At 37.8% G+C, this 114,287-nt stretch overlaps 6 protein-coding genes across 7 annotated transcripts; 2 read left to right on the top strand and 4 right to left on the bottom strand.

Annotated features, from left to right (window-relative positions):
* Nucleotides 1-7,153: 7,153 nt before the first annotated feature.
* On the bottom strand, nt 7,154-20,798 carry tmc2b (transmembrane channel-like 2b). The gene is made up of 20 exons (XM_056235218.1): nt 20,502-20,798; nt 20,055-20,096; nt 19,369-19,786; nt 18,477-18,626; nt 16,674-16,764; nt 16,512-16,593; nt 16,307-16,413; nt 15,594-15,692; nt 15,360-15,502; nt 15,076-15,223; nt 14,791-14,985; nt 14,519-14,698; nt 14,230-14,391; nt 12,563-12,691; nt 11,949-12,016; nt 11,626-11,865; nt 8,048-8,173; nt 7,878-7,956; nt 7,668-7,788; nt 7,154-7,478 (listed from the first exon to the last, which is right to left on the bottom strand). The coding sequence occupies exons 1-20, from the start codon at nt 20,542-20,544 to the stop codon at nt 7,240-7,242; spliced, it is 2,862 nt and encodes a 953-aa protein (XP_056091193.1). The 5' UTR covers nt 20,545-20,798; the 3' UTR covers nt 7,154-7,239.
* Nucleotides 20,799-23,515: 2,717 nt separating this feature from the next.
* Nucleotides 23,516-45,599, bottom strand: tmc1 (transmembrane channel-like 1). Its single transcript, XM_056235229.1, is given in 22 exon segments — nt 23,516-24,122; nt 24,340-24,433; nt 24,791-24,869; nt 24,956-25,081; nt 25,568-25,807; nt 25,912-25,979; nt 26,058-26,186; nt 31,483-31,635; nt 31,800-31,979; nt 32,064-32,258; nt 40,903-41,047; nt 41,191-41,333; nt 41,822-41,920; nt 42,052-42,158; nt 42,278-42,359; nt 42,457-42,547; nt 42,619-42,822; nt 43,690-44,173; nt 44,250-44,273; nt 44,966-45,025; nt 45,132-45,213; nt 45,215-45,599. Coding segments are annotated over 22 exon segments (3,060 nt in total). The 5' UTR covers nt 45,257-45,599; the 3' UTR covers nt 23,516-23,889.
* A 5,099-nt stretch (nt 45,600-50,698) lies between these two features.
* On the top strand, nt 50,699-56,912 carry zfand5a (zinc finger, AN1-type domain 5a). Of its 2 annotated transcripts, none has more exons than XM_056235226.1 (6): nt 50,699-50,850; nt 52,848-53,006; nt 53,415-53,514; nt 53,668-53,768; nt 55,324-55,455; nt 55,540-56,912. In XM_056235226.1, exons 2-6 carry the CDS (start codon nt 52,850-52,852, stop codon nt 55,686-55,688), a joined length of 639 nt encoding a protein of 212 aa, XP_056091201.1. In that variant the 5' UTR covers nt 50,699-50,850; nt 52,848-52,849; the 3' UTR covers nt 55,689-56,912. The 2 variants fall into 2 exon arrangements, with proteins under 2 accessions (XP_056091201.1, XP_056091200.1); XM_056235225.1 differs by having other exon boundaries at nt 53,665-53,768.
* Nucleotides 56,913-78,025: 21,113 nt separating this feature from the next.
* On the bottom strand, nt 78,026-88,845 carry gda (guanine deaminase). The gene is made up of 14 exons (XM_056235221.1): nt 88,644-88,845; nt 88,398-88,486; nt 87,985-88,156; nt 87,771-87,858; nt 87,257-87,362; nt 81,366-81,393; nt 81,113-81,220; nt 80,439-80,546; nt 79,164-79,261; nt 78,999-79,066; nt 78,592-78,738; nt 78,381-78,499; nt 78,220-78,247; nt 78,026-78,120 (listed from the first exon to the last, which is right to left on the bottom strand). The coding sequence occupies exons 1-14, from the start codon at nt 88,767-88,769 to the stop codon at nt 78,053-78,055; spliced, it is 1,353 nt and encodes a 450-aa protein (XP_056091196.1). The 5' UTR covers nt 88,770-88,845; the 3' UTR covers nt 78,026-78,052.
* Nucleotides 88,846-91,576: 2,731 nt separating this feature from the next.
* On the bottom strand, nt 91,577-93,843 carry cunh9orf85 (chromosome unknown C9orf85 homolog). The gene is made up of 4 exons (XM_056235228.1): nt 93,483-93,843; nt 93,245-93,351; nt 93,020-93,133; nt 91,577-91,940 (listed from the first exon to the last, which is right to left on the bottom strand). Exons 1-4 carry the CDS (start codon nt 93,582-93,584, stop codon nt 91,802-91,804), a joined length of 462 nt encoding a protein of 153 aa, XP_056091203.1. The 5' UTR covers nt 93,585-93,843; the 3' UTR covers nt 91,577-91,801.
* A 148-nt stretch (nt 93,844-93,991) lies between these two features.
* abhd17b (abhydrolase domain containing 17B, depalmitoylase) lies at nt 93,992-113,058 on the top strand. Its single transcript, XM_056235224.1, has 4 exons — nt 93,992-94,308; nt 96,067-96,539; nt 110,568-110,747; nt 112,395-113,058. Exons 2-4 carry the CDS (start codon nt 96,073-96,075, stop codon nt 112,612-112,614), a joined length of 867 nt encoding a protein of 288 aa, XP_056091199.1. The 5' UTR covers nt 93,992-94,308; nt 96,067-96,072; the 3' UTR covers nt 112,615-113,058.
* Nucleotides 113,059-114,287: the final 1,229 nt, after the last annotated feature.

The raw sequence follows: 114,287 nt of genomic DNA, 5'->3' as shown, positions 1-114,287 counted from the left end.
ATTTTTAACAATAATAATTTCACTGTTCAGCATACAGTCTTTGATATGGAAGTGTGAGGGGTATAACGTATTTATTCTGTAAAACATTACTAACAGCTTAGCCGGTTAGATTTTTTTGACAAAATGCCACGTTGTAAACCAGCTATATCAGCAGCCTTAATGAAATATGCAGTTTAAATAGTAATTTCAGCTCCTAAATATCGTATTTATTGTGGACGTTTAGTGATTAAAAGTGAGGAAAGCGTTTTGAATGAACCGTGCACGCGCAGTATGGTCCCTATAGGCTCGTACGTAAAAACTGCGGGAAAAAAGTCTAGCACTAGTCTGTGTGGAAAGTCTGCTCGCACATTTAAGAAATTCTCGTCAGAGGAAGCGACGGGGGTAAGTTCCAGCACAGTCTGCGTGTTTCTTTTGTAATGTCTATGTCGGAACCAGGATAGTTTTTACCAAAAAAAAATAAAAATAATAATTGTATGACGTCTGACGTGCAATCTTTACAAACGGCGACTGAGGCAATGAGAAATAAATCGATTTCATATTATGTTCTCGCCCTGAAACCATTACAAGTTGTTAGGACCTGAGGTAGGCCTACTAAGAATAATTTAGTAGCTAAGACAGTGGTTATGGATCAAGTGTGCGCGATGTTTGAGGCCAAATAGTTTTTGCTATTGTCACAACAGCGCCATTTTAAAGGGTAACTAAACCCCTGCTCAGAGTTTGGCCACCCACTAGCAATATTTGAAAAATGCTGGAAAAGTGGGCAGACCCCAGCGGAGATAGAGGGGACGAACCGAGGGCGGGGCTGAGCGGGGGGGCGTGCACCTGAGACCCGCAGTGACGGATTAATTGACAGCTGCTGTCAGACTCTAAAATGGAGAGTGACTGGAGTGACGCAAGTAGCTTTGCCACGGAGCGGTCTTTTGAAGTCGAGGACTTTTCTCCCCCACCTTCACCTGAAGTAGAGGAGGGTGAATTGTCTGTGGACACAGGGCCGGAGCCATATCAATTCGAGCCGCTGGCTCAAACTGCGGTTTTAACTCCCGCATCGCGATCGGCATCCGACGATGCTAGCGAAGCAGCCGCGCAAGGGAGAATGGGGCCAGTGTCTGATTGGTAAAACATTAGCATTATGGCTATATTAGGCTAATGCTTATAGCAAATGCTAACGGAACTATAAAAAAAATTAAAAAGGTTAATTATGGTATGATGTTGTGTTAATAATTAAGCGAAAACCATTTATTTCAAGACAAGTCTCCCTCTACAATTACAAATGATTCTGTCTCAACAGGTGTACCTGTGGGCACTGCAGCTCACTGTCCCTGGTAGAGATTGTCTGTTGCAGGGAGATACCCAAGGTATAGCTATGAAATATGACAAGACCAGAGTGTTAAATTCAGTTAATAAGTACTATACTCAAAACCAGGATTCATACACATAAATAGGTAAACAGAAATAAACCAATTAAACAAAATAAAATTAAGGTACAAAATAAAGTGTTGCAGATGCAATGACTGGAAACTTGAACAATGTAAAGGTTACTATGACAAAGATATCGCATTCAAACAGATTTCCACCTCATGAATATGGTTGACCTGAAGAATGTAAGCTGTATCATATACTTTGATATTTATGAACAATATCACACTCATAGCCATGCAAAATGGTTCTAAAGCTTCAGCCTATCTGATAAAGATATAATTTTGTGTGAAAAGTTTGCTTTATCAATAAAATGAAACACTAATTTCACATATTGTCTTTCAATATTTTAAGTTCCATTTCATAAATTTCAAGTCAAATTCAAGTTCAAGCATTTTAAGCACCTTGTACGAACCCTGAAAAAAACACAACCTCCACATACCAAATATTAAATAAATCATCCTAACAAAGTAGTAATAAACAATTCTCATGTTGTAGGTAGTACACAGGTGTGACCAGATTGGTGGAGTGGGCTGTGTAACGGCACATCCAGGCTTTGAGCCTGTAGCACTAAACCCATATGTGTTACAAGCTGTATATGGCACTTACGTACAGTTATATGGTGAGATGGAAGAGGCAGTTCCAGGAAGAAAGGTTAAATTTTATATATAAAAAATAAATGTATATAAAAAAATGGAATAATTGATTAAAAACCAGTGTATCCTCCACTTCAACATACATGTGCACTACCTGTCTTTCAGCGCTTATAGACACCTTGCATATCGCAATGTCGTTAGGTGGTGTTGGGGCTACCTTGGCCAACACATTCGGGTGGTCATACCTTCTTGCGTTGTGACACGGATCAGGGAAGAGTTTCCTGAAGAAGGACCATACAGAGGTTTCCTTCCCCCACTGAATTGAATATTTTTTTAATAATATAACAATATACTAACAACTATGCTAATTAACTACCTAGGCTATACGAAATAATCTAAATAACTATATAAATGCTATGCTAACTAGATGCTAATATATGCTATCCTGATCGTTTTCAATACTCATAAATCCAACTCCTGACTCGCTACAGTAGTTTTGACGGAACCAGATGCTTTTATACCAGGGGCTGCCAAGGGCGTGGTGAGCTCGCACCAAGGGCGTGACAGAGTGACGTCAGAGAGTTCCCTACGTCAGAGAGTACCCCTACTGCAGGAGCTTTCCGTTTAACCTGAAGAGGGCAGCACTCATACGTTTTTACACCATATATTTGAAAATTAAAACACTTTATACCCAAATGTCAAAAAATGTACTCGAATCAAAGAACAGCATTTATGAAGCTCCATTCTTACAGATCATTAACTAAAAAAAGTTGTTTTGGTGTTTAGTTACCCTTTAAACACCAGGGCAGAAAAGTCAGAAATGCTACTTTAGAAATATGAATTGTTATATACAGTATACTATTTAAATGTTAATGTAACTTTATGTATTATGCTCATATTGTTTAGCTGCTGGCTTTGAAGGTCCTGCAAACTCTGCTTCCCCCATCCATCTAACGTTACAGGAGAGGAGGAAAGGGCTTCAGACCCAACACAGAGGCTCAGAGGTACTTGACATCCAACCTGTAAGTTGCTTTAGTGTTTCTACTTCAATAAGGGTAGACGTTTGATATGCTTGATAACTATGAAATTAATTTAGGTTTAGAATATTTAAAGGTGCAATCTCTGTTTGCAACATAAAATTGCATTTTTTTTAAATAGATTTTTGTTAATTTTTAAAGCTGCAGTCCATAACTTTTTTTGTGTTCAAAATTTACAAAATGTTTATAATGAGCAAGTACATCATGAATCCATTTTCCAAATCGTGTTTTTGTCTTATCCTGAATCCCAGCCTATTTTAGACTGATAAATGTCTATTTAGATGTGTAAATATACATTTTGTTTGTTTTTCACATTTGGCCATATTTGGTAATGTTTGCAATAAAAAAATATAAATACTTCCACAAAAAACTTGCATGTCAGTTATATTGCAACACTCTAAGTGATTGTGTGTAATCAACAGTTGGGGACCAACATGGATGAATATTTACAAAATGACTGGAGCATCAGGGATGCGACGAGGGGGACACGTCAGACCGTTGCCATTGTTCCAGGCCACGTCATCGAGACCGAGTCTTTGCTGGAGGCTGGTGATCTTTGTTTCAAAGTTTTATTTAGTTTTTCATTTTAAATACACGAAGCAGTGTATCAAATTAATGGAAAAGAATCGTCCTCTGTCAAATTTGAGGAAAACCCTGTGATATTTAGTCGCATTGTAAATGTTTGTAGCTATTCTTAATAAATCAACACATCTTAATAAATAAAATCATAATCGTATAAGAGTTCAAATTAGTTGCTTATTGACTTTTAAAGGTGCATTGTGTAATACTGTATTTAGAAGGATCTGTTAACAGAAATGCAATATCATATACATAACTATGTTTTCAGTGGTGTATAAAGACCTTACTTAATGAACCGTTATGTTTTTTTTACCTTAGAATGAGTATACATTGTATAATTGTAATAATTGTTTACAAAAAAATATTAAAGAGATGTATTAAAAATGTAAAAAAATAAAATAAATGATTGAAATCACATATACAGTGGCCTCTCTGGTTTATTATTACAGAGATAATCATTATTTTACATTAGTAATATAAAAAATATTTGTTACTAATTTTAATAAGGCAATGATACAGGAAATAACCCAGCACATGAGTAAGACTTAACCCAGCAAGATGGTCAATTTCACCCACTGGTTGGGTCAAATGAATGACCCAACAATATGGGTTAAATGGAAAAACCCAGCACTTGGGTCAAACCAACCCAGCGCGTGTTCTGTCCTATAGTGACCCAGCGGCGTGGTTAAGGTTGGGTTATTTTTTAACCCTGCATTTTTTAGAGTGTACAGTGGGTTCAAAAGCCTGTTACTGAAATGAAATCACATTTCCAGTAATGCTGATTGAAATTTCTTATATAAAAAAATCTATATCACAGCACGGTACCGATACATTTTTGAAACTTTTTCATATGCAGAATATACAGTTCTTGAAGTCCTTGAACATATAGCTGATGGAAATATCTCAGATGTTGACTTTATGTGGAGTGATGAGGAAGATGGAGATGTAAGAAAAATATCCGTATTTAAAACTTTATAAAGTAAAATAACTAGCTTCCGGCCAAACAAACACGGATTTGACTTAAATTTAAGGCGCATCTTGAATATGAATATTTTTCTTACACAAGCGCATCGCTTCACTTCAGAAGGCCTTTATTAACCTCCCAGAGCCTTGTGGAGCACTTTTATGATGGATGGATGGATGCACTTTTATGATGGATAGATGCACTTTTAGCTGCTTTGAAACAATATGTATATATTGTGAAAAGCGCTATACAAATAAACTTGAATTGAATTGAATTGAACTTTTATGGACTTTCAAAACAGAAACAACCATTCACTGCCATTATAAAGCTTGGAAGAGCCAGGACATTTTTTTTTAATATAACTCCGATTGTATTCGTCTGAAAGAAGAATGTCATATACACCTACAGGATGTCTTGAGGGTGAGTAAATCATGGGCTAATAAAAAATTTCCCTTTAAAGGTATAGTTCACCCAAAAATTATATTTGTCATCACTTACTCACCCTTATGTTGTTCCAAACCTGTATGAGTTTCTTTATTCTACTGAACACAAAATAAGATATTTTAAAGAATATCGGTAACAAGACAGTTGACAGTAGCCATTGACTTCCATAGTATTTTTTTTTCCTACTATATTTTCCTAATAACTACATATTATAGTATTATAATATAATATTATCATTATTAGTAATTATTTTGAAAATTACAACAATATTTAGCAGTAATGTATCAATATAGATATTGCAGTACAATACCGTATAATTTATTACAGCAGAAGCAGACCAAATTACGAAATACAGTAAAAATACAGTAAAGTACTATTTTGTAGTTTACAGTACTGATCGTGTGTACTGTAAAGTGAATTACACTACAGTTACTGGAAATCGAAATACCGTAACTTGCTTGCAACCGTGCTGCCAGTAATGTACTGTAAAAATACAAGAAAACCGTTAACAGAGAAATTGTTTCAAAGATGCACACAGGAAATGACTCTAACGTGAATACATTGATTGATTCCTAGGTTTATTTTGTTATGAATAAACAAATCTGCGATCTATAAAGCAAAAACCTTACAATTAAAGTTGAAATGTTATAATGTTCAAGTTTTTGATCTAAAAAAAGAAAGATGCACACAGAAAATTATTCTAATATTGAGTCAAAGATATTTAGTTTGTTACAAACAATGTGCAATCTGTAAAACAAAAACCTCAAAATTAAAATTGAAATGGTATACTGCTGAAAGGTTTTTGACCTTGAGAAAAAGCTTAAAGTATAGACCAACAATTTTTATGTTTATTAATTTATTTCATGTTGGTACATTTTTGGGAAGTACACCTGTTTTGACCTGACGTCCATTGAAATGGACAAAAAAAATTATAATTAAAGCCAAAAAAATTTTTTTTGGTCTCATTTATAGAAGCCTCATGAGCTGGGAAAATGTACTTTTATATTTTTCAGAAACTTGAAACATAATTCAGGTCTGAAGGAGTTAAAAATACAGTAAGTGCGTGTTTCCACACGATGGCAGTGTTTTAAAACCCTGAAAGCTTACAGCCTTTACATATCGAGGTGGAGAAAGGAGACTCGATTAGAATGATTAGAAAATTGCATGACAGTCTGTTAATGAAATAATACAGGCAGCTGTGCATGACTGTTTGCCTCGATGGTTTCTGTATGCATTTTAGGGAGAGTTTTAACATTAGATTTGTAAAATCTAATGAAAAAAAAATGAAAAAAACATGTTTAAAAAAATTGGTAGACACTGCTTGCCGTAAAAAAAAGAAAGAAATTACGACAAACATTATCCTTAAAAAAATAACCTCATAGGCCTACTTATTTTTTGTCAGTAGTGGACCAGTAGTAATTGCATTCTTGTCTGTCGAAGTGCATTTGTCATAGACGAAACTGTAATTGTAATCCTGTAATTAAAGTAGCCTTCTGTTCTACTTAATTATTTAATATGTGGTATAAGGGAACACATATTATGAAACAAGGAAATAATGACTGGATTCTGGGACTTGTAAAAATATTTAATAATAATACATTTAAGAAAACAAATCTAATTCGAGATCTTATATTACTGTAACAATGTTGCATTTGTTCTGTGAAAGTGTGATTAAAAAGGTTACAATAAAAGTTTAAATTGATGTTTTCAGGTTTTCTCTTGATATCTGCAAAATATTAAATATATACTATTTTTTATTTTCAATATTTTATTTATTTATCTTTTATAAATTAGTTTAAGTAATTTTGACAACTATCCAAGCATAAAGGCACAAAAAGAAGGATCATAAGAAGGGAATCCAAATCATGAAAACATGTTTATTTCATAGAATCCTGACCTGTTTGTAATAATAATGGAAATGATTTGATGAATAAACCACCACAGACATGTATATCCATAAACCTTTTATTGCACTTTTTTTTAAATAGCATACAAATACATTTTACACAAAAAATATTTACAACAACAGCACCTCCTCACTAGACTGGGTAAACCCAGCCCGATCTGCCGGCGATTTGATTTAAAAAAAGCTTGGTCTGGTGATAGCCAGACTACCTCCTCACTGTAATAGTATTACAATTCGATTGGGATCCATATCTAGTATATGACTGTGGAGTGTGTGTCTATATACATTCTTAAAGCCTTATCTTCGTGGTGGTGGTCCACCTCTCCCTCTTCCCATCCCTTGACCTGGTGGAGGTCCACGGCCATTACCTGGGAGAGGCCCAGGCGGCCTGGGACCTGGAGGGCGAGTCACTGGTGCCCGAGGATTTGCCGCAGCCAAAGACACATCTCTCTGAACATGTACCCCTTTCCCGGTGGCTGCAGCGCCTGGTTTGCCTGACACTTTTGGTGACTTGCTAAGCTGGTCAGTTAGTTTCTCTGTAATATAAAATGGCAAGTATGTAACAGAAACAGATACTCCATTGTGAATGAAGAATGTTCCACTCTCAAGTTTGAAGATCACAAGAGTTTGGAAGTATCTCCTACAATGTGAACACCAGTAGGGGAAACAAACACGGCAAAAGAAACATGTCATGACTAGTTCAACGAGTTGTTTAGCCCACTGACCAGCCTCTTCAGCAGATGGAGGGGGAATCAGGGACTTGTTGGGCATAAGATCTTCTAGGTCTTTCATCACCTGGTTGGTGCTGTCCTTGTTGTTCCTCCTGTTCTTCTCCTCATCTCTTTGCTAAATGATGGAGCAGAAAATATAAACCAATAGCTGACACTGCTGATGTCAGACAACTTGACCATCATTTACAAAAAACGTTTACCAACCATTTGCATTTTGCGTTTTAATTCCATGTTAGCATTCTGATATGCTTTGGACACAGCATTCAGGTAATAAATAGCCAACCTGTGAGAGACAAGACAGACAGATAGTTTTATTAAATGCAAGTACATCATATAACATTTACCTTTATACTTCACATTAGGTGACTACTCACACCATGAGCAGGACTGCAGAAATTATGAGGCCTGGGTTGGATGCATAACCGAAGATGTCTGCCATAAATGGTGGCAAGTCCTTCTCTATAGTCTCCGTGATCACATCAAACATCTTATCTTTACCACTGTGGAGAGACGTGGATCTCATATTGCTCAGGACATTTATGATTCAATAGAAAATTTTAAATATGAGTTCACAGTCTAGGCCCCTAGTAAGATGTTTCTGTAAAATTTTAAGACATACTTGTTCAAAATCTCCTGCAAATAACACACATTTTATGTTTATTTAATCACTGTTTATAACCTCTTAGATAAGTAAGTCGCAACCAGCTAAGTACTTTATAAGATTTCCTGTATTAATTTTCCTTTAATCATGGAAGCTCATTTCCCCCAAAATAAGAAAAATATCATGCCTAATTGAGATTAAAAAGACATATGAAGTAATTATGAGATGCAATTTTGGTAACACTTTACAATAAGGTTCCATTAGTTAACATTAGTTAATGCATTAGTTAACATGAACTAACCATGAACAACATCTCTGTTCAGCATTAGTTATTATTTGTTAACGTTAACTCACACATGTACTAATGCATCAATTCACATTAACAGCACGGTTAGTTAACATTAGTTAATGCATTAGTTAACATGAACTAACCATGAACAATGCCTGTAAATAGCTTTACTGTTTTGTAAGGTTAACTTACTGTACATATTTACATTAGTTTACGTAGCAGTTGACACACACTAAGTATGAACATTTCTAACTCACCATGTTACCCTAAAAATACTGTTGTGTACCTTATCAACACTCATTTCATATTTATAAGGCATTGATTTGTTGGTAAACATAATTCTACAGCGGAAAACAAATGTTAGTAACACATCAGTTAATGTTGAAATAGTGTACACTTTACAATAAGGTTTATAAATTCCATTGATAAATTCTTTATTAATGGTAAGTCATGTCAATAAAGAGTCTACAAATGTTAGTAACACATCAGTTAATGTTGAAATAGTCTACACTTTTCACTCAGTCCATTAATAAATACTTATTTGAATGCAAGTAATGATAGTAAAGTGCGTATAAACATGAACAACATATTTTTCCGCTGTAGAATTATGTTTACCAACAAATCAATGCCATTTATATATATATATATATATATATATATATATATATATATATATATATATATGAAAGAGTATTGATAAGGTACACAACAGTATTTTTACATTTAGGGTAACATGGTGAGTTAGAAATGTTCATACTTAGTGACTTAGTGTGTGTCAACTGCTACGTAAACTAATGTAAATATGTACAGTAAGTTAACCTTACAAAACAGTAAAGCTATTTACAGGCATTGTTCATGGTTAGTTCATGTTAACTAATGCATTAACTAATGTTAACTAACCGTGCTGTTAATGTGAATTGATGCATTAGTACATGTGTGAGTTAACGTTAACAAATATTAACTAATGCTGAACAGAGATGTTGTTCATGGTTAGTTCATGTGGTAACACTTTACTTGAAGGGGTGTGCATAAGACTAACATGACACCTTCATAATCATGACATGACACATGTTATGAATATGAAGGAGGTTTTATGCATGTTTATGACAACTGTCATTAAGTGTCATTCGCTCAATTATGACATTTTTAATGCAAATATGACATTGTTTGAAATGTCTTTGTTATGACACCTTGACATAAGCAAATACATCATAACCTGTCAGTGTCTTTGTCATGACAACTTGACATTACTAAGACAACACAACCTGTCATAAACATGACCTAGCAGATTAATTATCAAACTTAAGAAACCACTTAGCTTTATTGGTTAAAATTACATTAAACTGTCATGTGTTTGGTTTTGACATTGGCTGTCATGAAGCCATTATAACTTTTTAATGACAAATTCAATTTGTACCACTGTAGTTGAGGTCACGAAAAATATTCATGACACAGTTATAATGGCCTCATGACAGCCAGTGTCAAAACCAACCACATGACAGTTTAATTTAATTTAATGTCAAGTTGTCATGACAAAGACACTGACAGGTTATGATGTTATGGTTTATGTCAAGTTGTCATAACAAAGACATCTTAAACAATGTCATATTTGCATTCAAAATGTCATTATTGAGCGAAAGACACTTAATGACAGTTGTGATAAACATGCATAAACCTCCTTCATATTCATGACATATGTCATGTCATGGTTATGAAGGTGTCATGTCAGTCTTATGCACACCCCTTCAAGTAAAGTGTTACCGTTCATGTTAACTAATGGATTAACTAATGTTAACTAATGGAACCTTATTGTAAAGTGTTACCGAAATTTCTATAATTTTGTACATTCGGTACTCTAAATAAATAAAAAGCCAAAATTATGATATAAGAAGTCAAAATGATGACATACTATGTACATACATAATATATAGGCCTACAGCTGTAATAGAAATTATTCAACCCCCATTGCAAATCAGGTTTATTGGCATAATTTACACACTTTCAGCTGTTTGCAATGAACAAATAAAAAAAGTAATTGAAATAGCTCAACACAACAAATGTTTTAAGTGGTTTCCCCAAATTCAACTGAAATTGTAACTTTTAACAACTGAGACTTTTGCAGTCTCAAAAAACATGATACAAAAAGATAGCGTCGCGAAGGCACTAAATGTTCCTAGAGACACTGTTGGAAGCATAGATTGCAAGTTCAAAATTAAAGACACTGGTTACACTATCTGGAAGGGGCAGAAAAAGGAATCTATCAATGGCTGCAACCAGATTTCTGAGAAGACAGGTTCAGAAAAACCCTCAAGTGACTGAAAAGACCTGCAGCAAGACTTGGTGACAACAGGCACTGAGGTTTCAGCTTGCACAGAAAGGCGTGTACTAAACGCATGCCAAAACTCCATGACGTACAGGGTTGGGTGCAGAAGAAATCCTGGAAGACTCTACAGTGGCCATCACAGTCACCTGACTTGAACCCCATAGAAAATCTCTGGTGGGATTTGAAGGACGGCAGTTGCAGCACACACACCCAAGAATATTACTGAACTGGAGGCCATTGCTCATGAGGAATGGACTAAGATTCCTCAGAAACGCTGCCAGAAGCTGGTGTCTGGTTATAAATCTTGTTTGAAGCAGGTTATAACAGAAAAAGGGTGTTCTACTAAGTACTAAAGATGCTTGCCATGAAGGGGTTGAATAATTTTGAGACTGCAGAAGTCATTAAATGTTGCATTTTCAGTTGAATTTGGGGAAACATTTGTTGTGTTAAGCTATTTCAATGTTAAGTTATTAAGTTATTTATTTTCAATTTTTCAAGGCAAACAGCTGAAAGTCTGTACATTTTTCAACTTTATCTTATAATTACATAGTATGTCATAATTTTGACTTTTCATGTCATAATCATGATTTACCAAAGCATGATTTCTTTTGCTTACGTGGCGTAAATGGGCTTCCATATTTAGTACATGAATAGGGATAACAAATCTATTCCTACAGGAATAATTTGTTCAGTCTTTTCAAGAATTAGTATATAAATCTTCATAAGGTTTAAAAGCTACCTGAAGGGTCCACAGTCAAAAGACGGTGGCAGGGTCATAATGGTGTAGATCACAGGCATGAGACTGAGGAAGAGTACGAGGAGGAGCAATCCCATGTAGAAGTTATTAGAACGTGAGGCTTTGAACACTCTCTCATGGGGAACGTTACAGGCCATCACTGCCCAGCACTGGTAATACATGGAGCTCAGCAGACGCAACACGTTTACTCCCACCAGCCCAGGGGCGTAAAATGCGCCCATCCTGAAACACACACATGATGTGATTGTGAAATCATCACACTGTCCATCGCCGAGATGCTGTTTTCACTCGCATGATCTACTTACCAGATCATTCCCTGGTTGAAGATGAGCCCAAGTACATTACCACTGATGTCAAACTCTCCATAAGATGGCTGCAGAAACACAAACACACACACATGCATAAATATCTGTATGCATGACAACACAGAAAGAGATGTCACAGTAAAAGATACCTCTCTCTTTCTCTCTTTCTCTCTTTCTCTCTCTCTCTGTAATTAAGTGCCCTGAATGGTGTAGTGTGTCTCTCTGTGACTCTGGTTGTAAAGCAGCCCTATCACCTATCCTGCCACCTTCTCATGGTGTTCAGTTGACCTCGGATGAATGAGTGGTATGTTACCTATATCGAGTGACAGGAAAATGAGGGCGACAGGGCAAAGCCATATAGAGCAGTCACTTCTGAGCACAAAAAAAACTTTTGATGAGAATATACTTAACCTGACATAATCATAGTCTGTCAGGTTTCTAACATCTGCCCTCTTCTTGATGGGAACGTCCCATCATCGTTAAATTACTAGGAACTAAACTTTACAACTAAAATGTGCACTCGACAGAGGTCATCCAACTGATACTGTTGCAGCTTGTTTACACAGTGTTACGTGAGTAACTTGAATAACAGCAGGGTGTGAGGTTGGACTTACAAACCCAGCTTCAAGATCCCAACACCAGCAATAGTTGAGGAATCTGACAATCACGGCTCGTAGGAAGTCCCCTATCAGAATGGTCAGATATGTCACCTGGATGTCGGATACGGTGAGCTTCACAAACTCCTGTAAGGAAATAAAACAGTACATTTTAACCATATAAAGCCTACTGTATTATGTTTGATACATGAATTTCTAAGGCCTTTGAATTATCAGCATGATCAAAACATTGCCGAAAAACCTGTTGCACAGAATCTACTGCATGCCTTCGGCACTCTGATAGATCATACTTTTTTTAGCAAGTAAAAGGCCTTTTAGTATAATTCTAAAACGATTTGTATTAAGTAAATGTATAACTTTTGTATTGTCAGTAATATTTCAAGATGAACATTTACTAGACTGAAGCAACTTAAGCTCTTGTTGCAAAAGTACCTCACAAATCTGATTTCAGACAGACTTCTGAGGCAGCATAATAGTTCAATGATCTAAGGCAGTGTTTCTCAACCTCTCCTGCAGGGACCCCCTGACAGGCCATGTTTTTGTTTTAACTCTGAAATGGCACACCTGATTCAAGTAATTAAAGGCTTAATGAGTAATTAGAGTAGGAATAGTTCAATTAATCAATTAGTCAACTACTCATTAAGCCTTTAATGACTTGAATCAGGTGTGCCATTTCAGGGTTAAAACAGAAACATGGCCTGTCAGGGGGTCCCTGCAGGAGAGGTTGAGAAACACTGATCTAAGGCATAATAGAGGGAGCATTGGTGAAAACTAAGTGAATATTTTATATCAATAGTAATTTCTCATTAGAAATGACATCAGAAGTGGCCAATCGTTGGCCAAAAGTGTACATTTACACATAAACCGCAACTTTCAGACGGGATCTTTATTTCTTAGCTCAACTGTCACAGAATGGAAAGCACAGGATTGTGGGATATTAGAGGCAGATGAAGGTATGTCAGGAGACAGGAAGTGAAGCAAACATTGTTAGCTAACGTTCCTTGATGCCTTTCTACCTTGGAATGCATCCTCCGAAGGCAGCATTTTTAAGCTTTCAGACGCGGGCCTTGATGATCTGGTTCAGGTGTGTTTGATTGGGGTTGGAGCTGAACTCTGGGGTTCGCCACCCCTGCTGTGACTATATCACACTCCATGAGCCGTAAAAGCCTGATGTATCAAATATGATAAATGCTAACTTTTTTTTAGATTTACTTTTACATTTTAGGGTTAAACTGTTCCATTTAAAAAAAAAAAGATTTTTGTGACTAGTATTTTGTCAAGCTCTACAGGGTCAGTGTTGCCAACTTAGCGACTGTGTCACTATCGACAAATATAGTGACATTTTGGACTGCTGGTTAACATGTAGTCAGTCACTGTGTCATACTTGTTCCGTTTTCTGACAGAAAATATGTACATGAGAACAGCTTTATTGGACATTCGGCTACATATTATTTTAAAATACAGTATGTGAGCACGGATTAGGAGAAAAAACATCTGTAAAGTGCTGACAATTGGCGCATTATGTCATCCAGCGACATGTAGTAACTTTTTGAGCAGGCTCTAGCTACATTCCATTGAAAATAGTGGGCAACACTGTACAGGGTTAAGCACTGACTGTTACTGACAAGTTTGCAGATGGTGATGTGGGTGCTGACGGTACCTACAATGCCAACTTCTGTCTCCCAGCATGGCCCCCTGATGACATCAGCTGGTGAGGTGATTGGAGGGGGAATGTTTTCTGTGACATTGTACTGTAAGGTGTAGTTGTCATAGTATTCTTTAAGAGCCCAGATGGTTTCATTTTTGATCTGTTTCTCGTTTTCAAGCTGTGAACATACAATACCAAAGAAATGATTCACGTAAAATGTAACAGGTATATGTGTAAGGACTCTTAAGCAGAGTAATATCCCCTTTTCATTATGTTTATGGTTACTAGACCATCTATGGTCATACCTTTGCATTGACTTCATCAAACAGAGCAAACAGAAAAGTGTACAGGTTGCCCAGAAAGAGGGCAAAGATTCTGGCCAGCTGCCATTTTAGGGCGATTCGAGGGTGATAGTCTTCCAGCTCCCCTATAACCTCAAACAGAGGTGGACACACCAAGCCCAACAGGGACATCACAATTTCAACCTGACCGAAGAAGAAACAGAATTTCACAATTTCCTTTTTTTTTTTCATGTGCCATCACATTAATAAATTGAAAGGTAAAAGAAAAGGGGTACCTCATTTTTTTGAAGCCATGTCAGTTCATTCCTGTCCTTTTTGGCAAATTCTTGAGATCTTTTGACCACAGTGTAGATGAGGTATCCACTCCCACCCAAGCAGCACAGGATGAGAAAGTTGGCTAGGACGCGTAGAAAGCGGCGTAGGTGAATGTTCTCATCCTTTAGGTTTTCCTGCTCATCCACTATAGATTCCTGAGGGAATAAGACTCAGTTAATGTGTGATTTGATCAGAAGTTTTCACAGCACAGTGCACCATTCTTTGATATTATTGCTGTTATTAACCTTGAAGCTTGTGGTGGTGGACGCAAACTTGTTGTCAGCTGTCTCTGGGTTTCCTATAAGGTAATCCCAGCTAGTAAACAGCTTCCAGCAAAAGGTGAAGGCACTATCCTCTGCTCCATCTCCTCCTTCATTGGCATTTCTTGCCATTCTAGAAGAAGGGAGGCCATTAAAAAAAGAAAGAAAGAGGCTCCACAATATCAGCAACAAGATCATTTTCAGTGAGCAAAACCCTATACAGAGTGACACAGTCAATGCTGCAGATGTAGTTATTACAGTAGACTCACGTTCTGATAACCACCATTAGACTGTAGCCAAATATCCCAACACCAACCAAAAGATATGAAAGAGGTAACCGGAACTGGAGGAATCCAATACTTCGTTGATTATTGTAGAAACCATAAAATAGAACGGAGTACTTGCAATAACCCTGTGAAAAAATGCAAAAGGTATAATCCAAATAAGACAATAGCAATCTTACAACCTCTTTTACACAGAATCCAATAGTGAAAAATTCTTACGCCAAACTCAAACAGGACAGAGTAATCCATGGCAGTATCCTGTTCCTCTCTGGGGACAGTTTTTCTGGGAAGGGAGCCGTAAGGCATGCCCATCAGTACCTACAAAGAGAAAGACACAGATCATATTAGTGTAGCTTTTATTTTTATTTTCTCTTTTATGACATGAAGGCCAAGTATGATAACCCATTCTTGGAATTTGTCCTTTTAACCCATCCAAGTTAGTGGACACATTAGGAGCCGTAAGTAGTGAACACACACACACACACACACTGCAACACACACACTGCAAACCGTGGACACACACAACCGGAGCAGTGGGCAGCCATTGCTGTGGCGCACCCGGGGAACGATTGGAGGTTTGGTGTCTTGCTCAAGGGCATCTAATTCATTTCCTGCCGGTATTGAGAATCAAACCCCCAACCTTTGGGTTACCAGTCTGACCAATCATGGTTTCTACAAAAATATCAAGCAGCACAACATTGATAATGATAGGAAATGTTTCTTGAGAGGCAAACCAGCATATAAGAATGATTTCTGAAGGATCATGTGTCACTGAAGACAGGAGGAATGGCTGCTGAAAACTTAGCTTTGCCATCACAGGAAGAATGACTTATTAAAATATATGAAAATAGAAATTGTAATAAAATTTCACAATATTACTAACGTTACTGCCTAAAAGGTGTTTAAACAAAGACATCAGCATCACATCTCACCTCTGGCATAACAACAAGTCCAAACACAAAGCCGAAGAGAACAAGGTTTAATCCATACATCCAGCGCAGGAAAATGAAGTAGGAGGCAACAGATGACCCAAAGTGACCTATGAGAATAAAACAGATGAGAAGAGAATAAGAAACACACTGAACTCTGAAAATACAGATTTCGATAAATAAGAAAAAAATACAGAGATTAACAGACTTTCCACTTCTTTTATCCGACTCTCCCAGGGAATGCAGGCTGTCTTGAAGTTTTCAAAGTCTCTATTGAATTTGATTAATTTCTGAGAAACGAACAAACAAAAAATATTCGGTGATTGCATTTAAAATGTAACATGTCAATATGGAATATTTAATGCTGTACCTTGGTCATCATGACTTTGAATGCATAGAGTCTCTTCCCTTTTCCTTTGCCCAAAGCCCCTTCAAACTTTTCTACAAACTCCTGGGCTTCTCTAACAGGTGATATAAGTAGAAACGTGTATTAGCATGGAAATAAAACGTATGACACAATATCTAAACAAACTTTCTGTTTTTGTTTCAGATTTCAACAGGGCATGAGTATTTCTCCCTGTTACTGTTGGGGTTGTAATCTTTGCATGCTGCTATACATGTGTAGACGTACCAGTCCATTGACTTACTGGCTGCAACTGTATTAAGCAGCATTACCATTCAGCATTGTGTAGTAAGCACCAGAGACAAATAGGAAAAAAATATCATGTTTCACTCACAACCTTCACACTCTGTAACCGGAGCCTACAGCCAATTAATTAACTCATCAATGAATAATGAATGTGAATGGTCCAGATGGGGGGTTGTCCATAAAATGAAAGTCAGTGGGGTCCAGTGTTGTTTTAGACCCCTTTGACTTTCATTGTATACTATAGGCAAAAGAAGAAAAGAAGTCATACAGGTTTGATTTGAAATGACATGGGTGAGTAAATGATGAAAGAACTTTCATTTTTGGGTGAACCAACCCTTTAATGTTTTCACATGGAAATAGTATGGGGACCAGTGTAATTGTAGTTAACTGAACTAAACCTCAAATCACACAATTTTTTTTTTTACTTGAAACACAATATTTGAATTTAAAAAAAAAACATTTATTTTCGCTAATTGCCAAGGACACATTTCTCATTTTATTTAGTTTACTTGATGTACTAAAAAAACTAAAACTAATAAAAATTTATTTAAAAAAGATATATATAATAATAAAAACTATAACAGTCTTTCCAATAATATCCACATAATATATAATATTAACACTAACATTACATTGAAAGGGACATCCATCTACAGAGAAAATTGTTTGGCAACTACAGCAATTAAACTTCAGTCTAATATCCAAAAACCTACAAAGCACCTTATTGTAACCTGTGGTGGACCATATCGACATCCATGTATTGTTTGGGCATGACCATATGACCTTATGGCACTTTACATGAGATCTCTGAAGAGAATTGCACCCAAACATGCATGCAAAGACTGCCCTCAAGAAACATCAGCATGCATAAAACAGCATCAAGCTCATGAAACTGTAACATTCCTCTCACCTATCAGAAGTTACCCATGTAGAAGCTTTGCCAAGTGAGTGTCCCCTATGTGGCACTGTTTCTTTCCCTACAGCTTCAGGGCCCATGTTACTGATGCTGTCTTGGGCAGTGTGTCAGTCTGTACTAACTTCTGAGGGCACTTGTCCAAACTCTCACTTGTCACCCACACTGGTCAATTCCACTGGGCAGTCTGAGGTAAAGGTTCAGACGGAGGCCACTAGGTAATGAATGCATTGGCCTAGTCTCTGTGTCAAGTGTTTTATCTCAAAGTACAATCGAGCGCATTTTGGATGACGGTGATTCTTTACCGAAACTTTTTTTTTAACTTCAAAAGCGCCATGTCATACTGATCATAATTCAAACTACTTCCATGCTTCCTAAAAATACTTTTGAAAAGCCAGTACGAATATGTAGCCAATAAGAGCTCCTTTAAACATCAGCTTAAAGTGCATTAAGAGATGTGAAGATGCAAGAAAGCAGAAGCACAGCAACTTGTACGCTTTAATGAAGCACATAAACAAACATGAAACTCATGCTAAATAAATTAACTTCATCTGAGTAAGAGGTGACTGAAACAAGAGCTCAAACAATGAGTAGGAGGAAATCCGTTTTACTTCAGGCATTTGAGTCTCCTCTTCATGCGCCAGGGTTTGTTCCGAAGTGTCGCTATCAGTTTTTTCTTTTCCTCCACTTCCTCTTTTAGTCGGGCCATCTCTCCCTCAGACAGAGACTCGTCTTCTGAATTGTCGTCTGATGATGAATTGCTGCAGAACAAAGCCGAGACCCGAGAGTCAGCAGTCAGTCCTTTAAGTCCAGTTTAACAGTATATTCCACAAGGATATTGTTGTTTTGGTCAAGTCAAGTCAAAAGTTCTAGTGAGCAGGATGGCCATGAAAAGCACTTCCAGATCATCAGTTGGAAGGCAAAAGAAAAAAAGAAAAGAATGAAATGTCCAATTGAAACCAAAAAATGTATAGCGAATAACAACAATGCTACTTTACATTGGTTGCTGAAAAAAATAAAAATGTCTGGCTCTATTATACTTTTTTTTTTTTCATTGGAGGATTCAATCATCCAGTGAATCTGTCACACACACACATCTATATATATAGGAGTGAATTCAGGTTGATTGGGACCGTTTTTCCAAGTCATTTCAATGGCAAATGTGTCCCAATCACCCTGGATTGACCCTATAGGTTTAGTGAATGATTGAATCTTTAAATAAATAAATAAATAATATATATTTTTTTATTTATAGCAATACAATCCATACAATACAATATATTATGATAACAACACTTTTGCAGTTGTTCAGAGATTTTAGTTCCTTGGCTGCATTTTACCAAAAATGTTGTAATATGTATAGTTGAAAACATTCAAAAGTTATTTTATGGCAATAGATGTGTATGGCTGTGGAGGTAATGAGGAGTGAACGGCACCATGTGTGTGTGTGTGTGTGTGTGTGTGTGTGTGTGGCGTGGAGAGGGAGGCTAGAGAATACTGCACCTGCTGTTTTTGCCTTTGTTCTTTTTCTTATCCTTATCTTCCTGTTTATCCTTCCCTCCTTTTCCTGCTGCTTTGCCATTCCCCTTCTTCTCCTTGATATTCTCCACCTCTTTGTCCTTCTTCGTTGTGCCTTTTTTCCTTCCTTTTCTTTTATCTCCTTTCTCCTCTTCGCTCTCCTCTTCTGAGTCATCTTTCTTGGCAGCCCTCTTCTTCGCACCTCCTGCTTTCTTTCTTCTTCCTTTCTTCTCTTCCTCGCTCTCGTCTTCACTTACTTCCTTCTTCTTTCGGCCTTTTCTCTTCCGTGGAGTCTCCTCCTCCTCTTCGTCGCTCTCCTCCACGCTATCAGCGAGCTTGGCTTTCCTTCCTCGAGCAGCAGGCTTCGGTTTATTCCTGCCTTTTGCTCTTCTTTTTGAATCCACTGAAAAGATAGAGAAAATGTGTGTGTGTGTATATATATATATATATACATTCATAATATATTTTAATTAAATAAATGTTTTTGACAAAATACATTTTGTAAGATCACTGCATGACATGCACATTCAAAATAGTAAAATATTTGGAAAATAATACAATAATATTATCGAATATTATCGAAAGTAATATTATAATAAATAATAATGATAAACAATAATTCATTAAAAAAATAAATGAACAAAAAAAATTCAACCATCTTCAAAACTTACCGTCACTTCCACTATCATATTCTGCATCGATTTCCATCCCAACTGTAACACACACACACATACACTATATTAATATCATGAGAATTTCTTTCATTCTGAAAATACTGTCACAATAACTCAATAACACAACTATTTAACATCCTGTCAGATGAGTGCACTTAATGGCATACATGATATATTGTGTTAATCATTAAAACAATTAACATAAATTAGGTAAACCTGCTAAATAAGAGTCATCATTTAAACATATAACAGCAGGAAACACAACAGCACAACACATGCCAGTTGTAAAATCATCAACTGCACTATATCAGAACAGTAAATAAAAGTTGCAAATAGTTACCCAACCTATTCATATGGATGCGTTTGAAACGAACAGTCTACACTGAATCAAATTGAATCAACATGCATTAGAATGATCCTCTTCTGATAATCAAATCTACTTACCATCATCCACGGTTATCGCAATATCATTTTTTCTGCGAGGCATCTTGCCGGTTTGAGTTTGAGTCCTGCTATTCAGTCTTGCGAGGCATCTAGAGCTGAAGACACACCTGACTGTCAGGTGGGTCTCTGTTAACAGGCTCTCCACTCCTAAAAAAGGAATCAAATGTCTCCTTGACTACAGAAAATGGTAGTCAAGATCTAAAGCCGTGAGAGCCAGCAAACAAAACGCCAGTGTACAGGGCAGATTCAAGATTCAAATAATCCGAGAATAATCAAGGTGTCTCTCATGATACCTAAACTCAAGCATATACCCGTATAAGTATACCCGATAAACACCTGAAAATATTTTTTCTAGAATTAAAATAATAAAATGATAACAGATTGTAAATAAAAAAAGTTCTGATTAAATTCTTCTTCTTTATGACAAATGTATCATTCTTCATGTTAATTAGAAAAAAGTTCAATAACTCATTTTTGGACCTTAGTAAAAAGAGGTAACTTTTTTCTTTTTTTGTCATTTTATATTCTCACACCACACTTTTTTTCCTGGTTCCATTTCAGTACAAGAGATTCATATACTGAACTATAGTTTAACCATGTTTAACTTTGGTTTAAATTTGTGTCTTTGTTCTTAATGTGTATAAATGATGAGGCATTGTGTCAACAGGAAGTTCTAACCATTAATTGTTTTGAGTTAATTATATACAAGAGGTCTACTACTATAACATCCGGTAACAGAGCTACATTCACACAGATCAGATATCCAGCATATAAAAGCGGTTTCTCTGTAGTGACCGCAAGGAAGGTTCACAATAAATGCAAAAACACTGTGCAAATTCTAAACTCATTATATTTTGTGGTTTTTGAGTTGTACTCACTTCCAAAAGTTGAGATAACTTTATTTAGTTTAATCAATTCCTATACATTGGACAAATCAATTGGATAAACACAGTATTTACAAGGTTTTTACAGTAAAGTTTAATTTATGATTCAATTAATAATTTAATGAATGAATTATGCAAATTATCCTAATGATATTGCTATTCTTGATTTCTTACTAAAATAATTTAAAATGAGCTGTATTTTCAATTAACAATGACCTAAATGAACAAATAAACAAAATCTCAAATGACTCGTGTTAATACTTAATGACGACTACCCATGAATTATAAATGACCATTTGCATTGTTAATGAAACTTATGTGCCAATTTTCTTATAAATAATCGTCAAGATTTGATACAGGGATATCGTAAGGTTCTAAGGATTGTAAGAACTCTTCGATCCATCTTCAAAACAGGTGATCTTTATATATTCTTTAAGGATGTTTTTTTTACCATCCTCTAGTAGGTTTGTAACAAACTCCCCTCACTTAAATGGTACACAGCGTAACCCCAAACAGATCAGCATGGGCCGTGGAATGACAAGTGAGTCGCATGCATCTTTGCTGCCAAATCTGTGGCTGTTGGAAAATAATCCAGGACATTAGACACCCCTAGAGCTGAGAGCAGATTTGAGAATACAGTACTGCGCATGGAAATGTTGTGGGTCACCTGACACGCTGATCAAGATAAAGCTGCATGGATTTGAGAATAGGAAAACAATGAAATGGAGACAAAAGGCATAATGGTGGGCAAAGCCAAGCCATCAATTGGTTCAAAAATGATTTAGCTTCTAGATCTATGGGGGCTAAGGGCCGGTGTCTTGACGAAAAATACTACCTATAAGATTGTGCTACCAACACTGTATTTGCATTGTTTTAAGGCTAGGTTTAAGGTTTGGGGTAGGTATGGATGTTAAAAAAAGTCTCAAACCATGTCACACCACGTAAATATAATGCTGATAGTCTGATAGGTAGCAACTTTCGCTGAGCGAGGAGCAGAAATCATCAGAACACCGGTTCACAAAGAATACGTTTTGTGGTCTTTTTGAACGCAAACGTTTTGAATGCGACCAGTGGTCAGGGTTCCTCAAATCCAGCATGGAGGGCCACTGTCCTGTAGAGTTTAGCTCAAACCATGATCAAACTCCCTTACCTGCAATTTTCTAGTAACTCTGTTGACTAGCTTTTTCAAGTGTATTTGATTAGTTTTGGAACTAAACTCTGCAGGGAAGTGGCCCTCCAGGACCAGATTTGAGGAACCCCTGGCATTTTTATAATGCCCTGCCATGCATGATGTTGCAAAAGACGCAAACACAACGGTTAAACGCGTTGTCCGTCTATCACTTTTACATTGAAAATCAATGGAAAAGTAGCACAGTCGAACGGAAAAACACGTTTTGTGTGAACGGCCCATAAGGATGCATTTTGGGATTCTTTACGGTGCTGACAGTTAAGGCTGATTTATACTTCTGCGTCGGACCTATGCCGGAGCCTCTACGCCGTAGGCTACGCGTTGGTTTTCATTTATACTTCTGCGTCGTTGTCCGCAGTGACGTGCAATTACACATGCAGAGGGAGCATGTGGAACTTAAGGGAGGAATTCTAGCAGACAAATCACAGCGCTTGCGGTCCGCGTAGAATTGACGCATTGTTAAATTTTTGGAGAGGAGCACGTCAGGGTACGTGACGTCGTAGGCTACACATGCTACACACACAGCCTACGACGTAGACGTAGTTCGACGCAGAAGTATAAACTGAGTTTTACACTGGCCCCCAACAGAGCAATTTGTCACACTTAAAAATGTATGACATCTGCAAACAAATGATGCTAAGCCTTTTTTTTTACTTTTAACAAGCTGTTAAAAAAGTGTCTTTTGTCTTGATTTTTAAACTTTTATATCTGTGGTTTTATGTGATTCTATCAAATTTGAATTATTTTTTTTTTTATTTTTTTTTTTTAAATGTGTTCTTGCTATCATAAATAACACTTGGTTTAAAATGTTGTTATATGATGCAATGACACTCATACATTTTTAAGTGTAGCGTAGATGTCCAATCACTTTCCACTGTAAATAAGACACACGTGTTCCACCTCTGTGTAGCTCTTAGAATAACATATTAGTCAAACAGATGTTTACTTTATCTGCTGCATTTTAATAATTAGTTGTAATTGGCATGTAAACCAACAATCAAGCATTTTTTCTAAAACTAAAAATATATATAAAACATGAGTCAAAACATGAAACAAATCAAGAGATGAAGAATTTGACCCCAGTTTGGCCAGCGTGTAACAAGAGCAGTCATTTCTCTTTCACAGAGACAAGACGTATCAATCTAGAGTTACATAGTCACCTTGAGCATAACAGACATGCATGACGTGTGCGGTAGGCCTGGGCACAGTATTTATACTGACTAACAATATCAGCAAGAAATAAAATAAGTGTCATATAAGTGCCAAATGTTGTGTATGCCACATAGAGATTCACATCTATTTACATCTGTGCTGTTTATCTCTTGTTTGAGTGAGAGTTTTTCTGTGGCTGATGTGGGTGACCTGGAAGATGTCCAGATGATGTGTGGCCCCGGGATGCAGGGGTTCTAGTAGTTGTGTGGGTCGTGGTGACGGGAGGTCCAGAGTTTTGAGTATGCTGACTCTGTGATGGGTGAATAAAGCGACCGTTCTGCCCAGCTTGTCTGTGATGCCCTGCTTCATCTAGGCTGCTGCTTTCTTCATTCACTCCTGAGAAAGAGGAGGCAGAGAGACCTTTCAACTGCTGTCTCAGAACAACACTGTTATACAGAAACAAGGGCATGTTGTTTTAAGACTGTGGCCACCTGTTGCCCAAACACAGCACATTAACTCTTCAACATTAATGGAAAGTTTCCCTACACTGGTTCCAAGATGCTGTCTAGTGCACTGACTGATGGGAGCTGTGACCCGTTCAATGTGCTCTCACCCAAATCGTGGGCGCTGTTGTTGCGTTGTTGCTCCAGTTCATTGGCTGCCTTTAAGGCTGCAAGTTTGTTCTTTTTCTTGTTTTCCTCATTTTGCTGTAAATGCAAAATTGGAGAATTCAGTTGACATGACAATAAATGACAAGTAACAGTAGTGACTAGATCTATGTCCAATTATAAAATTAAATTGAAATAATATCAAATATATTTAGGTCTATGTGAAATAATAATAACAATAACAATAATTAGTCATTATAATAATGATTAAATCTATTATTATTATTATTATTATCATCATTATTTATGTTAACTCAATGTTAGTGCTTCCCCCTAGAGGTAAGTTTACATAATATCATCTGCTCATTTACAGGGTTATATTTAAATAAGAATTTATATTTTTGGGTGAACTAGCCCTTACTGTATTTGAACAGACATTTGGTCTTCCCAACTTACTGTTTGAAGTTTCTTTTTCAGCTCCATGTTTACCCTTTTGTATGTTTTAGAAGTAGACTGCAGATAATATATTGCAAGACTAAAATAACAGAAAAAACACCATTACACACATCTTTATATAAGAACAGGAAAATCATATGGATGGATTTAGACATTCCCACTTACACCAAGAGCAGAAGAAAGGGAAGCACCAGTCCGGGGTTCGAGGCATAGCTGAACACTTTACTGAACCAGGCAGGGAAGTCTGTCTCCAGGGTCTCCTGAATCACGTCAAACATGCGGTTTTTCCCACTGCAGAAAAATCTCTAGTTAAGTAGGCTAACAAACGAATAAGTAGATGGATTCAGCCTCGTCAACTGTTTTTTTTTTAATATTTTAATTCTTTTATAAATTTGTATGTTTATTTTTATCTTTTAATTTGAGTTTATTTATGTCGACTTCATGGAAACTATTCATGTAATGGTAAACGCATTTAAAGGCTGTGAGAAAATTGTAGACTTGCACTCTGCTGCGCTCTAGTGTTAACGAACCGGCATTGCAGGATTTGACTTGTTGGCAGACCTCCACTTTTAAATTGTACTTTTTAAATAAATACATATAATACATACAGAAATAACTAAGAGACCATTACTCTAAAGTCTAATTATTTGTATTTATTCTTAATTTAAGCTTTCACCACTCTGACCAATTTCTCAAACACTATTACTCAGTTCTTATGCTAAACAGACCTTCTCCACAATCCCCACCATTTCTGATTCATACATTAAAATTTAAAACCTGAAGGGTCCGCAGTCGAAGGAGGGGGGAATGGTGACAATGGTGTATATAGCAGGCAATGTAGAAAGGAAGAGGATGACCAGCAGCATGGCCATGTAGAAGTTATTGGAGCCTGAAGCTTTGAAGACCCGTTCCTGAGGCACATTACAGCACATCACCGCCCAACACTGCAGGTACATGGACACGTGAAGCCGTAGAAGATTTAATGCTGGAAGACATGGAGCGTAGAACGCCCCCATCCTGGTACACACACAAACAAATATTTGGTGAGATTTAGAGGTATACTGGTTGGTTTCATTCGGAAAGAAAGAAAACATGCTACATAATATGGTGATATTTCTCACCAGATCATTCCCTGGTTGAAGATCAGCCCCAGAACATTCCCACTGACGTCAAACTCTGAATAGGACGGCTAATAAAGAAAACACACTTTAGTTATAAATGAGAGGGAATCCCTGACACTGATTCTGCATGTGTTGTGGATACTCACAAAGCCAAACTCCAAATCCCAGCACCAGCAATTGTTTAGGAATCGCACCAGTACGGCACGGAAGAAATCCCCAATAAGCAGAGTGATGTAAGTCGTCATTGTGTCAGAAATGATGAGACGAACAAACTCCTGTGGACGCAGAGGATGCTGATGATCTCTAACAACTTGAGAAAAGCATAACATTAATTTAACACTTTATTTTAAAACTTATCTTTTTTAAGGATTTGTTCAAACATACACTCAATATTTGTAACTTTATGCAGACTAGAAAATCAAATTAATGCCAAAGCATTTGTACTTGCTTTTCCATTTAGCAAACTGTATTTCGTCTGAAAAAATTATATTTTTCAATAAGATTAATGAAATGCTTATATTTACAAATATTATACTTACAGTACACTACCATTCAAAGTTTCGAGTCGGTAGGTTTTTTTAATGTTTATGAAAAAATCGCTTATGCTCACCAAGACTGAATTTATTTGATCAAAAATTCAAGTAAAAACAGCATTGTGAAATATTATAATTTAAAATATTATTATTTTTAAAAAATATATTTGAACCCTTTCCCCACCAGCGTTTTTGAAAATAAGTTGCCAGCCAGCGCCAGCATTTTTGATAATTTTCACAAAAGTTTCATGGCCCCCAGAATACTTGTAGTATGAATATCTCTGAACATGCAATATGACCTCTGCTTTTAAACAACTAAAAAAAACTTTTATTCTAGCTTCATGCATTCTTTTTTATCAACACTTGAATGTGATCAATTGTAATCAACACATTTGATCAATTCAATGTGTCATTGCTGAATAAAAGTATTAATTCATTCATTTAAAAAAAATTAACTGACCCCAAACTTTTGAACTGTAGTTTAATTCAATGTAAATGTGTCAAATAATTGAAATGTGTAAATCTTTAAAACAGGCTGAAATATTTTTAAATTGTATAAGTCATTAATAGCCACCTCACCAGTGTCTTAGACTAATTTAAGAGACTGCTGTGTACATTTCAATGTTAAAATACTTCGCCCAAAAAATTGCCCTGTAAAATAACGGTAATCTACTGGCAGCTGTGGTTGCCAGCAATGTACTGTTAATTTACAGCCTTTTACCGTTATATTTACAGCTCTCCTTTTTTACAGTCTGTTACCGTAAAAATACCATTGCAGGTAACTCATATAATATGGAAAACCGATTGCTTTAAACACTTCGAGTTCAAAAACTAGTATTTATACTGTACCGTAAAATTCCTTAATTTGAGTCCACTGAAAATGAATATCTCTTTGTATAAAACTGCAAACACCTAATATGTAATAGTGAATTAATTAAAAACATGATTTTAACTAAAGTCTTTGCAGTTCGTATAGCCAACATTAGCATACATTGTGCTAAAGTACTTAGCAAGGAGATTGTCACTGCATCAGCAACTACACAGTTACTGCTTTTAAATAAAGCAACAGGCAGCATAACATCAGTGTTTCTATGCTCATCTTTGACTGAAGCACAGGCTCTACTCTCCAGCACAATGGGACCCACAAAACTCAATTAAACTAACAGATCTCTCCTATATCATCCTGTGCAAAACACATAAAACACTTCAGTTTAATATTTACTCTCCTTATCAGTTATTGACTTCGCATAACTTTTTTTCTATGAACTTTCACTTATATTTCAGTGAAATGAACTTCTTTTGTTTAATACATCTGACTGTTACATTTTACAGAATATTACCGTTTTTCCTTGATTTTACGGTAATCTACTGGCAGCTGGGTTGCCAGTAAATTGCTGTTTTTCTACAGTTTTATGCCGTAAATTAATTTACAGTTAATTACCGTTAAAATACGCTTCACTCTGTTTTTTTTTTATCTGACACCTTTAACACTTTCAACCCCACTGCAAAATCTTCAGTTTTAAATTGTTTCCACACTACAGAGTGTTGGAGTAACACTGAAGCAGTGTTGAAGTTAATTATATAATTCAGTGATTAATCAACTGATGATTGAGCATTAGTGATGAACACCTGATGTTAACAATCAGAATCACTGAAGGACAGAGGAACAAGAAGAAGATAAAAAGCGAAACAAGAACTGCAACTGACTTAAGTCACAGAAGACATTAAATCTCTGAAGATCTCAGCAGAGGAGGATTAAACAAATCCAAAAAATAGCATTACCAGCTTAACTTATTACTAACCAGATTGACTTTATTTTTTCATACGTCTACATACATTCCTGTTGAGAATTAACAGAGATTTAGAATGTTGTTTTGTTTCATTTGACGTTACCATTATGAAGATCAGTGTTTGCTTTAGTTGGGCTCTTGACCCTTGACTAACATTAGCTTTACTTTGCCTGCTCTAACTGTGTGTTTTTAAGACACATTTGTTGTGGCAAAAACAAAGCCAACAAAAATGAGATCAGGTGTTGATGATTATGATGTCATTAATTAATGTTTGGCTCACCGATCTCAGCCTGTGTCTATTACTTATCAATAATGTGTAGATTATATTACTAGACTGTGAAACTACAGCAAAAGATCAAGCAGTGCTGCGTAATCAGTTATGAAGGATTTTTAAACTCATCATTCAATAAAAATTTTTGAACTATGGCTTTACTTCGACACACACTAACATCAAGAATCAGCCAATGAATCTCAGAAATGGTGACAATCAACAAAAAAGATAACATTAAATTTGAACACCCCCAAATATGCAACTAAAAGTCAACACAAAACCAAAAGCAAAAATAAAAGCAAAAAGTAAAAATTAAAGTGAATAACCAGACAATTCAGCTGCATAATTTATTCATGCTGCAATGCATGCTGGGAGTCATGGCTTTTTTTTGGTACCCAACATGCAGTGCAGCATAACACTTATGATTGTCACCATTGTTGAGATTCATACGCCGATTCTTGATGCCTGTGTGTGTCTGGCTGATCAAGAAGTTCAAAATGTTCTAAGTATATCCTTTTTTAAATCATTAACATTTTCTGGACGTCAAATCCCTGATAGATCTCAATCTGTAAAATCACAATGGCAACAAAATCAAAACTACAAAACATCAACCATTTAACAACTTTAGGCAGCAAATGAGATCAGTGAATTGGGCTGTTATATGATGATTGTGACTATTAACAAACAGCCATTGTCATCTTGTTTGCTTCAGCTTTGAGCCATTGCTAATGTATTTTAAAGTCACAGCTACAGCAGCCAAAGAAAAACTAATGTTCAAAAGTCAAGGGTCAAGAGCCCAACTACAGCAATCACTGATCACCATTATGGTAACATCAAATGAAAATATAATGACGTCTAAACCTCTGTCACCTTTTAATAAGACCTTCTGTAGAAGTCTGACAGAAATAAAGTCTGTCTGGTTAGTATTAAGTGAAGCTGGCAATGCTGTTTGTGGAGTTGTTTAATCCTCTGCTGAGATATTTTGCTAAGATTTAATGTCTTTTATCTTGATTTCATCTTTTTTTCTGTTCTTCTTGTTCCTCTTTCCTTCAGTGATTCTGATTGTTAACAGCAGGTGTTCATCAGGGTCTCAATTAACTTAGAGAAAATTTACTGAATTATTCCCTCAGTCAATTGGACTATATTAGTGAACTAATGTAGGGAATAGTGAATGAGGGTATAGGGTAGGGCTGTGCTCAGAATATCGATACGACGATACATCGTCATGAACTCCTGACGATGCGCGTATCGATACAGCAACTGCTGTATCGATACTGTCGTGCTTTTGAATGTAGCCAATTCAGGGCTCGAATTTCAGCGCGGGATTGCAAGTATTACGCATTATTCTAACCATTCCCGCAGGTCTCCCACTTATAATGATTAATCCATACAGGTTATAACATCGAATTAGTCATTTTAAAATATTCGAGACACAACTTCACAATCACAAACAGCGTGAGTGTTCAGCTGTGCCGCGTCTTCTGTCTCTGTCTCTCAAAATGGGTTGCTCAAGCCAAGCGTCAAACGCGCTGAAGGCGGCGATACACTCTCGCTTTCGGGAGTCGGGACATGACGGAATATTCACTTGCATATTCGGGCGAGTATTGCATTGTCACTTAAGTTTTACCATTCGCTCGTCTTTTTAAGTCTTACCACGCAAAACATTCAAGCGATTTTAAACTATTCAATGCTCGCACGCTCTCTGAGAGATGGTTTTCTCTGCATGCATACATAGAGTAAAGCCGCCTCACAAACCGCCTGTGAGTAACAAAAGTTCTTTTTCACGGATTATATCGCTTTTACGGACAAAAACAAGCAAAATGATGTCAAAAATGTCAATCTTGGTGAGTGTCTAATACAGTCGGTTAATGCATGTGACAGTATAATGAACACAGGATCCGTGCACTAGCTCTTAAAGTGACAGCAGCCATGTGTGTCTGTCATTAATATTGTCGTCAAAACAACAAAAGATAGCTTTAATTATGGAATCTGGATTTATAGCCAATGTATTTAATTTAGTCAGGACTAAAATACTACCCAATGTTATTTTACATTTAATTACTTTAAGTGTCTCTAGTATTTCTGAATACTACTGCTAGACCTATTCAAAAACGTTTCTCTTTATTGGTAGGCTATATTTATTCTATTGTATTTATTTGTTTAAAATGATTTCAACGTAATGTAAAGAAATTACTTTGTTTGGTGCACATTCTAACACTTATTTAATTGAACTCTCATTGTTTTTTAATGACAAAAACGAAATAGTTTTTCAGTTTTCACAACTGTTATAACACTGTTTATTCAATAAAGATATTACTGCTACTAAACTCTGCTCAAAAGAAATTTAAATTCCAAATTGATCCATATCGTGATACGTATCGTATCGTGGCTTTAGTATCGTGATGCGTATCGTATCGTGACATTGTTGGTGATACACAGCCCTAGTATAGGGTGTGATTGGGAACACAGCCTCTGAGTGTCGACTTTAAGCGCTGTTAATTCACAGTATATTCCTGTAGGCCACTTTCTCGAATGACAAATATCACCATGAATGCATTTTTTTCTACAGTATATTACTGTTTTAATGGAAAACAGCATGTTACTGTAAAATTTGGCTGTTTTTTACAGCAATTTTTTACAGTGTAACATTTGAATGTGCACTGAAGTAAACCGTTGCTGATTGATTAACAGAAAAAAAAAGTGTAAACACTGTTGGTCTGTAGCATTGAGCAGCTCTAAATAGCAGCATCACCTCAACAAATGGCGTGATATTGGGTCAGGAGTGGGACTGCTTGTCCAAAAAATTCAAGATGGGGTAGTGTTTAGGAAGTTTTTGCAAGTGTTTACAACATTTTTCTCACTAAAGGTTGGGTTAGGAGTTATACAATACTTTGTAATGCTGCTTTGGAACGTATTGTGTTCCAGTTGTACTGGAATTTGGATTATGAAAAGAGCTTTAAGCACTCTTCCCCAGTACCTGTCCCACCATTGTCTCCCAGCAAGGCCCTCTTGGAACATCAGCAGGGTGCGCTGTGATCGGAGGAGCAGTCGAGTTGTCTGGCATAGTCCCGTTGTACAGGTTAGCCTGCCATATTGTCATATTCTTCTTCACAATCTCCTCTTCTGCCCTCTTGAAAATATGTGACAGTTAGGAGAATAAATTACCTTCATAAGAAGGTGATTTAGCACAGATTCTGTGGCAGCTGGAATGATGGAAATCATTACTATTCTGTAAAACAGAAATACTGAAAATGGGACTGCGAGGCCTTTAGTCTTTGTTAAATGAAGCTCTACCTTTAGTTGGATGGCATCCATGAGAGCGATAATGAATGTGTAGAGGTTCCCCAAGAAAAGGGCGAATATGCGTCCCAGCTGCCACTGGAGGGCGATGCGTGGATGATAGTTCTCTAAAGTGCTGATTACATCAAACAGCATCGGACAGAACATTCCCAAAAGAGACATCACCATGTTCACCTGAAGGTATGTAAAACCATGCAAAATTAGTTTTTTATTGATTAACAAGAGGATTACCATTGTTCATTGTTACATGAGTCTGACCTCATTCCTCTCCCACCAGCCGTATTTCTCCAGTCCCTCCAGAGCGAACTTCTGAGACCTGCGTACTACAAAGTAGATCAAGTACCCACTCCCTGCCAGACAGCAGAGCACCAGGAAGTTGGCCAGCACTCTAAGGAATCTTGTCAGGTGGATGTTATCATCTTTTCTGCTCTCTTGCTCCTCCACAATGGTCTCCTGTTAAAGTGCTAAATTTATTATGAAGCCAAGAGACGCCATATTAAAGGTTTTTCCAAGATGTTATATGGTGCAAAAAAACAGATGCTTTGCCTTTAAAGGGATAGTTCACCCAAAATTAAAATTCTGTCATAATTTACTCACCCTCAAGTTGTTCCAAACCTGTATAAATTTCTTTGTTCTGCTGAACACAAAGGAAGATGGGGCTCCATTGACTTACATATAGGAAAAACAATTATATGGAAGTCAATGGTGCCCCAGAACTGTTCAGTTTCCCACATTCTTTAAAATGTATTCCTTTGTGTTCAATAGAACAAAGAAATGTATACAGGTTTAGAACAAGTAAATGATTACAGAATTTTCATTTTTGGGTGAACTATCCCTTTAAGACTTCTGTGTAAATACTTTCTTTGCATGTGAAGGTATAGCAGGTATAGCCTAAGTTCTCTTTCGAAAGGGAACTCGCACTGCGTCGATTGATGCTAAGGGGAACGCCTCAGGCGTGTCAGGTGTCTGAAATCACAATCAAATCATGGCAATCCTATTGACCGGCGACAGTCCATGAATCAATAACGTGCGACTTGGAAGTATATAAGGGCGCCTTGCAAACATAATAATCATCTTTTCGTCTTCAGGGACTTTTCTGTCTGTAAGCGCTTGAAAATCAGGTAATTATGAACTGCACTAAGAAGGCTGAGTGCTTTCAGAAGCGTGCAGACACGTGCTCATGATATTTGACGCCGGGTGACCAGAGCCGGACAGTAACGGAGTACATTTACTTGAGTACAGTACTTAAGTACAATTTTGAGGGATCTGTACTTTACTCGAGTATCATTTTTGGGGAGTACTCATGACTTTACTCAAGTACATTTGAGAGGCAAATATTGTACTCTTTACTCCAATACATTTCTACCCATAACCGTGAGTACCCGAGTAAAAAAAAAAAAAAAAGTAAAGAAAAATCTCGGAAACCCTCAATTTGTTGTTTCCCTCTCAAACGTGATTGGATTGTGCAGGCGCCACTGATTGGGACAGCCTATCAGCAATCACTTTCAGCTTTCCGCCAAAGTCAACTCCATGGTCAGATTTTATATTACACATTAATGTAAGCCAAGCATTGAGTATGTGGTGTGTTTAACACAGTCAGGTTCAAATGTGGCAGTGGCGTAGCCACGAGGGATTTCTGATTTCTTAAAAAAAAAACTTTAGGAGGCAAAATATATTTTTACCGATTATGTGAATTACACTGCGCAAACCAAAGTAGGCTACTACCCAGCGAATGAAGAAGGGTTTGCGCTCAGTCTCCACAGTACATAAAATATTAATTTTGTTTTATTTTATTTTTCGGGTTTGCATTTATGAGGAAAAAACAATGTTATGGATGTGTTCTCCGTTACGGACGTGAGCGCTCTGAAAGCGGCATAAAAAATGCTTTAAAACTTTCACAGAGACATCAAACAGAAAACACAAAACCTTTCTTTAACCTGAATTTCGTTTTGCATTAATTGTATCTTAATTTGAATCAATGTTTCATCAACCAATTGCCTGGGTTTAATAAATAAGAATAGCAGACGATAGATAAGAAATGGAGGCGCCGGCACGTGAACTGGATCTCGTCTCATAAATGAACCGAAACTCAGTGTATAAGGTAGCCTACTTGCCTCTCACAGATATGTCTACTTTTAAAAAGAAAAATTCAAAACGAAAGAAGACAGACTACAGACTGCTCTCTGCTTATGTCATCCGTATGAAATGTGCATTTCTCTCTGGCGCGTTCACTACTGAAGATCGCGAGTCAGCATCGTCAACTTCATCTAGCCGACACTGACAAAGAAAACACTTGTTTATTAACAAGTGTTTATTAATAAACAATTAAAATATCTCCTTGCTATATTTTACATATTCATAATCATTCCTTTTGCCGGTTCTTTGTGACAGCTTTTAGGTGCTTTATTGGCAGCGCCACCCTTACATGTGGTGTGTGTGTGTGTGTGTGTGTGTTGTCCCCGCATTTAAAGATGGGACCCCCCAAAAATTAAATTAAATTAAATAAAGCAACATGGTAAAAAGATGAAAATGACTTGATTTTACTTTCAATTCCTTTTACATTCTCCAAGGTATTAACATTAACATTTTTCATAACTCCATGTAGGACGTTTCTGTGCATAAATGTAAGCACTGTGGCAGTAGATTAGTAATGCAATATTTAGAAAATCTACTCTTGTACTCTTGATACTCAAGTACTTTTAAAAACAAGTACTTTAGTACTTTTACTTAAGTAGACATCTGACTGTAGTACTTTTACTTGTACTTGAGTAAAATTTAGCAAGGGGTATCTGTACTTTTACTCAAGTAACAAAGCTCTGTACTCTATCCGCCTCTGCGGGTGACACACACGAACTGTGCATTTTCTGTCTGGGAAGGAAGAGCGCGCACAGGCAGGTCTCGAGGGAACCTGTGCAAATTGTGAGCGTTTTTCTTTGAGAGCACTCCGATCTTGTCTGGACCTCACGGCTCAGGTCCCACTCGTGTTGAAGGAAAAAGCAAAGCAGCGACGTGCGTTATGGGGTTCCCAGATGGAGCTCGCTGATCGCCTTGAGAGGGTAAACCTCTCAGACGATTCGGCGGCTGACGAGAGTGAGCTGCAGGTAGATGATGAAAGTTTTTCTATAAAAAAGAGAACGGCAGCGAGTGCTCTTCTGGACGAACAGGAGATGGCTGATGAGGGTGGTGATAATCGGATAGATCCTGAATCTTCTCAGCCACCCTGCACCGTGTATACTGAGCGTAGTTGGTGTTATGGAACACGCCGCGGGCAGGCTGCAGCTGACATGGCTGCGCATTGGGGGAGAAATCACTTGCGATAAGAGCGGATTCTCCCCGGTCATAAACCACCAGCTCAGGTGAGCCTTCCATTTCTTCCCGATCTCCATACTGAGATTGAGAGGACATGGAAGAACCCATATTCTGCCCGTATCCACCGACATCAGCTGGCTAGTCTCGCTGATGTTGAGGCGATAGGATATCGGACATCGACACTGAAAGCTCCAACCCTGCCAGTTTGAATGGCAGATCATACACGCCAGTGGGTCAGGCTGGTGCTGTCCTGCACACCATGGCGGTATTGCAGGTATACCAGGCCGATATGCTGGGGGATCTCGACCAGGGGGTGGGGCACCTGAGGTGGTTACTGAGCTGCGCCACACCACAGATCTAGCTCTCTGTGCCACCAAACAGACTGCTGCCGCGATCGGCCGGTCGATGGCGGCGATTGTGGACACGGAGAGACATCTGTGGTGGAACCTGGCCGACATTGGGGAGAAAGAGAAAGGCTTTCTCGGCTTTTCGGCACCTCCGTGGAGGTGGTGGTTGGAAAGTTCAGAGAGGTGAAGGCGCGCTCAGCTGCATTTAGGACCATGTATACCGCTGAGATCCGTATCCACGCCCAGACAGACGGGAGGGCCTGGCCCATCATGGTCCGAGGACCGTAGACAGGGCCAGAGAGCCAGTGTCGCCTCTTGTGCGCCGCCCCCGGCGAGTAGGTCGCAGAAGAGGCGTGACTCCCGCAAGAAGAGGGATCTGATGGAGGTGATCCAACACAGCGTCGGTGATGGATCGGTGATGGATCACCGTGATTATATCTTAGCCCTCTCTTCTAATCCCCGACTCCCCAGGCGCTTCTTATATCAGGCCTGAGGCTGGGCCCATGGTGAGAACAATGTTTTGATGGCCTGCCTCAGCTTGGTTAGTGAGAGTGCCTCTTTCAGGCATGTAAAGGTGGTAGACCCCATGTTCATAAAGAACTGTCTGGTGAGTTATCACTTCGCACACCGCAGGTGAGCTGAGTTGGTTTCTTTAAGAGTAATTTTTGTGTGCAACTAACACTAAAATGCATCTCTCTACAGACCTCGTTCCCTGTCTAGAGTTATGGGGTCATGTCAATGTCATTAAGTAAGGTAATATTTTTTGGTATTAGGGTTATTAGGTGGAAGTTCCCCTGAAGTTCCCCTGTTAGGTGGCTAGAACGATAGAGAGAAGCACCAGTTGTATGGGCTTCTTTTGTGAGTATGTGATGGCTTCCCTTGTTGTCATATGTAAGATAAAGCGAGGAGTGCCACCGCTCATTCTAGTTGTAAAACTTTTTCTATAGCTTAGGCTTCCTCTCATGGTGAGAGCATTTGAGGCCGCCGCTCATTCATATAAAATATGTTATCAGCAGAGAGTTAAGTGGCAGAATGTCATTCTAGAAAGAAGAATGGGAATGTTTATACTACCGCTAGTTTTTTTCTTCTCTACACACACCTGTGTTAGCCCTCGGGTTATTAGCCACCTCAGGGTAGAGTAGTTGGTCTCTCTCTCTCTCAAAAAAAAAGTGACGCTGGAGATTCAGATAGATCTTATGTCCGGCCCACAGGACCGTCTGACATCTTTTGGTCCTGAGTACATAGCTTTGTTTGGGTTTTCAATAGGCTGAGCGATTCAGCAGCCCCTTGTATGAAAAAATTCTCGTAAGGCTGTGGCTCCTCCGAGCCCTCAGGTAGATCTATGCTTACAGACTGGCACTTACCAGGGCCGCCTCTGTAGCTGGCCTAGGCTATGCTAGGGATAGTGGAGGCGTTCTGCTAAAGCATTTATGCTCCTGGCCCTTCACTTTGTAAATGTAGGTTTTTAGCATCCCTATATGACAGGCTCCTCCCATGGGAGTCATTAGGCCAAGGCCCGCCCCCTTCTCTGCATTCTGGGGCGAGAAGAGTAATGCAGCTTGGTGCAGAGGTATGATTTATAAAGACCCTGGGTTAGGCTTCATTAAGGCCTCCCCGGTACAATGGGTCTTTCTTGAGCAGGTTTAGGCCGTCTTTAGCCTCACAAAGAAACTGGGTTTTGTCTGCCCGACCCTGCCGTGCAGAACTACCATATGGATTTGGGCCGCCAGAATAGGCTCCACTCACCTCACTGAGCTACTGCTCGAGCGTCGGGTTGTAGGTGGGTGGCTTACAAGCAAGCCTCACTCCCCTAGGCTGGACGCAAATAAAAGTTCTGTCACCTCTAGAGCCGCTGGCGGGCCCGCACCCTGTTAAATCTCAGGGTGAGGTGGTAGTATTCCCCTGTGATACAGGGTAGGTCTGAGTACTTCACTTTCAGTTCCGTATTATCCTACCTCGCACCATTATGGCTCGGGTCGAGCGGAAAGTTCTAACCTTCACTTCTTTTTGGTTTTCAAAGTACGCTCCCGTGAAGCCAGAGCATTGCCATGAGCTGACGCCCATGCGTACAGGTGGTAGGCCCCTGACTCTGGGGCCTCCGTTGAGGCAGAGTGGTGAATGTTGTACTCCCCTTGCTTAAAGGGTGGTGCGTTTTTTGCTGAGTACACTGCCATGGGCAATGTGATTAGGTACCAGGATGCTTTAGGCGCTCTGTAAACAGCTTATCTGCCAACGAAGGTTGCACCGGTAGGTTGTAGGCCTCATCAGGCCTCTTTGACTGGGCATCCCCCAAGAGGGCACGATAGGCCAGCTTACGTCAGGTGTTTGGCCTTAGTAGTTCGGGCAGTAGACTCACTGATGGGAAGGGAGTCCTTACGTTGTGGGACATAAATTTTAGCTGCGACCAGGTAGCTAGCCTTATTAGGCCTCCTGTGGGTGGCCTCAATATTTGTGTTGGTGTAGTATGGTTCCCAACGGTATATGTGTGTGGCAGAATAGACTGGCTATCAGCTAGTACAGGCCTCATTGATGGCGAGTCCCCGGCAGTATGAATTTGGCTGACAGCACTGACTTGCTTCAGGCCTAGTAGGCCTCTCAATCTTCTAAGTGAGTCTTGAGTGACGGGGTATACAAACAGTGGTGTTGATGGTCAGGCGTTGACCTTAGCAAGGCCTCCCTGACCCTGAGTCCCATCATGGGGTGCTCGACTGTTAATTCGCTGGCCAATCAGACAATTGGCTTCAGTGGGCCTCTCTGGAGGCTAGCCCCGATTATGATCAGCCGAAAGTAGGATTGACCACTGTCAGGCGGTTGGCCTTATCAGGCAACCATGTAGCTCGGTCCCCAACCTTACGGCCATGGCAGTCAGTTTCTTACCTAAAGAAAACTTCAGACGACCGGCTTTAACAGGCCGCTCCAAGACTGAGTCCCAAGACTGGCAGGCCTTAGCAGGCCACCCTGGGACTGACACCCGGAATCAGGGTTCATAGCAATAACCAGTTTTCAACTAGATATCAGGTAGTAGGCCTCTCCAGGCCTCACTCAAGGCAGGTAAGTATGCCTCATCAGGCCTCTCTGAAGGTGAAGTCCCAAGGATGGGCAACTGCACAGCTAGCTTTACTGGCTGCCAGGTAGTTCCCAGATTCGGGCACTAGGTAGCCAGCCCTCGGTTATCAAGTAGTAGGCCTCACCAGGCCACCTTGTAAGTGGTCTCCCAGCGACGCTGGGTTCTGGCAGCTAGTGGCCGCTTGCTATCAGTTCAGCTGGCCTTAGCACCCTAGCATGACTAATGGTCATTTTCTGTTACTGGTTCCCTCCCGGAACCTCTTTTATCTAGCCTACAGCCTGGTTTGCCTACCAGGCAGGCCATGTGCTCCCCTCACTGAGGGTCACTATGAGAAACTCAGCCTCCTGAGGCTGGTCAGATGGTCGCAGAGCAGTCCTTAGGCATTTTCAGGCCTCCTCAGTGCTTTGAAACACAAGCGCTGGGTAGATCTGTGGACCGAGCAGAGAAACTCCCCTCACTGGCAAGGGTTGTAAGCGCTATGCTGAGTCATGCTCTCCTGGATACCCCGTCTCTGAGATCCGGGCCGAGTGGTTCACTGTCAGCTTTGCAGTCCCTCTGGTTGGATGCCTTATCTAAAGGCAAGTGTCCAGAGGCTCTGTCTTCGTTCGGACAGACAGGAATTTGGCCAGACTGAAATGTCCAATGTAAGTGACACCAGCTCAGGCCTTCCTGATGGCATTTCGGGTGAGTATGTTCCCCTGAATAGTGATTGGCTGGGGCTCCTTCGGGTTCCCTAGCCACATTCCCAGGAAGGGACCCCTTCTAAATTTGAAGCTGTAGTCCTAGGCCCTTGAGCAGGCCCAGGTAGGCCTTTCATTAAACAATGTTTATGAAGGTTTCCCTGTGGAACGTATAGCTTGGGCTATGACCGTATAGGGAATGCTGTCACTGACAGCCCAGTGTGACCTGAGGGTGAGTGGTTCTGGCATTTCATTTGAATTTTCTGGTTTTGACAGTTGTCACTGCCAATGGCTATGCACTCCCCTTAGCAATCGACCCAGTGCGAGTTCCCTTTCGAAAGGGAACGTCTAGGTTACGACTGTAACCTCTGTCCCCTGAGAACAGAGAACGAGACATTGCGTCTTTTCGCCGTGCCTCGGGGCCTGCCTACCCAACAGTCCCTTAAGACGAAAAGGTGACTATCATGTTTGCAAAGCGCCCTTATATACTTCCAGGTCGCACGTTAATGATTAGGGTTGGGTTCCGAAACCGGGCACCCATATGTAACCGGTACCTAAGTAACCGGTATGTAACCGGACCGAATCAAAAAGCAGATTTCGGTGCCTCATTTCGGTGCCACTTAAATGCCTCAGCTGTCGGTTGAAATATCTGCCCTCTGGTTCTCTGAAACGGACGTAAGAAACATCATCACCGCATGTGATTGCTAGTTAACCCTTAAGTACAATCGTTCAGACTGGTGTGCTTAATGTTCAGATCGCGTGATCATCAACTTCTAAAATCAAATCAGCACTCACGCTTTTGCTGGCGCTGAGCCAGAGAGACAGACACTCTCAGCGCTGTCTCATCTATTCAGTGTTTTCAACCACACAAGCTTTATTTTAGGTTTCAGACATTTAAATACACATACTAGCAAAACAACATTTATAGTTTGTAAAATAGCCTACACACTGATGTCTATGGAAGCGGCAATAACAATCCTTTCAATTATAAATTGATGACATGTTTAGATACACATTGTGTAGGTAACTATAAAATTTACTCTGTTCTTCTCACACTTCACCAGCCACTTACTTTAATGTATTTCGGGAGAAGTGGATGAATTGACGTGTTGTAGCCTGACAATTCTCTGAACTGCAGTGCGTACTAACATGGCGCTCATTGTGCGTTATAGATCAACTAACATGAATCATGATCATTATAGAGGTTTCTTAAATGACAAAACACATTTACTTACATGTATTTAAGAATAAAAATATCAGCCAAGGACTGACCGACAATCATAGTTTGATATTTGTTCCGCGTCATGTTTAGTCTAATATATACATTTTTGTCATAGTAATGACTTGTTACATAATGTTAACTTATGTCATAATTTATAACTCTGTCATAATTAGAATTCTATTCTCATAATTGTGACATTAACTATGATTTCCAAGCATTTTCTTATGTGGTGGAATGGGCTTTCATAGGGTCTGACATCAAAAATCCAAAAATAGCCATTTTTTTGCAGCTCCTTGTCAGTTCATGGTCTTTTTTTTAAATGCATTACAGCTTTGAAACTTACAGAATCTTTTTATGGTATATCAAGTTCTTTTTTTAGAGAATTTTCATTCCCATTATAAGACTTCTCTATTATGGACAAAATGGACTTGGGCCCAGCACAAGGGGGGAAATAAAATAAAAAGAAACACACCTTAAAGCTTGTGGTGATGGAGGCAAACTTGTTGTCTGCTGTCTCAGGATTTCCAATGAGGTAATCCCAGCTAGTAAATGTCTTCCAACTGAAATTAAAGCTGGTGTCATCTCCGCCACCTTCTTCATTTGCATTGCGGGCCATACTGTTCGGTAAGAGTGTGGAGATCATTAAATAAATGTTTTGTGTATGAACTAAGGGGCAGAAAAGTGCTTATTAACACACTCAACATATATAAAGGTTTCTGATATAGATATTAAGACTATGCAATAGACTGTCATCACTCACGTCCTGATTACCACCATGTAGCTATATGCCACTGTGCCCACTCCCACCAGGAAGTAGGAGAGGGGCATGCGGAACTTGAGCCACCCAATGGCCCGCTGGCTGTTGTAGTAGCCATAGAAGAGGACAGAGTATTTAGCATAGCCCTGAAAAAAAAAAAGTACTGGACTAAGATGTAAGAGAAATTATGTTGGATGGCGAGGTATTTACACTATATTGTTCAAAGGTTTGAGTCTCTAGGAGTAAAACATTAAATATTCATATAATTTATAATAAATGTTTTTCTATTTTAATATATATATAAATTGTAATTTATTCATGTGTTGGTAAAGGAGAATTTTCAGCATCATTACTCAAGTCTTCAGTGTCACATGATCCTTCAGAAATCATTGTAATATGCTGAGTTTGTGCTCAAGAAACATTTCTTATTATTATAAATGTTGAAAGATTTTTGTCAGGATTTTCCTTTTTGATGAATAGAAAGTTCAAAAGAACAGCATTTATTTTTAAATATAATTTTTGTAACAATGTAAAAATCTCACTTTTAATCAATTTAATGCATCCTTGCAGACTAAAATTATTAATACTGATTTTTAGAATGTGTATTCAGTGTATAATCATATAGACTCTTTACCCCGAAATCCCATAAGACTGCAAAATTCATGGCACTGGCCTCTTCCACTCTGGGCACTGTCTTTCTGGGTAAACTGCCATACGGTTTCCCCATAAGAGCCTGGAAAGTCAATACATTCATAGATTGAGATACATTTAAGAATGAGCTATACTGTTGCATTGAATGAAATAATGTGGTGTTCATTACTAATATATAATTTTAAACTTTGTAGGATTTAATATATTTCTCACCTCTGGAACCATCACCAGCCCAAACGTCAATCCAAATAAAATCATATTGATGCCATACATCCACCTTAGAAATATGAAGTAAGAAGCAACTGATGAGCCAAAATGGCCTGTAAGGAGATAAAAATAAGTTTGTAAATGAGAAAAGATGAGGGTGGGGAAATGCAAAAAAAGGAAGTAGAAAAAAACAGCAGGAGAGAGAAGGAAGCTCAAACTAAAGGCGTCACACTTTCTATTTCCTTTATCTTCATCTCCCACGGGATGCATGCAGTCTTGAAGTTCTCAAAGTCACGCTGAAACTTCATCCATTTCTAAAATCAAAGTAAAAAAGAAAAATGATGATCACTCTGAAGCTGTAGAAGGAGATCTCCAGCTCCATTAGTTTCATAATGACAGTTATCTCCTCACCTTCATCATCATGACCTTGTAGGCATAGAGCTTCCTGCCTTTGCCTTTTCCTAGAGCCCCTTCATATTTCTCCACAAACTCCTGTGACTCCCTGAGACAGAACACAAATTGCTGGCATTTTGAAGGCGGGTGTACATACACATAAAAACAGCAGTGACGTACCTAAGGATAACTAGTTTTTTCCTCATGGGCCAGGGCTTTCCTCTCAGTGTGGCGATTAGCTTTTTCCTTTCGTCCACAGCTTCTTTTAACTTTTCCAGCTCCTCTGGGGTCAGAGACCCCAAAACTCCCACTGCCTGATTATCCTTTGACTCTAAGTCAGAGTCGGACTGAGATTCTGACTCAGATTTAGACTCAGACTCTGAGCTGGGAGGGAGAAATGATGCAGGTATGCTGAACGAGACTCAAACATCTGAGACCACAAATGGGATGCATTTTTTGATGTATTTTTCAAATTCAATACAACATATCCATTACAAATGACATCTATAGCAAAACCATTTCAGAGATAAGTTTAATTGAAAATTTTACATGAATTTCAGAATTGTAATAAATCTTCATTTTGCTTTAATGCAAAATGTTTTAATAATAAAACAATATAAATTAAAAAGAACTGAATATTATATTATTATTTCCTTAACATCATTGAAAAAATGTTCTAACAAGCTAAAACATACTTTAAAAAAACGTATTTAAACAAACTTTCCAGGTTTCTATTAAAAAAAGACTTGACAGAAGTTAGTGGTTATACATTTTTTGATTTTAGGGATGCACTATATATCGGCCATCATATCTGCGTTTATTTTTAATGCTATCGTTATCGGCCCGGTAAGAAAATTTGGCCGATATCTTAAAGCCAATAAATAATGGATTATTCTCCTTCACCTGCGACACTTGAGATGCGTATTGTTCACCATTAAGGTTTTTGAATTGCTTGAAATATGATTGGAATGACTTCAAAAAGGAAACAGCGCAAGTCTATCATATAGGCTTAGGCTACATAAAATTATAATGAGAACATTATAATTGTGTGCTTGGGGCATGCATGTAATGATGAGACTTTTGTTTTTGTAATCAGGCTCTCAAAAATTATATAAATTTGGACCAACATATGGATTATTATATGGCTTTCAAATATAAAGAATTATCGGTTATCGGTATCGACCAAAATGTTCATATTAGTGCATCCCAAATTGATTTACTAAAATGATTCACAAAATAATACAAACTTACATAGTTTCTGGTTTCTTTATTTTCTTTTTCTTTTTCCTTTCCTTCAAGGGCATGTCATGACAATCTTTTTGTTTTGTCTTTCCATGCTTTGCATCGTCCTCCTCATTTGCATGCTTCTTTCTCTTTTTCTTCACATCTTTTTCCTTCTCATCCTCCAGCTTCAATGTCTTAGTTCTTTCATTTTTAATGTTCTTTTTCTCCTTTCTGAATTTTTCTTCCTCAGCCTCCTCTGCATCTGCATTCTTTCTTCTTTGCTTTCTTCCATGTTTTTCACCCTCTTTCCTTGCTGTTTTGTGCCGTTTATCGTGTTTCTTCTCTGCTCTTTTATTGCACGCCTCAGTTGTTCTCTTCTCTGAAGCTCTTCTGCTAACTTCACTATTTCTCACTCTCCTCCGTTTGCCATCTCGCGTCACCTGCTTCTCTTTACCTCCCTCAAAATTTTCCTCCACTTCTACATAGTAAAGGCTGAATTCATTGTCCTTCCCTACAAAAAAAATTTTTGTACATAGATTACAACACAAAATAAAAACATGCATACAGAAAGCAGTCAACCTTCCTACCTTCATCCTCCACCTCAATGCTCACTGTAAAGGCAAACAAATAACAAAAAAGTAAAAAGAATGAGACATAAGTTCCTGACATTGTTTAGAAGACATTGTTAAGTCCTGAAAGGTTAGACATGTAGGGTTCCCAGCAGCTGTTTCGCGTCTGTTGTGTTTGACCACAGTGTAACCAGACCGGTAAGTGCTGACCGGGTCATTACATGCTTAGCGGTGTTGCACAATAGACACAATGGTGCTTTTCATCTTCAGTGTCAATGCAAACTGTCCTCTTACATGGGGGTCAAAGGTCAAAAGAATGAAAGTAATGTTCATAAGTTCACATGCACATACTTAAAGTTCATATTTTCTGCATGACCACCTTGGTATTTAAAGCTGAAATACATGATTAAGTCAACAGGTTTGCATCAAAATGAAAATAAGGCATAAAATATTAATTGCCTATTAAGTAACTAAACATTTCAAATAATTTGATCAGAATAAAAAATCATTATCAGATTTTTAAATATTGAGACAGACTGTGTAAAGGAAAAGACAGTATCTCTGCATACAATGTTACATTAGTTTTTATTATTAATAACAAAAATTACAATTAATAAGTTGAAATTATAAATCAGTTGTTAGTTGTGGCTTAACACTGATAAACACAAACATCACATGTTTAAAAATGGTGTTAAAAATATATCAAAAACACAGAAAGTAATAATCATCTTTACCGTCACTTTCAGATGCGATGAGTTTATGCCGTGGCATCCTCCTCTTGAGTGGCCTTCACTCTGTGACCTCGCGTGTGTGTGTCCATGCATACAGGAGAGAGAGTGAGTGAGAGTGAAAGTGTGTGTGTGTATGTGTCTGTGTGTGTGTGTCTGTGTGTGTGTGCGCGCGTGTGTGCGTGCGTGTGTGTGAGAGTGATGATGATGATGATGTAGCATTGGACCATGGCCTGATTGAACAGAACCTGGAGGGTGATGAGTACCGTGCATGAAGAGTTCACTTTTTACTAGCATTCAGCGACCTCTCCCAGGAACAATAACCAGTCGAAACTCTAGAGCCTCTCAATTTCACCCCTTTGAATTATTCAACAGAATTATGACTCTTTTTTCAAAAAGAAAGGAGGTCACACAGTACCAAGCCAAAATAGATGATGATGGTCTAATGACTGACTATAGAAAGATCGAAGAGGCAGATAACAGAAGATTAGTGCCACAGGGTCAGTGTGAGCTGTACTTCCACTTATAGTGCAAAAATTACTTAAATACTGCTTCAGTTTGCAGGAAATAGTACGATCGGTTTACAAATAACATACCTAAGATGTTAAGGAATGACTTTCATGTAGGAAAATAAGATTTTAGAAATTCAGATTGTAAAAGACTTTTAAAAATACATACATAATATACATGGACAGCTGGACAGCTGACATGACATTGTGTTTTCACTCCTTACTGAAAATATCAACTTTCTCAATATATCTCAATTTTAATATGCAAAGAAACATGGAAGAATATTTCCCAGTATATGCCCACAGTGTTTATGGGACATTAATTTTTTGTTAACACATTTGTTTTTGTTTTGTTCATTTTTTTTCATCGTCATTCAAGTCATAGAGGACTTGTCCACATGTGATTTATAAAAAAATATGGTGTTGTTTGTTAGTTGTTAGTTAATGCATATGGGGCCTTAGTGTGAAGTGTTACCAAAATAATTTAAAATGGCCCCCAACGTTTCCTGATTTTGAGACAGGCAGTTTTTTTCTGCTACACCTGAATTTGACCTGGGACCAAATGCTAATTGTTCAAATAAAATACCCCCTCAGCTTAAATTGTTCTGCAGTGTGAAACTCTAAACTACATGAGCAATGCAGTGCCACTACTGTATATCAAACAACGTACAGTATCTGGCTGGCACATTAGAACCAAAGCTGTCATACAATAAAGACTAAAAACAGAACGTCTGGAAGTGTCTGCGGAGAAATTAATAGGAAGATAGATTTTACTCATATATGCCTGAGGTGTCCTGTGGGATAATGCTCCACAGAACAGAAGCATGGAAATATTAGAGGTATGGAAAAGGAGAAAAAGAGCTCTATAAATAAATCTTGATATGCTGCCATATTTAACTGAATCTTATTAAGGTTGTCTATCTTTATCTTTCTTATATTGTGCCTAAATTATCTCAACAATATTTAATAATGTGAATTAGACAGATAGAAAGAAAAAAGAAAGAACAGAACAATAATAACAGAACAGATGATACTGAGACCAGAAGGCAGTGGTAACCTTGTGGTTAAGGAATTGGGACGCTAATACTAATCAATGGTGGGAATCAACCAGTAATTTGGAATTTACTGATGGAATCTTATCATTATTACATCCTTAAAATAGGGATTTCACCTATTTCTCTTTGCAACTAATGTAAGGATGATGTTCAGTGCATGATGTGATAGACATAGCTAACAAAAAAGTGAGGTCTATCTCCAAAGCAAAGCACTGAATCAAACGCCACCAATAGAATTTGTGGATTCCTTCATTGCTGTTACACAGCCTGACCACCTGGTGTCACTAAAGATAAACGTTTGGGGCTGTTCTGTTGAAATGAATGAGCAGTCTGGGGGAATTCAATGATGTCAGGCTATATTGAATTTTCAATGTTTGACCCATTTCTGATGCACATTACCCACTTAGTCAGCAGGTATTTACATGTACACAGTGTTTTCTGTGCATATTGTGTCAATATCTGTGTGTGTGATCCCTGTGCTTGAGTGTCTTCCCTTAGTATTTGTCTGTTCGCCCTGCAGAGAGATTGTTTTCCTCGGCTAAGTTTAGCAGCACCATTTGGGGATTCCATCTCCGGAGGATTGACACAGGGTGTAACTGTATTCTGAGCATGCCTCCTTCTCTCCCCCTCACTCCCTCAGCCACTGGCACACCTTTGATGAGAGAAACGTTCCTCTTTTCCCAATCATGTCTTAAAGAAAAAGGTTTTTACTTTAACAGAATTTGACAAACATTTTTTTTACAAAACTTACAGTACAAATAATGCTAAAACGACACCATAAAGAGCTATTAGCGTCAATAGACGTGACTAAAACTATGAGCTGGCAGCTTTCATTTGAGTCACAGTGTCTCTTTTTTTAATGTTGTCATCAGAACCGCCCTCAGGTGATCATGTGAGCCGACGCTGCTGTTCTGCATTCCATTACTCTGAAGAATCCTATAGTCAGGATATTTAATATCATGGGTGGATGAAGGTTTATATTTATAGAAGAGCCGGTACCCTGTTACTCTCACGTTTTCATTCAAGTCATATTCTCAGTACTGCATGTCCAGGAAAAGAAAAGAGTAGCCTACCCACTGGAAAGATGATTCATTTCTATTTTGCACTCTTCGTTGTTCATTTGCTCAAGGTACAGGACGAAACTTGTGATGGGGAAATTGTAGTAGATTGATCCTGTGATTAAATATGGATGAGTGTACTAGAACATGAAGAAAACTTACATAGGCTACTTAATGTTTGTTTACATCACATTGGTGATAGAGGACTAAAAATATTCACACTCAAGGCTGCTGACTGGTTTGTAGACTCAAGACAGTTTTCCTCTGATTGTTTGTTCATTTAACTTTTTAAAATATGTTTTAAACAGAATCAATACATTAATAAAGCTGTACAATAAATGATTATAACAGGAATTTAATAGCCTTTGACTGAAGACTATCATTCTGTGATGAGGATTATTATTATTTTTTTTAAGTGGAAGATGTCAAATTATGCAGATGTGATTGCTGAAGCCATATTTTAAAAATGTTGACAGTTACAAGCAGGGTCACTTTTATATAAAATAATAGAATAAATACACTTATACTGTGAAAAACTGTCAGAAGGGTACTTTTGAGCAACTGAACAGCAAATCTCCCTTGAGGAATAAGAGCCAAAGTGAAAGCATACTTGAAGCAACTACAAGGGCAGGAAGAAGCTGTCAAAATAAAGTGGATCAACTGACAGGTAAAGCAAGGCTGGTTTAAACGGCGCATTTTATGGATTTAAATACATTCTGTCATTCTAGAATACTGGTAATGTGTTATTACCTAATTTCAGTATTATTTAGACATAGGCTACTGTTATAGTTTTGATTTACATTGATATTAATATCAATAAAAATATTGATTTTGTTGTTATTTTTATTTTCTCCATTCTCTAAGTTTTAGCCATTTGTTATGTGTTTTTTTTTATTTTTTTATCTAGGCTATATATCTAATATCTAGTTTTTATTAAGATATTTTGTATTTATCAAGATTTATTTAGAAATTTTGCCTTGGCAACTAGCTGAACTGAAATAAGTTTAAATTGTATATTTATTTTATTTCAAATAACAAAAAATGTTTTTTTTTTTATGATTTTAGTTAACCATCATAACTCTGCGTCACTAATAGTTTTCTATCGTTCCATAGTAAAGTATTTTGTTTAAAAAATGTAGCCTATTGTCTAACAGGTTTCATTCATGACCTCATGAAGAATAACCAGTGTTTGTGTATGTGTTTCTGTGGAGATAATCCAATACGTTCATTAGATCATCATTGCCTTAAGGTGATGAAGACACACTTTATGAGTGTGAGGATGTTCAGAGTGTTTATCTGATCCTGATGCTGTTATGGGCCAACACAAGTAAGCCAATGGCACCGGCAGCTGTTACAACTCAACTTATGACACGGTTGGCAACCTAACAAACACCTTATGGCACAAGAGGTTACTTAAATCACTATACACTATAAAAAAAAAATTCATGTGAGTGTTATTTGTGTGTTTCAACTCTGTATTCAGTCATTTTGGAGCTTAACACTTGTAAAAGCATAAATAGACGGAAAATGGAAAATTACCTTACTGTACAACACAGTCTAAATATACAATATCTTTTTGTCCACGTGTTCCACGAATGATGAGAAAACACATATCTAACTAATTCATTTCCCACAGCCAAGAATGGTATCCAAATGCAAAACTACTTCCACTTAACTGGATCATAAAGAGCAGTTATGTATGTAAATAAGGAAAACAATATATTATATTATAAGGTGGATATCTTGAAAGCTTCTGCGAAATGTAAACGCAGTGAGGTTCTGTGTGCTTCAGGATACATGCAGATAAGGCAGCATTTACACATTTACCTTGCATTGAAGAGAGTGACCTACTGTCCTACTGTTATCTATGCATAAAAATGCAAAAATCACATGGTGTTTGTTTGCCTTGTTCTCACGTTTGACATGGGCTTGGATCTCTACTTCAGCCCTGACACACCAAAAACATCAGTTTAAAGGAAAAACATGCTGTAGATTAAGCCACTCCCTTGTACAGCATATTATTGGCACACACAACAAATGCATGCAGACACACAACAAATGCATGCAGACACACACACACACACACACACACACACACCAAACTTAAACTAGTTCAGGCAAGTTTATTTCCCCTATATTTGCAGTTTTTAAACTCGTCCCCCTCCTCCACCTCAAACTGTTCTTTTCACAAACAACCATGCGGCTTCTGCCTTTGCTCATGTGCAAAGCCACCCTCAGGACCCACTGAGTTGGGTTACACTGAAAGGAATCTCACTCACACCAATGCTGATCGTGGGTTCATACAGTTCACATGTTCACATGAGTGTTTGCTGCTGACTGACACCTAGGTATGTGTGTAATGAAAAACACGAGAGCTGTCAGCATCTCCAGGAACAGAGGTAACAAAATGAATGAACTTCTTTGAAATCAGATTTCCAGAACAGATCGTGTAAACATCTTTTTTACACAGGCTGCTCTGAACAGGCCTTAAACTTCGCTGTTGTCCTGACAGAGAGTATATATCTCATTATTTCTAATTCATTTTCCACATCAATTTATCTATCTACATTTATATTTTCCTACTTACAAACAAATTTTCATAACATTGTTTCTGCCATTGTAATTCCTATGTGAATGCGTTTCTGACACCTCTGTGCAACATTAACCAGTCTGTGTAAATGCACCACTTCAGATGCAGTTCCTGTGCCGCCTTTGCAATGTAAAGATGGCAACAGAGTGTCAACACATGCCAAATGTTGTAGTGCCAACAACAAAAAGAGCTGTGAAACAGAGTAGGACAGATAACACAAAATTGGTCACTGATAAATGTGGAAAGTACCAAATAAAAATGAGAATATATGTATAACACAACATGTACCCGTTAAATCAATTGCATGAGCCTGTTGTTGACTTTGTCGGTGTCTTCAGACTTAGGAGACTTTCATCAGGAAGGTTTGAACTCGTCATCAGTGTAGGTGGCAAACCTTAAAGAGGATTCTGTGCCCCTCTTTGACTTCCAGGCCCCGCCCCCAAACGTCGAGTGACCAATGAATACCTGCCTCGACATGGTGACGCTATCAGCCACTCCCCTTTACTAAAGAAGGAAACAAACAGAGTGAAAGAAGAGAGAGCTTGGGAGAGGACAGGAGAGGAATTGACTTATTTACATCACCGACACAAAGCCTCGGGAGGAAGACAAACTCGTTTTCGAAGAGTCCCTGTTTTTTAACCGAGGTTCATCGACCGATTAGATTTTAAAATCCACTAAGGTAAGCACCGCAACGTTTTTTGAATTTTATTTTAGGTGATAATCAGAGGTTTGTCGCTGTGATCACAGAAAGACTGACCCCGAAAAATGGAGCGATTAACGATTACCGATTCGGAACGTGTAGCACAGCGAGTTAAACCGCTCGATCGGATCTAACTTATACGTTAAACGCCAGGGTTGCTCGAGGTATTGAGGTTTTTTTGTTCAACGGGTGGATCCCTAAAATAACAAAGTGTCCCAAGTTGTCAGCAGCACCTTCATGAACATCACAAGCCCCAGAACGTGACTCTTCTACATAAAACACAAGACACGGACAATCGCCAACTTTTTTCCATCTTGTTCATTGATGTAGAAGTCGAATTGCGACTGTCTGTTGTTGAATCTTTTTTTTAATTCAGAATTTCAACAGTGGTTTTTGAAACAGACGCACAATCCAACGGATTATCTTCATTGTGGCGGTGGGTTGTTTATTGTTCGACCGTGCCCTTATAAATCCAAGGAAATCTCGTTTAGTTTTTCGCGTTTTCCTGCTCTATGATATAATAGTAACCCAGACAAACAACTGGCTAAACCAGTTAGCTTTTTGTTTCGGGCTTGTTCAAAGGGCAGATTGTCTGTCAGGGGAGGAAATCCTGGAGCAAAGGGACAAAGAAGGAAGATTAAACAAAGCCAGTGCTGCTTCATAGTCGCGATGATTGCGTTTGGATGTGTCATGATATTTGATGTCTTGCTATTTTGGGCTTTTACCTGCCTTTCTAGTTCCTTCAGTCCTCTACAATCCACCCAGTTTAGTTTGTCTGTGAGATTCGACCGAAGTAAGCTGCCTAACGTTACCTAGGTAGCCACGCGCTTATGATGCCCCATTATGCTGTCTAGATAGTCAGCTCGCCAGGTTTTGAGACACAGCCATCACGGACACGGCTGTCCCGTCATTCCAGACTGTTAAATGACCTTTAATTCTTGGTTGGTGAAGGTTTAAAGTTGTTAACCCGCCAGCATTGACTAGCACGAGTGTTTGTGAGTGGTTATTGATCAGTGGTGTGGTGTCTGTCAGCTGGTGTCGGTGCCTTGACTTCCATGGTTGAGCACGTGAACACTGTCCTAACAGCATTTGTGTGCTTCTTTTGCTTAAAAATATCATTAGAGTCTTGGAAAGATGTCACCTTTACGGCCTCCTGAAATTGCATATCACGTTTAACACCCACTCGTTTGTTTAGTCATGGTTAGGTGGGAGAGCTTGTATCGTGTTGTTTTATGTGTACTTTATTTACAGACTTGGAAGCGGGTTCATTTTGGATGTGGCTAGAAATAGATGCAGCAGAACTCTATTAGTCCGGTCTGACGGTTGACTTCACTATAATTACTCTGTCCTGAGGAGGGTGGTTGAGGATCTTGTCTTTATTTTTGGCTGAGATAAAACAATGCCCTTTAATTATAGCGGCAGTGTATTCACGCCTAGAGACTCTAGAGAAGTTTAAACCATTCTGCTTTAAAGGTGCACAATGTGACTTTAGTGCTAATTAATTTTTACACAAAGAAATGAGTTATACTTTTGTTAAATGTCATTCAAATGACTTACATTTACATGAGATAAGGACAGTTTTCTAGAAACATTTCTTTTATTCTACATGGAGTTGGGCCGCCATGTTGAGGTCACATGACCAGTTGTTACTACAACTTCTTTCTTTCTTACAGCATATTTTATCTGGTCTGGTAATATTGTTTTTTTAAGTAATCTTTACTTGTTTATTCACTGTATATACATACATGCACTATGGTTCTTATCATAATACATGTAACTCTGACTGGTTATGTGACCTGAACATAGCAACATCCATGATGATGGTGACCCAGTCCATGTATGTTAAAACAGTTTAACAACTAGTTTTTAGCTGAGTGCACCTTGAAAACAATAATCTCCTCTACTCACAGCCAACCACAATGCTGTCATTATTAACAAGACATTCCTGTTCTGTCTGTTTTCTTTTGTGATATTAGCAATGGCCCAAGAGACAAACCAGAGTCCTGTGCCTATATTGTGTACCACAGGCTGTGGTTTCTATGGCAACCCCAGGACCAATGGCATGTGCTCGGTGTGCTATAAGGAGCACCTGAACAGACAGCAAAGCAGTGATCGTAGTCCCATGAGCCCCCTGGGTAAGTCACACTGAAACATTAACCTGTTTGTCTAACCTCCTGGAAAGCTCTCTCTATGGTTACAGACTACACAAACAACTTGGTTATACTAGGGTATAAGGGCTCTCATTCATTGCACCTCTTGGAGACGATGACATTAAAGTTGTTACAGCAATAACAGGCCCCCATATTACTGCTTGTAAGACATTTCAGACCCACCTGCACCCAGTGATAGCTGAGTTGTTTTTGAGTTCCATATTTTTCTTGAGGTCTCTAGCTCTATGTTGGGACGTCCCTGAGAAACAGTAATAAGCTGCACTTGTTTTGTATTAGGCAGCACTGCTTTGTGTCACAGGCCTTTTGTATACTGTAGCACAGCTGCACCTGTGCACTGTTTGTGATTTGTGTCTTTGTGTTCTGTTGGACCAGCTGGCAGCCCCTCAGCAGAGGCCTGTGCTATACAGAGACTAGAAGCCAGCATAAACAAAGCAGAGGCCTCACCTGCACCCAGAACAGATACCATGAGAGAGTGAGTACTTCACATGTGTGTTTGTTGTTAAACCTCAGATTGAGAAAGGATGCATTTTATGATCAGCTGCTTGACATTTCAATGATCTCATGTGTTTCAAGAAAAGCCAGGTGCTGCAACCCCACTGTTTTTGTTGTTGTTTTTTTGCAGAAGTATTCCTTCAACCTCCTTACCGGTGACACAACAGATGACAGAAATGAGTATTTCTAGAGAGGAAAAAGCTCTGTCTCCTAAAACTGAGGCTATTGAACCAGGTAATTGCACTTAAAAATGATCAAATATATTTTGAAGTAGACATACAAAGCTCCTTGTTTAGTCTAACACTGGGTGTTTCAAACTTACAAGTCGACAAAATGGACTCACTTTCTGAAATATAAAGTATTTATACTTAATATAAAAAAAATATTAAGTGTGATTTCTTGCAAAGACAACTTACTGAATTAAATAATTGTTTCTAAAAATAAATTAAAAAAGAAATATAACTGTCTTTTACATTGTCATTGTTGCAAAATATATTCTAGAAAATATTAGCTTTTTATAAAGTTTAATCTGAGATTTGATCTTTTTTTTCTTCCACAAAACTATATGTAGATTCATACTGTTAAAATGTGTGCTGTCATTGGGAAAAAAATGATTGTATTTGATCTCATGATTTCTCACCAGTATTTAGAAAGCAGAATGAAATGTTAAACGTATTAAAATTGGTAAATGTAGATAATTATGCTAAACATTTCATTCATATCACAACCAGGGCTTGACATTAACACCTCCCAAAAGCAGGTGGATTTCGATTTTATATATAATGTATACATTTTTCAATTGTAGTCTTTTAAAGGGGCATCTGAAATAACTAAGTGCAATGTAGTGTCAAAAATATACATTTTTTGATATATCAAATCTTAAACTCTCCCAATACTTATTTTCTGCAGAATAGATACACGATACCAGCTGTGCTTTCTCGCTCTCTCATCTCCCTGACAGCGAGTTGATGCACAAACCCGCCTCCTCGCACTCACCCGTTCTTTTGCTCCTAATGAATATTGGTGGTGTTACAAGGCTTGAATTTAAACTTAAACTTTTTAAAATCACTAGCCACAGTGGCTGGTGAGCAAAAAAGTTAATGCCAAGCCCTGATCACAACCCTTAAAATAATGTTTAAACAAATTGTGCACCGGGGGGAATTTATAATGTCTGTATTGGGATTTTTCAACAAAAAAAAGTCTGACGAATGTTGGTAGACCGAAACGGTGCTATCTAAATATATTTTCACATTTTTGCAGCTGGAGCAGTGAGCAAGATGACTTTTATTGGTTTTATCACTTATCACCATTCCTGCAACCATTCAGGTGTTGCAAGGTGTGTTTATTTATAAGACTCTATTTACAATGTCAATGTCAATCGAAGTACTGAAGTGAAGTTTGTGGTAGTTGGGCCTTCAGACAGTAAGCTCTATTTTGTCAGTTCCTCTTTTTACTAAAATGGACTTCGCTGCTATAAATTCAACTTCCAACATGTCTTCAGAAGTATTTTGACATCGTACACTAATTGTCAGCCCAGACCCAAGAACAAACAGAGCCATCTTTGGGTCTGCTCCAGTTTTAATGCGAGTTCATGCAGTGTTAATAACTTCATTCTGACAGAAATTGGGACTTTGGGGTTTGTGGCAGAGCTTATTTTAAGGAACAGCCCTATAAAATTGTGACCGTACTTCTTTGCCCTTTAAACCCTAGAAACTGCTTCCAGAATCCACCCATGCCACATTGCAACTGTTTTATTTAACAATCCTTCTTGTCTCTATTCTTCCCACAGTTATAACACAGCCCACCTCCTCCTACTCCCCTATCGCTGTGGCTCAGGGAAGCGACGAGGACAAGATCCCAGACTCCATCAAACCTAAGAAAAATAGATGCTTTACCTGCCGTAAGAGAGTCGGCCTAACAGGTGAGGCTCATGGATTGGTCATTCTGTTATTAGTTTGACAGTCATACTATGAATGGAGGTCTTATGTTTTCTCTTGTTTTACAGGTTTTGGCTGTCGATGTGGTAATCTGTTCTGTGGAATTCACCGGTACTCTGACAAGCACAACTGCACGTACGATTACAAGGCAGAAGCCGCTGCTAAGATCCGTAAGGAGAATCCAGTTGTAGTTGCCGATAAGATCCAGAGAATATAAGCTTTTCCCTCTTTCTTCAAGAACACTGGTGGATAAAATGGACGACTTGAAAAACGGACTTGTGTTTTTCGATCACCTCAAGAAGAAAACGAGAGAACTGTACCGTCTGAGGCTCGTGCATGAACGGTCTGACAGGTTTTGGTTTTCTAATAGGTATTAATTTCTTTCCGTTTTTTTTCCCCTCTCTGTGGTGTTTTATGCTAGTTATTGCAAATTATTTTTTTCCCCCTAAAACATAGGACACCTTTCAGGACATTTTAGCTGTTTTTTTTGTTTTGTTTTGTTTTTTTGCTTGTTCCTGTCCTCATGCAATGGGAGTGGCAGATACTCTGTGCCAAAACGTGGCCGTGTAGTTTCTGAGTAAGTAGTGTTGTTTAGCCTTTTGTCTTATCATGAAAGACGCTGGATTTTCAAGAGATGTCAAAGCTCTACCTGATGGTGTGCGCTGCATGTGTTGGTCTGTTAAACTGCAGTTTGTCATTCTAACAAAATCACTTGGAATGTGGGGCCGCCCAGTTGTCAAGGCCATTTTTTAGCATTATTTTAGAATGTGAACTTGCTACTGTGACATCATACCTTTTCTTTGTTTTAGAATGAAAGATTGAGATTCATCTGTTGTAGGCAACTCTGTTCCCACATTCTAGAACCAATAACCTCCAATCTGTCACAACTGCGCTTTAGAGTTTCAGTGGTCTGGGAGTTTTAATTTTGTTAATTTTGTGTGAACATTACGTAGACTTTTTAATAAGACTGTGAGGCGGTGCAGTCGGTTTCTGTGTGAGCGTATTTGTGCGCACGGGGGGGAATTTTGCGCACAAGCCCTTCTTCCTGTTGTCAAATCGAGATGAGCTGACCCTCCTTAGTGCATTTGCAACACCGCAATAGTATACGCATAAAGTCAGACCTGAGTCTGTGAAACATTGTTCTTTTTATTGGTTTTGAAATGCACCCACAATGCACCTGTCATTTTTGTGTGTCTGCATATCTTAATGTAAGCGAGTCCGAGTGCATATGTTGTGTATAATAACGTCTTTTCTTCTTTAGGGAGTGAGGTTTCCTTAAAAAAAAGATGTCTGTTGAGAGTATGTTGAATTTCAGCCTTTAGTTATATGCAAATTTGTATGAAAAAAAAAACATTACTATGTTCATATTTATGTATTGCATTTAATACTTTTACCTGGCATTAAAAAAGTATTGTAAATAAAAATATACAGAGAGAAAATATACAGTCAAGCTGTTCTGTTCATTTGTTGTATTTTGGGGAAAATTCAGAGAGTCATTTTTAGGCATTCTTTTACACTGAATAAAATGCTTCTTATTTGATAGCAGAGGGCCCAAACTGTGATTCCTTGACACCTGTATGGTTTTTTTAGATGTCGTTTTGCACACCTGTCCCGGCTGCTGACGCAAAGACGTCCTGTTTTGACGACAGCTGTCCTGACAACCTTTAGCACTTCTGTACTCGCAACCAAAGCAGATTTGACAATCCGTGCCTGACCTAGTAACAGCTGGAGAGGTGTGTGTCACTTTTAAGGAATGACAACAGGTGGTGTGGACCCTAAGTGTCAGCCTCATTCAAAAATCGCAGGATATACTTTTCCTTTTTTTGTTTTCAAAGTACATATCTGTCCCTTAAAAGAAAATGTTTTTGTATCATTGTCTGACACAGTCCAGTCAGTTTGTGTTCTTGTCAGACTCTGACTAGTCAGCGTCTGTGGCCCGCGCTCTGTAGTCTGTATTTGTACAGAGGGGGCTGAGCGTTAAGCCGGTCTGGGTGGATGACTTCACAGTGACGGGTGGTGACAGATGTTAAGGGCAGATGACTACGCCACTGTGTCGACGGGCGTCAGGGGGAGGGGCACACCGAGGGTACAAAGAGTTATTCTGAGTGTATATTAAGGCAAAGTCGAACTGGAAAGTGAGATGATTAGGAAAAACAGTGCGGCTTAGAACTTTGTATCACGGGCAAAAATAAATGTGGCTAAATTAAAAGTAGGATGTAGGAATAGTTTAGCAGGGGAGTAGATGGGTTCTCACACATGTTCTTCTCACGTTAATCCTTTTGCAAGTCAGAGGATGTAAATTGGCTTCACAGTCATGAGTTTGGTTGAGGAGAAGAGGGAGGCAGAGGAGCTTAAAGAAAGAGTTTCGTATGAAAACTAATTACGAAGCTTGTGCTGGAAGGGGTGAAATCAAAATGGGCATTTTGGTCATTACGAGAAAAAAAATTAAGAGAGGACAAAAGAGTGGAGAAGGGAAGGAAATTGGAATACATTGACCATTATTCAATAAAATGTAATATATATATATACATATATATATATTTACACACTATATATATATATATATGTATGTGTATGTATATATATATATATATATATAGATGCAATCAAAATTATTCAACACCCATTGCAAATCAGGTTTATTGGCAAAATTTACAGACTTTCAGCTGTTTGCAATAAACATATCAAACAAAAGTCATTGAAATAGCTCAACACAACAAATGTTCCCCAAATTAACTGAAAATGCAACTTTTAATGACTTCTGCAGTTTCAAAATTATTCAACACAGCACAAATCTGCAGAAAGGTGTTGTCTCAGCACACCTGAAGCAACTAATCAAGGGCTTCATTAGTTTCACCAGGTGTGCTTGAGCTAAAACACATGAAATATCTGAACTGGCTAGGTTTGTAGAGTTTCACGTTTGACTGCAAGTTAGAAATATGGCTAAGGCAAAAGAATGGTCCAAAAAGTTAAGAGAAGGTATCATCGCCCTCCACAAGCAAGGAACAAGATGCAAAAAAGATAGCGAAGGCATTAAATGTTCCTAGATACACAATTGGAAGCATAGTTTGCAAGTTCAAAGTTAAAGTAACTGGTTACACTATACGCTGATTTCACGCAGCTGCCATTTTGAAATGGCTCCGGTGGGAAGAAAACCGGAAGTGCCGCCTTTAATCATAGGAGAGTCGCGAATGCGATGGAGTATTGTTGTGTTTAATGTAGAAATTAGTTATTCAAAAAATGTACATACATTTTTTCATATTTTAGACTATATACAGTGAAATTCATTTATAAATAAAATATTTTTTTTATATATAATTCAGAACGTAAAAAAAGAAGCAGGAACGAACTATATACATATCCTATATTGGATATTAACATCCAATAGTGTAAATCGCGGCAGCAGCTTCAGGTTGGTAGTCCAAGGCACTGTTGTCTATCTGTACTTCCGTTCCGGGGTTCTTCCCACCGGAGCCTCGCTTTCGATTTCAAAATGGCGGCTGCGTGAAATCAGCGTATTGGATGGGGCAGATCAATGGCTGCAACCAGATTTCTGAGAAGACAGGTTCAGAAAAACCCTCGAGTGACTGATAAGACATGCAGCAAGACTTGGTGGCAACAGACACTGAGGTTTCAGCTTGCACAGTTAGACGCGTACTAAACCCATGCCATAACTCCAAGACGTCCACCACTACTGACCCAAAAGTACAAGAAAAGTCGGCTCCTATTTGCTCAAAATCATTTTAATAAGCCACATAAGTTTTGGGATTCTGTTCTTTGGAGCGAAGAAACAAAACTTTTCGGCCCTCTGGATCAGCGATAATTGTCTGGAGGAAGAAGAATGAAGCATATGCTGAAATGAGCACTCTGCCTACAGTTAAGCATGGTGGTGGTTTGGTGATGCTCTGGGGCTGCTATGCATCCTCTGCCACTGGAAACCTGTAGCGTGTGGAAAGCAAGATGGATTTATTGAAGTATCAGGAAATCCTAGGAGAAAACGTCATGCTGTCAGGGAGGAAGCTGAAGCTTGGGTGTCATTGGACCTTCCAACAGGACAATGAAGCATACCTCAAATTCCACCAAGGGTTAGGTTGCAGAAGAAGTCCTGGAAGATTCTACAGTGGCCATCCATCACTCACCTGACTCGAACCATTTTGAGACTGCAGAAGTCATTAAAAGTTGCATTTTTAAGGAAACCACTTGAAATATTTGTTGTGTTGAGCTATTTTAATTACTTTTTTTTGATTTGTTCATTGCAAACAGCTGAAAGTCTGTAAATTCTGTAAAGTCTGGAAATCAGATTATGAAATAGATGTTTTTCTCCAAAACACGTTGGCCACAATTATTGGCACCCTTTTATTAAACACTTTTTTGCAATCTCCTTTTGTCAAGATAACAGCTCTGAGCTTTCTCCTATAATGCCCGATGAGTTTGGAGAACACCTGACAAGAGATCAGAGACCATTCCTCCATACAGAATCTCTCCAGATCCTTCAGATTCCCAGATCCATGTTGGTGCTTCTTCTCTCCAGTTCACTCATCAGGTCAGGGAACTGGGACGGTCATGGCAGAAGCTTCATTTTGTGCTCCATAACAAATTTTTGTGTTGATTTTGATGTTTGTTTTGGATCATTGTCCTGATGGAAGATTGTAGGGAATCTCGGGATTAGCTCTTACAGGGAATATAGTTTTAATAACTATGAAACATGATCGGGAGTCACCTACAAATTATAAAATTACCCCCTAAAGGGAAAAGTTACCAACGCCCTGTTTGGACAGCCGAACACAACGAATTATGATCGGTTCTCCATCCAGGTCGGCGAAAATAGATCAATTGTATATAAATACTTAATCAAAACGGGTTATAATTAAATATTAATATATCAATTATGTCTATCATATATCAACTCTAAGGATACCCCTGATGGAATTAATTCAGTATCGGATGATCTGTTGTCCAGAAAACTGATCACGCGTTCTTTATCAACTCGTACAGAATTATCCTACTTTATAGACTTTCACGAAAAGCTATTCCTCTGGCCACGAGGATTAACTTTCCTGTTCTATAACAATACCTTTTTAACAAATGTATCAATACATTTGTAAAGCACGTAGCTTTGGATCGTACATTAAAGGGACTTGTATATGAGCGACACAGACAGTCAACCAAATGAATAATGTATTTAATAAAGGAGTACACTACGTATACGGTTACTAACGTTACAGGAATAAAATGTATATACAACAAATAACAACGGACAAAACAAGATACTGAAAGAATCTGACAGTGAAAGAAACAGGGAGAGAGTGAGAGAGAGAGGGAGATCCGTAAGGATCACAGAATGGCAAAATTCACCTGGACATTTAACCTTTGAGAGACAATACGGAAAAACACAATCTTAATGCTCTGAAAGCTCGATAACACGGCTATACTTGCATGGTTCTTATGTTGCTGAAGACGGCTGCATGAGTGAGTCTTGTGTGATCCGTTGGAGCATCACGTGGTTTGCAGCTGTTCCGGAGCGCGCAATTTCAAAGAAGGCTTAAAGGTCTTTGACGTAAATTACCGAAGAAACAATTCAGGCTGAGTTCATTTACTCGTCTGGGGAAATGAACAAAGGGAAAAACAAAACTTAAACAAACAAACAAAAGAAAAGATCCCCTGGGAGGAGATCATGAGGAAAAAGGAGTAACATGATGGAGCCACGCGGAGAGGGAGGAAGAGAGCTAAGAGAGATTGTGGATGCAATTTATAACCTGAGGAAAGTCCAGCCTCTCAGTGTTGGCTCGGCCAATAAGAAGGGTGGAAATCCCAGGCGGGAATTTGGTTTATTGCTCTTTGTTCTAAGGGTGCTCGTTGCGTGTGCATGTTTTATGACAAGTCATGACGCGGATCATTTCTACTCTCAAGAATGGAAAGAATGGAATGTATAGTGTAATACATTGTATCATAACCTAAAATGCATTTTTGACTGGAGGAGGCCGCGAGGATTCCAATGATACCAAACAACAACATGAAAAGCATAGGAATTACAAAGATACAGCTTACTGCATAATTACACATACTTATGGTTCATTTAATACTACGATAAAATCACAGATATCCCACTATGATGTGGGTGAGCAGGTCCACTTAAAAACATATCAAATATATCTCGGTAAAGTCTTTATATGAGGAGGTTAATGAAAGGTTCATGTGTGTGCGTTTTGGAGTGAGCTTTCTGGACGCCTGGCCTGGCTCTGAGATACTAATCTCTTTGAGGCTCGACCCCTGGCTGTGTGTGTGTGTGTGTGTGTGTGTGTGTGTGTGTGTGTGTGTGTGTGTGTGTGTGTGTGTGTGTTTCTTTGTTTTAACTCACGTTCGCAATGAAAGTCTCAATGAACGCCATTAGGAACAGACTCTGTGGTGCCAGGCCTGAGTTACGGATAGGAGTCAAATGTTAAAAGCATTTTCACATGTTGGATCTGTTGATATTTGATAGAATCCACGATGCCATGTATCTGAACAAGAAGTCCAGGACCTCCAGCAGAAAAATGTGCCCACAACATTAAAGATCCAATGGTATATTAAATTGTACACATGGGGTACTTTTTATCCTTGTGTGCACCAAACCCATCTAGCGTGTTTGCTGCCAAAAAGCTATTTTTTTGTTTCATCTGACCACAGAATCCTGTGCCGTTTGAAGAATCCAGTCATGTCTAACAACTGAATTTGCTGGAGTTTGTTTTTGGATGTGCGAGGAAGATTTTTCATGAAACCTTCCCAAACAACATGTGGTGATGTAGGGGTTGTTTGAAAAGGATAAATGATGCAGATTTATTTTTTACAGCCAGTTTTGATCGTATTTACCAGGGGTGCCATTAATTCTGAGCACGACTATATACGCACATTAGACTTAAATGGGATGTTACAAATGAATAGGAATGTAAGGGATATTTATGGCTAATATGAACTGCAAAAATGTTGACTGTAAAAAGTAATTTTCTTACTCTGTATTTTTGTCTTGTTTTCCAGTGCAAATATAAAGTATAAACTAAACTAAAATTCAAGTACAAACATTCTTAAATCAAGAAACATTTACTTAAGCAGCACAAATGTCATATGATAATCTTGTTTTCTGATGAATCATCAAAATTAAGTCATTCTTAAAATATGAAAAAAATTGTCTGCAAGTGGGGTAAGAAAAATAAGCTTTTTTCCCTTTGAATTTAAGTTATTTTCTTGTCACATTAGCAGATTTTTGTTTTGTTTCAAGTTTTAAAAAAATGTGTTAACTTGTCACAATAATTTGTCATTTCTGCTCAATTTTATGTTTCCCCGAGTTTCACATTGAATTTATCCATCAGTAATTAGTGATAAAAAGTGTAATGAGAACTTGAAGGTTGCAAACTTTTTTCAGTTTAAATTAGTTTATTACATTTTTTACTGTGTACAGTGAGAATGGCCCGTCAACATAGCCTAACCTGATTATGACAGATGCACTGAACTAGGGCAGTATGATCTCACAAAAACCCTCTCAACAGGGATGGATTGGTAATCTGGCATACCAGGCATTTTCCTGGTGGCCCGACACACTTTGGGGCCAATACAGTGTTTGTTTGTTTTTTTTGTTTTTGCCAAGGACTGGTGAATCATGCATTGACAGGCAGAAGCAAGAGAGAGGCCTCCCCTTCCTCCATATGAGGCACTGTTTTTTTAATTGGAGCACATGGGACACTACAGTTAAACTCTGGATTCTATGCAAGAACTATGGTAAATTTCATTAGGGCAATTAAAGGATAATTTAACAAAACAGCTTTAAAGCCTGGATCCCATGAATTAAAGATGAAGCTTTTTTCTCTTTAAATATGTTTTATGCACTTTTTAATAGTTCTAATGTAGGGCCTATTTGAATTTAAGTAAAATGTTAATCCTGATGAAAGGGAGATGTCTTTCTTTTTTTTTTCACAAATGTTATTGCTTTAAAGGGATAGTTCACCCCAAAATGTCATCATTTACTAATGTCATTCCAAACCTGAATGACTTTCTTTCTGTGGTGCATAAAATAATATCATTTTTTATTTGATTTGAGTCTGGTTTTTGTTTTTTTGTCCATACAATAGAAGTCAAAATATCTTCTGTGTTTCACAAAAGAGAGTAAGTCATGCAGGTTTGGGACAACATGATGGCGAGGAAATGATGACAGAATTTAAAAGCAGCAAATTTACTTTACAGCTCAAATTCAGTGCTTTGTTAAATGCATTTCTTTGTGACAAAAATGCAATATTAAGTTTGTTAACTCCATTCGCATAAATTCAATAATATATATCATTATTTGTTCCTGTTCTATTTTATCTATTCATTTATTTACCCCAATTTAAGGCCCTAATTCCAGTAAAAACATTCACAGGGGAACTCGTGGGCTGGTCTGGATTTGCCCTGAATTTTAGCCCCAGTCCAGCCCTGCCTCTCAACTTATAACAATACCACGCACGAGCAAACACTCCAATCCGACACAATTCTCAGTTCACAGGAAACTCCAAACTTACATGTTCTCACTTTCTCAACTTTACCGGAACACTCTCGTGCTGTGTTTCGTGTGTACTTTTGTTCCTTGAGGCGTAGTCAGGAAGATAATCAGTTAACAGTACAGAGTAAAACCCCCCTCTGACTTGTGTGTCTGGGTGTGGCTCACAAAGCTGCTTGTGTTCCTCATGCAGGAAGTTCAGTCAGTCAGATTACATGCGAAAGGGGATAGTGACAGATACGAGAACCTGTTTGACTCAGTGAATACAGAAGAAGTCAACCCTCTTCCTGCATCATGAAAGGAAGCATGAAATGGAAGTTGTCATAGACTTTTCTTCCCTATTGTGACGCATCCAAGTGACATGGCTTTTCAAACAAGAAAACATGTAGGGCGGTACTTGATTTAGTCCATTAAGAATTAATTGAATCATTGTGGTTTGCTATTGCTGCATGTGATCAAATGTGAGGGACAGGTTGTCCTGCCCTCACGCCAATAGAGACAGTCGTCAGAGAAGAAAAGAGACGTTGCTGCAAGAGGGAGGGGAAGTTATTTTGAGTAAAGATTTCAAGGGCACATGAAATTCAATTCAATTCACATTTGTTTGTATAGTGCTTTTCACAATACACATCGTTTCAAAGCAGCTTTACAGAAAACACATGTGTCTACATTACAATTTAGAATGATCTGTTATCAGAGGTGACTCAGAAATGTATTTTATGTACATTATGTTTATACTTATGTATTTCAGAAATATACGTATACAAATCATGCAGTTAGCTAATAATGTAATAATTTAAGGCAGAAACAAAAATTCTACAAGTTGTGAACAAAATGATTACAATACAGAAAATTTACCATTGGTGCATGTTGATTTAAAGTTGGTACCATAAGATGGTCATCACGAGGTAAAATGTGAATCCTATGTGTAAAATAGGAATAAAATGTGTATCTTTTCTGTTTTACCTCGTGATGACCATCTTATGAAGACTTCAGATGCTCCAACACCTGTGAAGAGATGACTCCAACTCCAGAATGTTATCATATAATCGTTTTTTAAATATTTATTTTTGGCCATCTGAAGTCTTCATAAGATGGTCATCACGAGGTAAAACAGAAAAGAAAATGGAAAATAATTAGTATAGCTGCTGTTCATAACATTAAGCAAAGATAATTTTGTGCATTTTATCTGATATAACTGGAGTACAAGGTTATGAGATGCATTATGTGAATTCTTGGCTAAAGAGGTGTCTTTAATTATTTAAACTGAGTGAGTTTGAGCCCCGAACATTATCAGGAAGGCTATTCCAGAGTTTAGCAGCCAAATGCGTAAACGCTCTCCCTCCTTTAGTGGACTTAGATATATAGGTAGCCTACCAATAGTCCAGAGTTTTGTAACCTTAAAGAGCTTGATGGATTGTAGGGTGATAGAAGATCGAATAAACACACAGGACCTAGACCTTATTGGTCAGTAGCAATTCTTTGTAATCAATACAGAACTTTAAGTAACCAGTGTAGAGATGATACAATTGGTGTTATATGGTCATAAATTCTTGACCTGGTAAGAACTCAAGCAGCTGTTAGTTTAATTTAAGCTGTTAATTTAAAAAAAAAAAAAAAATGATATGATATGTAGGCCTACAGATAAATCATTTATGATAAATACTGCAATTGCAATATTCTAAAAGAAAAACAAACAAGAATTGTCTATTCTGACTTCATTCAAGACATTCTATGGTCTAAATTCTATTCTTTATGACATTTCGATAAAGTTTAGTTGTTAAGTGCTTATGTGTGCCTTAACAAATATTTACATTGTGTGGTCTAGCCAGGAAACTCCCAGCCAGACAAATTCAGCTCTTGACTGATTCAGCACTTCTATAAAAGACAGAGCTGGCAGGAAGGGGGCGGGATTTAGATGGGTATTATGTCGTCACTGCATATGACACAGGCCGCCTCATTCCTCATTCACATGCTTCCACCGCGTCTGTGTGAGAAGCTCCGCCCACTCACATGCGCTTTACTCATGCTTCTGTCTCATTCTCAGCGCTCGCTCGCTCGTCTGTCTCCCCAACTGTGTGCCTCTTTGTCTTTCCCATGTTTATTCACTCGCCCTCACTTCTGCTTGCGCGGTCCGTCTGGCTTCTCTCTCACTCTGACACTTACAAATGCTGTCTGTTTCTGGGGCCAGAACGCAAAAACAGTCAGTTTCCCTTGTCACACAGAGCTGTGTATAGGCCTATTAAATACTAAAGGTGTTTACTTACCAGACACTGCTATAAAGCCGATTCAGAGCACAAAGTTGGGCTACAAAATAATTAATTGACATAATTAGTGATAATACTTACTGCGTATTAAAAGAAATAAAACGTGTTCAGCAGTTGCTGTGGTGGTCGTGATAACTGAGGAACTGCCGGTGGAATTTTTTTTTGCTAAGTATAGGCTACTTGCAGCCAGACTAATTATCTAATTATCAGTATACTTCAAGTGCGTTAATGATTAGTTAACTTGAAGTGTGCTATTTTGAAACAACTAATTTTGTACTAAGTATATTTTAGTTGTAATTAAATTGTAGTAGGCTAAAGCATAACTTCAAGTGTATTTAGTGTACTTTTGTGTACTAAATTGGACCAACTTCAAGTATACTATAGGACTACTTTAAGTATATGCCTGTGCATATCTATGATGCCTGTGTAGGGACTATTACATGCTTGATAATAATATTAAAGTGTACTATATTTGTGTTACAAGTACATAACAAATTATACGAGATGTCTTCGAAACATACAAGCAATATACCATGAGTGTATATATATATTATATATATATTTTTTTATATTTTTTTTTGGCCTTTTATTAGGATAGGACAGTAGCTAGACAGGAAGTGAGATGAGAGAGAGAGAGAAGGAACGGAGGAACGAAGTCAGGAAAGGTCCACGAGCCGAGACTCGAACTCAGGTCTCCCGAAGCACATGTCGGCGCACTTGCCCACATAAGCATATTGTAGAATGGGGTAAAGATCATAGGTAAAGATGCCCCTCAGTTGTAATCTTCTAACAATAGATGGCTCAAAATTTTGTCTATCAATTAATAAAATGCTATGCTCTTCTTAATTTTGTGAGATTTAGTCAGAGTCAAAAAAAAAATTGTCTGTTTAATGAGATTTGTAGACACGTTCGTGTTTTTAGATTTGTGGAGTAAATATTGTTTTATTTTGAAGTGAAAAGGTAGGCTAAATTATATCAAATGTACGCTCTAAAGGTGGCACAGAAGCGCTTAGGTGTCTATACAGAGTAGACTGTTTAATGCTGCTCAGAGATGGCATAAATGCATTTACACAACCATTTTAATATTGTTACAGGGGCTGATGTGGGTCAGAGCAGGCATAATTTAGTCTGGCTTTTATGCTGCATTGCTTTTTACACAGAATTTTGAGCAGGCACAGAGCAGCCTTAACCCAGCTGTGTAAAGACGCCTTTAGTTTAGACCCTTGTGTTAAGATGGGGCCTTAGAATGAGGACAGAAGGCCCAGATTGTCATGTTGGTGGTGGTGGTATTATTATTTAATTTAATACATAATATAGTTAATGGGGTTATTATTCAGTAATTCCATGTGTTAGATATACATTTCAGACACCTTTGCTATTAATTGAACCATGTATGCTAATTGAGTAAAATCAGTCAATTTGAATAGTGTTGATTATGACAAATATATAGGCAAATAAATATGTTCATAGGCCTGTATATAGTCACAAAAATTACTATTCAGATGAATCTCTTTTATTGGGATTCTGCTTTGTCTGTTATTATAGGCCAGATAAAATAGAATAGATTATTTAGTATTAAATGAGGGTGAGTAAATTACAGAATGTTCATTTTTGGGTAAACTATCCCTTTCAGGGGGCATCTTCCCTCATCTTATCTCAACAAAGAACATTTTCTTTGAGAATGTTCAGGTTTCTAAACATTTCTGTAAATGACACCTAGGTTGAAGGCTCATGACTTCTGTTTTCTAATGAGGTTTGCCCATTATGAAATCAAGATTTGCAAGTTGAGCAATGTGTTCAGATATTATTTTCCCAACACACAAGACAGACCTGCCTGACAAAGAGTTCAGAACTGGAATGCTGGCAATGTGGTTCAACACAAACTTCAACTAAGTGTTTCAGATCATTAAATAAACAGAATAGCCTAATCTACAAAACAAAAATCATATCCTATATATGATTTACTAACAGAATGTTATCATAAGTTAATCGTTTACTGATATTTTAATATAAAATGTGAGTCAAATGTAAGTACATTATGAAAATATGAGTCAAATGTGACTCACCCTCACTTAAGCAAATCAGATTTTATGTTTTTTTGCTAAAGCCATTAGTGTGACAGGCCTATAATTGCGACATCATCACTGGAGTCAAAGATGGAGTGTAAAACACAGTCTTGTAGCGCCTCCATGTGGTTAACAGTTATTTTTACTAATAAACCAGCAGCTGACAGAAAACACGAACATAAACTTTTCAAGATTTTGCCACCATGCCGACCCTACCTGGACCCAGAAGAGCAAGAGGAGATTCGCAGACAGGTGAGTCACAGGACTGAAACACACACAGGACTTTATACTTTTGACTGATTTGTATTTATTACTGATCTTGCATCAAAAGTCGTAAAAAAAGAAGAAGAGAAAATTCTGTCATAAATTTACCAAGTTCTTCCAAACCATGTGAATTTCTTTCTTAAGCTAAACACAGAGGATGATATTTTGAAGAATGTGGGTAACCAAGCAGTTGACAGTAGCCATTGACTTCCATGGTATTTTAGTTTTTTCCATTTTATGGAAGTCAATGGCTATTGCAACCATAGACAGTAAAAGATTGCAACTGTTTGATTACTTGCTCTGTGGGCCTACAATGTAGTTTAAAAATGCCTTCAAGTGTGTGAATCTCGCAAAACCATTTAACAGGTCACAGTTCACCCCAAAGAAAGAAAGAAAGAAATTGTTTGGCATGAAGGAAAAATACTGCACCTTTTCAGAAAGTGCAAAAAAAAAAGTAATGCAAAAAAATAATAATAATCTGTCAACAAAACAGTAATATTTGTTGTAGTGCTTTTTATTTATGCATAACGACAATTAGTAGCCTGCTTAATTTCATTGTCATCTAAAGAGGAACCCGTCCCGTATGTCATTGTACGGTCTTGTGTTTTGAAGGACTTTTATGTTAAAGTGATAGTTCCCCATTGTTTCTGTGTTCACTTCCTGTGTTTGATTCCTGTTTTGCCTTGTTGTACCCCAAGGGGGTAATCCATCAGCCGGAAGTTGAAGCTGCCTCCGGGGGCCGCCATTGTAGCTGGCTATCACCTGCTGTTAGCATCCCATTGACTCCCATTCATTTTGGCGTCACTTTGACAGCGAATAACTTTACATCTGAGGCGTCCAAAGACTCCATTTGTCCATTATTTATTTCTAAAGAAACACGACAATGTATAAAAGGCTCCATTACTTTGTATCTTACGTTATGGCCCCGTAGAAGCCATTCTTGTAAAAATCATAGACAGTATAAGAAGTGGACAGAGCCATCTCATTGGAACTCAGTTGAGACAGTTGAAGCCCATTTTTAGCAATTTTTGAGCACTTCCGTTCCTGACGCACAGACTCAAACCGACTCAAACTAAGCTTGATGACGTGAACAACCTGTCTGACAGACGTTAATCTTCTAGTAGCTGTGCGTGAAAATTGCCAACGTTAATCTTGCAGAGACGGGGAACTTGAGCAAAGAGTTCTTTGGCGTGAGTGAGCAGGAGTAAGTATTCCGTTGCTTTTATGGACTCATTATCTATGGGCTTCTCCCTTGACGGGTCGTCCCCCCCGATTGCCTGCGAGCTTCTCCTGTCTGTACGGTAATTTCTGTACAGCGCAACAGAGAGTCGAGTGGTTATGACGCAATCGTTAGCCTATTTTTACTAAATCTGTTTCTACGGGGCCATAATGTAACATAGAAGGTAATGGAGACCTTTATACATTGTCGTGTTTCTTTAGAAATAAATAATGGACAAATGGAGTCTTTAAACGCATCAGATGTAAAGTTATTCGCTGTCAAAGTGACGCCAAAATGAATGGGAGTCAATGGAAATGCTAACGCAAGTGAAGTTCTGCTACAACATGGCGGCACCCGGCCGGCTTCAACTTCCGGTCGATGGATTACCCCCTTGGTAAAAATAGGCCAACGATTGCGTCATAACCACTGGACGCTCTGTCGCACAGTAGAGAAATTACCTTATAGACAGAAGTAGAAGCTCGTAGGCAATCGTTTACTGTCTGTGAGGCAATCGGGTGGACATGGAGGCATAAAGTCAAGGAAGAAGCCCATAGATAGAGAGTTTCTTAAAAGCAACGGGACAAAATATTTCAACAACAGATTTGTTTCAGATTTCAATTCAGATTTGTCCCGGTGTTCTGACGATTCATGCTACCCATCAAGATTTGCTACTTACTGGTTATGCGCATGTGCAGACTCAGTTTTTTTTAACAAAAGTTAAATTTTCATGTGTTATAAAGTAATTTCCCTTTAAAAAATGATAACTACCATATGAATATTTGTACGGTCAGCCAGCTGAACAAGAATAACTGAAAGTTTCAGTTACCAAGGAAAGGTGTGCTTTGACAAGTCAATATTTGATGATAATTTTTACTTTTCACACCGTTTTAAAAATAAAAACAGTAGTCTACAGTATACAGTAGCTACTCATAACTTAGAATTGTATTATAATTGTATTTCATATAATATTAATCGACATTCTGTGATCGATTCGCACTACGGTAGCATTTTTCGACAAGGCAGCAGAACACCGGCACAGCTACTAGAAGGTCAGAACGGTTGCTCACGTGACAACTACGTCGTCAAGCTCAGTTTGAGCCTGCGCAGTGCGCTTGGCTATCAGGAAGTGAGTGCCCATGTTGGGCTTCAACTCTCTCCGTTGAAATCAACGGGGTCGCTGTGTCCATTTCTTTTACTGTCTATGCTTGTACCAGAGAATGTCTAATTGAAGAGAACTGGCACTCTCTGGTATGGTAACTTCCGGGTTCTGAACTGGCTGCAGTAACACGTCTCTGTCCATGCGGGGGGGCGATATTTTTTTCCCAGGATGGTAGGGGAAGACTCATGAATATTCATTAGGGAAGTCATTCCCGATTGGTCTGATGAACTACCCCAAACCCCACCCCTAAACCTACCCGTCACTGGGGGTCTGATGACCTACCCCCTAACCCCGCCCCTAAACCTACCCGTCACTGGGGTTAAGACCAATCAGGGATGACTTCCCTAATGAATATTCATGAGTCTTCCCCTACCATCCCAATATTATGAAGCTGCAGACTCGGAGCCTGCATCTACAGTCCCCCACCGAGAGTCCCGCAGAAGCTGCAGACTCGGAGCCTGCATCTACAGTCCCCCACCGAGAGTCCCGCATTCTCAGACCCCTCGTTTTTCGAACACAGCGCGTCCTGCTGTTCGAAAGATCGTATAACACCCGCACACAGAGTACAGCGCACGCTTATCCAAATGCAATTAAAAACAATAGGATGCAATATTACGGTCTCCAAATAAATGATCCAATAAATATTTGCGTTCCCTGCTTAATGCATGTGCCAAAAAAAAAAAAAAACTCATTGCGATGGAAGGGATACAATTACAGATTGAACTATCTTCTGAAAAATAGTATGTGATATTATATTGCTACAATGTTTTTTTATATTTTTTTTATTCAAATTCCAATTTTTCTTTCAGTTCAACCTATAATGGTCTAATTAACATTACCATGCTAACATTACAAAATCTGTTTTTTGATATTTTGAATGCGAAGCAAAACAAATCAGAATAGACAAAACACCAATAATAAACAATTCTGTACTTTATTTAATGATCACCTAAACATCATCTTGCTGTAAAGAAAAAAGGAAGAAAAAACTGTGTTCGTGACTTTACTTTTCGTCTTCAATTGCATTAAAAAAACTAATTTATAAGTCGCTTTGCATAATCATAAAATTATATGTTGCTGGGTTCGGCAGGGGCGACTCCATCGATGTATGGTGTACCCTGGAATAGCCTACAACAGTATAGGCCCGATAGCACATGTCTTATGATGTTTCAAAAAGAAAGAAAAAAAAGAAAAAAGATGTTTGCAAATGTTACCTTCATGCACTGCTCTGTTGAAGTGTCCCTTGAGATGTTTTTGAACTTTGGACAACTTTGTGGGTTTGAAATATATGGGGGCACAAAATGGGCAGTGAAAATCACTGCAGCATTATGACATATCTACAAAAAGTCCAAGGTTAAAGGCTAACGTTAGCTATCAAAATATTTTCGGGGGGGAAGAGGGCGAAAAAACATACATTAACGGCTCAAATCTTGCTACAAACTATCTTTACAAATATTAAATGGACTATTCATATGTTGTATCGATGAGCTAAATTAGTTTTATTAAAAAATAAATCAAACGAGTAGGCTACTACGATTCGCTAAATAAAATTGAAGATAGCCTACTCACGTTTTGGCTTAAGTTCTTCATATGTTTATCCGATACAATTTGATAGGAGGCGCTGTCTCGAAAAACGAGGGGTCTGAGAATGCGGGACTCTGGGTGCAGGGGGACTGTAGATGCAGGTCTCCGAGTCTGCAGCTTCATACTACTCTGCCATCCTGGGGAAAAAAATATCGCATGCGGGGGCGCTCGCGGGCAAGTGCAGAATGAATGGGAGTCTATGGGGTTTCACCCCCAGAAATCCACTTTTCTCAGGATGTAATTTTTTGTCAAGTAATCTGAAAGTTGCATTCAAAAGGGGGGACTAAGATAATACACTCAGCTGAAAACTGCATTTTTAAGTTCACTTATCTGTTCTAAAAATCCGTTCAAAAATGTGATGACGTCACATAATAGCAGAATGCTAGCGTGTTCCGGCCAACAACGGCCCAACCTGTAAGAAATCGAAAGGACATAAGTACTCGTTCATTCGACTTTTGGCCTTTAAAATCTAAATTGAACTTGCGGAATCAACAATAAAATCGGATATCCGATGGCAATAAAATCTATGTTGATTCAACGACAAGCAGGAGAAAGAGATACTGCAATCCTACAATATTACATTTTTGATGGAGTGGAATTCAAAAAAATAAATCTAGATCACTTGGTCCCATTTGTGGAGGAAGTAACTCGAGTTCCTCACAAAAAAGTTATATAAAAAAAAGTTTTTTTAAGTCACGTGAATGCTTCTGCAATAAAATGAAGCTCCGTGCCGGAGGAGCGCGTAGTGTTTTCAGAGAAACACGTGATCAGCGAAAAAACGAAAGGCTTCCGATCGCAATCGGCAGGTGAAGTGAATAACATTATCTTGCTACAGTGGCACATGTCAGGGGGGTGGTATATATAAGTTAGCAAGTGAACAGTCAGTTCTCAATGTTGACTTTTTTTAAAAAGCTCCGTGCCGGAGGAGCGCGTATTGTTTTCAGAGAAACACGTGATCAACGAAAAAACGAAAGGCTTGTTCGACTTGAACCAGCGCTGCACAGACCGATCGGTGAATGACATCAAAATACTGCGAGAGCGATTAGAGAGCAGACGGCTCCGTATGGTTTTCAATCGCTCTCGCGGTACTTTGATGTCATAAACCGATCGGTCTGTGCAGCGCTGGTTCAAGTCGAACAAGCCTTTCGTTTTTTCGTTGATCACGTGTTTCTCTGAAAAAAAATACGCGCTCCTCCGGCACGGAGCTTCATTGTATTGCACTGCGAACTCAATACGTGCTTTGAAGCTTCAGTGTCCATTAACATCTCTACTCCCTGCCTCGTCCCTGCTTAGCCTACACGTTACTCTGTTACATGGAAGAAGTTTTGTTTTATGCTTTACATAAAATAATTCGTTTTAATGTGTCAAAGGCAAATGTGTCCTTAGAACAGGGAAATGCATGTGATATTCAAACCAGGAGATGAATCCAACCTCTGTGAGTGTGGAGAGACTGGAAACAAAAACAATGGGGACGGTGTAAACAGCCCTGATGTGACGCTTCAGTGTGTGAATCTAAAACTACATTTTATCGCTCAGAGGTTGCTCTTTCATATCTCTGGAAACTGTGGTAGATTTTTCTTACGTACCTGACTGACTCCATAATTACCTGGGGCGTCTCCAATCGACATCTAAGCGTCTACAGTCGACACTTAATATATATCTGGGGTGTCTCCAATAGACACCCAAGCATCTACAGTCAACACTTATAATATCTTTATACTCTAGCTCTGCGTCTACAGTCGACAACTGGCTTCGAGTTCGCAGTCCCTAACTTGTTCCCCTAACTAATTTGCTGCGCAGCAATAACTAAACAGACTCAATCCCTTCGAATATGCTTTAATCACGGCAGGAGGATCTCAGACAAATATCAGAGAGAATTCCCCCATCAAAAGGAATACAACAATTTTTATAGAATAGGAGCATAGCAAAAGTGCCATGATACATGTAGCGTCTGGACCAATCAGACACACACAAATTAATCATTATATTTAATGAAGAATCCAACAAACTCACTCTTCCAACAAAGTTCTATGAAACTTCCCCCACAAATGAAGCCTACCCACTGGCAGAACCTGGTGTCCTGTTATAGGACTTTAAGACTGATAACAAGCTTTACGACCCAACGGAATTTCCAGAGAGTTGTGACACTCTCTTAATTCTTGCTGAGAAGAAATGAACCCTTTTAATCCTATATATTCTATATAACCATGTGATAAATGTATTAACATGTATCTAATTTTCCATCTCATAATTTTTACTTTTATGTGGTTTGGCATTTGTCTCCATTCTCTATTTTGGTCCGAGACATGACTTGCATGTGGTTAACCAAAATCATATGTGTAGCATGTTTAGTCTCTATAAACTCCAATCTTCGGCCCCCATTTGTTAATTTACATTACATTTTGCTAACTTTATGACGCATTAGTATGATAAGAGTCTTGAAGATTCTTTTCATAAACACCCAATGAAATAAAACATTCAAATACCCTGCTAGAAAGAAAAGGGTCGTAAAGGGTCGTAAAAACTCCCTCCAAAGGGACAGCTTCGCATTGGCTCACGCACCTCCAGAGGGTGTGACGTCTTCACGCTTTAAAAATCACTGATCAAGATCAGCTCTCTCTTGTCCTCTTGTCTCTTCGCTTGTCCTCTCTGGTCCTCTTAGTCTCTGGCTCTCTGACTCTCTTGGTCCTTCTTGAGAAGTCCTAATGTGAAGATGATACTGTACTAGAAGTCCCTCAAGGACCCCCAAGTTTGCTCCAGGCTGCGGCCTTGTCTTTCCATTCACCAAAGATCCTCTGACTCCCACTGGTTCTCTCTCATCAAGACCACATCAGCAAAGATCAACTGGAGCCTCAACAAATTGCATCAGGACAGTTTAATGCAAGTGGGCGAGACATGCAAGTATCAAACTTAGTCTCATTATTTGATACATTAAGTATCCTTACCCCTTTTTAAGAAGGGCGGGTTAGAACTAAACTGATGGTTTGCTCAGGCTGTTGATCTGCTGAACATCAAACAATGCTATAACTTCTTGCTTTCCTGTATTCTGCTTCACCTCTCTTTCCCTTGGGAAACTGTATGCATGTATGTATGTGTATTTTAGAGTAGTTTAAATGTTTAGTCTAGTTAATAAAGTCTTTTTCATATCACACGTAAAGTTGTCCGTGTCTCAAGCTCATATCTGGAGTCACTAATCATAGATCTTGACTACTTGCTCTTAGTAGTACTTAATAAGACATTTCCCATGGCCCGGAAATGCACATTTCTATTAATTAATTAACCAATATTGAGTGTTCACAGAATGAACCGAGTAATTGGTTGTAATGGTAATGTAGCTACATCAAGTTAACACCGATTAACTGATCCAAATATTCATAATCAATTACACATAACATCAGTGTTTCTCTGCTCATCATGGACTGAAACACGGTTACTGTCTGTTAAATAAAGGAACGTGCAGCATTTCTTCAGTGTTACTCTGCTTATCCTGAACTGAAGCTCAGGCTCTACTCTTCAACACAATGGTGACACACAAAACACACCATACAGAAACACTTTAAATCCCAACAGAACATTAAACACTAACAGATCTCTCAAGATCTCTGCATCCTCACTTATTACAATCCAGACTTTATTTCTTTCATACTAACATTCTTATTGAGAATTAACTAAATTTGAAGTTGCTGTTTAATTGAAAATAATAAAGTTAGCTTTATTGTGCTCTTGACCCTTGAATTTTTACCATTAGTTTTTTTTTTCTGGCTGCTTTAACTGTGTCTCTTGCATTCTTTGCCATAACAAATATGTATCAGAGTAAATCAGATCAGATGATGTTAGTTATTTTTAGTGATGATCATCATGGACTGATTTATTGATACTACCTGAAGTATAGCATCTGATTAAGTTGTTAAATATTGTTAATTTTGCATGCCAATACTGGTGCTGAAAATCCTGCAGTGCTGTGATACTCTGAACGATTTTATGAAGTCATCATAAAGAAAATATTTTGACAAGATCAGATAGACTCACACATCCAGGAAATGCACACTTTAGAACCATTTTAAATCCTACATCGAGACCCATATGATTGATTATTAATATTTCATAGAGCTAGTTTGCTACATACATTACATAATTTCCCTACAATTTGATTGGTTCTTCATATGCAAACCCTTCTGTTACTACGTAGAAGCAAACTCTGTTTTCTTGATTATTTCATTGTTAATCACAAGTTTTCAAACCTAGATATCTTTCTAGTTTCATTTCCCCTATTTATTATTTATACACTCACACACACAAAGTCACGAGTTTTCGACCAAAGGGTTTGGAAACATTTAAGATTCATAAGCATATGAATGTTGTTCCTGCGATAAAAATAAATGTAAGTTATGATTAATTTAAAAATCCAACGCAAAACTTAATATTTTTTTAAGTTATGTTTGTTAGAGGTATCAACTTTTTCTCAGATGTTTCTCCCAAAATTCTGTAGGATCGTCACCCCGCTGAAACGTAAACTCTGTGAGGCCAAGAGGACTCTGACCCGTGCTTTACTGCACATCCAGAACACATAGAATCTCACAATGAGTTTGTCTGAGCAAGAGAAGCATCAAATACAACTGATGGGTTTTTAGCGGAAAACTAGATTTGCATCTCCTTACAGAAAGAATATTTTTGATGTTTTAGATCAATTGAGAGTTAGAAAAGTTATAAACCCAAACATCTTTCAAATGGCAGGACTTGATTTCTCACTCGGACACAACCAAAAAACTAATATGAGGGCATAAAGTTTTAAAGAATAATTTGAAAAGATGCTGTTTAAAATAGTTTTAGATGTAGCATATCATACTGCAAGACACTGCTGTCTGCTTGAAATGTTAACTACATTCAGAGTGTCGATGAACATTAATCAGATTATCTGATAGTAAATTGGAACTCTTGTTTGTTGTAGAGGGCATGAAGAAAGTGTAATTGAGAGCTGTATTCCTACTTGAGAAATGTCATAAACAGTGAAAGAACAGGTGAGACAGACAGCTAGGAGACTCTGATGAAGCTGTGTGTGAGAGAGTGTCAAAAATACTTGTTTTGCAGTGTATTATCATAAAATAAGAAATCAAAACAAATAAAAAGCAGGATGACAGTAATATTTCATAAATATTTTTTTATTGTCAGTAGCCATTTGTCTATGATTAAAAGTTGATTAAAATAAAATATTACAAGTGTTATTGTATTAATTTTTGATAATGATCAACACAACTAGTAAATAGAATCCATTACTGTAATTTAATAAAAAAAATAAAAGGAATAGTATTTGAGCATGATACTATCTTATCATCTTTAAAGTTTAAATAATAATAAAAAATTGCTAAAGCAAGACTTTTAACAAGATGTTGTTAAACCGAATAATATAAATCTAAAACATCTTTTAAAAAAATCTTATGTGATCTTATGAAAATGGTTGTCCTGAGTAGATGTATAATATTTGTGGTAAAACATTTTTGTTTTACTTGAATAGATAGTAACTATGGTTCTGGAAATGGAACCACCTGTCTTCCAGCCACATAGACTTCAGTAATATTTCGGTCATCACCTATTTTAAAAAAAAAAGAAAGTGTAAGGATTTAGATAAAGAGAAGAAAAATAGATGAATTGAAGGGATATTATACAAGTATTTAAAAAACCAACTTACCTAAATTTAAAAACTTCTCCAAAATGACCTGGTTGAAAAAACCAACACATCAGATGAGGCATTCTTTATCATCTCTACACATTAGAGCTTTTGTAATGAAACCAGTTTCTGTTGTTTTCTCAGTATGAGGGGGGAAAAGATCAGTAAGAGATCAGTCAAACCTTGGGGCCTTCACCAGGAAACAAATCGATCGGTCCATCAGGAACACAAACATTCACTCGCAGGGCATCAAAGTCCTTCCCTACCACAAAGTTTCCTATTTGTTCATCCAATGAGAGAGCTGTGTGGGGGGAAACAGCCAGGCAGGTTTATATATTGTCCTGTACAAGTATTAAATAACATCTTTGTCAAATCATAGCTGGAATCTTATACCTTCACTTCCCCCAAGTGTAGCCAATCTGAAAACCTCCTCGAAGGTTAGAGTCTGATGCTGAGGGTCCTGGATGGTCAGGGTTTTGGACGTGTCCAGAGTCCTTCGCATAGCATCTAGCATGGATGGGGAGTAGCCTCCTGCAACATCTACAGTTGGCACAGACAAAACCATAAAACGCAGAATCAATACACAATTTCTAAGGGATAATGACCGACTGATTGTACATATTACATGGCTATATAAATACATAAACCTTGACATGAAACAGGCGACTGATTTAAGTTTACATGTATAGCCTATTATCTTAAAGTTTTCTGCTAAGAAAGAAAATTCCACTACAATGTGCAAAATGGCCTATAGCAACAAATAATTTTTCAGTAATTGAAATGCAATAAAAAAACCTCACCTGTCCCCAAACCCAATTTCACTTTGTGTTTCAAAACATTGCGTACGTTTAGCATCCCACTGCAAATCCTGGGAGGGAAAAAGAGACAATGAATTAAAAGATATAACATGTATATTAAAGGGATCTGAATATTAATACTAATAGTAAAAGGCTAGAGGTGCTCACGAAATGTTACTGTTAGGACAGTGAGAGATTGCAGATCCAGTTTCATGAAAGATCTCCAGTTCTTCATCGGTTAGGTGACACCCATGGGCCATTACAGTCTGCAATAACCCCACCAATCACTGTTACCATCATCATCAGCTTACATGATTTAATTCCAATCCAATTCAGTTTTTTTTCTGCAAAAGTTCAATTTAACTACTAGAGTACTTACTAGAGTACTTGAGTAAAAAGGCCCAATAATTGGAAAGTTGCTTTGTCAAAATAACTTTTCCATTCAGATTCAAATTTTCAAATGTTTTGTTCCACAAGAGTGAGGTAAATAATGAAAACGGGTAAATAATACATTTTTGGGGAAACAATTCCTTTTAATCATAGGCCTCGTAAGCAGGTCCGTAGCTGGCGTGTCCGTGGCCGTTGAAATTGTGTTCCGGGTGGGAGGGTTAGTTACCCTCGGTGGAAATCAAGGGGCCCACTAAAACCGGGGGCCCCTAAAATCGTCACCACTTTTCTCCCTGCGGCCCTGCTCATAGTCAGAAATAGGATTTGCACTTGTTCCTACGTAGATCAATGAGGACGAGCATCTTCAGTTCATCACTGTATGCTCAAACAAATGACAATGCTCTCCACTGTACTCAACTCTTGAGCACAAAACTCATATTATAAAGCACATGATTCTGAACCTCTCATGCAAGCCCTTTACATCCACAGGGCTAATGACAACAAACCAGAATACTGGAAAGAGCCCTTCTATGTAAAAACATATTTGTTCATTGAATATGTTCAGCTTTATATGATTTTAATCTTAAACTTATGATACTGTATATTGGCAAACAGCTGCATATATGTGTGTTATTAGCTGCAATATTGAAGACTCCAAGCCCTATTTCTTTCTTTAAGTGCAATGGTGGTTTAAACCACTAATTAAATATTACTACACAAAAATAAATAAATACAAGTAATAATATTTCATACATCTCATTACAGACTCATAGTACCTTCAGGTAAAGCAGTTTTTGAATAATGAATGTATTTGTAATATGATTACAGAAGAAACGGCTGACATTTGTTTACCTCATGGATAGACTTCAGACCCTAACTTGGACTCTGTACGCTCATTTAAGCTTTATAGATATGCTATATAGACATATTTCAGAACTGTTCGAATCACAATACAATGAATCAGTAACAAAGGTGACTGTAAAATTGCAGACTAATATATTAGATAGAAATGTTTCATTAGGTCTTTCATGTATGACGACAATCTCTACCACTCACCCTATCTGTAAGTAGATTGTGCTTGAGGTAAACATCAGTGTAGGATTTGCATCCCGGGAACAATGTCTTCACAAGCTCAACTTCCTCTTTGTTCTCACTGATGTGACTCTATAGGTTTAATTAATGCAGAAAAAACAGGTGTTATTAATTCTACTCATTGTCTAGTTTATCCTACGAGTTACAGCAGCTAACTGTTAATCACAATTATGGAGTTTGTAATTTTAGTTTATAATATTTCTTTATATCTCTCATAATTACAATTATAGTTTATAATTATTTTATAAAGCAACATTGCAACAAATAATCAATTTTACATAAATTCGGATAGAGTATCTGAATGTGTGCATATTACTTAGAAATATACAAGCAGGATGTAAACTTCCATCTTAAGGCCAATGGCCAGTACACAAAGCAGAACACACCCACAGTTCACTTCTTTATTGCCTTTCACAAGAATTCTGAACATAAAAAAAGAGTTGACTTTTAACACCATAACAAGTATGGCTATGTGTCAGTCAAAAACTCTTAGTCATCATACCACGTTTCAACCTTCCGTCATGTGATATGAACAATGCCATAACTCAGCTGTTAATATTAATGTTAATTTTATGTTATTTAACCATTGTAAATATCTATTTATCAAGTTGATGTTGATCTGTGGAAGGAGGACAAACCTGAATGTGAAGCTTGTTGTTATTGGCAATCTCACCCAATTCACTGAGTAGTGAAGCAGAACAAGACAGAGCGAATCGAGGAGTAACCACAGGCTTAACATTCGGGTACTAAAACAGTTAAGACAATAGATAGTACATTTTTATATACACAGAGCCTGGAAGAATTTAAACAAAACTACTCAACTCTGATCAGCATAATAACTAGAGTTATATAATAAAACAATTGAATAAGAATGAACCTGGGGTTTTTTACCTCCTTTTTGAGAAGTTCTTTGATGAAACTGCAAAAGACAAGAGGAAGCAGAATCATATCTTCGAGTTCATTGATCAGATTAGATTAGGTTTATATCAGATTAGATTAAAACACAAATTAGTCATTTTGTACACTGTACAATCCAATCTATTTTGTTACACTCTATTTTTAAAGTTTAAAGGTTTTAAAGGTAAATTAATATTTTTATATTGATATGAAATGTATTTTTGAATGTAAACCATTTACCTGTAAAGTGGACCGTTTGAGTTTGCTTTTATAAAACTATAAAGACTAACGCTGCGTCTGAAATCGAATACTTCTCTACTAGTATGCGAAAAACAGTACGCCAACAGAGTACTATGTCCGAATGCAATGCATAGTATTCGAAAAACAGAGAGATTCTGAAGTATGCATTCGATGGACACTTTACTATCCCATGAGGCCACGGGAGAGGATTTATGAATGGCAGTGAAGCTACGTAACTGACACTCGGAAGGTCATGTGACAGTAACAACATGGTGGATGTAGTACGTCCGAATTTCATTCATATACCCACATTCATACAATAGGCTATAGAATGTCCTTTTTTAACGGTCGCAAAGTACGTTTAAATTCAAATGCTCAGTATGCAAGTTACTGAGTATGCCCATTGGGAATACCCATAATCCCTTGCACTTAAAATGTTTACAAGGATGTGTACATTAAAGGATCACATCTATTTAGTCTGGAAAAAAAATCACCATTAGTGTGATTAGTGTTCTTTTTGGTTAGGTTTGTTCAACTGAATATAAGCAACTATTAAAAGGGTGGTTCAGGATTTTGTACATCGGTCCTCATCTCCAAGTTACCCTGGGTGTTATTTATCAGTGGAGAGTTTTCAAAAAATGTCATCCAGTCCTTCCAGTTGCATAGTTCGCTGGTGCTAGGCTAGCGCGAGTCAACGGTATCTGCTAGCCTGCCATTAAAAACAGTTTTACCCACTCCACAGTACACAAAAAGCAAATAAATTATAACGCCAGACTTTCAATGTAAATGTCTGTTGAGAGAATAATGTTAGAAATCAAAGTACTCTTGCATTTCAATGATCGCATCACATTTACAGGAACTAGTTTCTCAGCAGCGGCGGAATTTTACTTTACTCCGGTTATGTTACGTTTTGTGTGGTTGAAGCAAGGGATGAAGCAGGATCCAACTGAAGCATACTTTATTCAATAGACTACAAACCATACAAACTCAGACATGAAACCAGACTCAGGAACAGGATTCAAGAATAGCAACAACCAACATACACGTAAACAATCAAACAAGAACTCACAAAGACAGGGCTGAAACACAGGGCTTAAATACAAGGGACAAACGAGCTAGACAAGATAACAAGGGGGCGTGGTAAATCCGAAACACCTGTGAACAATGATCAGACAAATAACAAGACACATGGCAAACAGTAAATCACAGGACAGACAACAACAAGGAACAAGACACAAAACCCACACCGTGACAGGTTAGCAGAGGTGGAAAGAGTAAGAAAATATTCTATTCAAGTAAAAGTACTACTGCTTCAATGGAATTTCACTTGAGTAAAATTACCGGTCTAAAAAAAATCTACTCAAGTAAAAGTAAAAAGTAGCTCATTTAAAATGTACTCAGAGTAAAAGTTACTGAGTAACGTTTTCAACAGCAGGGGTAGAGTGGGGGAATCCCCCATGTTGGGTTGTAATGGTAGGAGATTTTCACAGTATGATAACGTCTCCGAAAATATCCCGGTTTACAGTATTAATCAATTATTAAATAAATAAACGGTATTATTAAATTATGGTTAGTATATTATCATCAGTTAAAATGACAGTTAAATTAATGAAAACAGGGTTTTTTGGGGGTTGAACATAGCCTGACTTCGTCATACTCATATTCTAGTCAGAATGTGAGTCTGATACTGCTTCATAGGGCTTTGATTATGAGGCGTGTCTTAACCGAACCAGGAAAAAAAAACTCTGCACTCAATTGGATAGACCTACAACCAATGAGAGCAACGCAGTAAGTCAACTACTTTGCATAGCACAGTTGTCAACTACAGAACTCAAATGCACGCACGCTGGAAGAAGTAAAATAACGAGTGTTGCTTCTTTTACTTGGTCCTCCATGAGTGCGACCAAAGGAGAAACCACAACGACCACAGGGTTTTCATTGCGTCCCATCTTCTTAGTGACCATCGGAGCCAGCTGATAAATTAAACTTTTGCCGAATCCCATAGGAAGGACGGCAAACACATCTTTCCGATCGACAAATGCCTTGATTGCAGTTCTATGTTCGTCTTTTAAAATGAATGCGCTGTCGATTTCTTTTACAACGGACGCGATAGCGGAATCTCTACATCTCAGTTCTCCAGCGGCAGTCATCTGTGAGCGAAACCAGTTCAACCCAAGCGCTCTTTGATAACGTGATGATTACGTAACTGCAGATCATCTGTCCATCATCGTATAAAGCCCGCCCTGGCAATTTGATTGGCCCGACGATTTCTGAACCGATCATAATTACTCCTCAATGGAGCGAGTCCAGACCGAACTTCCCGATCAAAAAATGTTGTGGGCGGGGTTCGGGCTGGCATCCAGGCTAGGTTGAACAAATGCTTTTACCATAATAAAGTAAACCATTTGTTTGTTTTGTTTATTAAAATTTCAATAAAACATGTCTTATCAATTAAATTCAATAATTGGTAATGAATTAGATTAACAACTTATTTTTAACATTAATAATTTCTTAAAATGTTTAAGAGTTTCTTTCTATAATTGAATCCAAATTATCAAAAATGGTGGTAATCAAATGTAAATTTAAACTTGTGTCCTTTTATTTTTTGGGGAAGCGCTGCAAAAACAGATTTACTAAATTAAACCTTACATAAAAAAAATTTCCTTTAAATAATGTTCAAGGACCCGAAGCATTTAAATCATTTTTTTTTTTTAAATCATAGCTTCATCGGAATGTTCCGAAATTTGGTGACTTTGTTGGTACTTGGTATTTGAACACCCAAAACAATTGGGGACAGGATTTGAATAGTCTAAGTGGTTGTAAAAAAATAGTCACACTCAGGACCTTCAGGTCCGAATGGACCCCCAAAGGAAATTAATGGGAAATTGTCAAAAATATGAAAACAGAGTTTTTTGTACGTACAATCTACAAATCAGCCACGATCCAAAAAAAAAAGCACACAACAGTGAAGGGGTGAATCTATAAAACATCAAGAGTGCAAAACAGACACACACACACATACAATTCGCAAGCCTTTCCACAGAGAGCTGTAAATCCACTAGTGGTAAAAATGTGCTATTACGTGATACTAATGCTCAGTGTGTCCATCCATCTCATTTCAAAAATTGCTTTCATGAGGCCTAGGCTTGACTCTAAAATGAAATACAGCTTTATTAAAAAAATAAATAAAAAATTTATATATATATATATAAAACATTTCTATTATATTCAATGGGAAAAAAATGGGTCATAATTATTGCATAAATATTAATTCTAAATCATAAAATTATCTCAAAACAACAAAAAAGAAAAGAAAAAATATTATAAAAAACAAGTAAAAAAAATGACATTTTTGACACAAAAAATTTTTTTTTATATATATATATATTAATCCCGCCCTCCGTATCCATTTGGACCCGAAGGTCCTGACTGTGACTGTTAAATGAAGGACCCCAGAGGGTTAAATAAAATGTATTATTATTGTTGTTGTTATTATTATTATTTTGAGAAGTACGTTCTATTGTATGCCTACAATAGTAATATATTTCTGTCAGAATTTCTCCTAGTAAAACCAAACTTTTATTTTGACGGGTTGTAGTGAAGACCTGTTTCAAAGTGTATTTGACAATGGTTTTTCTCAAATAAAATTATAAAAATGCTCATTAGGCCTTCTCTCAGAGCCGCTCTGGAAATGTTAATGTATTCATGTTCTCAAATTGTTTGTGAGACGCTGAAAACACCATGAACGTCACGCGTACTTGAGTATGTAACTTAGTAGACAAAGCGGCGCAGCTCAGCAGAACAAATAGGTTATATATTTGCATGCAGTATTTTTGTGCTTAAATATTCACAGACCATGTCACGATTGGACTTTTATTGCACAGCTCTACTTTCCATGTATTCATCCAAACCTTATTTTGCGAGTTTTACGCATAGACTGTAAAAAAAGGTTTTACGTGACATCTTTGTTACGTAAATTCCATTTTCATGACTGGATTCCGGGATTCCCTCTGCATCACGTAAATCATTTGGCCTTAAATTATAATCGGGGCATACCTTTATCTGCAGGAGGGATGGTGTGGTGTCCTATGTATCCTCCTTTTGCAGCCACTTTGCGTCCACATTTTTTGCAAATTGGATATCTATCCTCGAAGACAACCACGCTTTTCTTCCTACAAAGTATTTTCATACTGGCCATAATCCGCTTCATAATTCGAGGGCGCTTTCGCTTTCAGCTTCAGCTGGGTCTGCGCATAGGGTCTGCGTCACCTTTCTTGCGCATTTGTTCTCCCGCCCTTCAACCAATGCAGTAACGTTAGTTTCCGGAGTGTGATTTTTTTTTTTTTTCTCCCTTGTAGCCTATTATTATTTTTTACTCAGTAACGGATATGATTTCAAATGTAGCAAAGTAAAATACTTCAAACAAAACGTACTAAAGTAAAAGTACAGATTTTTAAAACTACTTAAAAAAAGTAGAAGTACACAAACAAACTACTCAATTTTACACCTCTGCCGGTTAGTAGTACTGCGCCGAAAAGTAAAAACAGAACAGAAGCGCACTACAGTCGGGACTACCTGTACTACCTATCTCTATTGCCCTGTCCCAAATGGAACCCTAAGCACTTGCGGTCTTCCTCTGAGTCCGCACTTTCGCGACGTAACGCCGCTTTGAATGTCGGGAAGAAGTCTGCTGTGGAGTCCGCATCAGCGTGGGCTCGGCAAAAGTGCGCATCAAGGGCGCAAATCGACCGCAGAGGGGGCGCTCGCGAGCACCCTTCTGAGATCTAAAAATGACAAATGGGACACACTGGGTCTCACGGACTTAACGGACACGCGCACGCGGCAGCCATTGTAAGTCCACAAGACCGAAAGTGCACATGAAGTGTGCCATTTGGGACAGGGCCTGTATATCTCTCTCTCACTACCTCTCTCGGTTGCCTAGGTAACTTAATATCACTCCGCCGCTGCTGTAGTCGTAGACTGTGCTAATAAATACGGAGAACAAAGTATAACTACTGCAATGCGATGAAAGGGTAGTTTGATTTCTAACATTATGCTCTCAACAGACATTTACATCGATAATCTGGCGTTATAATTTATTTGTTTTTTTGTGTACTGTGGAGTGGGTAAAACTGTTTTTAATGGCAGGCTAGCAGATACCGTTGACTCGCGCTAGCCTAGCACCGGCGAACTATGCAACTGGAAGGACTGGATGAATTTTTTTGAAAACTCTCCACTGATAAATAACACCCAGGGTAACTTGGAAATGAGGTCCGATGTACAAAATCCTGAACCACCCCTTTAGCAACTGTTAAGGATTTTTTTAATCTATAGAATTCAGATACATGCAGTGTGTGAAATCTTCTTCTTAATATTAAAATAATTGTTAATTTAGTCTCTTATTATTTAACTTGCAACAAATATTCAATGTATGTGCTGAAGAAGGGTGAGTGAATAACCAGTATATATGTCAAAAATGAGTTGTCACAACTACAACTTCTGAAGTCGAGAAAAATAAAAAATGCTTTGCAACTTGGTGCATTTTTTTTTAAAGCTAATTCAACTTTTTTTTCTTTTTTTTACAATGTACATGAGGTTACTGACCCTGTTGTGTCAGTATAGTCACACAGTCCTCCAAAACTCACCGATCTGTCTCCACTTTACATTCACTTGGACTTTCTTTGTACTGTGGAACTGCAGAATTGCAGTCCATGCAAACTTTACCCACTAAAGCTCTCTGTCCAAACTTATCTGGTGGAAAAGGGGGGAAAATACTGTATATCACAATCTCAAATCAATGATTGATTTAGTATCTTGTGAGATAATGATTAAATACATAGTGGACAGTGTTTTTTTTTTTTTTTTTTTTTTTTTTTAGATAATATTAAAGTGACGGATTATAATTTTACTTCACAGAATGATAGGTCACATCAATCTCATTACATAATATAAAAAAACAAATATAAATAAATGCAGTTACTCAGCAGACTGGCAGGAACAAGAACTAAGACAATATAGGATAAAGCAAGGCAAACTCCAAAGGTTAGAGAAAGGATGTTTGCCACCCCAGACGCTAACCATGTCACAGGGGAAATTCTGTCAGTCAGTGTTTGTGTGTGTGTGTGTGTGTGTGTGTGTCCTTGATCGCATGTGTTGTACCTGCGAGTTCTCCAAGCAGAAGGGAGGCATCAGTGTGTATTGTGGCAAAATAACACGCAGTGGTGGTGCCGTTCTTTAAGGTTCTTCTCTTCAATTCCAAACAGTCAACATAAAAAAAGGAAAATAAAATGGTATGCATTCCATATCAATAATTTGCCTTTGCCAGTTTTATTAGTTTAATGAGACTTTATTTAGTATATTTAAATAAACTTACCACAACTTTAGTGTAGACATTATTGGCAAAATCCAAGTCTTTATACTTTGCTTCCACCGGGAAAGTGTAAGTGTTGAGCCACTCCAGCAGAGGCAGATCTAAGGCAGTGCCAGCATAGCTATACTGAGACGCATGGATGTGTGTATCAACCATTCCTGGCATAAGAAACTCACTGAAGAGCAAAATCGAATGCTAAATGAGTAAAATTAAGCACTGATACTGCAGAAGAGCAATGGATATGGACAGATTTCTTGCTTGAACAAATATTAATATGTTGATCTTAAAGCTTGGCATTGTCTCTTTGTTGTTACTGCTGAATGGTTGTTCTGAATGCAAAAGTGACTATGCACCCTGATCATGCAAGACTTATAATTGTTAGACTATATGCAATTCGTATTGATAAATGTACTCACGTTTGTCCAAGCTGTTTTATGTCTGAAGTTTCAAACCCCCATATTTTTGAAAGACTGACCAAATCTTTATCTTTTTCGATAAATGCAATCTGTTCAGAGAGAAAACAAATACAACAATTAGAAACAAGTGTTTTGATATACACACGTAGACCTATAGCATATAGGCTACATTAGGACAGCCTTTATCTTCGAATGAAAATCAAAAGGAAATGACACGATTTGTGAATGAAAATGATTTAAACAAACCTTCCCCTCATCGTCGACTCCCAAGACACAGTTCTCCAGTATTTCGACTGCAGCTCGCGGTGTGGAGTGCACACATGTTCCACTGAAGACGTGCGCAATGCGCGCTGTTGTGTCGTTCTGAGCCATTATTTGCTCAAATGTTCAAATGTGACTTCTCTGAACTTTTATATATGAATCAAGGCATTGCAAAATTACTGGGAAGTGTATATTGTCATAAACCGGTAATCATTACAACAGCTCTAAGCGCGTCATATAGCGTCAATCCAATCAAACTCTCATGCGCCATTGGGACGTTATGCAATTGGTGATCTCGCACCAACAGTTTTGTAGATTTTGCTTTTATTAATTAATCGCTACAGTGACACAAGTAATAATAGTAATAAAAATAATTTAAAAATAAGAGAATGAAAGCGTGCTTTCTAGCGCATTTCATTGGGCTATGTTACAAAGTCTTCAAAGACTTGCGCGTGGCCATGGTGATGTATGAGTAGTAGCAGCTGTCTGGGAGTCTTGTGTCAGAATCTTAATAAACTGTTGTATTAAAAATAATAAATTATATATACAACATATTCAACAGTCAATAATCAATTTAACAGTGCAATCATATTGTTGCATTTACAACAAATGAATAGAACTGAAAGTGCTTTTTAAATGTTTTGTTTGGTTGTGCTATTATATGAGAAGGAAAGAAATTAGAAGGACTTCCTGTAGCCTATGTATATTTGCTAAGATTATGAATGAGAATTCAGCACATTATTTTCAAATGACAGCACAAACGATGAATAATAGTTATTTTAACAAAAATTATGATTAGTGAACTTTTCAAAAGAATTGTGGTCACGGATGGGGGACTCGTTCATCAACACCAATAGTTTTTTTTTTCTTATAACAATTGCCATTTTGTAATCACTTACTCAACAATAACAGTGTCATGGAAACTTGACTGTACAACACTTGAGCACACATGACATGATTCATGCAATGTTAGGACATCACAGTCTCACCTGACACAGTCAACGAATATTATAACAAGTAGACAAACATATACTATTATATATTATACTATTAAGTACTATTATACTTAAACACTACATAACAGACAAAAAATAAAAGGCATTGCCAATGAGACAGAATAAAATGGCATTTATTGTCCATTGCACATGAGACCTGCTCTGAAATGGTTACATAATCACCTGCACACATAGCTGAACTTATTCAGTAAGTTCTGCTATTGAGGAAATGAAAGAAACATGGAAAACAGCCACTGAAAGCATTTTCACTGTCCTTTTGGCTTGTATTAACTCGAAAAAAGAATTAAAAAAAGAAATGAAGAAATCTGTGCACGCAAAGATTTTGACATTATATTCCACTAAACAGTCTATATTTGGATCCTGTTCTGACACTCATGTTATTAACTTCTCCAGAACTTTGACATAGTGGTTCAGAATGATGCTGCACAAAGGGTGAAACAGACTATTCTTGTTTAAGTTCCTTAAAAATCATGAGTTTTTCCCCTTGAAAATCTTGAAATAGTTGACCATCTCAGCATAATCTCCGAGATCACATGGTGATTTTAAAATGTTACTTGTCACTCTTTTTTGATTCAGAAAAGTTATTCTACAGATCTGTGTTGGTCTTTAACTACTACTTTATGTACTTAAAAAATATTTTAGGCACAATGTATTGTATTCATATTGTATTGCAATTAATTGAAAGTTGGAATTAGTTAATCTAATGGATATAGGTTTAAGGTTTATATCAAATTATTATATAATGCTCATAATGATATGCAAGAGGATTTTTAAGAAAAGCTATAAAAAAACCCCAATAAAAATCAGACAGCGAAACAGAAAACAGGACAATGGTGGTGTAAATTTGTGCTGTATAAGCAGCATGTCAGCATTTGCTTGTAGGTTGTTTATTAAATGGACCTGTTGTACCTTCTGTTTCTATATACATGAAGACTTTGAAGACCAAATGTACTTAATATAATGTGAGGCATTCACACAGCCTCTCATTCATAACAGATAATAACATGGATGGCACTGCAAAAATTATTGTAATTTTAACTGTAAAAGACTGTGAAAATGGGGCAATAAAAACCTGGTTATAGTAAGTTCCCGTACTATACACAAAAAAAAACTGAAATAGATCTAACCTATAACATTTTGTGTAATTTTACTGTAAAATACTGTTAAAGGGATACTCCACCCAAAAATGAAAATTCTGTCATCATTTACTCACCCTCAAGTTGTTGCAAACCTGAATGAGTTTCTTTCTTCTGCTGAAGACAAAGGAAGATATTTTGAAGAACGATTGGAACCAAACAGTTGTTTGGCACCATTGACTTCCATAGTAGAACAAAAAAAAATAAAAAATACTATGGAAGTCAATGGTGCCAAAGTTCCAATCGTTCTTTAAAATATCTTTCTTTGTGTTCAGCAGAGGAAAGAAACTCATACAGGTTTGCAACAACTTGAGGGTAAGTAAATGATGGCAGAATTTTCATTTTTGGGTGGAGTATCCCTTTATTTTTTTACAGTCTATGCTTTAAACGTACTACTTTCTGAAGTAAAAAGAGCAAATCATCTTGTAATTGTTAAGGAAAAGCTGTAAACTGACTTTTCCTGAATTATCTGTGACGCTTCAAATTTGATGGTTTAAATTTTATTTGGGTTCTTCTTTGTTTTTTGTATCATCTATGTACATAAGGGTTTTGTTACATCTTATGTTTGTTACATCAACATGGCCTTGCTAATTCAGAAGGAAAGGGCTGTTGGATTTACCTTTTTTTTTTTTTAAGTTACAGCTCATTCTGTAAATGTTAATTTTTACTGTATTTTTATTGAATTATTCTGGCAACAGCTTTTTCAGTGCGCTTTTGCTGATTTTAAAGAAATATCTACTTAAAAACAAGAATGAGGGTTTCTGAGTCAGTTCCTGCTAGATCATAGCAAGTGGTCAAGATCGGGAAAAAACAATCATTACAGCCAACAGGAAAACATCTCCTGGGAGTCTTTCCCCAATTAACAGCAGGTGAACAGGTAAGCATATGTCCAATATCCAGCCTCATTTTCCTTTAGATACAGTGTTCGTGGGTTTAGCTGTTTACTGGTAATGCATACAGAAGATGGCAAATGTTAATTCACTTCGGCTTCTTAATCACTATCAAATTCATCATTGTTAGTGCCAATGTCATGGAAATCTTCATCCTCCTCCTCCTCCTCCTCTTCTTCATCTCTTTTTTCCTGCCCCTTTGCTTCCACCTTTCCTTCTTCCTCCTCCTCCTGGTCAAGCCTAAAAAAAAGCAGTCAGATACATTGAAAGCATTGAATTCTAAGCTGAGCAGTGAATTCTTAAGCACACTTAATTTGTCTCAGTAAATAGTTCAATACACTTCAAGATATATACACAACAGATTTAATTTAAAATAATCTTATTAATGAAGTGTCTCTAATAATGCAATGTTGAAGGAATAACAGAGCAGTGAGTAGCCTGAAATATATGAATATCTTGCTGTAAAAAATAAATTCACCATTTACTGTATATGTCCACAAGATGGCACATGTGCTGCACTGAACAAACATTTTTTTGCCATAATGATGTATAAATTGTGATAAAACAGATTTTTAGATAAAACTATATATTATTTGTGAACTAATGTTCAGCTTTTCTTTTTAATAAATCAACTTATTTTCCTCAGTCATCAAGGCAAGCTTGAACACACTGATTTCTTACTAAAACCCCCCACAGTAATTTTTTCAGGCCATTTCAAGTTTGATTTTTACATGACAAAGCGGTGATATCTAAGTGGCCGAGTTGTTTGTTTACTTTTTAATTAGTCTTTCCATTAATGCCATCATTGTCTTCATTCAGGCTGATTCGAAAACGTGCACGAAAACAAGATGCGGGATTTATCGCAGGAACCAGTCATAACCGATAATATCCAATCAGAGCGCAATGGAGGCATTGCCTCCTCTCTCGTAACTTATCCCCATTCATTCTCAATTACCCCACCACCCCCACAAGCATGCTTTTGGGGGTCTGTTAAAAGGAGTGACTTTTACACTTTTTAATGTCACATTTTGTAATATTTGCGCTTTATTTTGCGTAATATTGATTATTTTCTCATCCAGTTTTTTAAAGGAGACACTGCCTCCCTTGCCTCCCTAAGGAAATATAAATATATCGATATAGATATTACATGATGCAGTCTAACTATACAATTTAATAATGCAGGGCATGTTTTAAATATTTTCTATTTATTAAATATTTACATTACGTATAGATTTATACTAAAGTAGTGCACTATACCCAATTTGCACATATTTGTACATACATGATCTGATGTTTCAAAAAGAGGTCAATCTACTTACGGAATAACAATCTCTTCCTTCTTTCCACATTTGGCACAAAGCTCCAACTTTAGTGCACATGGCTTACACATGACATGATAGGCATCCTTCACTGTTTTCTGAAGACACTTCACACTAAAAAACAACCCCACAGAAACAACATTCAGAAGAGGTTAAGGGGTTAACTGTGGAAGAGTTTATTTGCCTATTATCCGTTACTATGCAATAAATCCTCGCTCATCTCACCATTTTCGTAGCTGTGTAAGGGGCTTGTATTTGTTGTACTTGACTTTCCACTCCAGCACACCTTTGCAGTGCTGGCAAAGACCATTATGCACCTTTGTTTTGGCTTTCTGGAAACAGAAGGATGCATGAAAATTCAAACAAAATACACGCAAAAATAACTTAAACAGCGCAATAGAAACAAAGCTGATATTATATAAACGTTAAATAAGACACAATGTTTATTTTAGCACGAGCTTACCTTAACTTGTGCGCTTGCACCGTACTTGTCATTTTTGAAGGCAATTAGATTCTGGTGTTTTTGGCCTCGCGAACGGGAAACATTACCTTTTTGATTGCTCATTTTAACGCTAAAACATATGAACTATATTAACGGTAACCGTTTAAAACGTCTAAACAACAAACCGCGTGGCTTCACACGTTTTAAAGTGACCATTGACGCAATGCGAAAATAGCGGAAGTAAATAGCAATTGGTTAATACTTTTCAACTTCAAACCGAAACGAAAGATTGCTAACTTCACAAAGCACGGCAAACGTTAAAAACTGTTTAGCTCTATTTAATTCTCAACAAAGTTAGCATTACATAGAGTTATGGATAAATAACGGCAAAATCATTAATCAATGTTATTGTGTTTTCGACATCATCCGTGTGCAGAGAGGACGCGTGTGATTGGTCGAGCACATCTATCCATTAATCTGATTGGCCAATAGAGCGTTCAACGTTGACTGTGATATCCGGCATTCCGCAAGAAAATCAGAAGAAAGCCAGCGTTGGGCACGAGTTGGTGAGAGATGAGATCACCCGTACCGGACGGATTAGAATAGGTATTAACGTTACACCCGTATTAACACATTCAGGCTTTCGTTTGACTATTAAACAGTGGCCACATGTTGACAATATCGGACGGACCAGAGGCAGGTTTTGATGGACTCTTGATCTGGCTAAGTGGACGGAGTGATCTGTTTAAGGGAATCTCATATCTGACTCATCTAGTATTGTGACTTCACCAGATCAGAGCGTTTCTGCACTCACCAACGATTCCAACCTCAAGACCTTCTAACACGGGTAATTTAGCTGACCGAGCTAACAAAATAGCTCGTTTCAGCCTTTTCAGTTAAACTGTTACACTCATTAAATAATGTAATTAATATGTTAACTAAGCTTGTTTCAGTTAGCAAACACTTTTGATTCAATTGAGTTCAGTGTCATTGTCACTGATACCTTCTAAATATCATCTTGTAATAACCCTGTAGATTATGATATCGAATACTTAAATATTAAATACACACACATATATATATAGTGTGACAAGTCTCTAATGTTTATTTGAATATAAATTCATGTGGGCCAAGTGTCTGTTTATTACTTAAGGGGAAATGATCTTTAAAATTTTTCTAGTGAGTGAAATAACAGGTTTTTGTATCCCCTACCCCCCATTTTGACCTTTAATAATAATGCTAAAAAGATTAACCTCAGCTAATTATTTGGGATGTCGTGTGAGATATGTAATATTGTAATGATAATTTTAGCTTTTGCTTTCCCTTCAATGTGAACTCCAAATGCCCCAAACAAGATGGTTTCCTGCTTAATGAAATTGAGGGTGGGGATTTGCTTATCATGGGTCAGATCTGGGTCTGATTCACAGTGTTTTTTCCTCTCTGCTACCAAATTCTATGGTCTGCCAGTAAGTTAAGAAAATTCCTAAAAATGGTTCTTTTGGTATTAAATTAATGTGGTCCCCTACTTTGAGTTATTAATAAGGTGGTTAAGCGGTTTCAAGGAAATTCTAGACAAATGTTCGGAATATTATGAAGCAGTGATGTTGGATTACTGATGTTAAGTTTCTCAGGTTTGTAAAACATTGGCTATTACAAAGAAGCCTAGCCTAGAAACCCAAAAAATTAGGGTGTTTTTCAGCTGTCATGACACAGATAAAGTGATCTGATCGATGATAGCATACACGTCAAAGCTAACCTCAGGGTGAAGTCTGAGAGTCATTATTAATGATGACATCAAATTAGCACAAAGATGGGGTGAATATTGAACATTTTTGTTAATGAAATCTGTTTAGTTTCATCCCAGATACTGTTAAGTTTGTATTTTTTGTGTATACAGTGGGGTGGACTTTTAATATTGATTTACTTTAAGCTACATGAAATAAACCATTAAAGGACAAGACTCACCCATTGTACTGGATCACAACATTTCTGTCAGTTTAGAATCAGAATGAGCTTTATTGCCAAGTATGTTTACACACACAGGGAATTTTTTATATAAGAGTTATAAGAGGTTTGCATATATTTACTCAAAACTATTATGTCTTCATTGGGTAAATGCATTGTTTGTATACATGGTGTATCTGCATAAGATGATAAAGGTGATGTGTGTAATGTGTTTTTTTTTAATGTCAATGTCTCATCTTACTATGCAGATTCAATATTGATGCTTCACCTTTAAAAGTGTAGTTCGCCCAACAATTTTAAAGTTATAATTTAGAATTTTGTTGTTTTAAAGCTGTATGACACTCATTATTCTGTGGAACACAAAAGAAGATTCTTTTTTTTTCAAACTGTTTGTTAAATGTCAGTGTCCACAAAATTAAATTCAGTGGGGTTCAAAACAACATAGACATGGGCACACTTTTATTGAAGATATTGTTCAAAATATCTTATTTTGTGTCCCTCAGAAGAAAGCCATACAGGTTTGAAACGACATGGGGTTGAGAATTTTCATTTGTGTGAAGGATCATTTTAAGACAAACATTTTAATTTTTTGTGTTTCCACCCCACTCATTTTCCAATCTGCTGTGTTGTTCTTCTCAAGTGAAGGATGAATCACCTGTCATTGAGTGATCTGTGTTGCCTTTTCTGCTGTCCACCGTGCCCGAGCAGAATAGCCTCCAAGCTGGCCTTCCTTCCTCCGGAGCCCACTTACACCCTCATATGTGACGAGAGTGGCAGCCGCTGGACCCTCCACCTTTCTGAGCGTGCGGATTGGCAGTACTCTGCCCGGGAGAAGGACGCCATTGAGTGTTTCATGACCCGGACATCTAGGGGGAACCGAATCGCCTGTATGTTTGTGCGATGTTCTCCCAACGCTCGCTACACCTTGTTGTTTTCCCATGGTAATGCTGTAGACTTGGGTCAGATGAGTAGCTTCTACATCGGCTTGGGCTCCCGCATCAACTGTAATGTGTTCTCCTATGACTACTCTGGTTATGGGGCAAGCTCAGGGAAGCCTTCAGAGAAGAATTTGTATGCTGATGTGGACGCTGCCTGGCATGCACTAAGAACAAGGTGAGAGTATACCTGAAAGCCACTTCATTCCTGTAGTTGTTTGAGGCTTTTCACAAACAGACTGTTTCTTCTGTTGTTGTCATCATCAGTTGTTTATCAGGTTTGCTTTTTGTTTTTTGTCTCTTACATTACATTTCCCCATCTGAAGTCACACTGGCCTCTTACTACACTTCCTAAATAGAATGACTCTATTTAGTAGCACTAGTAAGATTTTTTTTTTATGTTTGTAAATATTGCAGTTTAAAAAACTTTTTTATTGTAATATAGCCTACTTCAAAAATATAATTAAATTTACATTTATTTGTATAGAGCTTTTCACAATACATATTGCTTTGCTTCATATTGTTTTATTCTTCATAAGAGGCTGGATCCAAACTGGAGCTTGCGTAATCTCTAGATACCCAGAATGCAAATGGAAAATAATTATCGTAGCTGCTGTTCATAGCATTTCAAGCAATAGATAGTCATGCGCATTTGATCTGATATAACTGGAGTGCAAGGTTATGAGATGCTTGGCTAAAGAGATGTCTTTAATCTAGGTTTAAACTGGGAGAGTGTGTCTGAGCCCTGCCTGGACATTATCAGGAAGGCTATTCTAGAGTTAAAGAGTCAAATTTGAAAATGCTCTCCCTCTTTTAGTGGACTTAAATATCCAAGGTACTATCAAAAGTCCAGAGTTTTGTAACCCTAAAGAGCATGATGGATTGTAGCGCGACAGAAGATGAGTTAAACACACAGGAGCTAAACCATTTAGGGCCTTAAAGATCAGTAGCAATACATTGTAATCGATAAGGAACTATAGGTAACCAGTGTAGCGAAGATATGATACAATTTTCTTGACAATATTTTCTTGACCTTGTTAGAACTCTAGCAGCTGCATTTTAAAATAACTGTAGCTTGATTATTGAGGGATGCAGGACCACCTAGTAAAGCATTATAGTAATCTAGTCTAGAGGTCATTAATGCCGTTCTAACAAAAACTTTTAACGCGCTCCGGCCGCCCATCCGCACTAATTGTGAACTTAATGAACCAATTGTCTGCCTGGTGCCTCGAGAACGCACTCCCTGAAATAGGCTCGAAGGTGCAAATGATTATCCGTTATCTCTGCGCAAACCTCGAAAATGCAAACCCGCGAAAACGCAGACGGCGCGCACATGCGCATCACGTGTTCAGTCCATAGGTATGCGAATTTGAATATAACTGTGCGCATGCGTGTAGTCCTTCACAAATCAACCCTCAACAAACTACTTGTCTGGTCTTAAAAATGTATAATACAGAAATTTTTGTTGCGTCTGCGTAGCCAAGCGAACCGGAATTATTCCGACAACGTTTTATCTATACAGAGGTAAAAGGAGGGAGGCCTTCGCAGGGGAGAGACTAGTAGACACTTCAGGACTGCGTTGTCGTCTCGTCCAGGTGATGGTCCTTCATCAGATCTGGATCCGGCGGACTGTGGAGACTAATATTAGCGTAGACGCCATCCTTCTTATGATGTACCAAGTACATCAGGATTTATGGGAATTACAGGAATTTATGGTTCCCGGTTCCGGCTGATCTAAGCTATGCAGCCTAATGCTGGACACCAAAAGATAATCGGGCTGATTTTGGGCCGATTTTCCCCCTTCCGACAATCCTAGCTATGTCCCGATTATCTTGATGGTTCTACAGATTATCTTATCAGATTTTCCCTGGGTGTGAGGTGTGTTAAGAGTGTCCGAACCTGCTCGGAAGAACGTCGGAGCCCCCCCGGTCGCGAATCGTAAATATTCAACATGTTGAATATTTACGATCAGAAATCCTGATGTGTGGGGGGAACCCCGATGACAAACGTGCGCACGCTCTGGAGATTATCACGTGAAACGAAACCATATCTAATCAGAAAGCGAGATGATGGAAGACGGAAGCATAACAAACGCAGTCATGGCGTTGCAAAAAGTTAAATTGATGTGGACAGCAGAGATGGAGGATCAGCTTGTTGATTTGTGGCAACAACACGAATGTTTTTCTGTGAAAATCATTCCAAACACTATCATCGCAATTTCTTCCTGCATATCGTCCGCCAAGCTTATTCTGAAGTCTCGCGAGATTTTGTGAGATTTCCTTTGTTCACAGTCGAGACTCTGGTTGAAAATCTGTTTGTGTGTGGTGTGCTGTCTTTGTCACATCATGGCACACCACACACCATAGGAGCAAAACGCTTAAATCTAGGATTTTGATCTAGGATATCCTGTTGGAAAATCCTCGCAGATACCATTTCTTTCTAAAAAGGAACATAGTTGTGAGGATACTGCCTTTTTTAGTATCTTTGACAGAAAAGGTAGATTCGAGATCGGCCTGTAATTGATTAATTCTGTGGGATCAAGTTGCGTTTTTTTCCAAGCGGTTTAATCATAGCCAACTTAAAAGTTTTTGGTACGTATCCTAATGACAAAGATGAATTAATGATATTAAGAAGAGGATCTATGACCTCTGGAAGTCCTGGAGGGCCACTGTCCTGCAGAGTTTAGCTCCAACCCTGATCAAACACACCTACCTGTGAGTTTCTAGTGATCCTGAAGACCTTGCTTAGCTTGCTCAGGTGTGTTTGATCAGGGTTGGAGCTAAACTCTGCAGGACAGTGGCCCTCCAGGACCGAGTTTGAGGAATCCTGGTATAGGGTCTAACATGCATGTTTTCAATTTAGATGATTTAAAGAGTTTGACGATCCTCTCCTATAGCAATGAATGAATCGAATTTTTCGTCAGGGAGACTACAATGCGCTGCCTGATGCGTAGACGGTTGCATAGTTATAGTTTTTTCCCTGATATTATCAATCTTGTTAGTAAAGAAGTTCATAAAGTCATTACTGCTGTGCTGCTTGGAAACGTCTGGGCTTGAAGCTTTGTTTTTCTTTAGTTTAGCCACTGTTTCAAAAAAATACCTAGGGTTTTGTTTGTCTTCTTTTAATAGGGTTGAAAAATAAGCAGATCTATGCACCCGTGCTCTCTTTCCATGAAATGCGAAAAAACAGTAGTTTTGTTTTCTTCCAATTTTGCTCCATTTTTCTGGCTGCTCTCTTAAGGGCCTGAGTGTGTTCGTTGTACCATAAACTATTTTCTTTAATCTTCTTGAAACGGAAAGGAGCAACTGTGTCTAATGTGCTGGAAAAGAGAGTTAAAAGTTTCTGTCGCAATATCAAGTTGTTCTTCTAAGTTATTTGGGATGCTGAGATGATGAAACTGATCAGGAAGATTATTTATAAAGCAATCTTTAGTGGCAGAAGTGATAGATCTAACATATTTGTAACACGGAGTCGGCCTTGCAGCCTTGGCTAAATAAAATGAAGTTTACACGAGACTAGATGATGATCTGAGATGTCATCGCTCTGCTGCAGAATTTCAACGGCATCCACATTGATTCCATGTGATAATATTAGATCAGAGTATGATTACGACAATGAGTAGGTCCTGACACGTGTTGTCTAACTCCAGTAGAGTTAAGAATGTCTTTAAATGCCAATCCCAATGCATCTTTTTCGTTATCCACATGTATATTAAAATCACCAACAATTAGGACTTTATTTGCAGCCAGTACTAACTCTATCAAAGAATTTGCTGATTTTCTATCAAAGTCTGTATGGTGCCCTGGTGGCCTGTACACTGTACCCATCACAAATCTCAAACGTGATTTATCATTTACACTAGATATTGTTACATTAAACACTTCAAAAGAATTATATTGAAACTAGACTTAGTAATTCTGAAAATATTACTATAAATTACAGCAACACCTCCCCCTTTGCCTTTCATACGAGGTTCATGTTTATAACCGTAATCTTGGGGAGGGTGGACTCATTTAAAGTAATGTAATGGTTTGGCTTTAGCCAGGTTTCTGTCAAACACAGCACATCTAGGTTATAGTCTGTAATCAGATCATTAACAATAAGTGCTTTTGAAGTAAGGGATCGAATATTCAGCAACCCGAGATTTATCATTTGTTCATTTGTATTATATCTGTTTTTTATTTGTTGAACATCAATTACATTTTTAACCTTAGATGGGTTTGGAAGTTTTTTGTATTTCCTAATTCGGGGAACAGACACAGTCTCATATGATGATATCTAGGTGAAAGAGTCTCTGAGGTCCGATAAATCCCATCACATAGTGACGTGAGACAGCTAGCAGACGGTCGGTTTAGCCAGTCTGTCGTCTTCCTGACCTGAGCCCCTAGGAGAGAGAAGAGAGTTACTAGAAAGAAGAGCAGCACCATCCCAGGAGGGATGAATACCATCTCTTTTCAACAGGTCAGGTCTGCCCTAAAAACTTTTCCAATTGTCTATGAATTCTATATTATTTTGCAGACACCACTTAGACAGCCACCATTGAGTGAGGACAGTCTACTAACTATCTCAGTCATCACTCCTTCGAACAGGAAGGGGGCCAGAGCAAATTGCAGTGCCTGACATCGTACTTGCGAGTTCACACACCTCTTTAACGTTTATTTTAGTCGAACATCATTAGTGCCGACGTGAATAATAATCTTAGAGAATTTACGATTAGGATTAGTCAGTACTTTTACATTTTCTTTGATGTCAGGCGCTCTGGCTCCCGGAGCCAGACATAGGCTGGCTTGGACATGGTTCAGACATAGGCTAAATGGAAGATTTGAAATGGGTCTGTAATCTGCCAATTCATTTGGATCTAGTTGTGGTTTCTTAATAAGAGGCTAAATAACAGCCAGCTTGAGAAGGGTCTTGGGACATGACCCAGAGTCAGAGACGAGTAGGTAATGTTGAGAATGGGCTTTTCTGCTACAGGTAACAACTCTTTCAGTAGTTTTGTGGGTATTGGATCTAATAAACATATTTTTTGTTTCTTTAGATCTACCTGTCATATAGTTGTAATGCACTGCAATAATTAATTCTTGGGATGGCAAAGCTGAATTCTCAGCAGCCAATACTTTAGATTTCAATGTCACATGATTTTTCAGAAAACATATTATACTGATTTGGTGCTAAAGAAACATTTCTTATTACTATGTATGAATGTTGAAAAATGTTGTTCTGCTTTTTTTTTGTGTGTGGAAACCATTAGTCTTTTTCAGGATTCTTTGATGAATAGAACATTCTTAAGAACAGAATTTTATTTAAAACAGTAATCGTTTGTAACATTATGAAAGTCTTTTACGGTCAATTTTATCAAGTGATCATTAAAATTCTCATTTACTGCAATAAATGAGTACGATAAAGTTTTTTTCCCACCATTTAAAGCACTTGTGCCACGTCTCTTGTTTAGTGTATTGTTTTTGCAAATGGTGTGCAAGTTAAATATAGTCTAGCTTTTATATATATATATATATATATATATATATATATACACTGATTGGCTTCATCACTCTGTCTCCTCTCCACCAGTAAGCTGGTGTGTGGTGAGCGTTCTGGCGCACTATGGCTGCCGTCGCATCATCCAAGTGGATGCTGCACATTGGTGGTGGTTTGAGGAGATTCCCCCTTCCATGTGAAGCGCTTTGAGTGCCTATAAAAGCGCTATATAAATGAAATGAATTATTATTATTATTTTAAAAACATGTCTTGAGTTGAGACCCCTGCATTCTGTTCCATTGACTTTAAAAATGCTTCTCAAGAAGCATTTGTCCTGTGTTCTTGTCCTTTTTCCATCCTGCGCCTTTTTAAACGCAAGAATGCTGTGTGAACAGCGTTTAAAACGTGTTAAGTGAACCTGACACCATTCTGTTTATACACAGCAACCCCCCAAAAATATGTAGATTTGAACATCCCAAATACTTCACATTCATATTCCTATGGATCTATAAAATAATTACACAAATATTTTAATATCTAGCCGGTTTACTCTGCTTTTGGTCTTTGTCCTTGTGAGTTCCTAGGGCTTGGGGCGATATATTTAATATTGCCTTTACCCCTTGGATCCCATCCCCCATCTGCGTGTCCTGTGCTTTTTTTAAATCCTTTGGAGTCCTTTGCGATGAACTCATAATGTCAAGAGTCATGTTTTGTTTCAAACTGCGGTTATATTTAGATTTTTGAAGAGTGCAGCAAAGGAAAGTTTAATTTCCTCATAGATGGCTGAATCACACTAACTCAGATCTCAGATGGCTGAAGTGTTTTTTTGTCTCCCAGTGGCAGCTATTTGAGACACTGTGGACATAGGCCTAGAGAAACTATCTCAAGGCCGTTCACTGTATCATGTGCCCTAAATCCGTCTTTCCGTACATGCGTGTCATGTGGGGTTACTGGTCATGAGAACTTGGTTAGTTAGTTCTGTTAATTGCTTGTACTTCGATGTAGCAAGATTTTGCAGTTTCGTCGTTCTTGCAAGAGGGAGAATAACATAAAACATTGTGGTCACAAACACAAAGCCATTTTGTGAGTTAGTGTGTGTGTATAACAGCCGTGTGCTGCGTCTGTATATGTGTGCATGCATGCATGCGGTGTCAGAAAGTACAGCTGATGCTCTTGAACATAGTCCAGGCTGTTTGACAAGTCATATCCCTGAGGGTTAGGTCGTACCTCATGAAGCAGTCCCACGCTGTTCTTCTGGTCACTTTCAATGTTCCCACGCATTGCCATATCAGCCACAGAAGATGCATCAGGCCGTCCCACACAAGGACACGGTTCAGATTACAGTGCAGATAAACTAGTCTGACTGACTGCCTGCCACTCTGAAGAATATAACTTTATTGTGTGTTTATGTAATTATGTTTGTGTAAGGTGTTTTATGTGTTTTGAGAGAGGAGTAGAAGTAGGCTGGCCCATCCAAATCTTCTCTTATTCCTATAAAACTGTGGCCCCTGCTGGGATTTTTTTTCTTTTTTTTTTTCTTTATTCATAAAAACACATTTTTTAGCTTGGTAGGTCACCATTGTATGCAGTTCTTTCCCCACCATTTCTGGAGGATAATTGGCATTTTAATCTCATTTTGTTAAAGATGGCCAGCATTGCCTGTTTCATTATTATTAAGTTGATTGAATATGATTAAATTGATAGATTACAGATCTCCAAACCTTTTAATTGAAGAAAAGCAATCGAGACTCTGGTTGAAAATCTGTTCGTGTTTTCTTTTTTTTTTAAAAGAACATTTGTGGAAGGAGTCTTTGGACTTTAAATGTTTCACTGCAGTAAAGTGTTTTTAAAGGCACATATTTCTGTGTTTGTGTGAGGGCTTTGGGTTTTCATCTGCTTTTCAGTTTTTGATGGTTTAAACATCCCTCAAAAATATAATCTTCCCAACAGCTAGCATAAAGAGCACCTGCCTTTTAGATGTCTGTTGAAAATATTTGCCTTGGAAATTCTCCATCTGATCTCAATAGACGAGAGTGCTTATCAGACCATGCTGATTGACTCGGCGAGGCGTGCAACAAAGCTTTTTTTTGCTCATCCCTTTGTTGAGTGGCCAGTGATTATATGATTTCTAATCACAAAAAAGCAGCTTTTACATCAGGTAGCAAGATCACAGTTTTGATTGTGTACCATGTCCGTTTACTGAGTTCATTGATCACTCTGTCTGGGTTTATGTGAGATTTACTGTACATGATTCTTCTTATTACAAGGCTACTTATGAATAAATGGACATTAAATGTTGATTTGACTTATCATGTGAAATGAAATTCATGAAACTAAACACTGCAAAGAAATTGTATAGTATTGGAAATTAGTTGTCAGACTGATTATTCAGTCGACATTATACAAAAAATTTGAATTAATTTAAAATTATTATTTAAATCAAATTTGTGCCTCCTTGACCTAGTAAATAATTTGTAGGTGTGTATAACAATATTGATCATTCTGGCTGATGGAAAAAACAATAATTGTATTTTGTGTTATGGATGATATCGTAAACGTATACTAGTATACACGACAAACATGTTACTTGTGCATAGTAACTCACTCCATCATGTGTTTTTTAAAGCCACAATGAAATGGAAGTAGAGGCAGATCTTTTCTTTCATATTGTGAGGTACATTTGAACTGATTATCAAAAAAAGAAATGATCAGACAAGAAATTGGTTCTGTCCATCATCATTTGTTGACTGGATTTTGAAATGTGCGTTTGGACTCAAAAATGAATTTGAGCTTGCAGTCGATTGGGGCGGGGTTTAAATAAATTGAATGATTGGAGAAGTCCGGCATAGGGAGAAGTCAGGTTTCATCAGAATTTATTTTTCCTCAAGAAATGTATGGGATACATGGATGAATTAATTTTGCTAGTTAATTTTTATTTCATTGCGGGAAAGCATAGTCCTCTTAAGAGTTAAACTTTTGCCATAACCTCTTGCTATCATTTTAATATGGTGCTAGATGATGATCTAACTCTTAAAATAGGTGTAAACAATTAAATATCCAATACCGATACATATCCCAATTCCCAAAGATTTCCCAATCAAGCTTGAAGTATAATGTTCATGTTTTTGCGAGTGCTCAAGGTCAGTCCCAGCTACTGCTACAGGCAGCATTGCCTTGCTGAACCACAGCAGAGAATCATTATGAGATTGTTTATACTGTGTAATGTTAGTGTAGGACAGCCACACCTTCTGTCTGCTCAGCCAGGTGAGTCAGTGTTGAAACATCAGGTGGTGTTGTCGCACGCACATAGACACTAAGCATTTACGAGAAGAGCGGATGGCACTGGGAACTCCAGTGCAATATTTTGCCGCAGACTGAATTACTCGACTTGGGCCGGGTTCATATCTAAGGGGTTGGTCCGGATAAGACCATCTGTTATCACAGCTAGCCATTGCAGCATGTGTGTGTTTCATATAGGTATTTGCAACCAGGCTTGGTGAATGTAAACTTCTACCAAACAGAACCATCTGGTTTCGTCTTCAAAACAGTAAAACGGTGATGTGTATTGTCTTCCAAGTCCAAGAGTCTGAGACTTCCGGTGAAAGGAAGAAGCAAAGAAAATGGCTTTTGTCTGTGAGAGAATTTTCCCACCTCAGAAGACGATGACTGATGTCATAAAGGAAACAACAGTAGCAGTTGTATTGAATGAGACCCCTGTGCCCTCCTTCCTCCTGAAGTGATATAATGACCATTGTGCTTGAGTGTTTTTGGGCTGAGAGCTGAGAGGAGCTCACTCGAGAAGCCTGTGAGAATTTAGTATCCGTCTTTAATGGAGCGCTCTGAGAGGTGAGGGGGGAGGTGCCAGCAGCCAGTTCTCCAAGTCGAATATTGATTGGTTGCCTAGCAACTGATTCCCAGGGAGTCCCAGAGGGACAAGCCTGATTGCAGTCATGAAAACATTGTCTACCCAGGAAGTAAAAAAGAACTTCCTGATGGTGTCACACAGCAGGTTTTTGTATCTAAAAGTTTATCAGTGTAGACTTGCTGTCAGCCAGCTGCTATATTAAATTAAGAAAGGTAGTCTGGTACATGTTATTGTTTATCTGAACAATTTATGATTTGTTGTCAAGGCAACACATAGTGCTGATTTAATTTTCTTATCTTTATAGCCAACATATTGAGCAGTTTGAAATGAAATGGACGTACTTCATTTAGTGTTTGAGTACTCTATAAATCATTAGGTCTTTGGTGAGGCCCTACCATCTTTTTCTAAGGCCCCGTCCACACTACTGCGTTTTCGTTTAAAAACGGAGACCTTTTGCTACGTTTGCACCTCCCGTCCACACTAAAACGGAAAAAACGGAGACCCAAAACGGAGAAGTTTAGAAACGCTGCCGACCCGTTTTTCGTTTTGATTCTCCGGAGGGCGTTTTAGTGTAGACGGGTCAAAACGGAGGACTTTAGAAACGATGACGTAGTAGAGGCTCACGCTCCGCTCTCTGATTGGGTGTCATCAGTCATGGCGTAGCCTATATCTTTGCTAGCAGCTGTTGTACAAGTAAATTCTGCATTTTACAACGCTATAACTGCCTACATGCGCCGGAGTCAAGCTATTATTCGAGCGATCTGTGACAATTCCCCGTGTGCAGCGGCGGCGTTGACCGTACGGAGCGTCGGTTTGTGGTTAACCCAGAGCATGGTGGGATAATTTTATCAATGAAGTTGTGTTTACACCGGCACGCGCATGCCCAGTGTTGGTGAATGGTCACGTGATCCGCGTTTTCAGTCGTTTTAATGTGGACGGAGATCAATTCTAATACGCAGCTAAAACGCTGGTGTGGACGGAGATCGTATTCGTTTTAATTATCCGTTTCTAAACTAAAACGCAGTAGTGTGGATGGGGCCTAAAACTGACTAAAAAGCCATTCCATAGACCAGGGGTGCCCAATCCTGCTCCTGGCGATCGACTGTCCTGCACAGTTCATCTCCAACCCTAATCAAACACACCTGCCTTTAATTTTCAAGTGATCCTGACGTGCTCTGAAGACCTTAATTGGTTTCTTCAAGTGTGTTTGATTAGGGTTGGAGATGAACTGTGCAGGACAGTCGATCGCCAGGAGCAGGATTGGGCACCCCTGCCATAGACCATCAGACTTCTCCAGAATCTGAAAGCATGTTTAAAAGCCTGAATATGTACTTAAAATGAATTAGAATTGGTCATTATTGAATTACGGTTCACATTGACCATGCCTGTCAAGCGGCAAAAAGATGTTATAAAAAAAAAAATTTTAATGTGAAAATAAAAGGAGTCCATCTTCATACACGATAATGGTTAAACTGATAATCATGATTATTTTGCTCAAAAATGAGTAAATTGAACAATATTTACCATTTAATGTGACTTCTGATAATGCATGGTTTTGGTGAGTGCTTTGTAATTTTATATTATTATTTATATATTAATATTATACTTTATGTTAGATATTTTTATTTTATGAAAGGTAATTCAGTTGCAAATGAGAGATCGCTCCACAAATGCAAATTCATCAGACAGCAAAGAACGATACTAGTCTTTTTTTCATTTAGCCTTTTACATGATTAAAACACTGCAAACAGACGACGGCCATGTCGTTTTCAACTGCTTTACATTATGAAAAAAAAAATTGGTAAAACCTTAAGAAGCTTCTATCAAAAGCTAAACCATGAAATTTTTTTACTTTGTATTGTAGCACAGAGGTTGCACGGACCATTTATTCGTCAACCATGATCGCAAACAATATGCTCAAGAATCATGTTTGGATTATTACATGTCACATATTTAGTAGAATTATTAGCAGCAAATCGCACACGCAGCCTTGTGAAGGAATAAAGACTGGCTGTATGACATTTAGAATTTCACAATAAACCTCGCTAAACTCTAATGTACATGTTTGTCACTTGTCAGATCATCAGCGCTTTTTTGCTGCCAGAGAGAGTGCGTGTGCATGGTTGCCAGATTAAGTGAAACACTGGGCTGAAAATTTGTCCTTTTAAGAGAAAAGCTCTATTTGGTGGATTTATTCTCTTGTCATCTGGCAACCCAAGCAGGAAAGTTAGCAATGTAAGATAATGGAAATGTCTTAAGACGTTTTCAGGTTAATTAATCAGCAGGGCAAATATTCCGACGATTATTTTTAATTAATTTTTTACCACGATTAATTGTGCAGCCCTAATACAAGTCAAATAAGATACACATTTTACTTTAAACTTGACAGACTGGATGAACTGTTGATTGGCAAAATCTGCAAAATCTAAATTCCTGCTTGTTCATTGGAAAATAATAACAGCACATGTGTTTTAAACAACATGAGGGTGAATAATTAAATAATTTTTATGTTTGAAACGAACTGTTCCTTAAAAAGAATGCTCTTTTTGAGAATGACTTGGAGTCCCTTCTCCTTTTTCTCATCCTTGACCATCTGTTCTGCCTCTCTCCAAAACACATTCCACCACCTCTCACATGATCACACAGAGTAATGTAGAATCCTGTGATTTTTGTCCCTGAGGACAAAATTGATGACTGTATTGGTCTCAACGGCCCATTGTATAAGCTGAACAAGATTGCGTGTTTTTTTTTTTTTTTTTAAGGTGGCATGAATGTGTAGGTAACTGAATGAATGAATTGTAATTCATGATGTGTTACATGTGAGGTCCACTTGTGAATCAGACGCAAATATTTATATTTATTTTGGTCATACAATGACAATTTTCAGTTTCAACTTAAAACCAGTTCTATCACCTTCTGTTTGCCAGCAAGACAGCAGTCAAGTATTACTAGAGAACTGAATGCAACATTCACTGCGCATTTTAATGCTGTGTAATTGCACACTGGACAGAGTACAATGTACAGCATAAGTCGATTGATATGTGTTAATATACGCTTATCATATGACCTACTTTTGGGGTAATTTCTGTTTACTTCTCAGGTCCATGATCTCTTCAGCCAGACCTCTCTGTGGCACTGCAGTCAGCTGACTAAGTGATCATGCGCTTTGTAATATGACATGGAATGTGGACACACCGCCCCCTAGGATAACCAACCTTTACACCATCCTCTCCATAGTAGAAGCGTTTTGATAGTCACGTTGTCATTTGCTGATTTAAGTACAAATGTTCCTTCTAGTTTCACTGTACAAGAGAATTGAAACTGATATACTTGGATTCTTGACTCTCACTGGATTCCTTGAAATAATCTGTTCTCATGGCTTTTTTCTAGTAATTGATTAATTGATCATGATCATGCAGTGATTACTGTCATCAAGCTCACTTTTCAGCATACTCTTGAATGCATATCGTATTAAATTGCATATATATGACTGGTCATCATGTTCGAGCATACGCAACTCTCATTGAACAAAGTTTACAAAGAGTGATGGTTTTTTTATCATCCCTGTTGGAATATATTGAGAAGCCAGTATGTGTATCCATCGTCAGAAAATACATTAGCGGAACAGTCTGTTTTACTAGTTATTTAAAAAACAACATTATATAAGGTGCGTCATCAGATTTAAGATGAACTACGGTGCAAGTGCGTACGGAACCGTGGGCGGAGAATATTACTGAATATATCAGTAAGTTCGTGTTTTTCTTAAATAATCGGTTATTAGACTAGAATTATAATATATATCAGTGCATACAAAACAGCAAAAAAAATAAAAATAAACGGTAACACTTTACCACAAGGCTTCATTTGTTAACATTAGTTAACTACATTATTTCACATAAACTAACATTATTAAAATCAAAAGTTGTATCTGTTAATAATATTATTTAACGGACCTAACATGAACTAATGCTGAACAGATGTATTTTCATTATCAAACATTAAGATTAAAATATACTGTAACAAATGTATTGTTCATTATGGAAGCTTGTCTCCGCCACTGAATAAAATAAAAATAAAAACATAATTGCGACTTTTTATCTCACAATTGCGAGATAATGAAGTCAGAATTGTGAGATATAAAGTCGCAATTCTGAGAAATAGTCGCAATTGCGAGAAAAAAAGACTATCTCACAATTCTGACTTTTCTTCTCACAATTGCGAGTTTACATCTCGCAATTCTGACATCTTTTCTCAGAATTGCGAGATGTAAACTCGCAATTGTGAGAAAAAAAGTCTGAATTGTGAGATAAAAAGTCGCAATTACCTTTTTTATTTTTCATTCTGTGGCGGAAACAAGCTTCCATAGTTCATTGTTAATTTTATTAATTAATATGATAGAACATATAATATAATTAATAGAACCTTATTGTAAAGTGTTACCAAAAGAATATTTTCTTTTTCCCTTTAAGCAATCACTTGGTGAAATGTAATGGAATAGAGACTGATGACTGCAAGCAGCTTAACTTGCAGGAATGTTGACTTTAATGACTTAAATGTTTAAATTGTTCTAGTATCTGCTCTTAAATTTTGGCTCACGCCTATGGCTTTTTGTAAAAGTAATATCACTTAAGTTGGGCATGTCAATTGAGGTTATGTAATGGTTATGAACAGTCTTTTGAAAGATTCGGTCATTCAAGATAACTACAAAACACCAAGCGTGCTTCCCAGTTTGTCTGGTTCTAAAAGTGGGTTAAACAACCTGTACTCTTGATTCATGATAATTGTGTTCTGATCTCAGCATCATCAGTGTAGGTGTGTATGTGCGTCTGTATTTGAACTCATCATTTGAATGTCATCTTCTAGGTACGGGGTCAGGCCAGAGCATGTGATCATTTACGGCCAGAGCATCGGTACAGTCCCTTCGGTGGATCTGGCCTCTCGGTACGAGAGCGCTGCCGTCGTCCTTCACTCCCCTCTGACCTCAGGCATGCGGGTGGCTTTTCCTGACACAAAGAAAACGTACTGCTTCGATGCATTCCCCAAGTGAGTCTCGAGCAATTTTACCTTAGACTCGCCATCTTTTCATAATTCTTCCACCACAATTCCCCCCTCATTTGTCCTGTGTCTCACACCAATTAGACACATACTGTTTCATATCACTGTTCACGGCACGCCTTTCTTTCAGCAGCCATGTTGTGGACGAGGCACCTGGTTGGTTCATCCGTTTTCTGCACTTTAACCATTACTGTTATTGTGTGCCCTCTAGTGACACATATCTTCCAACAAGTAGTTCAGTGTTTGTGCACTTGCATTTTAAAACAAGTTATAATGGATAAACAGTCTGATTTCAGTTGAAATTTATGTTTTCATGCTTGATTTAAAAAATGTATTTTAATTTTTATGTAAAAATGTATAAATGCAATGAAATATATTTTTAAACAATTCAAAGGTTTCGGGTCAGTAAGATTTTTATTTGAAAGAAATCTACACTTTTATTCAGCAAGGGCACATTAAATTGATAAAAATGACTTTTATCATGATTTCCACAAAAATATTAAGCAGCATAACAGTTTTCAACTTTAATGATAAGAAATGTTTTTTTGAGCACCAAATCAGCATATTAGAATGATTTTTTTTTGAAGGATCATGTGACACTGGAGACTGGAGCAATGGCTGTTAAGAATTCAGCTTTGCCATCACATAAATCAAATACTTTTAAAATATTCTTAATCTTTAATATATTTTACTGTTAATAATATTATATTATTGTTCGGACTGTCAGTCCAAATCCAATTTTTGTGGATATCCGATTGGAATCCAATCGGATTTATCAAGCGTGAACGCCAAAAAATCACATGAAATGCGATTTTTACAAATTTGTTCTGAGCTACATTCATGTGTGGTTCGCATTTCTGGAAATCTGTTTCAGTCTGACCACTCTGATCGGATTTTCTGTGGTTTATGTCACTTTCGCACGCCACGTAAAAAGTAAACGTCAGACGTTGTTATAGGAAACATGCTGAAAGTCACTGCAGAAAGCAGGTTGTGTCGAGACGTCCTTGAATTTTGATACCGGCGGAGACGACAGCACGGAATACCAGCCTCCAACGTTTCAGAAGACGCAGTAGTCCAGCACCGCTTTTACATTGCCATGTTGTAAATAAGAAAACATCTGTGTTGCAAACCCCTCCATGTTTTTGGTGGATACCTACCAATGCAACATCATTGCCAAAGAAACCACTGATATGCTGGAAAACAAAAGAGCGCCTTGCGATACAGTGTGGACCGTCGATAATTTAGATCAGATTCAAATCGGATACACAAATAATCAGTGTGAACATAGCCTAATTTAGGAATAAATTTCAGCTAGATACTTATGAAGGTTAAAAAAAAAAATTTTTTTGTTTTAGAAAGACAAAGAATGTACATTTAAGTTAATGCGGGCAGTTTTTATTAATTTTTTTTAAAGGAAAATGGTGTTCTTTAGATGGCAGTAGAAAATACTGGACATCCAAAGCAGCACTTTTATACCTCAAAATCAGTTTTTTAGTTTTGTTTTTGTTTTTGTTGTTGTTACAATTGCCCTTCGTCTCATGTACAAACTTCACAAAGCACGTTATGATGATTTAAAAGACACTGTATTGCAGAACACTCTGCTCATGTGTTTTTTGTCTGTTTTTTTTTCTTTAGCATTGATAAAATCTCTAAAGTCACGTCTCCGGTGCTGGTGATCCACGGGACGGAGGACGAGGTGATAGATTTTTCCCATGGGCTGGCCCTGTACGAGCGCTGCCAGCGGCCCGTGGAGCCGCTCTGGGTGGAGGGTGCGGGACACAACGACGTAGAGCTGTATGGACAGTACCTGGAGCGCTTGAAACAGTTTGTGGCTCATGAACTTGTAAACTTATAAATGGACCTCAAGATTAGGACTTCCCTTGATGAACATGCCCCTGGTGCACAGATGGGAACTGTGAACTTTACTGGGGGGGGGGAGGTTTTCTCACCATTTTTTTGTTTTGTTTTGGTTATTTACTTAAGGTGCAGTTCTCCACGCTATATAGAAAATGGGGTGCAGTCTCCTTGCTGCCTTCCTTAGGGGTGTGTTCATGTAAATGTACTTCTACAGGTGTGAGCGAGGGGTCTGATGTTTTGGTGACCCGACTGTAAATGTGTCTTGATACCATGTACTAAAGAATCAAACCCATTCCATTTAAGTCAAGTTTTTGTTTTGCTGTATGCATGTTATAATATCATGTAATGGAGTACTGTACAAACGCAGCATTCTGACATAAACAATTGCCATACAGGGGATGCCAAATACTCAGAATATTAAACTTTGATACATTACTTTGTATATACATGTTTCTAAAAAAATCTCTGCTTGAGTACAATGTGTTCTCACACTTGTCTATGTTTTACTTGTCTTAGACCTTCAAAACAATGCTGGACAATATGACAGTAATATCTGTTTTAACGGTCAAATAAATAAATAGACTTTTCAAATAAAGAAACACTTGAATATTGTGGCTTGCAATAGCCCAAATCAAACACACAATATGCTAAAACTGTGCATATGCCAATATGTCATATTAGTAACAGTCTTTTTTTTTTTTCACTTTTTTTAAATGAAAATAATCCATTTGATTACACATATAATGAACTTAACACTTGATTCTGTTTGGAGTCATTGCATTGTCTTTTATTCAAATGTAATTTATACTGTCTTGTGTCTCAGAAAAAACCCATATAAAGAAATGCACACAACTTTTTTGTTGTTATTGCTTTCAGCCATGATAAGGCAGTTACTCTGGACCGCTGCTGAATTTAGACAGCAACATTTCGTTTCTCTTTCGAGAGCTATTGGGACATTGAACAATGATCTTCTCTAATGTAAAAGAAGACTGCCACCCTGTTCCACTTTGAAAAGAATTTTCATTTGGATGGCGTTTTTTTTTTTATTTCCTAAAGGACTTATGAAACTGGTGATAATGCTGTTATTACCCATGAAAATTGATTTATTATATTACATATGGCACGGAAAAGATTTTTACTGGTCAGACTGAAGCACAAAGTGACATGCTTCAATCTTTCCAGACGTGTTGTTTTTGTTTTTGTAAACATCCATTGTAAAAGGAAATTGCTATACTGTATGTAATTATGATCTTGAAATAGTTATAATACAAAATTAAAATAAATTGGAAATAAACATGTATTTCAGAGAGTAGAGAACTAAAAGTATTAAAAGCCTATTGTGGTTGTCCTGGCTGAGTTTTCATGTGTGCTGATCTGCAACACACATTGCCCCCCCCCCCCCATAATTACCCCCATAATTATGTAATGATGAGTCATTAACGTAAACTCTGTAAAGTCAGATCTTCACTTAGCATAAGATATTTCTATAGTACAGTACCTGATTTTTAACTAGTATGATTTGGAATTTGATAAAGCTGTAAGGTCTTAGTAAACCTCTTACACAGATCTTGAGCCATCTTCTTTCTCATTTTTCTGAGAAGCAGGCGTTTAATTAACCCAACAGCTCAATTTAATTGCTTTTAACAATGACTCTAACCTTTCATGTGTATT

The sequence above is a fragment of the Rhinichthys klamathensis genome, unplaced genomic scaffold (assembly GCF_029890125.1).
Source record: "Rhinichthys klamathensis goyatoka isolate OS25496 unplaced genomic scaffold, OSU_Roscu_1.1 h1tg000417l_1, whole genome shotgun sequence".
Lineage (NCBI taxonomy): Eukaryota > Metazoa > Chordata > Actinopteri > Cypriniformes > Leuciscidae > Rhinichthys > Rhinichthys klamathensis.
Note: the sequence above shows the minus strand (reverse complement) of the source record. Positions and strands in the feature narration are given on the sequence as shown.

Excerpts from the sequence above, each read along its gene's own strand:
- tmc2b (XM_056235218.1), bottom strand. The coding sequence starts at position 20,544 with ATGCCTCGCAGAAAAAATGATATTGCGATAACCGTGGATGATG. Across the intron at positions 14,699-14,790 it reads CATGGCTTCAAAAAAATGAG|GTTGAAATTGTGATGTCCCT; the intron begins GTACCCCTTTTC and ends TTCTTCGGTCAG. Across the intron at positions 12,017-12,562 it reads GGGATCTTGAAGCTGGGTTT|CCATCTTATGGAGAGTTTGA; the intron begins GTAAGTCCAACC and ends GTGTTTCTGCAG.
- zfand5a (XM_056235225.1), top strand. The coding sequence starts at position 52,850 with ATGGCCCAAGAGACAAACCAGAGTCCTGTGCCTATATTGTGTACCACA. Across the intron at positions 53,515-53,664 it reads AGAACAGATACCATGAGAGA|AAGTATTCCTTCAACCTCCT; the intron begins GTGAGTACTTCA and ends GTTTTTTTGCAG. Across the intron at positions 55,456-55,539 it reads TAAGAGAGTCGGCCTAACAG|GTTTTGGCTGTCGATGTGGT; the intron begins GTGAGGCTCATG and ends CTTGTTTTACAG.
- gda (XM_056235221.1), bottom strand. The coding sequence starts at position 88,769 with ATGGCTCAGAACGACACAACAGCGCGCATTGCGCACGTCTTCAGTGGA. Across the intron at positions 88,157-88,397 it reads ATAAAACAGCTTGGACAAAC|TGAGTTTCTTATGCCAGGAA; the intron begins GTGAGTACATTT and ends TTTGCTCTTCAG. Across the intron at positions 78,500-78,591 it reads TACACTTGGGGGAAGTGAAG|CTCTCTCATTGGATGAACAA; the intron begins GTATAAGATTCC and ends CCCCCCACACAG.
- cunh9orf85 (XM_056235228.1), bottom strand. The coding sequence starts at position 93,584 with ATGAGCAATCAAAAAGGTAATGTTTCCCGTTCGCGAGGCCAAAAACAC. Across the intron at positions 93,352-93,482 it reads GTGCAAGCGCACAAGTTAAG|AAAGCCAAAACAAAGGTGCA; the intron begins GTAAGCTCGTGC and ends TTCTGTTTCCAG. Across the intron at positions 91,941-93,019 it reads AAGGAAGAGATTGTTATTCC|GCTTGACCAGGAGGAGGAGG; the intron begins GTAAGTAGATTG and ends GCTTTTTTTTAG.
- abhd17b (XM_056235224.1), top strand. The coding sequence starts at position 96,073 with ATGAATCACCTGTCATTGAGTGATCTGTGTTGCCTTTTCTGCTGTCCA. Across the intron at positions 96,540-110,567 it reads TGGCATGCACTAAGAACAAG|GTACGGGGTCAGGCCAGAGC; the intron begins GTGAGAGTATAC and ends GTCATCTTCTAG. Across the intron at positions 110,748-112,394 it reads TGCTTCGATGCATTCCCCAA|CATTGATAAAATCTCTAAAG; the intron begins GTGAGTCTCGAG and ends TTTTTTCTTTAG.